The 130,000-nt window shown below is 39.0% G+C and overlaps 1 protein-coding gene across 1 annotated transcript; it reads left to right on the top strand.

Annotated features, from left to right (window-relative positions):
- The first annotated feature begins 31,662 nt into the window (after positions 1–31,662).
- WAC (WW domain containing adaptor with coiled-coil) lies at positions 31,663–117,144 on the top strand. The gene is made up of 8 exons (XM_053715682.1): positions 31,663–31,965; positions 32,151–32,184; positions 34,150–34,342; positions 66,058–66,152; positions 84,635–84,750; positions 105,297–105,391; positions 114,098–114,409; positions 117,116–117,144. Exons 1-8 carry the CDS (start codon positions 31,925–31,927, stop codon positions 117,142–117,144), a joined length of 915 nt encoding a protein of 304 aa, XP_053571657.1. The 5' UTR covers positions 31,663–31,924.
- The last annotated feature ends 12,856 nt before the right edge of the window (positions 117,145–130,000 follow it).

Below are 130,000 nucleotides of genomic sequence, written 5' to 3'. Positions count from 1 at the left end.
TATATCAAATGTTTAGTTATGCATAATTAAACAATTTTGCAGTATTCTTTCCTTACTTATTTTGCCTCCTTCACATGAAATTTAGCTCAGAAAAAACATAATTTATGCTTACCTGATAAATTTATTTCTCTTGTAGTGTATCCAGTCCACGGATCATCCATTACTTGTGGGATATTCTCCTTCCCAACAGGAAGTTGGAAGAGGATCACCCACAGCAGAGCTGCTATATAGCTCCTCCCCTCACATGTCATATCCAGTCATTCGACCGAAAACAAACAGAGAAAGGAGAAACCATAGGGTGCAGTGGTGACTGTAGTTTAATTAAAATTTAGACCTGCCTTAAAAAGGACAGGGCGGGCCGTGGACTGGATACACTACAAGAGAAATAAATTTATCAGGTAAGCATAAATTATGTTTTCTCTTGTTAAGTGTATCCAGTCCATGGATCATCCATTACTTGTGGGATACCAATACCAAAGCTAAAGTACACGGATGATGGGAGGGACAAGGCAGGATTAAACGGAACGAACCACTGCCTGAGGAACCTCTCTCCCAAACACAGCCTCCGAAGAAGCAAAAGTATCAAATTTGTAAAATTTTGAAAAAGTGTGAAGCAAAGACCAAGTCGCAGCCTTGCAAATCTGTTCAACAGAGGCCTCATTTTTGAAGGCCCAGGTGGAAGCCACAGCTCTAGTAGAATGAGCTGTAATCCTTTCAGGGGGCTGCTGTCCAGCAGTCTCATAGGCTAGGCTTATTACACTCCGAAGCCAAAAGGAAAGAGAGGTTGCCGAAGCTTTTTGACCTCTCCTCTGTCCAGAGTAAACGACAAACAGGAAAGATGTTTGACGAAAATCCTTAGTAGCTTGTAAGTAAAACTTCAAGGCACAGGACTACGTCCAGATTATGTAAAAGACGTTCCTTCTTTGGAAGAAGGATTAGGGCACAACGATGGAACAACAATCTCTTGATTGATATTCTTGTTAGAAACCACCTTAGGTAAAAACCCAGGTTTGGTACGCAGAACTACCTTATCTGCATGAAAAATCAGATAGGGAGAATCACATTGTAAGACAGATAGCTCAGAGACTCTCCGAGCCGAGGAAATAGCCATCAAAAACAGAACTTTCCAAGATAAAAACAGAATTTATGCTTACCTGATAAATTTCTCTTTCTCCTATGGTGTGTCCGGCCCACGGCTTCATCCTTACTTGTGGGAATATTCTCCTCCCCTACAGGAAATGGCAAAGGGAGCACACAGCAAAAGCTGTCCATATAGTCCCCCCTCTGGCTCCGCCCCCCAGTCATTCGACCGACGGTTAGGAGAAAAAGGAGAAACTATAGGGTGCCGTGGTGACTAGTGTACAGAAATAAAAAATTTGAAACCTGACTAAAAAGCCAGGGCGGGCCATGGACCGGACACACCGTAGGAGAAAGAAATTTATCAGGTAAGCATAAATTCTGTTTTCTCCTACATTGGTGTGTCCGGTCCACGGCTTCATCCTTACTTGTGGGAACAAATACCAAAGCTTTAGGACACGGATGAAGGGAGGGAACAAGTCAGGTTACCTAAACGGAAGGCCTCTCTCCCAAAAATAGCCTCCGAAGAAGCATAAGTATCGAATTTGTAAAATTTGGCTAAAGTATGCAGAGAAGACCAAGTTGCTGCCTTACAGATCTGATCAACAGAAGCCTCGTTCTTGAAGGCCCATGTGGAAGCCACAGCTCTAGTAGAGTGAGCTGTAATTCGTTCAGGAGGCTGCCGTCCGGCAGTCTCATAAACCAATCGGATGATGCTTTTCAGCCAAAAAGAAAGAGGTAGCAGTAGCTTTCTGCCCTCTCCTCTTACCAGAATAAACGACAAACAAAGATGAAGTCTGTCTGAAATCCTTTGTTGCTTCTAAATAGAATTTTAAAGCACGAACCACATCTAAATTGTGTAACAAACGTTCCTTCTTCGAAACTGGATTTGGACACAGAGAAGGAACAACTATTTCCTGGTTAATATTCCTGTTGGAAACCACTTTTGGAAGAAAACCAGGTTTGGTACGCAAAACAACCTTATCTGTATGGAATACCAGATAGGGTGAAGTACACTGCAAAGCAGACAATTCAGAAACTCTTCTAGCAGAAGAAATAGCAACCAAAAACAAAACTTTCCAAGATAGTAACTTAATATCTATGGAATGTAAAGGTTCAAACGGAACCCCTTGAAGAACTGAAAGAACTAAGTTTAGACTCCATGGAGGAGTCATGGGTCTGTAGACAGGCTTGATTCTGACTAAGGCCTGTACATCTGGCACTGCTGCCAGACGTTTGTGCAACAAAACAGACAGAGCAGATATCTGTCCTTTTAGAGAACTCGCTGACAACCCTTTATCCAAACCCTCTTGGAGAAAGGAGAGAATCCTAGGAATTTTAATTTTACTCCAAGAGAATCCCTTGGATTCTCACCAACAGATATATTTTTTCCATATCTTATGGTAAATTTTCCTAGTCACAGGTTTTCTGGCTTGGACCAGAGTATCTATAACTGAATCTGAAAACCCACGCTTAGATAAAATCAAGCGTTCAATTTCCAAGCAGTCAGTTGCAGAGAGACTAGATTTGGATGTTCGAATGGACCTTGTACTAGAAGATCCTGTCTCAAAGGTAGCTTCCATGGTGGAGCCGATGACATATTCACCAGGTCTGCATACCAAGTCCTGCGTGGCCACGCAGGAGCTATCAGAATCACAGAGGCCTTCTCCTGTTTTATCCTGGCTACAAGCCTGGGAAGGAGAGGAAACGGTGGAAACACATAAGCTAGGTTGAACGACCAAGGCGCCACCAATGCATCCACTAGTGTCGCCTTGGGATCCCTGGATCTGGACCTGTAGCGAGGAACCTTGAAGTTCTGACGAGACGCCATCAAATCCATGTCTGGAATGCCCCATAATTGAGTTAACTGGGCAAAGACCTCCGGGTGGAGTTCCCACTCCCCCGGATGGAAAGTCTGACGACTCAAATAATCCCCCTCCCAGTTGTCTACTCCTGGGATGTGAATTGCAGATAGATGGCAGGAGTGATCCTCCGCCCATTTGATGATCTTGGATACCTCTCTCATCGCCAAGGAACTCTTTGTTCCCCCCTGATGATTGATGTACGCTACAGTCGTCATGTTGTCCGACTGAAATCTTATGAATCTGGCCTTCGCTAGTTGAGGCCAAGCCCGGAGCGCATTGAATATCGCTCTCAGTTCCAGGATGTTTATCGGGAGAAGAGACTCTTCCCGAGACCATAGACCCTGAGCTTTCAGGGAGTCCCAGACCGCGCCCCAGCCTAAAAGACTGGCGTCGGTCGTGACAATGACCCACTCTGGTCTGCGAAAACTCATTCCCTGAGACAGGTGATCTTGAGTCAACCACCAATGGAGTGAGTCTCTGGTTAACTGGTCTACTTGAATCTGGGGAGACAAGTCTGCATAATCCCCATTCCACTGTTTGAGCATGCACAGTCGTAATGGTCTTCGATGAATTTGAGCAAAAGGAACCACGTCCATTGCTGCAACCATTAAACCTATTACCTCCATGCACTGAGCTATGGAAGGCTGAGGAATAGATTGAAGAACTTGACAAGCGTTTAGAAGCTTCAACTTTCTGACCTCTGTCAGAAAAATCTTCATTTCTACAGAATCTATTATTGTTCCTAGAAAAGGAACCCTTGTGGACGGGGACAGGGAACTTTTTTCTATGTTCACCTTCCACCCGTGAGACCTGAGAAAAGCTAAAACAATGTCTGTATGAGCCTTTGCTTTGGAAAGGGACGACGCTTGGATTAGAATGTCGTCTAGATAAGGTGCTACAGAAATGCCCCTCGGTCTTAGAACCGCTAGAAGGGACCCTAGCACCTTTGTGAAAATTCTGGGAGCGGTGGCTAAACCGAATGGAAGAGCCACGAACTGGTAATGTTTTTCCAGAAAGGCGAACCTTAGGAACTGATGGTGATCTTTGTGGATAGGGATATGTAGGTACGCATCCTTTAAATCCACGGTAGTCATATATTGACCCTCCTGGATTGTTGGTAAGATCGTCCGAATGGTTTCCATTTTGAATGATGGAACTCTGAGGAATTTGTTTTGGATTTTTAAATCCAGAATTGGCCTGAAAGTTCTCTTTTTTGGGAACTACAAACAGGTTTGAGTAAAAACCCAGACCTTGTTCCGCTGCTGGAACCGAGTGTATCACTCCCATCTTTAATAGGTCTCCTACGCAATGTAAGAATGCCTGTCTCTTTATATGGTCTGAAGATAAGCGAGACATGTGGAACCTTCCCCTTGGAGGGAGTTCCTTGAACTCTAGAAGATACCCCTGAGAGACTATTTCTAGTGCCCAGGGATACGGAACATCTCTTTCCCAAGCCTGAGCAAAGAGAGACAGTCTGCCCCCTACTAGATCCGGTCCCGGATCGGGGGCTATCCCTTCATGCTGTCTTGGTAGCAGCAGCAGGCTTCTTGGCCTGTTTACCATTGTTCCAGCCTTGCATTGGTTTCCATGCTGGTTTAGGCTGGGAAGCGTTACCCTCTTGTCTAGAGGCTGCAGAGTTAGGAGACGGTCCGTTCCTGAAATTGCGAAAGGAACGAAAATTAGATTTGTTCTTAGCCTTGAAAGGCCTATCCTGTGGGAGGGCGTGGCCCTTTCCCCCAGTGATGTCTGAAATAATCTCCTTCAATTCTGGCCCGAAAAGTGTCTTACCTTTGAAAGGAATATTAAGCAGTTTTGTCTTGGACGACACATCCGCCGACCAAGATTTTAGCCAAAGCACTCTGCGCGCCAATATTGCAAAACCTGAATTTTTCGCTGCTAATTTAGCCAATTGAAAAGCGGCATCTAAAATAAAGGAATTAGCCAACTTTAGTGCGTGAATTCGGTCCATGACTTCATCATATGGAGTCTCCTTTTGGAGCGAATTTTCTAGTTCCTCGAACCAAAAAGACGCCGCCGTGGTGACAGGAATAATGCACGAAATTGGTTGGAGAAGGAAACCTTGCTGAACAAATATCTTTTTAAGCAACCCTTCCAATTTTTTATTCATAGGATCTTTGAAAGCACAACTGTCCTCAATGGGAATAGTTGTGCGCTTGGCCAACATAGAAACTGCCCCCTCAACCTTAGGGACTGTTTGCCATGCGTCCCTTCTGGGGTCGACAATGGGGAACATTTTCCTAAATATAGGAGGTGGGATAAAAGGTATACCTGGCTTCTCCCACTCCTTGGTCACTATGTCCGCCACCCTCTTGGGTATCGGAAAGGCATCAGCGTGCACAGGGACCTCTAGGAATTTGTCCATTTTGCACAATTTCTCTGGAATCACCAAAGAGTCACAATCATCAAGAGTAGTTAGCACCTCCTTAAGCAGGACGCGGAGATGTTCTAACTTATATTTAAATGCCACGATATCAGGTTCTGCCTGCTGAGAAACTTTTCCTGAATCAGAAATTTCTCCCTCAGACAGACCCTCTCTCACTGCCAATTCAGACTGGTGTGAGGGTATAACAGATAAATTATCGTCAGCGCCCACTTGCCCATCCTCTGTATTTAAAACTGAGCAATCACGCTTTCTGGGAAATGCTGGCAGTTTGAATAAAAGATTTGCTATAGAATTATCCATTACTGCAGTTAATTGCTGCATAGTAACAAGCATTGGCGCGCTAGATGTACTAGGTGTCGCCTGCGCAGGCAAAACTGGTGTTGACACAGAAGGAGAGGATGATGAACTATCCCCACTACCTTCATTTGAAGAATCATCTTGGGCAACCTTATTAAATGTGACAGTACTGTCCTTACTTTGTTTGGACGCCATGGCACAATTTGAACACACATTTAAAAGGAGGAACCACCTTGGCCTCCATACACACAGAACATATGCTATCTGAAGGTATAGACATGTTAGACAGACTTTAGCAGGCTATTAATGCAAAAAAAACGTTTTTAAACAAAACAGTTACTGTCTCTTTAAATAATAAACAGAGTACACTTAATTTCTGAATGTTTGAATAACTATGAAGGAAATATCCGATCTTTACAAAATTTGCACCCTAGTGTCTTAATGCTTTGAAAGTATTGCACACCAAATTTCAAGTCTCTAACCCCTTAAATGAGCAAACCGGAGCTAATTGTTCAATTTACCAGTTTAAACCCACTACAGTCCCTGCCACAGCCTCTGCTGCAGCTTTTACCTTCCTTGGGGGTTATTCACCACAGAAATAAGCCTTCTTGAAATCGTTTTTATGGCCACAGGACCCTCTCACATGAAGCTGCATGCACTGCTTCCAAAAGTAACTGCGCAACTGAGGCACGAAAATGAGGCCTCCTCCCTCTGCATACCAGAGTGAAGGGGCCTTCCTGACTAGATTAGGTGTCTAAACAACTGCCAGGCGTAATAAAAACGTTCCCAAAAGTGTTTCAAAGTCACAAAACACTCCAAAAGTCAGAAATATTATATAAATCAATCGATTTAGCCCACAAAAGTGTCAACCAGTATAGAGCCCATTTATAAGCCTTCATTCTGTTATGAGTCTAAGAAAATGGCTTACCGATCCCATAAGGGAAAATGACAGTCTTCTAGCATTACTATGTCTTGTTAGAAAAGGGACTAGTCATACCTGGAGCAGAAAAGTCTGCAAACTGTTCCCCCCAACTGAAGTTCTCTGGTTTCAACAGTCCTGCGTGGGAACAGCAATGGATTTTAGTTACTGTTGCTAAAATCATACTCCTCTTTTAACAGAACTCTTCATCACTTTCTGTTGTAGAGTAAATAGTACAAACCGGCACTATTTTAAAATAAACTCTTGATAGAAGAAATAAAACTACAACTAACACCACATACTCTTTACCATCCCCGTGGAGATGCTACTTGTTCAGAGCAGGCAAAGAGAATGACTGGGGGGCGGAGCCAGAGGGGGGGGGGGACTATATGGACAGCTTTTGCTGTGTGCTCCCTTTGCCATTTCCTGTAGGGGAGGAGAATATTCCCACAAGTAAGGATGAAGCTGTGGACCGGATACACCAATGTAGGAGAAAGTTTAATATCAATGGAATGAAGGGGTTCAAACGGAACTCCTTGAAGAACCAAGTTTAAACTCCACGGGGGAGCAACAGGTTTAAACACAGGCTTAAATCTAACCAAAGCCTGGTAAAATGCCTGGACGTCTGGAACCTCTGCCAGACGCTTGTGCAAAAGAATAGACAGAGCAGAAATCTGTCCCTTTAAAGAACTAGCTGATAATCCTTTGTCCAAGCCCTCTTGGAGAAAAGACAATATTCTAGGAATCCTAACTTTACTCCATGAGTAAGTCTTGGATTCACACCAATAAAGATATTTACTCCATATCTTGTGGTAGATTTTCCTGGTAACCGGCTTTCGTGCCTGTATTAAAGTATCAATGACTGACTCAGAGAAGCCACGCTTTGATAGAATCAAGCGTTCAATCTACATGCAGTCAGTCTCAGAGAAATTAGATTTGGATGATTGAAAAGGACCTTGTATCAGAAGGTCCTGTCTTAGAGGCAGAGACCATGGTGGAAAGGATGACATGTCCACTAGGTCTGCATACCAAGTCCTGCGTGGCCACGCAGGTGCTATCAGAATCACCGATGCTCTCTCCTGTTTGATTTTGGCAATCAGTCGAGGGAGCAGAGGAAACGGTGGAAACACATAAGCCAGGTTGAAGAACCAAGGCGCTGCTAGTGCATCTATCAGCATCGCTTCTGGGTCCCTGGACCTGGATCCGTAACAAGGAAGCTTGGCGTTCTGGCGAGACGCCATGAGATCCAACTCTGGTTTGCCCCAACGATGAATCAACTGAGCAAACACCTCCGGATGGAGTTCCAACTCCCCCGGATGGAAAGTCTGATGACTTAGAAAATCCGCCTCCCAGTTCTTCACATCTGGGATATGGATTGCTGAAAGGTGGCAAGAGTGGTACTCTGCCCAGCGAATTATTTTTGAGACTTCTAACATCGCTAGGGAACTCCTGGTTCCCCCTTGATGGTTGATGTAAGCCACAGTCGTGATGTTGTCCGACTGAAATCTGATGAACCTCAGTGTTGCTAACTGAGGCCAAGCCAGAAGAGCATTGAATATCACTCTTAATTCCAGAATATTTATTGGAAGGAGTTTCTCCTCCTGAGTCCACGATCCCTGTGCCTTCAGGGAATTCCAGACTGCACCCCAACCTAGAAGGCTGGCATCTGTTGTTACAATTGTCCAATCTGGCCTGCGAAAGGTCATACCCTTGGACAGGTGTACCCGAGACCACCACCAGAGAAGAGAATCTCTGGTCTTTTGATCCAGATTTAGCAGAGGGGACAAATCTGTAATCCCCATTCCACTGACTCAGCATGCATAATTGCAGCGGTCTGAGATGAAGGCGCGCAAATGGCACTATGTCCATTGCCGCTACCATTAAGCCGATTACCTCCATACACTGAGCTACCGAAGGGCGCGGAATGGAGTGAAGAACACGGCAAGCATTTAGAAGTTTTGATAACCTGGACTCAGTCAGGTAAATTTTCATTTCTACAGAATCTATAAGAGTCCCTAAGAAGGAGACTCTTGTGAGTGGGGATAGAGAACTCTTTTCCTCGTTCACTTTCCACCCATGCAACCTCAGAAATGCCAGAACTATCTCTGTATGAGACTTGGCAACTTGAAAGCTTGACACCTGTATCAGGATGTCGTCTAGATACGGAGCCACCGCTATGCCTCGCGGTCTTAGAACCGCCAGAAGTGAGCCCAGAACCTTTGTAAAGATTCTCGGGGCTGTAGCCAACCCGAAGGGAAGAGCTACAAATGGTAATGCCTGTCTAGAAAGGCAAACCTTAGAAACCGATGATGATCTTTGTGAATCGGTATGTGAAGGTAGGCATCCTTTAAGTCCACTGTGGTCATGTACTGACCTTCTTGGATCATGGGTAGGATGGTCCTAATAGTTTCCATTTTGAAAGATGGAACTCTGAGGAATTTGTTTAAGATCTTTAGATCCAAAATTGGTCTGAAGGTTCCCTCTTTTTTGGGAACCACAGATTTGAATAAAAACCCTGTCCTTGTTCCGTCCGCGGAACTGGATGGATCACTCCCATAACTAGGAGGTCTTGCATACAGCGTAGGAATGCCTCTTTCTTTATCTGATTTGCAGATAGCCTTGAAAGATGAAATCTCCCTTGTGGAGGGGAAGCTTTGAAGTCCAGAAGATATCCCTGAGATATGATCTCCAACGCCCAGGGATCCTGAACATCTCTTGCCCACGCCTGGGTGAAGAGAGTCTGCCCCCTACTAGATCCGTCGCCGGATAGGGGGCCGTTCCTTCATGCTGTCTTAGAGGCAGCAGCAGGCTTTCTGGCCTGCTTGCCTTTGTTCCAGGACCGTTTCCAGGCCTGCTTAGATTGAGCAAAAGTTCCCTCTTGTTTTGAAGCGGAGGAAGTTGATGCTGCACCTGCCTTTAAATTTCGAAAGGCACGAAAATTAGACTGTTTGGCCTTTGCTTTGGCCCTGTCCTGAGGAAGGGTGTGACCCTTACCTCCAGTAATGTCAGCAATAATTTCTTTCAAACCAGGCCCGAATAAGGTCTGCCCCTTGAAAGGAATGTTGAGTAATTTAGACTTCGAAGTCACGTCAGCTGACCAGGATTTAAGCCATAGCGCCCTACGCGCTTGGATGGCGAATCCGGAATTCTTAGCCGTTAGTTTATTCAAATGAACAATGGCATCAGAAACAAATGAGTTAGCTAGCTTAAGTGTTCTAAGCTTATCAATAATTTCAGTCAATGGAGCTGTATGGATGGCCTCTTCCAGGGCCTCAAACCAGAATGCCGCCGCGGCCGTGACAGGCGCAATGCATGCAAGGGGCTGTAAAATAAAACCTTGTTGAATAAATATTTTCTTAAGGTAACCCTCCAATTTTTTATCCATTGGATCTGAAAAAGCACAACTGTCCTCAACCAGGATAGTAGTATGCTTTGCTAAAGTAGAAACTGCTCCCTCCACCTTAGGGACCGTCTGCCATAAGTCCTGTGTAGTGGCGTCTATTGGAAACATTTTTCTAAATATAGGAGGTGGGGAAAAAGGCACCCCCGGTCTATCCCACTCCTTGCTAATAATTTCTGTAAGCCTTTTAGGTATTGGAAAAACCATCAGTACACACCGGTACCGCATAGTATTTATCCAGCCTACACAATTTCTCTGGTACTGCAACTGTGTTACAGTCATTCAGAGCAGCTAATACCTCCCAAGCAACACACGGAGGTTCTCAAGCTTAAATTTAAAATTAGAAATCTCTGAATCAGGTTTCCCCGAATCAGAGATGTCACCCACAGACTGAAGCTCTCCGTCCTCATGATCTGCATATTGTGACGCAGTATCAGACATGGCCCTTACAGCATCTGCGCGCTCTATATTTCTCCTAACCCCAGAGCAATCGCGCTTGCCTCTTAATTCAGGCAACCTGGATAATACCTCTGACAGGGTATTATTCATGATTGCAGCCATGTCCTGCAAGGTAATCGCTATGGGCGTCCCTGATGTAATTGGCGCCATACTAGCGTGCATCCCCTGAGCGGGAGGCGAAGGGTCTGACACGTGGGGAGAGTTAGTCGGCATAACTTCCCCCTCGTCAGAATCTTCTAGTGATATTTCTTTTATAGTTAAAGACTGATCTTTACTGTTTAAGGTGAAATCAATACATTTAGTACACATTCTCCTATGGGGCTCCACCATGGCTTTCAAACATAATGAACAAGTAGTTTCCTCTGTGTCAGACATGTTTAAACAGACTAGCAATGAGACTAGCAAGCTTGGAAAACACTTTAAAACAAGTTTACAAGCAATATAAAAAACGTTACTGCACCTTTAAAGGGACATTATACACTCATTTTTTTCTTTGCATAAATGTTTTGTAGATAATCTATTTATATAGCCCATAAAGTTTTTTTTTTAATGTAGTTTTGCTTATTTTTAAATAACATTGCTCTGATTTTCAGACTCCTAACCAAGCCCCAAAGTTTTATGTGAATACGCTCGACTACTTACTCCAGCTTGCTCCTGTTTGTGTAAAGGGTCTTTTCATATGCAAAAGAAGGGGGAGTGTCTTATTTGCCACTTGCAGTGGGCTTTCCAGCTACCTTTTCAACAGAGCCAAAGTGACAGCTTCTAAGTAAGTTTTTAAACAGTTTTATACTGGATTTTTATATCAGTATCTGTGCATATTATTCTTTACAGTAGTGTCTATTACATGCAGTTATATGAAAATGAGTGTATACTGTCCCTTTAAGAAACACAAATTTTGTCAAAATTTATAACAGTGAAAAAAGGCAGTTACACTAACAAAATTTTTTAGTGTATGTAACAAGTTAGCAGAGCATTGCACCCACTTGCAAATGGATGATTAACCCCTTAATACCCAAAACTGAATAATAAAAGACAAAAACGTTTTTTTTTGTTTTCAGTCACAACAACTGCCACAGCTCTACTGTGGCTTTTTACCTCCCTCAAAAACGACTTTGAAGCCTTTTGAGCCCTCCAGAGATGTCCTGGATCATGCAGAGGGAAGCGGAATGTCTCTTTTAGTGCTTTTCTGTGCAGCTAGAAATACTGACAAAGGCCCCTCCCACTCATATTACAACAGTGGAAAGCCTAAGGAAACTGTTACTAGGCAAAATTCAAGCCAGCCATGTGGAAAAAAACTAGGCCCCAATAAGTTTCATCACCAAATACATATAAAAACGATTAAACATGCCAGCAAACGTTTTATATTACATTTTTATAAGAGTATGTATCTCTATTAATAAGCCTGATACCAGTCGCTATAACTGCATTTAAGGCTTTACTTACATTAGTTCGGTATCAGCAGCATTTTCTAGCAAATTCCATCCCTAGAAAAATATTAACTGCACATACCTTATTGCAGGAAAACCTGAACGCCATTCCCTCTCTGAAGTTACCTCACTCCTCAGAATATGTGAGAACAGCCATGGATCTTAGTTACTTCTGCTAAGATCATAGAAAACGCAGGCAGATTCTTCTTCTAAATACAGCCTGAGATAAACAGTACACTCTGGCACCATTTAAAAATAAACTTTTGATTGAAGAATAAACTAAGTATAAAAACATAATTTATGCTTACCTGATAAATTCCTTTCTTCTGTAGTGTGATCAGTCCACGGGTCATCATTACTTCTGGGATATTACTCCTCCCCAACAGGAAGTGCAAGAGGATTCACCCAGCAGAGCTGCATATAGCTCCTCCCCTCTACGTCACTCCCAGTCATTCGACCAAGGACCAACGAGAAAGGAAAAGCCAAGGGTGAAGTGGTGACTGGAGTATAAATTAAAAAATATTTACCTGCCTTAAAAACAGGGCGGGCCGTGGACTGATCACACTACAGAAGAAAGGAATTTATCAGGTAAGCATAAATTATGTTTTCTTCTGTTAAGTGTGATCAGTCCACGGGTCATCATTACTTCTGGGATACCAATACCAAAGCAAAAGTACACGGATGACGGGAGGGATAGGCAGGCTCTTTATACAGAAGGAACCACTGCCTGAAGAACCTTTCTCCCAAAAATAGCCTCCGATGAAGCAAAAGTGTCAAATTTGTAAAAAGTATGAAGCGAAGACCAAGTTGCAGCCTTGCAAATCTGTTCAACAGAGGCCTCATTCTTGAAGGCCCAAGTGGAAGCCACAGCTCTAGTAGAATGAGCTGTAATTCTTTCAGGAGGCTGCTGTCCAGCAGTCTCATAAGCTAAACGAATTATGCTACGAAGCCAAAAAGAAAGAGAGGTAGCGGAAGCTTTTTGACCTCTCCTCTGCCCAGAGTAAATGACAAACAGAGAAGACGTTTGTCGAAATTCCTTAGTTGCCTGTAAGTAAAATTTTAGAGCACGGACTACATCCAGGTTGTGCAGTAGACGTTCCTTCTTTGAAGAAGGATTTGGGCATAAAGAAGGAACAACAATCTCTTGATTGATATTCCTGTTAGTAACTACCTTAGGTAAGAACCCAGGTTTAGTACGCAGGACTACCTTATCCGAATGAAAAATCAAATAAGGAGAATCACAATGTAAGGCTGATAATTCAGAGACTCTTCGAGCCGAGGAAATAGCCATTAAAAATAGAACTTTCCAAGATAACAACTTTATATCAATGGAATGAAGGGGTTCAAACGGAACGCCCTGTAAAACATTAAGAACAAGGTTTAAACTCCATGGTGGAGCAACAGTTTTAAACACAGGCTTAATCCTGGCCAAAGCCTGACAAAAAGCCTGGACGTCAGGGTTTGAGATCTGTCCCTTTAAAGAACTAGCAGATAAACCCTTTTCTAAACCTTCTTGTAGAAAAGACAATATCCTAGGAATCCTAACCTTACTCCAAGAGTAACCTTTGGATTCACACCAATATAGGTATTTACGCCATATCTTATGGTAAATCTTTCTGGTAACAGGTTTCCTAGCCTGTATTAAGGTATCAATAACTGACTCAGAAAACCCACGTCTTGATAAAATCAAGCGTTCAATTTCCAAGCAGTCAGCTTCAGAGAAGTTAGATTTTGATGTTTGAAGGGACCCTGTATCAGAAGGTCCTGTTTCAGAGGTAGAGACCAAGGTGGACAGGATGACATGTCCACCAGGTCTGCATACCAAGTCCTGCGTGGCCACGCAGGTGCTATTAGAATCACTGATGCTCTCTCTTGTTTGATTCTGGCAATCAATCGAGGAAGCAACGGGAAGGGTGGAAACACGTAAGCCATCCTGAAGTCCCAAGGTGCTGTCAGAGCATCTATCAGGACTGCTCCTGGATCCCTGGATCTGGACCCGTAACGAGGAAGTTTGGCGTTCTGTCGAGACGCCATGAGATCTATCTCTGGTTTGCCCCAACGTCGAAGTATTTGGGCAAAGACCTCCGGATGAAGTTCCCACTCCCCCGGATGAAAAGTCTGACGACTTAAGAAATCCGCCTCCCAGTTCTCCACTCCCGGGATGTGGATTGCTGACAGGTGGCAAGAGTGAGACTCTGCCCAGCGAATTATCTTTGATACTTCCATCATAGCTAGGGAGCTTCTTGTCCCTCCCTGATGGTTGATGTAAGCTACAGTCGTGATGTTGTCCGACTGAAACCTGATGAACCCCCGAGTTGTCAACTGGGGCCAAGCCAGGAGGGCATTGAGAACTGCTCTCAATTCCAGAATGTTTATTGGCAGGAGACTCTCCTCCTGACTCCATTGTCCCTGAGCCTTCAGAGAATTCCAGACGGCACCCCAACCTAGAAGGCTGGCGTCTGTTGTTACAATTGTCCAGTCTGGTCTGCTGAATGGCATCCCCCTGGACAGATGTGGCCGAGAAAGCCACCATAGAAGAGAATTTCTGGTCTCTTGATCCAGATTCAGAGAAGGGGATAAGTCTGAGTAATCCCCATTACACTGACTTAGCATGCACAGTTGCAGTGGTCTGAGGTGTAAGCGTGCAAAGGGTACTATGTCCATTGCAGCTACCATTAAGCCGATTACCTCCATGCATTGAGCCACTGACGGGTGTTGAATGGAATGAAGGGTGCGGCAAGCACTTTGAAGTCTTGTTAGCCTGTCCTCTGTCAGGTAAATCTTCATTTCTACAGAATCTATAAGAGTCCCCAGGAAGGGAACTCTTGTGAGTGGAACGAGTGAACTTTTCTTTTCGTTCACCTTCCATCCATGTGACCTTAGAAATGCCAGCACTAACTCTGTATGAGACTTGGCAGTTTGAAAGCTTGAAGCTTGTATCAGAATGTCGTCTAGGTATGGAGCTACCAAGATTCCCCGCGGTCTTAGTACCGCCAGAAGAGCACCCAGAACCTTTGTGAAGATTCTTGGAGCTGTAGCCAATCCGAATGGAAGAGCCACAAACTGGTAATGCCCGTCTAGGAAGGCAAACCTTAGGTACTGATAATGATCTTTGTGAATCGGTATGTGAAGGTAAGCATCTTTTAAATCTACAGTGGTCATGTACTGACCTTCTTGGATCATAGGTAAAATTGTCCGAATAGTCTCCATCTTGAACGATGGAACTCTTAGGAATTTGTTTAGGATCTTTAAGTCCAGGATTGGTCTGAAAGTTCCCTCTTTTTTGGGAACCACAAACAGATTTGAGTAAAACCCCTGTCCCTGTTCTGACCGTGGAACTGGATGGATTACTCCCATTAACAAGAGCTCTTGTACGCAGCGTAGAAACGCCTCTTTCTTTGTCTGGATTGTTGACAATCTTGACAGATGAAATCTCTCTCTTGGAGGAGAGTATTTGAAGTCCAGAAGGTATCCCTGAGATATTATCTCCAGCGCCCAGGGATCCTGAACATCTCTTGCCCAAGCCTGGGCGAAGAGAGAAAGTCTGCCCCCCACTAGATCCGATCCCGGATCGGGGGCCCTCAATTCATGCTGTTTTAGGGGCAGCAGCAGGTTTCCTAGTCTGCTTGCCCTTGTTCCAGGACTGGTTAGGTTTCCAGCCTTGTCTGTAGCGAGCAACAGCTCCTTCCTGTTTTGGTGCAGAGGAAGTTGATGCTGCTCCTGCTTTGAAATTACGAAAGGAACGAAAATTAGACTGTCTAGTCTTGGCTTTGTCCTGAGGCAGGGCATGGCCTTTACCTCCTGTAATGTCAGCGATAATCTCTTTCAACCCGGGCCCGAATAAGGTCTGCCCTTTGAAAGGTATATTAAGCAATTTAGACTTAGAAGTAACATCAGCTGACCAGGATTTTAGCCACAGCGCCCTGCGTGCCTGAATGGCGAATCCTGAATTCTTCGCCGTAAGTTTAGTAAGATGTACTACGGCCTCCGAAATGAATGAATTAGCTAGTTTAAGGACTCTAAGCCTGTCCGTAATGTCGTCCAGAGTAGCTGAACCAATGTTCTCTTCCAGAGACTCAATCCAGAATGCCGCTGCAGCCGTGATCGGCGCAATGCATGCAAGGGGTTGCAATATAAAACCTTGTTGAACAAACATTTTCTTAAGGTAACCCTCTAACTTTTTATCCATTGGATCTGAAAAAGCACAGCTATCCTCCACCGGGATAGTGGTACGCTTAGCTAAGGTAGAAACTGCTCCCTCCACCTTAGGGACCGTTTGCCATAAGTCCCTTGTGGTGGCGTCTATTGGAAACATTTTTCTAAATATCGGAGGGGGTGAGAACGGCACACCGGGTCTATCCCACTCCTTAGTAACAATTTCAGTAAGTCTCTTAGGTATAGGAAAAACCTCAGTACTCGTCGGTACCGCAAAATATTTATCCAACCTACACATTTTCTCTGGTATTGCAACTGTGTTACAATCATTCAGAGCCGCTAACACCTCCCCTAGTAATACAGGGAGGTTTTCCAGTTTAAATTTAAAATTTGAAATATCTGAATCCAGTCTGTTTGGATCAGAACCGTCACCCACAGAATGAAGTTCTCCGTCCTCATGTTCTGCCACCTGTGACGCAGTGTCTGACATGGCCCTAATATTATCAGCGCACTCTGTTCTCACCCTAGAGTGATCACGCTTACCTCTTAGTTCTGGTAATTTAGCCAAAACCTCAGTCATAACAGTAGCCATATCCTGTAATGTGATTTGTAATGGCCGCCCAGATGTACTCGGCGCTACAATATCACGCACCTCCCTCTGAGCGGGAGATGTAGGTACTGACACGTGAGGCGAGTTAGTCGGCATAACTCTCCCCTCGTTGTTTGGTGAAATTTGTTCAATTTGTACAGATTGATTTTTATTTAAAGTAGCATCAATACAGTTAGTACATAAATTTCTATTGGGCTCCACTTTGGCATTGCAACAAATGACACAGGTATCATCCTCTGAATCAGACATGTTTAACACACTAGCAAATAAACTTGCAACTTGGAAATACAATTCAATTAGAATAATATTAAAACGTACTGTGCCTTTAAGAAGCACAGAAGATCTATGACAGTTGAAAATTAATAAATTGAAACAGTTATAGCCTCAATCCTTGTAAACAACACAACTTTAGCAAAGGTTTAATCCCATTAGCAAAGATAACAAATTCTGAAAGCAGGAAACAAATTACAGAATAAACGTTTTTTATCTCAGTCAAACTATAATTCTCACAGCTCTGCTGAGAGAAATTACCTCCCTCAAAATAAGTTTTGAAGACCCCTGAGCTCTGTAGAGATGAACCGGATCATGCAGGGAAGGGAATACAATGAGTTGCTGACTGAAATATTTGATGCATAGTAAAAGCGCCAAAAAACGGCCCCTCCCCCTCACACACAGCAGTGAGGGAGAACAGAAACTGTCAGAAAACAGATTAAGCAACTGCCAAGTGGAAAAATAGTGCCCAAACATTTATTCACTCAGTACCTCAGCAAATGAAAACGATTTTACATTCCAGCAAAAACGTTAAACATAATTTCTAGTTATTAAACAGCTTTATGTATTTCTTACAGTGTAATTCTAGTGAAGTACCATTCCCCAGAATACTGAAGTGTAAAGTATACATACATGACATTATATCAGTATGGCAGGATTTTCTCATCAATTCCATTGTCAGAAAATAAAAACTGCTACATACCTCTATGCAGATTCATCTGCCCGCTGTCCCCTGATCTGAAGTTTACCTCTCCTCAGATGGCCGAGAAAAAGCAATATGATCTTAACTACTCCGGCTAAAATCATAACAAAAACTCTGGTAGATTCTTCTTCAAACTCTGCCAGAGAGATAATAACACACTCCGGTGCTATTTTAAAATAACAAACTTTTGATTGAAGATATAAAACTAAGTATAATCACCATAGTCCTCTCACACATCCTATCTAGTCGTTGGGTGCAAGAGAATGACTGGGAGTGACGTAGAGGGGAGGAGCTATATGCAGCTCTGCTGGGTGAATCCTTTTGCACTTCCTGTTGGGGAGGAGTAATATCCCAGAAGTAATGATGACCCGTGGACTGATCACACTTAACAGAAGAAACAGCACACTCCTCTTACGACCTCCATCTTGGTTGAGGCTTGCAAGAGAATGACTGGGTATGACAGTTAGTGGAGGAGCTATATAGCAGCTCTGCTGTGGGTGATCCTCTTGCAACTTCCTGTTGGGAAGGAGAATATCCCACAAGTAATGGATGATCCGTGGACTGGATACACTTAACAAGAGAAATATTGTGAACCTATGGGGTGGTGTTATACTTAGCTCTATTATAACAATTTCTGGTATTTATAAATGTTACTTAAAAAGGACATTAAAAAAAGGGATACAATTTTTTTTGTTTTCATGATTTGGACAGAGCATGCAATTTTAAGCAACTTTCTAATTTACTTGTATTAGTAATTTTACTTTGTTCCTTTGTATCTTTATTTGAAAAGCATGAAAGCTTAGAAACCAGACCATTTTTGTTCAGAACCCTGGATAGCACTTGCTGATTAGTGGTTACATTTAGCTACCAATTAACAAGCGCTACCCAGGTGTTAAACCTAAAATGGGTCGCCAATCAGCAAGTGCTATCAAGGGTGCTAAACCAAAAATGCCAGCTCCTAAGCTTTCATTCCTGCTTTTTCAAATAAAGATGGGTTTAGTATCCCTTTAAACAAACAAATGCATTGAAAGAAAAGATTAGTCTAAAAATACATCTATGTGTTGTTCTCAAAGTTTTATTAGCAGTTTGTCAATATTTAAAGTTTTAGTATCTATAAAACAATGGAAGCTGCCATGTTGTAACTTAGGTTACCTTCTCTGCTGTGGCCAATTACTGAAAGATATAAATAGATCACTACAGTGTGCAACAAATGGTTGTGTGGAATATAACTGCTTTGCACTTCCATTTCTAACAGGAACTAAAATGCTCAATTTCAGAATGGAATTACAGGAATAAAAGACGACAAGATAAATAATGAAAGTATACTGCAGATAGAATATATATATATATATATATAAATAAAACCATCTCAAAGTGTTTAATGTCCTATTAAAGCACAAAATCAATTTCATATTTTAACAAAACTGATTTAATGATAATCTGTGTAACAAACATTTAAATAATTCATTAGCAAATTTTAGCTTAATTTTTGCCGGGTGTTGTGAACATTAAAAGAACAGTGTAATTCAACGTGTTCCTAATTGTCAATTTTACCTGCTGGAATGTATTAAACAGTTTACATAGCTTTTACTTTTATTTTGGCCTTTGAAATATCTACTTTTGCTTGCAGTATCCCCACCTTTAATGAAAATTCCAATACTTAAGTAGTGGCTATTGAAAAGCTATGTAAACGTAGCCAGCAGAAAAAAAATTACATCCCTAAAAGGGTGTAAGAGATAAAATGTTAATTTTCAATTCTTATGAATAAGTATTAAGCATTAGTATACAGAGAGATAAGAAAGCATGTGTGTGTGTATATATATATATATATATATATATATATATATATATATATATATATATATATATATATATATATATATATATATATATAGATAGATAGATAATAAAAAAAATATACAGATCTGATTTCCCTGCAAGCTCGTCCCATTTTAGTGGGTTGTGGTGTCAAAGAACAAAAAGTTATTTTGTGTACAAAAATAAAACAAACAGGAGCGATTTCTCATGCATTGTATAATCTTCTGCTAGTATAACAAGTCATTGGAAACACATTAAAGGGAAAAAAATTATAGTGCCCAAGTGCCTATTTAAATATGTCCTGGGGGAGAACACTGCATTTTATATAACATTATGACAGTGACTAGCCTTGTTGTCTGCCTAGATTTGCTCATTCAAATACGGAACATGTTAGAGTTTGGATATTAAAATAACTGCAGTAAAAGGGATGTTAACATGTTCTAAACATGTTTGGACTTTGCTGATAGCTCATTCTATAGCAACACAACAAAAAATACTTATAATTACAATGCGTTTACTGTCCATTTAATTTCTAAATCATTCACCTCTAGAGGCTCCTCATTTTTTCACTAGAGAACAATTATTTTATTTATTGACTAATTTAAAAAAAAAAAAAAAAAAAGCAACAAAATTATCCTTTAAAATTAAGCTAAATCATGTATAAATGCCAAAACTTGGAAATAAAATATATTCAAATTTTACAAATATGTAATGTGTTAAGCTTAACTTGTGAGATCAATTAATTTGAAATTCACAATAAAAAAAAACTACTTTCTTTACAACATTTAACAAATTTACTGATTGGATCAGCTGTGCTCTGTGGGTCTCAAAGAGGTCCCCCTATGTGGGGGATAAACACACAGTAGAGAAGAGACAAGTCAAAGGGACATTGTACATCTGGATTATTTAGAGGCAATTGTTTTTAATTTTAAAAGAAAAGTATGTAATAAAATTCTTCAAAATTCTTGGAAGAGTATTTTTTTTAAATAAAGATGCTGTTTCAAATTATACTCCCCAAACCCCAGCAGCCTGGATGTAGACGTTTGTCTACACATGTAGCCCCTTCCCTTCACATAGCTGCTCGCTCCCGCAATCTCTTCTGCAGCAGTGCGTATGTGGGGATTCGCTCATGAGGTCATAGTCACTGAACTCCCTGTGAGCCTAATAAAAGCTCCTTAGCATGTCAGAAGTTTTGAAATGCTTCCAAAGGGCTGCAGGCTTTATTTTTCTCTGGCTTGGAATCCGTTACAGAGAGCAAACAGAGAAGGATCTCAGAGTGGGAGCTGAACCGACAAATAATATAACTTGGTAAATGTACTTTAGCACAGCAGAGCATTAGAACAACTATGTGGATGATTAAAATATTATTGATTGTTGGATGTAAAATTGAAGAACTGATGCAAATTCTAACAGCAGCATATTGTTATTTTTGGGCACAAAGATTGTTTATTATGGGGCTTTATAATAAAATCTAAATCCCAATTTTACTATTTATAAAAGCTGAACATAATAGTTGTGCTCGCTCCTGTGTTTACACTTTCTCAAGGTAAAGTGTGTTTTCGAGGGCATGCTCACACTGTCACGGTGCACACTTTGGGCATGCTTGAGCAAAATACTTTATTTACATGTTTTTTTTAATATTGGTCTGGTGGCGTGCTGAAATGCTTGTACAGGCATGTTGCAATCACGTGGGGGGCGACGACATTTTGCCAGTATTGTAATATTCTCGTTTTTATATATTTAGATTTGTTTCTAAACTACTGGACTTTAAGATAAGCATTTGGTGTACATGGCCCTATAACCGATCTTGTTTTAACAAACTAAATGTTTTTTTTTTTTATTCATTCAAAATATTTATTAACTTATAAATTGTAGGTTTTCTAACTTCTGAGATAACTATATGTTCATACATCCAACTTCACACAAGCCTTCTCAATAGAAAAGTCTACACTGGCTTATCCAAAAATAAAAAAGTAGGATGTGTGTAAACTTTGTCCATTGGAAAACAAAGCAAACATATAAATGTATTCATAGTATTCACATTGGATTGGTATGTTAATTACATTCAAGGCTACACAAGTCTTGTAATTAAAGGTGTAGATACTGACCAGAAATTTGGGAAAACCATGAAAAAGAACAAGTGCAAAAGTTACTGACCCACCTGTGCTCAACGACACTCATACCTTGTGCAGAGACAATGTGTAGTCATCACTGTGCTCAGAAAAGAAATGACAACATGCTCTAATAAAACCCTTAGCTACTCCCCTTGAGTTAAGTGTTGCCTTATTTGAAAGGGGTTACTTGTTTCTCTATGACGAAGATCATTTCTAGTGGTGGAGGTGGGACAATTGCAGTCCCTTTTTCTCCTTCTGTTTCAATTAGAGGAGTATGAGTCCCATGCGGAAGAGAGTAGTTCCTTCGTTTAAAAGAAAAACAAATGAAACTGAAAAAGTAGAGAATCACTAATACAAGATGTAACAAAAGGTACGCCCCTTATACCTGGCTGCTGCCTTCCGCCATCTCTCCCCAGACCATAGAAGTTTGAATAGGTGGCACAAATCCAGTGAGGGGTATGAGGTCCAACTTCAAAGTTGAAAGAAGTGGAAGGAGTGAAGTGCCATGGATCAAATCAAATTATTTATTCCACGATGAAAACTACAACAGTATATTTTCTCTGAAGATTTATTCCGTACAGTTAAAAAAAAAAAAAGCAGTTTTAAATAGAATAAAAAATGCTCTATGCGTTTCTCAAGAGCAATCACAATATAAGAACAAACAAAAAACAAGCTGTATCACAATCAATTAAGATACTCTATTTTATATTCAAAACCCCCTTGTATCTGCTTTCTGATGTAAATCTTGGAGACTGGAAATGAGATTTACAAAACATATGGTAGTCTAATAATTCCCTGCATTTTTGTTCCCAGAAAATAATGAGAATATAAAGTATATTATTTTCTGGGACAGGGAATACCACTTAAAAGGGACACTCAGGTTAAATTAATTGTTCATGATTCAGATACAGCATATAATTTTAAACAACTTTCCAATTTACTCCCATTAAAAAAAAATGTGCACAGTCTTTTATATTTACACTTTTTTAGTCACCAGATCCTACTGAGCATGTGCAAGAATTCACAGACTATACGTATATGCATTTGTGATTGGCTGATTGCCATCACATGGTACAAGGGGAGTGGAAATATACATAACTTTGAAATTTGTTATAAAAAAAATCTACTACTTATTTGAAGTTCAGACTAAGTCCTATTGCATTGTCTTGTTATCTTGCATTTGTTGATTATGCAAATCTAACGTGTTGAAGCGTTGGAGCCTCCTTGTTTAAAATATCCAATAGAAGAATGTAAAAATACCATTAAATAACATTACATCAATAAACAGTGTGCTCAACCGAGTAGTTTTTAGAGTTAAAGTTCAATATCAGGTCTGACTTGCCTCCAGAAGATAACGTGGTATTAATGGACAATCAGAATTGACCACAACAATGGATGATCATAGGGTACCTATACATTTGTATAAGACGACCTTCATTTGCCTAGGTATAGAACATGTATCCCCACATTGTAGAATGGGAAACATCTATAAGTAACTGGAAAGGAGGGAATTATGGTGGATCCACACTTTTGTGGATTAGGGTCTGAATAAAGATATTCGTGTTGCAGCTTTTGTCTGACTTTTATACCATCATTACTTGATGGTATATACCACTAGTCATATACACATTAGGGATGCAAATTATATCCTCATTTTAATAACACTTGGGGTATCATTTATTTATCCTATAAATATGATTAAATATTAAAATTATGATTTTAACCTAGTTTTACTGTATAGGGTGAGAATTTTCATTCTTATTAAATTTTTAATCACAAATTTACTTCTTTCTCTTGGTATCCTTTGTTAAAGAAGCAGCAAATCGTTACTGGGAACTAGCCTATTGGGTAAGCTAATCACACAAGGCATTTATGGGCAGCCACCAATCAGCAGATACTGATCCTACCTAGGTATCCTTTTTTTAACAAAGGATACCAAAAGAACAAAGCAAAATAGATAATAGAAGTAAATTGGAAAGTTGTTTAATATCAATCTCTATCTGAAACAAGAAAACATTTTTGGGTTTCATGTCCCTTAACCCCTTAATGACCACAGCACTTTTCCATATTCTGTCCGTTTGGGACCAAGGCTATTTTTAAATTTTTGCGGAGTTTGTGTTTAGCTGTAATTTTCCTCTTACTCATTTACTGTAACCACACATTATATACCGTTTTTCTTGCCATTAAATGGGCTTTCTAAAGATACCATTATTTTTTATCATATAAATTTTCTATAAATTTATTTTATAAAATATGAGGAAAAAAAAAACACTTTTTCTAACTTTGACCCCCAAAATCTGTTGCACATCTACAAACCACCAAAAAACACTCAAGCTAAATAGTTTCTAAATTTTGTCCTGAGTTTAGAAATACCCAATATTTACATGTTCTTTGCAAGTTATAGGGCAATAATAAATACAAGTAGCACTTTGCTATTTCCAAACCACTTTTTTCAAAATTAGCACTAGTTACATTGGAACGCCGATATCTTTCAGGAATCCCTGAATATCCCTTGACATGTATATATATTTTTTTAGAAGACATCCCAAAGTATTGAACTAGGCCCGTTTTGGTATATTTCATGCCACAATTTCACCGCCAAATGCGATCAAATAAAAAAAAAAAAAGTTCACTTTTTCACAAACTTTAGGTTTCTCACTGAAATTATTTACAAACAGCTTGTGCAATTATGGCATAAATAGGTGTAAATTCTTCTCTGGGATCCCCTTTGTTCAGAAATAGACTTATATGGCTTTGGCGTTGCTTTTTGGTAATTAGAAGGCCGTTAAATGCCACTGCGCACCACACGTGTATTATGCCCAGCAGTGAAGGGGTTAATCAGGGAGCATGTAGGGAGCTTTTTGGGGTAATTTTAGCTTTAGTGTAGTAGACAACCCAAAGTATTGATCTAGGCCCATTTTGGTATATTTCATGCCACCATTTCACCGCCAAATACGATCAAACAAACAAAAAAAAAAAGTTACATTTTTCACAAGTTTAGGTTTCTCACTGAAATTATTTACAAACAGCTTGTGCAATTATGGCATAAATGGTTGTAAATGCTTCTCTGGGATCCCCTTTGTTCAGAAATAGCAGACATATGGCTTTGCCGTTGCTTTTTGGTAATTAGAAGGCTGCTAAATGCCGCTGCGCACCACACGTGTATTATGCCCAGCAGTGCAGGGGTTAATTAAGGAGCATCTAGGGTTAATTTTAGCTTTATTGTAGTAGACAACCCAAAGTATTGATCTAGGCCCATTTTGGTATATTTCATGCCACCATTTCACCGCCAAATGCGATCAAATAAAAAAAAATAGTTCCCTTTCTTACAAACTTTAGGTTTCTCACTGATATTATTTACAAACAGCTTGTGCAATTACGGCACAAATGGTTGTAAATGCTTCTCTGGGATCCACTTTGTTCAGAAATAGCAGACATATGGCTTTAGCGTTACTTTTTGGCAATTAGAAGGCCGCTAAATGCCGCTGCGCATCACACGTGTATTATGGCTAGCAGTGAAGGGGTTAATTAGGTAGCTTGTAGGGTTAATTTTAGCTTTAGTGTAGAGATCAGCCTCTTAACCGACACATCAGACCCCCTGATCCCTCCCAAACAGCTGTTCCCTCCCCCACCCCACAAATGTCCCCGCCAGCTTAAAGGGACAGTCTAGGCCAAAATAAACTTTCATGATTCAGATAGGGCATGTAATTTTAAACACTTTTCCAATTTACTTTTATCACCAATTTTGCTTTGTTCTCTTGGTATTCTTAGTTGAAAGCTTAACCTAGGAGGTTCATATGCTAATTTCTTAGACCTTGAAGCCCACCTCTTTCAGATTGCATTTTAACAGTTTTTCCCCACGAGAGGGTGTTAGTTCACATATTTCATATAGATAACACTGTGCTTGTGCACGTGAAGTTATCTGGGAGAAGGCACTGATTGGCTAGACTGCAAGTCTGTCAAAAGAACTGAAAAAAGGGGCAGTTTGCAGAGGCTTAGATACAAGATAATCACAGAGGTTAAAAGTATATTATAACTGTGTTGGTTATGCAAAACTGGGGAATGGGTAATAAAGGGATTATCTATCTTTTAAAACAATCAAAATTCTGGTGTAGACTGTCCCTTTAAGTACTGGCAAAAAGTCTGCCAGTACTAAAATAAAAAAGTTCGTTTTTTGTGTGTTTTTTTTTTAAAGCATATTTACATATGCTGCTGTGTAGGATCCCCCCTTAGCCCCCAACCAGCTCTCTAACCCTCCCCCTCTACCTTAATGGATGCCATCTTGGGTACTGGCAGCTGCCTGCCAGTACCCAGCTTAAAATTAAAAGTTTTTTTTTTTTTTTTTAAATTTTCTGTAGTGTAGCTTCCCCCCCCCCAAAGACAAACCCCCCACCCCCTCCAAGTACCCTAACGTATGATGTAGGGCATACTCCCACCCCCCTTTCTCCCACTTCTGAAACATAATTTCTGTAGTATAGCGGTTCCCACCCACTCCCGCCCCGTGAACGTGCCCGCCTCCTCCACATCACTGGCCGCCCACCCACCGATACCGGCCATCGATGTCCGGTGCAGAGAGGGCCACAGAGTGGCTCTCTCTGCATCGGATGGCCAAGCAGTGTTATTGCAGGATGCCTCGATATCGAGGCATCACTGCAATAACTGGAAAGCGGCTGGAAGCGATCAGGACCGCTTTCCAAGACCAAGGACGTACGCCATACGTCCTCGGTCGATAACCCCTTAAGGACCAGCGACGTACCCTGTATGTTGCTGGCCTTTTTTTGGGACTTGATTGTTTTATAGCGTGGTCTATTCCACAAAGCCTGCTGGAGGGAGGGCATTAATAGCGTGTTCTTGCTAGACTTGTGCTATTATGTCCTGAAAAACCCTTAACGACCAGTGACATACAGGGTACATTGTGGTCATTAAGGGGTTAAGCGTCTTTTTTTGACGACGTATGGCGTACGTCCTTGGTCCTTAAGGGGTTAAAGAATATACAGTATATCTCGAGTTAATTATTATATTTAAAAGATTAATGTCACATATTTTGGATATATCGGACTTACATGTGTTGGCTAACTATATTACAGTGACATTCATCCAAAAGACCTCTTTGCATTTTGAAAGCTTTTAAGAATGAGAATGGCACCTATGGATTATGATTGGCTATTAATACCACGTGATCCTCTGGAGACAAGTCGGACCTGATATGTCACTTTACCTCTAAAGACTACTTGATTGAGGACTAATGTTATTTGATGGTATTTTAACATCTTATATAGGATATTTAAACAAAGTGGCTATCTTGCTATTGGATAACTACTACAGTGTTCTCCACATAATATTTTTTAAGCTGGGTGGCATTATGAAGTAGTCGGGTGGGGGCAGTGTAATTATATTATAATATGATTTTTGCTATCCAAAGCACAAATCAATAGCATAATTTAACAAATGTGTTTAAAGGGACACTGAACCCAAATGTTTGTGATTCCAATAGAACATTTTAAGCAACTTTCTAATTTACTCCATCAAATTTTCTTCATTCTCTTGGTATCTTTATTTGAAATGCAAGAATCTAAGATGCCGGCCCATTTTTGGTGAACAACCTGGGTTGTTCTTGCTTATTGGTGGATAAATTCATCCACCAATAAAAAAAAAGTGCGGTCCAGAGGGCTGAACCAAAAAAAAAAAAAGCTTAGATGCCTTCTTTTTCAAATAAAGATAGCAAGAGAACGAAGAAAAAATTAATAGGAGTAAATTAGAAAGTTGCATGCTCTATCTGAATCACGAAAGAAAAAAAAATTGGGTTCAGTGTCCCTTTGATGCTAATTTGTGCAGTAAATATTGAACATTTTAAATATTCACTAATTTTAGCTTAAAGGGACATGAAACCGATTTTTTTTCCTTTTATGATTCAGATAGAGCATGTAATTTTAATTAACTTTCTGATTTACTCCCATTATTTTTTCTTCATTCTCTTGGTATCTTAATTTGATAAAGTAGGAATGTAAGCTTAGGAGCCGGCCCATTTTGGGTTCAGCACCTGAGTAGCGCTTGCTGATCGGTGGCTATTGGAAGTATTAAAAGGGACATTAAACACTTTGAGATGGCAATATAAAATGATAAACTGTGTATATAAGAACAATTCTGCAATATATTTTCATTAATTATTTTTGTCCTCTGTTCCTGTTAGAAATTAAAGTGCAGAACACTTATTTTCCACACCGCCATTGGCTGCACACTCTAGTGACCTATTTATAACTGTCTCTAATTGGCCACAGCAGAGAAGGTAACCTAAGTTACAACAGGGCAGCTTCAGTTGTTTTATAGACACTAAAACTTTACATTTATTTTGTCACTAAACAGCGAATTAAACTTTATTTTAAAAAAAAGCATCTACATGTTATTCTCAGACTAATCTTTTCTTTGACTGCATCATTCTATCAAGCATTTATTTAGTGTTTAATGTCCCTTTAAGGTAACATTTCTAAAATGACTGGAGCTGTTTAAAGATCTATATTATGCACTGTAATTGAAGGATTACAGTAGTCCCCATTTCTAAGCTATGCTATTTTACTCAACATAAATGTACAAAAAAAGGTACAATATGTATATATGCATAACGATATTAAAAAAAAAAAAAAAAGGGATAACCTCCATATGCTCATTATTTATAAACTATTTTAAGAACGAACATATTTTAACATTTTTTGTGCTTAATAGGACACTATATGTTTACAGATTACTTTAATGAAACCCCCATATCCCTTATTCCACATATTAGATCTGAAAATAAGATAATGAGACCTCCCTTTTGCAGTCACTCAGTCCATACATCTTGGTCATATAGAGGGACAGGTAGCAACTATAAAAGCTTTACCCAACTCATGTTCTCCAAAAAGGACAAGGCTGCACACTGAGGACTTTGAGCATGACAATATAGCCTCTGACTATCAGCCGGAGGTGTAGGCCATATAGAAAAAAAAATATAGAAGTTCCCACTGTAGATAAGGGTCGGTGTGAGATGTTTTCACCCCCTTCATCTTGGGAGTTTCGGTTGTTTCCAGTTACATATATTCTCACTCAGGTGAACAGAAAGCTAGAGTTCCATTATATAGTTTGGTATCCTCATAAGAGAGGAACATCACGCGCGTGCAATTTCTGACCGAGGATTGTATTCGGATTTGCTGATCATTTGAAGAAGAAGGCAGCTACGTAACGGTGGGGGGAGTTCGGCTGCCATATTTACCTGGTATTAGAGAAGTTAGCGACTGTGATTAGTACAGAAGCAAGGTGGCAAGGCAGAAGGGGTATAAGTGCAGGCGGATCTTCGGTTTTTATTTTTCAATATCAAATAATGTTAACGGAAGTGTTGACTGTCCCTTTAAGAGCAGGCTTCAAATGAAAGGGGGTGGAATGGCATGCAAGACAATCGTGTACCTCATTCCCAGCCACGTGTCTGCACAAACAATAGAATTTTTATGTATGTGCCCCTTATCAGTATGAAATAACTGCTATTGCTTATGCCAGCCTGTGGAAACTTTGTACCATAAAAGGGAGAGACAAAGTGAAGTAGAGGGAAACAGCACAAGAACCATCCTCATGACCAATAATCAGATGGATCAGATACATACGAGAAGCAGCAGCAGGTGCTGTATTAAAGAGGTCGATAGGGCAATTAGATGGATGCCAGGCCCCAATTTTTAGTCACTATGGGCCAAAAGTCACCCTTGTTATTTTTGAGATTTATATAGCAACATTTTAAATATGGGGGTCTCTTGCCATTTAGCTAATAGGCAATTGCCACAGATCATCTGCCTACTATATTTACAGCTTGCTGGGCTTTAAAATGGACCCTAGCACTCAAAATAAAAATACGACAGGGCAAGTTTCCTCCCCTTTGGAAGGTGAAGTCCCTCTTTAAAATGAGTGGTCACCATGAGGCCATCAGCTAATCACCATGGCAACACTGATCACCTGACAGAACCAAAGACATATGGAACAACCTCAGGGAGTTGAGGTATCCTCTACGTTACTCCAAAAATACAAAGAAAACAGACACTATTTCTAAGCAGCAATCCTCAAAAAAGTGGTCCTGTGCATGTCCAGCTGCCAAGTGCTTGTCATAATAATGACAACTACCTTACAGCATTGATTCTTTGTTATGAGCTCAGGTGAAAATCACGAGGCCTTTATCAACCCCTCACCATAGAAGACCATAAGACCCAGCACTCAAATAAGGTGCTCCATGTCCTTATAAGTATTCAGTGGTTGTTATGGTAAAAATGCCTTATTTTAAATGTGTTATGGATGTCAGGACTCATTGAACTAATAAAATAAATATATATACTGTATTTTATAGGAAAATAAATAAAATTGGAGAATTGGGGGAGTGCAAAATAGAAGACTTTTGGGGAAATTCTACATATGGTTATTTTTGATACAGCTATTTAATGTTTGTTTTATAACTATGTTAACATTTTTTGCTACACTGAATTTAGACAAAGGTTTAAAGGGATACTAACCCCAAATTTATTATTTCATGATTCAGATAGAGCATGCAATTTTAAGCAACTTTCTAATTTACTCCAATTTTCATTTTCCTTCATTCCCTTAATATCTTTAGTTGAAAAAGCAAGAATCTAAGCTTCGTAGCAGGCCCATTTTTGGTTAAGCACTATGGATAGTGCTTGCTGATTGGTGGCTAAATGTATCCACCAATCAGCAAGTGCTACACAGGTGTTGGAACAAAAAATTGGTCCGGCTCCTTAGCTTAGATATCCTGCTTTCCAAATAAAGCCCTGCATCCACTCTACAATGAATACGTTTTCATCAAAGCACAGACTACAGTTACTGGGAATAAAGTTCACATTGAAAACAAATGTGTTCATAACCTATGTACCTAGGACTAATCAAATCCCGATATCTGAGTGTATAGGTGGTGTGAAACGCGCGACCAGAAACATTTGAAAATAACTTAAAAAATAAATATATGTTCTCATTTACAGGACATTGAGAGAGGGGAAAAAAGCGTATAACTATCGCGTACGTTAATTCAACACCTCCGTCCACGATTCGTACCAACATAATGATGCGAAAACAGAATGTGTCTATCGAAGTTACTACTGACCGCCAGCAGGAACAGCACACTCCCGGCTGTTGCGTACTGCTGCTAAAACCAATCAGAAAGGCAGCAAGAAACGCGTAGATACAGAAGTATGCCGGTACTCACCGTTTAGACAAACCAAATACATTGATACCTAACAGAAGCAACGCCATCATCCGTTACTGTGCACTTCACCATGACACGAAATCAGATTAGACCCCGCCCACAACTGTGGACGTCGTCACGTCTTTAGTACGCTTTCTATAATACTGACTGCGCACATTCAATGCGCAGCACAACATTGAATAACTTTATTGAAAAAAAAGCAATCTAGCCGTGTTATAAACAAAACTACAATTTGAGGTGTTACATACAAAATGCAAGGATTAATTGAGAAACAAAACCAAATACATGATTTCATTAATCTGAAAAAAAAGTCTAATGTCTATATAGTTTCGGATTTCTAAATTCTCTGATTTTTGCCTAATCGTCCAACTTTCACTGCGATTATATCCATCTGGATACACAACACGAAATCAATTTGCACAGATATGTCAAGATTATTAAGATCCAACTCAATTGCAAAAGCTACGCAGATATTACGACATTAACAACGATATCTCTGATTTGCTTATAATGAAAAAAAAAACATTTTTTGATATTACAAGGTAATAGGAAATAATAGTAACGTACGTCATTCAACTAAACACAGCGTGTAAACATGATTTATAGGTTTGCATTTCAACGTAGTCATTGAAATCAAAAGACTGAAATAACTGCAACACAGTAAGCAAATGTATAAGCAAATTCTAAATAGTTTAACGAAATAATATGTAAACCTACACACATCAATACGCTATATACTCCAAGTCCTGTCAGCACTGCCACTCAGTAACAACTGCTGTCATATAGGATAAAGCCTTAGAGCGCATGCGAGATATTCCGTAGATCGAGGCGGGGTTGCACAGACGTCTTGTGACGCGCACAGTAAGGCGGGGTTGCGCAAGCGCGCTCTGGGTGTTCAGGGACAGGAAAGTATACTGCGCGTTCCCGATAGTCCGCGCCGCCGCATTCGCGTCGTGCAGTCTATGCCTGTGTGAATTGGGGAGATGGATCGCGGGCGCAAGCCCCATTAAATCGTCAATTTTGACTTTAACTAAAAGTCTTAAAGAAATAATTTAATAGTGCAATACCTTAACAAACTCGTTTCCACCTCAACCCCGGCTCTGCAGCCACCGCCGCCGGTGGTGGGGTTCATAATATTACAGCCCTCGCGTCCACACCCCACTCACACACGGCATTGATGGTAATGTATGCAAGGAAACAACCGAGACTCAGTGATGGGTAAAATATTATTATTTTGCTTGCTTTCTACCTCTTCCCCATCTCCTCCCCTCTGCTGGAGCCGCCATTTTTGTGGCGAACCCCCAATAAGCGTACGAGGGCCAGTGATATCTATTTAGAGAGCCCCGCAACTCAATTTTAGTTATTTCTCGATCTAACTGAATTGTTTCTTTTATGTTTTGCAGCTGTCACGACAGAAGGGACTCACAACCCTACCAGGTATCGCGAGCGCAGCCGCTACTACAGCTCAGGCTTCAGCCGTCGTACTAGGCCTCAGCACCGATCTATAGCATTAGGGAGTTTTCCCACCCGAACCAATAATAGAGGCACTGACACGTAACTCCCTTACCCCGTGGCTTACAACACCAGTCATGGTTATATTATTTTTTTTTACACAATATGCAGTAACTAGTTGTAAATGTGAATGTTCCCCCACTGGGACTTCTCTAAGTCGATTTTTAATTTAGCAGCCTTTTATATGTTTATATTAAAACCAGTATTTACCATTACTGATGACTGGAGACATACATCAAATTTTGGAATCTTTACAAAATTGCAACATTAACAACTGTCGGCCTAACACCAGCTAGTTGCAGGCATTTCCAATTATCAGTTAATTACCATCAACATTCCCTGTTAAAAATTAGTACAAACTGCAAAAAGTTAGTATTTCATGAATATGTAGCTATTAGCTGTCATTGCTATGAGTACTTCCTGTATATACTTTTTTTTTTAGTGAAGCTGAAATACTCCTGTAAAACATTGCATGCAGAAGCATATTTACATTTTATACAAACAACCATTTGCAATAAAGACTTAAAGAGACATAAAACAAAGTATTTCATGATTCAGATACAACATACAATTATAAACAACTTTCCTATTTACTTATATTTTCAGATTTGCTTCATGCTTAGAATGAAAATTTACTTTTACTGTCACTTTAAAGGGACATAAAACTCATATGCTAAATCACTTGAAACTGATGCAGTATAACTGTAAAAAGCGGACAGGAAAATATCACCTGAGAATCTCTATGTAAAAAAGGAAGATATTTTACCTCAGTCACAATTTCCTCAGCTCAGCAGAGTAAGTTCTGTATAAAAAGTTATACTCAGCTGCAGGTAAAAAAAAAAAAAATGAAGAAATGAACAGCAGCCAATCAGCATCAGCAGTGCTGAGGTCATGAACTCTCTTACTGTGATCTCATGAGATTTGACTTAACTCATGAGATTTCATTATAAACTTCCTTACACTGAATAGGGAAATAACATGAGTGTACGAGGCTCATCCCTTTGGCTGTCCCGGGACAGACATACTGATATGCTGCTTATAAATCATTTACAATGGGATGTGGCTACTGAGGAACTTTTGAGGTAAAATATCTTTCTTTTTTACATAGAGATGTTCAGGTGATATTATCTAGTCAGCTTTTTAAAGCTATGCTGCATCACTTTCAAGTGTTTAAACATTTGGGTTTTATGGCCCTTTAAGAGGTTTATAGTTTATAAAGAGGTTACATGGTTTTCAAATGCATAGCATAAGTGTAAGGTGTCATAAACATGATAGTTATGCAGAAATCCCGTCTGTGCAACCATTCTCTTGTACACTTAGCAAGATTGTTTACTTAACACTGGTTACTTTTTCCCATTAAAGGGTTTGTCGAGCCCTGCATTAAACTATACCTAATGATTGCCTTGTATAATATTTGTAAGTTAAGTGCAGCAGTTTCATTTGTAAATATTCCTGTATATTTGAAATTGAGGAACTCAAATGCTGCTACACATTAGTATAAAGAAGAATTGATGGAGTCTTCAGTAACAGTTGTTTACTCTAAGAAGTAATTATCTGTTTGTCAAACATAAAAAAGGGAATCTGTCAGATAAAGAGGATTGCTACTGATGCCACACAAGAACTTTATAGTTTATATATTATCATCATATTCAGTGTTGATACAGCAACTGCAGCATAATTTATTGCTTTCTGAGTGCAAGATCATTTTTTATAGATATGTATCATTTTAATTTACTCTAAAAACTTTGTAAATAAACTTTATTTCCCAGTATTTGCAACAAGCACTTAGTGACAGGCAGTTAGTTTATGTATTAACTTTTCTGTATTTCTTAGAGTTAAGATACATCTGTATCATCCATTATGATTGTTCTTTAAACTCTTCATTTTCAGACTCTTAAATATTCATCAAAGAGTCACCCCAGCAGCAGTGATCACCGTCATGACAAAATGCGAGATTCTACAGATCCTTCACCACCAAATAAAATGCGAAGATCAGACAGCCCTGAAAACAAGTATGGTGACAGTGCGGGCCATGGCAAAGCCAAAGGTGTTCATATTCACAGAGTCAGAGAAAGGGATGGAGGTAAGAGCAATAGATTTGCTGAACAAAAGTTGTAGAAACCGTTCAATAGAATCTCATCAACATGAGCTTTAAAGAGACCTTATCATTCCTATCGTTCATATGATAGGGGAGAAACTGAGCATATAAAATTGTTCTGCATGACAATTGTAAATAGACTGTTGAAATTAGGCTCACTGTGTAATTTCTAACTTTTGTGAGACGTTTTTGGCAACATATATATATATATATATATATATATATATATATATATTTTTTTTTTTTGCAAAAGATTTTAAACTTTCATCTGTTTTCCACACATCAACACATTTTTCTTTGACAATGATTGAATTTTATTCTTATTCTTCAGCACTGCAGAATCCGTCACTCTACAAATAACCTATAATAATACAAAAATTAGGTTTTTCTATGATCATTTTAGTAATTATATTTATAAGCTGCATTTCTACAGTATGATTTAATAGAGTTGCTATTTGTTTTTTTCTTAAAGGGATGTGAAAGTAAAATTTGGTTTTCTTTCTTGATACCTATTGTTGAAAACCACATTTATATAGACTCAGTAGCAACATTGCACTACTTGGAGGTAACTGGTAGCTATGCACATACCTCTTGTCATTGGCTCTTCAGATTATGTATAATGTCCCCGTAGTGTATTGCCACTATGGAGCGGATATTACATATATATGTAACACATGCACAGTTATATGCAACAAAGGTACAATACCCTAACACATAGGGGCCAATTTATCAATGTCTGTCCGACATGATACAATGTAGCGTATTGTGTCTGACGGATATCGGTGAATGGTGACAGCATTTCACATTGCACAAACATTTCACCAGAACTGCTTGTGCAATGCTGCCCCCTGCAGATTTGGAGCTTGATAATTTGGCCCCATGATATTTTTTTTTCTGTGCCGTTATGTCCCTTTAAGTCCTTTTATAACAGAATATTCTTTTGCTTAATACTATTGTTATTAGTCTAGTTAATATAAGGAGGCCTGTCTTTTTTACTTTAACCTTTTAGTTGCTCTGTACATTGGCAATCTTGCACTAAGAGGGTTTTAACAGTGTAGATCTGGCGGACAGTTGAGACATACTTAAAGGGACACTCAAGTTTAAATTAAACTTTCGTTATTCAGATAGAGCAGCAGTTTTAAACAACTTTCCAATTTACTTCATTAACAAAATGTGCACAGTCTGTTTTTATATTTACATTTTTTGAGTCACCAGCTCCTGAGCATGTGCAAGAATTCACAAAATATACATGTATGCATTTGTGATTGGCTGATGGCTGTTACAAGATACAGGGGGAGTGGAAATACACAACTTTGAAATTTAGCAGAAAATAATCTTCCTCTCATTTTAAGTTCTGACTAAGTGCTATTGCATTGTCTTTTATCGCACATTTGTTGATTATGCAAAATCTACTGTATTTACTGGTCCTTTAAAGCCCTGGAACACCCTTATGACAGCATACGTCCGGGTACATCCATTTAGTTAAAGGGACACTGAACACAAATTTTTTCTTTCGAGATTCCGATAGAGCATGACATTTTAAGCAACTTTCTAATTTACTCCTATTATCAAATTGTCTTCATTCTCTTGGTATCTTTATTTGAAATGCAAGAATGTAAGTTTAGATGCCGGCCCATTTTTGGTTAACAACCTAGGTTGTCCTTGCTGATTGGTGGATAAATTCATCCACCAATAAAAAAGTGCTGTCCAGAGTTCTGAAACCCCCAAAAAACTTAGTTGCCTTCTTTATCAAATAAAGATAGGAAGAGAACGAAGAAAAATTGATAACAGTAGTAAATTAGAAAGTTGCTTAAAATTGCATGCTCTATCTGAATCACGAAAGAAAAAAATTGGGTTCAGTGTCCCTTTAAGGGGTTGTTTGTGCAAACATTATGTATAGATAAAGGTTGGTAAGAGAAGAGCATTAATGTTTAATGTAAACTTTTTTTTGGAGACACTGCAGAGCAAACATTTTTAGCACTGGTAAAAAAAAGTTTCATTTTTTTCATATAAAATATTGTATTTTCTCTAGACCTCAATATAAAGCAACAAATGAAGCATGTATAAGCACACTAATCTATTCGATGTTTGGGCCACACTTACATGCTGTATGGAAATGTAGCAGCTTACTTAATTAAATCAAGGTTTTTGACTTGCTCTGGGAATTTGGAGAAAATAATCTAAAACACAAATGACATTGCTGCTCATGATAGCATTTTCCATGGTCCAGCTTTTAGAGGAAATCTGTCTATCGTGTACTATCTGGGCATGTTCATTTATATTAATTTCTGTACTTTGAATGTAGGTTTTTAACATTCAGAGGTGAAAGTTTACCTGTCAATGCAAAATGTAATTAGTCCGTAGAAATACAGGAAAATGCCTCATTTGTTAATTGCTAGAAGGAAAAACATTTTTCTAGCCTGAGACTAGTGAAAATATTTTCATTTTTTTTGTAACTATAGTAATATTCATTTGTAACTCTGTATTACAAATACCTGAACAGAATTATGCAGTAATACATTGAGGTATAAAAAAATACTACTCCTTTAAAAGGAGATAAGCCATGCTCAGAAGAGACATTTAGCAATCATAATACATTATGTACATTTCTAGGCCCAAATCAAATTTAAATTCTAAGTAAGGACTTGCAAATAAGAACAATGTTATATCACTTAAGTACACTATAAACTAATTTCCAAAAACAATTGTAGTTGCTGTTATATCATTGCTTTCTGTATCAAAATCCAGGTAAACAGAACTGTGATACTTTTTGTCACTGCTAGAGATGGGAAGGCCCTGGAAAAAAAAACGAACAGAAAATTTGGGAATCCCCATCCCCAAAAAATCAAAAACAAAATGTTGTATGGAATATTTTCTTTTGCAATGATAATTAATGTTTATGACATGGTGTTCATATATTTAATTCTCCAATATTATTTAAACCTCCAATATAATTTCTAAAATCTATATAAGATAAAGGCTTGACACTTTATGTAACGTCTCAAATTATTGCAATTAGCGTACCCTGAAGATAGGCAAATCCCTGAATACAATTTCAATACCAAGAAAATACTGAGGATCTTATTCTTAAAAAAGAGAAAAATGTGAATTTCTGTGTCTAGGGGCACTGCATGGGCAAAAGGTTGTTTTTTTGTTTTTTTTTTGCTTCTGGGCTCCATCTTGTTTCTGTGTCCTCAGGTAGGCCTTAATTGAAAACTACGAGTTTATATTCCTCTGAATTCTGCAAGTAGCTTTTGCCTTCACTGTACCTATTCTAGAAACACTCTTTCTGATCCTTCTGTAACGGCTGCATCATCACAAAGGGCGTCTCCACCAGCAGTATCTTCAAGTAAGAAAGTGTTGCAAAACAACTGCTTCTAAAAAAATTCCTTAAAGGGACACTGAACCCAAATTTTTTCTTTCATGCTTCAGATAGAGCATGACATTTTAAGCAACTTTCTAATTTACTCCTATTATCAATTTTTCTTCATTTTCTTGCTCTATTTATTTTAAAAGCAGAAATGTAAATCTTATCAGCCAGCCCATTTTAGGTTCAGCACCATGGATAGTGCTTGCTTATTGGAGGCTTACATTTACTCACCAATAAGCAAGCATAACCCAGGTTCTCAACCAAAAAACGTGCCAACTCCTATGCATCACATTCCTGCTTTTTAAATAAAAATAGCAAGAGAACAAAGAAAAATTCATAATAGGAGTAAATTAGAAAGTTGCTTAAAATGGCATGCTCTATCTGAATCATGAAAGAATACATTTGGGTTTAGTGTCCCTTTAATTTATAGATCGGATGGCACCTGAAAATCAGGAAAAAGCTGATCAAGCTCTTGCAAAAGCAATATATATTGCTATCAGTCTTCCAATCAGATTCTTTTTATAGGGAAGCATTGTCCAATGCTTCATAATAATAATAATAATAATAATAATAATAATAATATAAAAAAATAAACACTACAAGAGAACTATAGTTCTCTCATAATGAGGCCCTGATATTCAAAGATTCTCCAGCTTAGAGAGAATTTGTAGTTCAAACTTCACAACGGTTAAACTCATTGAATTTTCAAAAGAAAAAGAGAGGAACTCTACAGGACAGCGAGATCTTTCTCTCTTTTTATGTATGTGAAGCAGAGAGACAAGCCCAGTGCAATATAGTAACACATGAAATGAGTTTTGGTGCAGTGTATTTTATGTTCCTATACAGTTCAGATTGGGTCTTTTGAGTATTATTGCAGTTAGAGGGTTACTAAAGACAAATTCTTTCTTCAATGATTATGGTAGAACGTAATTTTATGCAACTTTCTAATTTACTCCTATTAATTTTTCTTCGTTCCCTTGCTTAATTTAAATAAGACATGTGCAAAGTTTAATCTAATTTGTAAGATATACACATACATACAAAGTATGAGCCTAATTATTTGTTACACAGAAACTGTGAAGACCTAATCGGAATTTGTAAAATCACAATAAAATACAGTGCTGTATACAAAATAATTTTAAAAATAAAAAATTTAAAGTTTAAATGTACTAAAATGTAATGAAGTGTAAATGCAGCAGAACTGTCATGTTATGCAGTGCTACATTGCACTGGGCATGTCTCCCATTCACATACAGAAATGCAGGGAACGCCCCTTGGAGAAGTTAATCAAAATCTGCCTTTTCAAAATTTCACTAGGGGTCTCGCAGTCCTGGAAGATAATTTTAGAGTATCTCGCCTCCACAGAGACGTTTTAAATATCGGGGTCTGTGGGAGAAAGCCCTCCCGGCTGTCAGCTTGACAGCCAGGCGGGTATTCCAATTCTCTTATTAAAGTGCCTTCTTCTGAAATAGACACTTTAATAAAACTGGACTAAGGGGGCCTTTCTAAACACCCCTTTAGGGGCCTGGTGTGTGCCTTTCTGTTTGGTATTGTGAATCAGGAGGAGGATTAAAGGGGGCAAAATAATGTTCTTTTGGTGGGTTTTCTTCTTTGGTTTTTCAATTTGCTTGGGGAGCGGTTGCTTGTTCTCGTGTACTGCCAAAAGGAGGTTCCTTAAAGTTCACTTGCCCTGAATATATCCTGACCTGTAGTTCCTTTTGTACTAAATAAAGATTTTAAAAGCAAATTAAGTTTATTATTTACTGAATAAGCTCTACTTTTATTTCAAGCATAATACTTTTACATACACTGCATTTTATGTCCTCAATGTAACAGAATTACATTCAATTTATAAGAGTGCTCCCCTCTGTATTTATTTTTTCTTACAATTTTTCTGAAAATTTTCATTTTTCACATAGTACATAATGCAAAATGCAAAGCACTCTGTGTGTAATGCTGTGAAAGAACAGCTTATGAAATTCTACAACACACTCATTGTGTTTGATAGGTAAAACAATTAATAAATACGAGCATTTAAAAAACAAAACTTTTTTTTTATGTTATTATCTAGACCACCGACTGTCCACCAGTTTAGACCTCATTTGGCACTGAACTGTGTGGAAAATCACATATTGCCTTTTGTTTGATTAAAAGTTTTTAGTGAGACACAAAATGTGATATTAGTTAAATGTAGGTTTTTTTTTTTTTTTTTTTATTAGAGATCCTTTCTCATCTACAGTATCTCAACATCGGTTTGTATTTTAATTGGAATTCACAGGTGTCCAAAGAAGAGAGAAAAATTGTTGTAATCCATTGGTTTATAAAATAGTGATGTCAAATAGACTTTAAATGTAGCCTGACACCAGAAAGCGAGAGCTTTATTAAAAGAAATGTGTACTGTGTAATTTTCTCCCCTTTAATGTGTTCCCGGTGACACATTTTACCTGCTGTAATTTTTCTTAAATTGTTTACAAATATATCCTTTTACATTTTTATTTAGTCATTTGCAATAGCTGCTTTTGCTTGTTATATTCCCATTGGTACTGATTTTGGAAAGGCTATGTAAACAAGAAGCTGACAAAGAACTGACATTCCATGTAGATGTATTTTTTAAAAGTTTTATTAGCTTTTTTTCAATATTGACAAAATAAGTGTGTAATCTTTTAGTGTCTAAAGCAATGGGAGCTGCCATGTTGTAAATTAGGTTACCTTCTTTGCTGTTGCCAATTCGAGACAGTTATAAATAGGTCACTTAAAGTGTGCAGCCAATGATTGAGTGGCATATAAGTGTTCTGCACTTCCATTTCTAACAGGAACTGAAAAGCTCACAATTTCAGAATGGTATTAGAGGAAAGGGGGACAAAATAACTAAATTATATTGCAGAGTGTTTGTGTGTTTATAGACAGAGAGATATAAAATCTATGTATCATTCATTTTATTTTAACATCTCAAAGTGTTTAATGTCCCTTTACAGGAAAAGCAATTGTATGTTACGCTAGGGCGGGAGTTGACAAATCTGTTTAAAATTTAGGAGCCAGGCAGTGGTATTTGTATATAGATATATGGAGAATAACCCAATAAAGCCTAGTTTCCATTGAGGTGGTAAAGTTTGGAAACTGGTGTTAGCTTATAAATTCTCCAAAGACTTTAATGGAGATGAATGTTAAACCACCAGTTTCCAACCGCAATGGAAACTATGCCTAAGTTAGGAGCTTGGGGTAAAATTCTAGTAACCTATAGCTCCCTGGCTCCTGTGTTTGTCAAGCCTTGCACTCACTAGGGTTGTAGAAGTCTGTATAATCAGGTGCTTTTTCAAACTATGGATATATAGTGTGGGGAATCTGCAAAAGCAGCATGTAATACATTTTCAAATGTACATGTTTGTTTAAAGGGATGAATACAATATTATAAGGACAAATTTACAGTACTTGAGAGTTAATTCCCATAAATAATTTGAGTGGAGAAGAAAACCGTAAGCATTATGCTGGTGTATTTTTAATTCTTCAAAACTTTTATTTATACTTCAGTGCTACTACATCAAAATTTTAAACATTTCATGTTTCCTTTATTCCTCAAATAAATCCAGCTTCTTGTCAGATTTTAGAGTTATCCTATGTGATTGCATTTAAACTGAAATCACTTTTGCATTTTTCATACAAAAATGTTTATTATAGTTATACTAAAAAAAGTCTAAAAGCCCAGCTATTGACATCACTAATGATAAAAATAATGTAATATACTGCTTGTTGTGTGGTTTTAATCTACAGCTCCTAAAGTCACTGTAAATATATTTCCACTTTTTCCTTAGACTAACTTGTCACACAACTAAAAGATTTTATTACTACTAATGAAATATTATTTGTGGGTGAAAATGTTTTACTGTCTGTATCTGATTGATAATTGTTTTACTGTAGATGGCTGATGTCTGAGCCAGCAGAATGTAGTTACAAAGGCAGATGTTGTATTGGTGGCTTTTCAGATGAGATTTACAGAATGTGTATTCATTCGTTTTTTTGTATGGTCACTTGTTTGCAGTTATATTCAGATATCATCATGATTTAGATGGCAGGGATTGTCTACAAATTATTGCAGCTAGCAGGCTATCGGTGTTAAAATATAAGGGATTGAAATTTGAAAGTTCTAGGTTTCAGTAACATTGTTGGTATTATAAATTCACACTCAGATTTGTTATAGCTATGTTTGTACCATATATAAGCATTTTCATTTTTGTGCATGCACCATAATTAAATGTATATAATGCTAGGAGTATCCAAGATTTTGACATAAGTATATTCTTATGGCCTGTGAACTAATTGTGTAAATTGATCTTAATTATAGCAAAAATGTATATTAGTCAAGAAACTAGGCATGTTCTGTTGGAATTAAAGAGTCAGAAGTTTGGCTATTTCTACTATGTATAGTGTTTAAATTAATAAAAAAATATGGTCACATGTTCGGAATGGTGGTCATTTTTTTAGAAATGTCCACCATCTTAAATAATACCAGCGTTAATTGCATCAATGATTGAGTGATTTCCTTTTTCCATCAAATGTTTATCGGAGCTTTGTACTGATCTTCAACACTTGCCCCTGTCCTGAACGGGTTAAAATAAGATAAACTGTTTAGTATCCTGTGTAGTAGTCCCTTTAAACTGTAAGCTAAAAAGTTCTCAAAGTAAAACCTTTTTCTAGTCAGGTCTCCCAAGTTCCAGATATATTAATAGTCTACTCCTAATGGAACAATTCCTGATGTGTGTACTGAGACAGTCAACTCAAAAATAATAATAAAGTTATTATATTGCAGTATGTCGTCTCTTTACATTTTGTGATATACTTCTCATTGTGTTCCCTCACATTTGTTAGTATTTGAATGTAATACATCAGCACGATGCTCATTGAATCCCAGCAGCCAGGTAGCCGTACCTTCAAAGATTCTAGTATATATGGTTCTACATACATCCCCATATATATCCTGGTTTCTGTGGTGATTTCACTACTCCATTTTTATGTCTTGCACTGAAAGTTTTAAATCATTGAGCTCTATAGAATTGTGTGTGTAAACACCATAAAAACTGAATAATTTCTAGCAAATTTGAATTTTGCAACTTGTACTACCCCAATGGTCCACATGCTAAAATTATTTTATTAACTGAGCACAGGTAACTCACTCTCTTAACAACCAAGCTATTATCAGCTAGTAAGACACATAGAACCATCCAAATAAATATTTATATGGGTTCATACATACTGAGAGAATGTACTGTAAACCTGGTTTCCCCTTACTTTGTTACAAATGACTTGTTATACTTATTGCTGAGTATTAAATGTATGGGAAATTGTTCTTTCATGTTAAATTTTCTGTTAGAAATAGCTGGTTTTCTCAAATATATGACACTTTTTGAATGGGCTAACAATGCAGAAATACCTGACCATGTTATCTCTTTTCTGTACACCGTACAATAGTTGGTATTGAAATGCTAATTATGGGGTCAATCTATCAAGCTGCGGCGGACAGGGATGTACATACGCGCCCCTGTCTGCAGCATCTCGCCTCTGGCGGGCTGATTTCCGCTGCAGGAATTCAGCATTGCACCAGAACACAATTTTACGCTCTTGTGCAATGCCGCCCCCTGCCCACCCACAGCCAATCGCGCGCAGGCAGGAGCCGTCAATCTCACTGGTCGGATGACACCGGGGAGATTGAAATTTGCCACCTAAGAGGTGGCGGGAGATTAGGGGAGCAGCGGTCTGCTTGTGAGAACTTGCAGTCGTAGAGGGTCGAAGGCTGCTGAAAGCCTTTGATAAATCGACTCCTAAGGCTATGATAGTTCAATAAGCATAACCAGCTATTTCAGATTAAATATCTATATCTTTACCATCTCAACTAGGAGGATAACTTGCACTTATTTACTGTTTATTTAGCTTTTCTACAGAGCATACAAACCTTGATATTTTCAGTATAGGTGGCTGTTGCAACAGACAAAATCATATATTTCAAATAACACAATAAAGGTAAATTGGCAGTAACCAAACAATTTTTAATAAATTCAAGTTTGTAAAATTGACAATTGAACACATTCAAGGGATGAACATTTTACTGTACAATGTCCCTTGAAGCATCCTGCTGTTGGGGGATAATAGAAGATAGTGTTTTCTTAAGCTTCCAGTTTCATAGATTCTATTACAATCCTTTAGGAAAGCTTTTAAAATGATTTATCTACAATAGTTCCCCATATACTTTAAAGGGGCAGTATACTTACGTTTCCTCCACTTCTCCAGTTTGTTCCCATTGATCTATTTTACCTGCTGGAGAGTATTAAATTGTTTGTTTATAAATAGCTCCTTTAACTTTATTTTAGCATTTTAAACTGCTTATTTTTCCTATGGTATCCCTCGCTACACTGAAAGCTTCTATACTTAAAGGGACATAATACTCATATGCTAAATCACTTGAAACTGATGCAGTATAACTGTAAAAAGCTGACAGGAAAATATCACCTGAGCATCTATATGTAAAAAAGGAAGATATTTTACCCCACAATCTCCTCAGCTCAGCAGAGTAAGTTCTGTGTAAAGTTTACTTCAGCTGCTGCCCATCTGCAGGTAAAAAAATAATGAAGAAATGAACAGCAGCCAATCGGCATCAGCAGTGCTGAGGTCATGAACTCTTTTACTGTGATCACATGAGATTTCATACTAAACTTCCTTAAACTGAATAGGGAAATGAGTGTGCATGAAGCTCACTCCCTTAGCTGTCCTGGGACAGACATACTGATTTGCTGCTAAAAGTCCTTTACAATGGGATTTAAATACTTAGGACATTTTGAGGTTAAATATCTTTCTTTTTTACATAGAGATGTTCAGGTGATATTTTCTAGTCCGCTTTTTACAGCTATGCTGCATCACTTTCAAGTGTTTCAACATTTGGGTATCATGGCCCTTTAAAGGGACATTAAACCCACATTTTTTTTTCAGAAAGAGCATGCAATTTTAACTAACTTTCCAATTTCTTTTATTTAATCTAATTTACTGTTCTGTTTGTATATTTTGTTGAAAAACATACCTAGGTAGGCTTAGAGGCTGCTGATTGGTGGCTGCAAATATATGCCTCCTGTCATTGGCTTTCAGCTAGCTAGTAGTGAATTGTTGCTCCTTCAACAAAAGATGCCAAGAGAATTAAGCAAATTACACAATAGAAGTAAATTGCTTTAATTTGTATGCTCTATTTGAATGACGAAAGAAAAAATTGTTTCATGTTCCTCATAAGTATTGGCCATAGATAAGCTGTGTAAACATTAGACATGTTAAATTTTTTTTTTTTTTTTTTTTTTTTAACAATGAATGCCTAATGTGGTTACCGGTAGCAGCATTCAGCTCATTTTGGAGCCGGATTTCTTTGTGTGAAAGTGCAACACCGATAAATGTTTTTTCCGAAAAGAGACGAATACGGCTGCCATATTCAGCATTCATTGTTAAACACAAATACACATGCTTAGTAAACCTAGCCAGCAGAAGAAATTACATCCCCGGTGGGGGTTAGGAGAAATAATGTCAATTTTCAATTGTTCTTTAAGTATTGGGCTTTGGTATACAGGCAGAGATAATATAAAGATGCATGTGTGTGTGTGTACAAGAAGTTATAAAATAAGGAGATCTGATTTCCCTGCAAGCTTAAAGGGACATTCTAGTCAAAATTTAAATGCACATAGACTTATTGCATCTTTCCAATATGCATGTACAGGGAGTGCAGAATTATTAGGCAAATTAGTATTTTGACCACATCATCCTCTTTATGCATGTTGCCTACTACCAATTAAGCATATTAGGTGATGTGCATCTCTGTAATGAGAAGGGGTGTGGTCTAATGACATCAACACCCTATATCAGGTGTGCATAATTATTAGGCAACTTCCTTTCCTTTGGCAAAATGGGTCAAAAGAAGGACTTGACAGGCTCAGAAAAGTCAAAAATAGTGAGATATCTTGCAGAGGGATGCAGCACTCTTAAAATTGCAAAGCTTCTGAAGCGTGATCATCGAACAATCAAGCGTTTCATTCAAAATAGTCAACAGGGTCGCAAGAAGCGTGTGGAAAAACCAAGGCGCAAAATAACTGCCCATGAACTGAGAAAAGTCAAGCGTGCAGCTGCCAAGATGCCACTTGCCACCAGTTTGGCCATATTTCAGAGCTGCAACATCACTGGAGTGCCCAAAAGCACAAGGTGTGCAATACTCAGAGACATGGCCAAGGTAAGAAAGGCTGAAAGACGACCACCACTGAACAAGACACACAAGCTGAAACATCAAGACTGGGCCAAGAAATATCTCAAGACTGATTTTTCTAAGGTTTTATGGACTGATTAAATGAGAGTGAGTCTTGATGGGCCTGATGGATGGGCCCGTGGCTGGATTGGTAAAGGGCAGAGAGCTCCAGTCCGACTCAGACGCCAGCAAGGTGGAGGTGGAGTACTGGTTTGGGCTGGTATCATCAAAGATGAGCTTGTGGGGCCTTTTCGGGTTGAGGATGGAGTCAAGCTCAACTCCCAGTCCTACTGCCAGTTTCTGGAAGACACCTTCTTCAAGCAGTGGTACAGGAAGAAGTCTGCATCCTTCAAGAAAAACATAATTTTCATGCAGGACAATGCTCCATCACATGCGTCCAAGTACTCCACATCGTGGCTGGCAAGAAAGGGTATAAAAGAAGAAAATCTAATGACATGGCCTCCTTGTTCACCTGATCTGAACCCCATTGAGAACCTGTGGTCCATCATCAAATGTGAGATTTACAAGGAGGGAAAACAGTACACCTCTCTGAACAGTGTCTGGGAGGCTGTGGTTGCTGCTGCACGCAGTGTTGATGGTGAACAGATCAAAACACTGACAGAATCCATGGATGGCAGGCTTTTGAGTGTCCTTGCAAAGAAAGGTGGCTATATTGGTCACTGATTTGTTTTTGTTTTGTTTTTGAATGTCAGAAATGTATATTTGTGAATGTTGAGATGTTATATTGGTTTCACTGGTAAAAATAAATAATTGAAATGGGTATATATTTGTTTTTTGTTAAGTTGCCTAATAATTATGCACAGTAATAGTCACCTGCACACACAGATATCCCCCTAAAATAGCTATAACTAAAAACAAACTAAAAACTACTTCCAAAACTATTCAGCTTTGATATTAATGAGTTTTTTTGGTTCATTGAGAACATGGTGGTTGTTCAATAATAAAATTAATCCTCAAAAATACAACTTGCCTAATAATTCTGCACTCCCTGTATTGGCAAAAATGCTTCTAGTAAAAGTTATCACTGTTAAAGTGTGTTAACATTTTTCTCTGCACATGCATGTGAAGCATTGCTAGATATTGTCACTGCACCCATATTTTAACTAATGTAGCTGCTCAGATCATCAGTTGGGCTTGTATCATGTTAGCAATTAACAAATTGAGTCAATACCAGATGTTACACGCACCTTAGGCTCTCTGAGCAAGTGCTGTGTTTAAAATGCTGGTGCACAGTGCATACTTAAATACACTTTTGAAACGGCTATAGCTTTTATTAGACGCATTTTTGCTAATGCATGTATATTACATAATTGCTTCTGTTCAATACGAAAATGCACCCATGTGGTTTCCAATTTTGGCTGGAATATCTCTTTTTAATGGGTTTTGGTGTAAAACAATGTTACCTGTTATTTTGTATACAAAAATAAACCTAAAGAAACAATGTCTCATTTATTTTTAAGAGCAAGCTTTATTAATTATTTAGAAAGCTAAATATGGGTGCTTAATGCAGAGCAGTGACTTTTAAGGCTAATAAGATACTAGCATGTATTAAGAGGCATTGATGCAAGGGAGGCAAGCATAATTTTGTCACTATATAAATCTCTGGTAAGACCTCAATTTGAGTATGAAGTGCAGTTCCGGGGACTAATCTCTAAAAAAAAAAAAACACAATGCAGAGTTAGAAAAAGCTCTAAGATGGGACACTACGCTATTAAAGGGACAGTCAAGTCCTAAAACTTTCATGATTTAAATAGGGAATGTAATTTTAAACAACTTTCCAATTTACCTTTAGCACCAATTTTGGTTTGTTCTTTTGGTATTCTTAGTTGAAAGCTAAACCTAGGATGTTCATATGCTAAATTCTTAGACTTTGAAGACTGTCTCTCATCTGACTGCCTTTTGACCACTAGATGGCATTAGTTCATGTGTTTCATATATATATAACATTGAGCTCATGCACGTGACGTTACCCTGGAGTGAGCACTGATTGGCTAAAATGCAAGTCTGTCAAAAGAACTAAGGGGGCAGTTTGCAGAAGCATAGATCAAAGGTAATCACAGAGGTAAAAAGTGTATTTCTATAACAGTGTCGGTTATGCAAAGCTGGAGAATGGATAATAAAGGGATTATCTTTCTTTTTAGACAACAAAAATTCTGGTGGTGTTTGTCCCTTTTAAGTGCTATGGAGAATTTAAGCTATGAGGAGAGGTTAGCCAAACTTGGTCTGTTTTTATCTCTAGAAAAAAGGCGCTTGAGAGGTGACATGATTACTGTTATATTTAAGGCCCATATACAAGCTCTGTTTATTCGATCAGAATTGTTTGTGGCAAGAGGTCACAATTTAAGGCTGAAGGAAAGGAGATTTAATCTCCTGCAACGTAAATGTTTTTATTTTTTCTCACTGTGAGCAATTAAATTGTGGAACTTATTACCTAAGGAGCTAGAAAATGCCAATTCCTTAAATGCATTTAAAATGCTTTAGATACTTTTTTGAATAGAAACAGAATTCAGGGTTATGATTGCTGTTGTTAAATGGTTCAACTTTTTAATGGGATTAAATTAAAATCAACTGGAGCTTTAATTGTAGATACATTTTAAGATTTGTATAGGTTGAACTCAATGGACTTATATCTTTTTTTTTTTTTTTTTCAACCTCATCTATTATGTTAAAGGACTAGTAAATAACAGTAGATTTGCATAATCAACACATGCATAATAAAAAGACAATGCAAAAGCACTTAGTCTGAACTTCAAATGAGTAGTAGATTTTTCTTTTTGACAAATTTCAGTTATGTCTATTTCCACTCCTTCGTATAATGACAGCCACCAGCCAATCACAAATGCACATACGTATATTCTGTGTATTCATGCACATGCTCAGTAGGAGCTGGGGACTCAAAACGTGTAAATATAAAAAGACGGCACATTTTGTAATGGAATTGAAATGGAAAGTTGTTTAAAATTGCTGCTCTATCTGCATCCTAAAAGTTTAATTTAGACTTGAGTGTCCCTTAATGAGTGAAACTAATCAACCACTTTATAAGCTTGTTTTAAATTGATTTACTACAAAAGGGATAAACCAGAAGATGCCTATTAAAAGAAGCAGTTCCAATGTTTTGTCATGTAAATAACTCCCCTTTTAAGTAGATTGATTATTTTTCTTTAACTTTTATCATTTGTCTGAATAGCTTCTTCATGCAGTGGTTCTGGAATTGTATGTAACTATTGCTGCCATAAAAAATTTCCAATTAAAGTTCCATTGCGTGCAGGTGGCTTATTACATGTCATGTTGTGCATTCTGTTAATTGTCTTGCACTCTGTTGTTGCATGTCCTACCAAGATGTAGGTAGGTGGTAAAACTAATCTGCAATACAAACCAGAAAGAAGGAAAAAATATAAATGGCTTTAAAATGTTAGATTATTTTTTTTTATCTTGTCCACAGCATTGTCATTATCTCTGCCAAACGGCATGCTCTTGTCGTCTGTTTCTCAAGTATTGCTCTATAAATGTCAAGTATTTGGCCTACCTGATAATGTGCACAGATGACCAAAGATACAGTTATAACTAGGAGCATGGAAAAACTAAGGACCGTGTATCCTGCATCAATGCATGACTTAGACATGACAGCTAATCTACCCCAGTGTAATGCAACACGTCTTAATACTAAATATATTGTGGCACCCCACACCATTACAAGTAGTCCATCTCCTTGAACTTAGAGGTTGTGTGAAAGGGACAGTAAAATTGCATGATCTATATGAATCTTGAAAGTTTAAACTCTGACTTTAAACATATTTCCAGTGTACTTCTATTATAAAATTTGTCATCTTGACCTTTTTAATATCCTTTGTTGAAGACTAAACCTAGGTAGGCTAATAGGAGCTCATGAGCATGCATGTGTCTAACAGTATATGGCCGCTGTGTAAATAATTGTTTAACATTGCTATAAGTAATGTTACAAACAATGCTACCAAATGACTAAAGGCTCCTGAGCTCACCTAGAATTAACAAAGTATACCAAGAGAACTGAGCAAAATTGATAATTTAAGTAAATTGGAAAGTTGTTTAAAATGTCATGCTTTATCCAGTACATTGAAGTTTAATTTTGACTTTAATGTCCCTTGAAATGTTTTGGAACTGAGCTACAGTTTTGTGTGTACTTTAGAAATGGCTTTATGACCTATATCGACGTTGGCTTCAATGTCAATACACCAGGATCATCACTGCTGCTTTCAGTTGCTGTCTGGTAGATGTGTAGGCCATAATATGAACGGGTTGCTGCTTTAGTGGTTAGTTAAGGTTTCCTCCAGAAAGGAAGCAAACCTACCATATACTATAAATGAGATTGCATCTGGTTTTGCCACAACCATATATTTCCATGGTAATAAATATAAACGTAAGATATAGAAATAAGAAAATAATCTATGCAATAAATATTTAGTATCACCCATTTCCCCCATGTTTTTTTTTTAAATTGTTGTTTTCCTGCTCCTGCTGAAGTACATACTTAATTTATATATTCTTACTTTATGTTCCGTTTATCTACCCTGCAGCATGATATGTTGATTCTTTAGATTAGACCAATAGCTGACTTACTTTTCTCCCATATTGTCCAACTCAAAGAAATATATCAAAGCATATATCCCAGAAGTATATTTCTAATTACTTGTTATACCAATAACTTGTTATACCAGCTGCATAACATAAATTACATTTGGGTTTGTTTTTGTATATGAAATGGCTTGTTTTGAAAACAAAGCCCATTAAAATGGGTTAAGCTTGCATGGAAGTCGGTTCTCTTTTGTCACTTTCTGTACATACACATGCTTCTTTATGATGTCTGTACAACAAAGCCCAATACTTTGAACAATTAAATAGGATAATTTTATTACTTCTCTCCTACCTCCTTTAGCCTATACTTAAGTATAGAAACTTTCAGTATAGGTTGGGATATTACAAACAAAATCATCTGTATTAAATTTCGATTATAAAGGTAAAGTAGCTATTAGTAAACCATTTAATACACTCCAGCAGGTAATATTGATTATTGGGAACAAATTAAAGGGAGGAAAGTACTGGTGCATAATATGCATAAGCAGGATTATGTTAATATACCTATTAATATGGTATTTTGGAATAATAGAAAAGGCAGAACATAAGCTTCACAACCACACTAACTTCCAGGTTTGTCATTTACCATGGTCACTAATTAAACACATTTACCTAATGTGTTATCTATACTACGACAATTATAAAAGGTGCCATAAAATACATTATACAAGATTGAGAGAAATGAGGAACAAATTCCTGGATAGGGCCTATCCTAAAGCTCTCATTGAAAAATAAATTGCAGTAGTGAGTAATATTGATTGGGCTTCCTTGCTTCTTAGAAAAAAGGATAAGAAGGAGAGAAATAAGACGGACCAATTGGTCTTGGTTTCTAAATATAGTAGAAACAGTAGAGAGATTAGAAATATGGTCAACAGACATTGGCATATCTTGAAACATTGTAATCCAAGCATTAGTAGTTTGCAGCATATCCCTATGATGGCCTACAAAAGGAACCGTAATCTTAGATATGCTTGTACAAACAGACATAGGTACCAATAAAAAGTCTACCCAGAGTTATATACCTGAGAAAAACCTGGGGTGTTATCCTTGTCTTGGCTGTAATAGCTGTAACTCGATGATTAATGGGGCCACATTTTCCCATCCCAGATCTGGTAAACATGTATAGAATAAAGCATCATTTTACTTGTAATTCCACCTTTATAATTTATTTAATAAAATGCCCATGTTCAAAAATTTACATTGGAGAGACCACTAGAAAGGCTGGTGATCGTATAAGGGAACATAAGTCGAATATTAGATGTGGGGATAAGGATGCCCCAGTGTCATCTCATTTCCTAGAAGCTAAACACTCTTATCAGCCAATTAAGGTGGCAAATAGATCAGATTAAAATGCTCATGAGGGGGGGAGATAGGGAATTATTATTAAAGAGAAGGGAGCTTTATTGGATTTTTATGTTGAATGCTCTTAGACCACAGGGCATGAATAAGGAATATGATAAATATGTAATGTGCTTTTAAGAGACTGTATTGAAAAAAATGTATGTAATATTCAATAGGTACCAGTAGATGGTGCAATATGCATAGTGAATGTAGATTTTTGCACAGGTAAAGTGTTGTAGGTTTAATTAAGAAACTTGTTGGTACTATGTGGTTTTATAAGTAGGATCAGTTTGAAGTTAATGTTAGAGCAGGTGGTGGTTGTTATAATTATTATTTATAGAGCGCCAACAGATTCCGCAGCGCTATAAGCAAAGGCAGAGTACAACAAAACAATAATAGGGATCACATGGGTAGAGGGCCCTGCCAAGAGTTGCACTATTGTAGTAGTTCGCTCTTAAGAAGGTGACTGGACTCTTAAGCATACATGCTATAAAGGGGTTCAGGGGATAGCAATGGAGGAGAGGAACTGGTATAAAGAAAAGTTAGTGTAGGTTGTATGCATCCCTGAACAGTAGAGTCTTTAGGGAGTGCTTGAAGCTTTCAAAACTAGGGGAGAGTCTTGTGGAGGAAGGCAGAGAGTTCCACAAGATGGGAGCCAGTCTGGAGAAGTCCTGTAAACGGGAGTGTGATGAGGTAACGAGAGGAGAGTAGGAGGTCATGAGCAGAGCGAAGGGGACGGGAGGGAGAGTATCTGGAGACAAGGTCTGAGATATAGGGGGGAGCAGTGCAGTTAAGGGCTTTGTATGTCAGAGAGAGAATGTTGTGTTTAATCCTAGAGGCAAGAGGAAGCCAGTGAAGGGATTGGCAGAGAGGTGTGCAGCAGATGAAGAGCGACGTGTAAGGAAGTTGAGCCTGGCAGAGGCATTCATTATGGATTGTAAAGGAGCTAGGCGGCAGGTAGGGAGACAAGAGAGGAGAGAATTGTAGTAATCGAGGAGGGAAAGGATGAGAGAGTGAATTAAAATCTTAGTTGTGTCTTGTGTAAGGAAATGTCTAATTTTAGAGATGTTTTTAAGGTGGAAGCGTCAGGCTTTTAGCCAAGAACTGAATGAGGAGTGAAAGAAAGATCTGAGTCAAGTGTGACCTCGAGACATAGGGAATGCGGGGTAGGGGTAATGATGGAGTTGTCGACAGTTATAGAGAGAATGGGGGTGGAGATTTTGGAAGAAGGGGGGAAAATAAGGATCTCAGTTTTGGAGAGATTTAGCTTGAGGTAGTGAGAGGACATCCAGTTAGAGATGTGAGAGACAGTTAGTGACACGGGTTAGCATGGAAGGCGGTAGGTCTGGTGCAGAGAAGTAGATTTGGGTGTCGTTGGCATACAAATGATATTGGAAACCGTGGGACTTTATTAGGGAACCTAGTGATGACGTGTAGATTGAGAAGAGAAGGGGACCGAGGACCAGTGCATGTTTCAGAGATGAGGGAAATATACCGGTGCTGAGGGAGAGGTTGAAAATATGTGTGAGTATATAGGGATGAGGGGAGTAGCTGAGGGGATAGGGTCAAGGGGACGGGTAGTGAGGTGAGAGCGCAGTATAAGTACCGAAACGTCTTCCTCAGTAACAGGGGCTATGTGGGTTGTGGTTGATTGAGAGCGTTTGAGGGGGTGAGAGAATGGAATTATGTTGAACTGATATAGTTTCTGATGGAGTGGATTTTGTTATTGAAGTGGCTGGCAAAGTCTGGAGCTGACTGAGAAGTTGTATTAGGAGGTGGGCAGAGAAGAGTATTGAAAGTGGAGAACAGACATGATTTGAAAAAAGATTAGAGATAAGAGTAGAGACATAATGTTGCTTATAGAGATTGAGGACAGAATAGTAGGAGTTCAAGATAAATTTGTGATGAAGGAAATCGGCTGATTTTCTCCAGTGCCGCTCAGCAGTACGGGAACATCTGCGTAGGTACCGTGTCAGAGGAGTATTCCAGGGCTGAGGATGAGTGTGTGATTTCTGAGCTATGGTAAGAGGGGCCAAATTGTCAAGGACGAATGTAAGGGTGGAATTATAGTGGCAGATTGGTCAGGGCAGGAGAAGGAGAGGTTTGAGGGAATTAGCAAGCTGTTGTTGATCTAATGACATGCTTCTGTGAAGTTTGGTATGAGGATTAGGGGAGAGAATTGTAGGGAGGGATGATATGTTGCAAGTGAGGAGATGGTCAGAAAGAGGAAAGGGGGAGTTTGTGAAGTTTGAGAGGGTGCATCGATGGCTAAAGCTCAGGTCAAGGGAGTGACCATCTTTGTGAGTGGGAGAATCAGTCCATTGTGCAGAGGAGGCAGTGGGATTGTCAAGAAGGATGTTGAAGTCACCGAGAATGAGGGAAGGGTTGTTTGAGGAAAGGAAATAAGGTAGCCAGGCAGCCAAGTGATCTAGAAATTGAGTTGAGGAGCCATGGGTTCGGTATATGACTGCAACACATAAAGAGAGAGGAGAGAATAAGCTAATAATGCGGCTTTCGAATGACGGAAATGAGAGGGAAGAGATGGTATGTATTTGTTGAAAGGTGCAACGAGAGGAAAGTAAAATACCTACACCACCTCCTTGTCTATTACCAGACCTAGGAGTGTGGCTGAAGTGGAGACCCCCATGTGACAGAACAGCAGTGGATGCTGTGTCTAGGGGAGAGAGCCAGGTTTCTGTTAGGGCCAGAAGGTTGAGGAAGCGAGAGATAGAGGTCATGTATAGAAGTGAGCTTGCAAACAGACAGAGTTCCAGAGTGCACAAGTGAAAGGGGTAGTGGCTTTAGATGCAGGAGGAATGTCAGTTTTGTTTTCTGAGTCTGTGGGACTGCTGTTTTCTTTGGACTTCCACCTTCCAATAAAGTGTGTTGCATTTTTTATGTGCTGTGGGACTTTGTGTTCTTTCTTGCTGTTTTGAGGCCTGTAGTGGGTCTCTTGTCTTGCTCGTGCCTATTATAAAGGGACTTATTGCTGATTCCTTTTTTTTGCTTGTGTACTTCTATTTTCTAATTTGCTGCATTCTCTAGTTATTCTTTGCTGCTCCTGAGCTTTCATAGATGAACCTTCTAGCAGAGAATCTAGATTCTAGCTGATGATTGGTCACTGTGTGTGTGTGTGTGTGTGTGTATGTATGTGTGTGTGTGTGTGTATATATGTATGTCGCACCGATACCATTTTTTTATGACCGCGTACAAGTACCGATACTTGTTTTCAAATACTTGCCCATACCAATACTTTTTTTTTTTTTTTTTAATGTCGTGACAGTTTACCAAGCACAATACAAACTAATTATTTATGATTCCTTCTTTATAATTATAAAGGACTGTAATTCAAAAGACATTATGACATAATAAAAGTTTTATTTGTCACAAAGTTCACTGAACATGTTTATAAATAAAAAATATTACAATAAAATATTACATTTAAAGCGGTGATGCAATTGGGTTGTAGGGCTGTTATATAACATCAATCTGACATTTGTATGGAGGTTCGACTCTAAGTTGAACAGTCTTTCACTTTCCACACTACTGCAAGGTGCAGAAATATATTTTTGGGCCATTTTAGCCAGAGCTGGAAATCTGTTTATTAACTGCCCAGTACTTCAGGGGTTTTTCTGAATGAGGTACAGTGATCTCTCCTACAATAATACAAATAACAGCAATTTGTATTGGCAGAACAGTACTTAACAATTTCCACACCAGTTTAAAATGAAATGGGAACATGCAGTTTGAGTATCGGTGCATTTGCACGAGTACAAGTACTCATGCAAATACTTGGTATTGGTTTTATATATATATATATATATATATATATATATATATATATATATATATATATATATATATATATATATATATATATATATATATATATATATATATATATATATATATATATATATATATATATATATATATATATTAATAAATATATATATATATATACCGATTGTCATTGGCTCACCAATGTGTTCATTTAGAAACCTGTAGTGCATTGCTACTCCAACAAATTATACCAAGAGAATAAAACAAATTAAATAGAAGTAAATTAGAAAGTTGTTTAAAATTGTATTCTCTATCTGAATCATGAAAGATAATTTTTGGGTTTCATGTCCCTTTTAAGCTCACAGTTTAGCACTTTTGAAAAGGTTAGGCTGGGACACTCACAGGAATGGACTGGAAAGCAAAGAGAGCAGACATTCCCCCTCTCCCCTGCATATGAAAATGCCCTTTACACAAACAGGAGCAAGCTGGAGTATGTAGACAACAGTCTACTTCTAAAACTTTTGGGCTTGTTTAGACTGAAAATCAGCACAATTTTATTTAACAATAAGCAAAAACATAATTTATGTAATATCTTACCTGATAAATTCATTTCTTTCATATTGGCAAGAGTCCATGAGCTAGTGATGTATGGGATATACAATCCTACCAGGAGGGGGAAAGTTTCCCAAACCTCAAAATGTCTATAAATACACCCCTAACCACACCTGCAATTCAGTTTAACGAATAGCCAAGTAGTGGGGATGATAAAGAAAGGAGTAAAAAGCATCAACAAAGGAATTTGGAAATAATTGTGCTTTATACAAAAAAAACATAACCACCATAAAAAAGGGTGGACCTCATGGACTCTTGCCAATATGAAAGAAATGAATTTATCAGGTATGTTCTTACATAAATTATGTTTTCTTTCATGTAATTAGCAAGAGTCCATGAGCTAGTGACGTATGGGATAGTAATACCCAAGATGTGGAACTCCACGCAAGAGTCACTAGAGAGGGAGGGATAAAAATAAAAACAGCCAATTCCGCTGAAATAATTAATCCACAACCCAAAATATAAGTTTATTCTCATAAATGAAAGGAAAAATCTTAAATCAAAAGCAGAAGAATCAAACTGAAACAACTGCCTGAAGAACTTTTCTAACAAAAACTGCTTCCGAAGAAGCAAATACATCAAAATGTTAGAATTTAGTAAATGTATTCAAAGAAGACCAAGTTGCTTCTTTGCCAATCTGATCAACTGAAGCTTCATTCTTAAAAGCCCAGGAAGTGGAAACTGATCTAGTAGAATGAGCTGAAATTCTCTGAGGTGGGGCTTGACCCGACTCCAAATAACCTTGATGAATCAAAAGCTTTAACCACGAAACCAAAGAAACGGCAGAAACCTTCTGACCTTTCTTAGAACCAGAAAAGATAACAAATAGACTAGACGTCTTCCTAAAAATCTTTAGTAGCTTCAACATAATATTTCAGAGTTCTCACCACATCCAAAGAATGTAAAGATCTCTCCAACAAATTGTTAGGATTAGGACACAAGGATGGAACAACAATTTCTCTAATAATGTTGTTAGAATTCACAAACTTAGGTAAGAATTTAAATGAAGTCCGCAAAACTGCCTTATCCTGATGAAAAATCAGAATCGCGAGAGAGCGGATAATTCAGAAACTCTTCTAGCAGAAGAGATGGCCAAAAGAAACACTTTCCAAGAAAGTAGTTTAATGTCCAAAGAATACATAGGCTCAAACGGAGGAGCCTGTAAAGCCATCAAAACAAAGTTAAGACTCCAAGGAGGGACAGTCAACACCAGAATTTTTGTTGTTTTAAAAGAAAGATCCCTTTATAACCCATTCCCCAGTTTTGCATAACCAACACAGTTATAATAATACACGTTTTACCTTCGTAATTATCTTGTATCTAAGCTTCTGCTGACTGCCCCCTTATTTCAGTTCTTTTGACAGACATGCAGTTTAGCCAATCAGTGCTCACTCCTAGGTCACTTTACGTGCATGAGCTCAATGTTATCTATATGAAACGTGAACTAATGCCCTCTAGTGGTCAAAATGTATTCAGATTATAGGCAGTCTTCAAGGTCTAAGAAATTAGCATATGAACCTCCTAGGTTTAGCTTTCAACTAAGAATACCAAGAGAACAAAGCAAAATTGGTGATAAAAGTAAATTGGGAAGTTGTTTAAAATTGCATGCCCTATTTAAATCATGAAAAAAATTTTTGGACTTGACTGTCCCTTTTAATGACAGGCTTGATACGAACCAAAGCCTGCACAAAACAATGAATATCAGGAAGTTTAACAATCTTTCTGTGAAAAAGAACAGAAAGAGCAGAGATTTGTCCTTTCAAGGAACTTGCAGACAAACCTTTATCCAAACCATCCTGAAGAAACTGCAAAATTCTAGGAATTCTAAATGAATGCCAAGTGAATTTATGAGAAGAACACCATGAAATATAAGTCTTCCAAACTCGATAATAAATCTTTCTAGAAACAGATTTACGAGCCTGCAACATAGTATTAATCACTGAGTCAGAAAAACCTCTATGACTAAGCAGTATTTGTTCAATTTCCATACCTTTTAAATTTAATGATTTGAGATTCTGATGGAAAAAGTGGACCTTAAGACAGAAGGTCCGGCCTTTATGGAAGTGGCCAAGGTTGGCAACTGGACATCCGAACAAGATTGGCATACCAAAACCTGTGAGGCCATGCTGGAGCCACCAGTAGCACAAATGATTGCTCCTTGATGATTTTGGAGATCACTCTTGGAAGAAGAACTAGAGGCAGAAAAATATAAGCCGGTTGATAACTCCAACTCCACTGCTTCCGCCTGAGGATCCCTGGACCTGGACAGGTACCTGGGAAGTTTCTTGTTTAGATGAGATGCCATCAGATCTATTTCTGGAAGCCCCCACATCTGAACAACTTGAAAAAACACATCTGGGTGGAGAAACTATTCTCCCGGATGAGAAGTCTGACGACTGAGGTAATCCGCTTTCAAATTGTCTATACCTGGGATATGAACGGCAGAAATTAGACAGCTCGATTCCGCCCAAACAAGTATCTGAGATACTTCTTCATCGCTTGAGGACTGTGTGTCCCACCCTGGTGATTGACATATGTCACAGTTGTGATATTGTCTTTCTGAAAACAAATGAACTGTTCTCTCTTCAACAGAGGCCAAAACTGAAGAGCCCTGAGAATCGCGCGGAGTTCCAAAATATTTATTGGTAATCTCGCCCCTTGAGATTTCCAAACCCCTTATGCAGTCAGAGATCCCCAAAAAGCTCCCCAACCTGAAAGACTCGCATCTGTTGTGATCACAGTCCAGGTTGGATGAACGAAAGTCAAACATTGGGATTTAAGGATATTAATTGTGATATCCTTGTATAATCCCTGCACCATTGGTTCAGCATACAAAGCTGGAGAGGTCTCGTATGAAAACGAGCAAAGGGGATTGCGTCCGATGCTGCAGTCATGAGACCTAAAACATCCATGCACATAGCTACTGAAGGAAGTGACTGCGACTGAAGATTTCCGACAGGCTGCAACCAATTTCAAACGTCTCTTTTCTGTTAGTGTCATGGACACTGAATCTATCTGGAAACCTACAAAGGTTACCTTTGTCTGAGGAATCAAAGAACTTTTTGGTAAATTGATCCTCCAACCATGTCTTTGAAGAAACAATACTAGTTGATTTGTGTGAGATTCTGCAGAACGTAAAGACTGAGCAAGTACCAAGATATCGTCCAAATAAGGAAACGCTGCAACACCCCGCTCTCTGATAACAGAGTAGGACACAGAGAACCTTTGAAAAGAGCCTTAGAGCTGCCGCTAGGCCAAAAAGGAAGAGCAACAAATTGGCATTGCTTGTCTAGAAAAGAGAATCTCAGGAACTGATAGCTATCTGTCCTGTAAGTCTATTGTGGGCATATAATGCCCTTGCTGAACAAAAGGCAGAATAGACCTTATAGTCACAATTTTGAAAGTTGGTACTCTTACATATTGATTCAAAATTTTTAGATCCAAAGCTGGTCTTAATGAATTTTCTTTCTTTGGGACAATGAATGGATTTGAATAAAACCCCAGACCTGATTACCCCAGATAATTCCAGGTCTGAAACACACTTCAGGAAAGCCTGAGCCTTTACTGGGTTTGCTGGAATGCGTTAGAAAAAAAAATCTCACAGGCGGTCTTACTTTGAATCCTATTCTGTACCCCTGAGAGACAATATTCTGAATCCAATGATTTTGGACCGAATTGATCCAATTATCTTTGAAAAATCTTAATCTGCCCCCTACCAGCTGAGCTGGAATAAGGGCCGCAACTTCATGTGGACTTGGGGGCTGACTTTGATCTCTTAAATGGCTTGGATTTATTCTAATTTGAAGAAGGCTTCCAATTGGAAACAGATTCCTTGGGGAAGAATTAGGTTTCTGTTCCTTATTTAAGAACAAAAACGGTTAGAAGCTTTAGATTTACCATTAGATCTTTATCCTGAGGCAAATAAACTCCATTTCCCCTAGTGACAGTTGAAATGATTGAATCCAACTGTGAACCAAATAATTTATTACCTTGGAAAGAAAGAGATAGCAATCTGGACTTAGAAATCATGTCAGCATTCCAAGATTTAAGCCACAAAGCTCTTCTAGCTAAAATAGCTAGAGACATAGATTTAACATCAATTTTGATAATATAAAAAAATGGCATCACAAATGAAATTATTAGCATGTTGAATCAACTTAACAATGCTAGACAATTCATGATCCGATACTTGTTGCGCTAAAGTTTCCAACCAAAAAGTTAAAGCAGCTGCAACATAAGCCAAAGAAATTGCAGGCCTAAGAAGACGACCTGAAAATAAATAAGCTTTCCTTAGATAAGATTCAAGTTTCCTATCTAAAGGATCTTTAAAAGAAGTACTATCTTCCGTAGTAATAGTAGTACGTTTAGCATGAGTAGAGAGAGCCCCATCAACCTTTGGGGTCTTTTCCAAAAACTCCAATCTAACTGCTGGCAAAGGATACAATGTTTTAAACCTTAAAGAAGGAATAAAAGAACTACCAGGCCTATTCCATTCCTTAGAAATCATATCAGAAATAGCATCAGGAACTGGAAGAACCTCTGGAATAACCACAGGAGGTTTATAAACAGAATGTAAACGTTTACTAGTTTAATATCAAGAGGACTAGTCTCCTCAATATCCAATATAATCAACATTTCTTAAACAAAGAACGAATGTACTCCATTTAAAATATATATGTAGATTTGTTAGTGTCAATATCTGAGGAAGGATCTTTTGAAGCAGATCCTCATCAGAGGAGGATAATTCACTATGTTGTCGGTCATTTCATCAACTTTATAAGTTTTAAAAGACCTTTACATTTATTAGAAGGTGGGATGGCAGACAAAGCCTTCTGAATAGAATAGGCAATAAATTCTTATAAATCCACAGGAATATCTTGTACATTAGATGTTAAAAGAACAGCAATAGGCAATGTACTATTACTGATGGACACATTTTCTGCATGTAAAAGTTTATCATGACAACTTATTACAAACCACAGCTGGAGATATAATCTCCACAAGATTACAACAAATGTACTTAGCTTTGGTAGAACTGTTATCAGTCAGCAGGGATCCAACAGTGATTTTTCTCTTACATTTATCAAAAACATTATTTTTCTCTTACATTTATCAATTTCCTTATATGACAGTTTCAGGAATAGGGGAAAAAAATGTAAACAGCATAGCCCTCTGATAGAGAAAAAAGGCAAGGGGCATATAGGAATGGGGTTTAAAATAATGAAAATATTTGGCGCCAAGTATGACGCACAAACGGAAAATTTTTTGGCGCTAACATCCGTAAATGACACACTTGCGTCATTGAAGATGCAACCTTGTTAAAGGACTCAGCGTTGACAAAGACGCCAGAAACGACGAATTTGCGACATCGAACGTAACTTCGCGTCAAAAATGACGCAATATAGTTTGGCGCTTGGTGCCCTCGCGAGCCTAATTCTGCCCGCGAATTTAAAAATGACAGTCTATTGAAAAATGACTATACCCCAGGTAAGAAATACATTTTCCTAAAAAAATGCATTTCCCAGATATGAAACTGACAGTCTGCAAAAGGAAATATACTGAAACCTGAATCATGGCAAATATAAGTACAATACATATATTTAGAACTTTATATAAATACATAAAGTGCCAAACCATAGCTGAGTGTTTCTTAAGTAAATGAAAACATACTAACCAAAAGACGCCCATCCACATATAGCAGATAGCCAAACCAGTACTGAAACAGTTATCAGTAGAGGTAATGGAATATGAGAGTATATTGTCGATCTGAAAAGGGGAGGTAGGAGATTAATCTCTACGTCCGTTAACAGAGAACCCATGAAATAGATTCCCCGTGAGGATAACCGTTGCATTCAAAAGGTGATACTCCCTTCACATCCCTCTGACATTCACTGTACTCTGAGAGGAATCTGGCTTTTAAAATGCTGAGAAGCGCATAGCAACGTAGAAATCTTAGCACAAACTTACTTCACCACCTCCACAGGAGGCAGAGTTTGTAAAACTGAATTGTGGGTGTGGTGAGGGGTGTATTTATAGGCATTTTGTCGTTTGGGAAACATTGCCCCTCCTGGTAGGATTGTATATCCCATACGTCACTAGCTCATGGACTCTTGCCAATTGCATGAAAGAAACTGCATTTTTACAAAAAAACCTGTAGGCAATATAAATGGATCATTTACAAAACATTTATGCAAAGAAAAATCTATTGTACAATGATCCTTTTAATAGAAATCATTGCAATATGTATTATTCATCTATTTAAATGGATTTTACCTCTTTATTTTTTACACTACATTTGTGTTACCTGTCACAGCTTTACATGGTAGGAGGAGGCGGCCTTGGCAGGAAGTTTTATCTTGGCCTGAGGTCATAAATCTCTAGGCAAGTGATTAGGAGTCAGATTTGCTCATGCCCAGAACTGACAGAATAAAAATTTAGGTATTAGAAATTCTCAGTGGAGCACTGCCCCAAGTGTTTTTAAAAGCAAAGGATTTTTTAAGTACTAATTTTGCAAGAAAATAAGTGTAATTTGCTTGTTTTTTTTTTAAAACTCCCCCCCCCTTCAAATATAAAAACATTTGTTTTTACAAAACTAGGATAAAGGGAAGAAGTGCCAAAAGAGGCAGCTGAATGCACACAGATATAAAATGCACTATTTTAATATTGATGCACCAAAATGGAAATTCTGGACGGAAACCGAAAATCTAGGATGCACTTGTTCGAAAACCGAAAATGTCCTTTTTTTTTTTTAATGTATTTTTTATTTTTTGCATAATTTGACTATTTAATGAATAAATCTAATGAAAAAAACTGCAAGCCAATAAAATATCCACACTTTTATTGAAAGTAACACATAAAAATTGGACAAAAAAATATCTTAAAACAATATGATGCAGAATAATTTTACCATGAAAAAAAAAACCTTATAAAAATATGCCATTTTCGGACAAAATTTTTCTGCGACGGAAATTTTAGTGCATCGCTACTTAAAACAATATTAAATATCAATATACTGTATTTTTCTTTACTTAGTTCTGTTTAACAGATTTTTTTTTTTAAACCAATTATCCAAATAAAGTATAGTCCTAGAAAATTATTATTATACTTATTATATGCAAAACGGTAATGAACTCAAACAGCAGCTCTAGGCTGTCATCACATTTGATATATGCCACACAATAATTTTACCGAAAATAACAGGCACTAAAAACGAAATAAGCAAAAATGCAATTTTCGGCCGAAACGTTTCTGCGGCCGAAATGTCGGTGCATCCCTAAATTTTAATGATCATAAAAAAACTACACAACACATAAAAAATTAATAATACCACCGGTGGTGTATAATGAATAAAAAAACAAGAGAATTGTGTTAAAACTAATGGTAAAACCTGAGGGATGTACTGTTTTAAGAAAAAATTTGGATCTTTAAATTCTGGATCACTAATGGTTTTAGACCCTGGTTTGGTTGCAATAATTGTCAGATGCAATCCAATGTGATCCGCTTTGTAAAGCAAACGAATATCACGTATGCACAATTCATTGCCCTAAAGAAATCAGCTCTTTTACATTAAAAATAAAAAAGTCCCCCCTAACAGTAAAACCCCCATCATCAGTGGGCAGAGCTTGGCAGCCATTTTAAAGTGTCCAGAAACAATATTCATTTTAAACTAACGTTTTTACCTTTCCTGCTGCATGATATAGAAAATGTGCAAGAGGGTGTTTGCATCTTAAAGGGGCAGTCAATCCCTTTATTACCCATTCCCCAGTTTTGCAAAACCAAGTTATATTAATACACTTTTTACTTCTGTGACTAACTTGTATCTAAGCATCTTCTGACCTCCCCTAATCACATGACTTTTAGTTATTATCTATTGACTTGCATTTTAGCCAATTAGTGCAGTGTCTGCCACGAGTGTGATCACAATGCTATCTATATGCCCTACATAAGCTTGCTCTCCCCTGCTGTGAAAAGTAAATAAAATAGAGGTGGCCTTCAAGGGCTTAGAAATTATCATATGTGCATTCCTAGGTTTGCTTTCAACTAGAATACCAAGAGAACAAAGCAAAATTGTTGATAAAAGTAAATTGGAAAGTTGTTTAAAATTACATGCCCTATTTGAAACATGAAAGTTTTTTTTTTTGGACTTGACTGTCCCTTTAATCAAAGGGTAAGGCTTTAAGATTACTAAAGTGTAGACTGTCCCTTAAACCAAAAATCTCTCCACAAGTAAGAGCGACAATATTAGGATTTTGATAAAGGTAACAATTGTGACACATGACCTTCCATAGATTCTTCTCACACTCCCTTGTATAAGTGCAACTCCGTATATTGTTGAGACCAAATTTACAAGAAATGTGCATTTCACTTTGGAGTCATTTGAACATATATTGATTTACATTAATACTTTATACGTTAATATTCTAACTGTAAGAGATTGTTACATTGATGAATCAAGTGTGCCACCGTAGTAGGGATATTTTTATTTCCATTTTTGTGCTAATATGTATCTTATACTATTAAAATATTAAATATTTCTTTCTGAGGGGAATGCTTCTTTTTTTTTTTTTATAAAATAACCAAATGGTCTAAGGGGGGCAGTATTTCAAATACTCAAGAGGCTTCTCCCGCAATTTCTTTACAAAAGTCTATAAAACATGTGGACATGATCACCAAATGTTTGCATTGGAAGATAGATATATATATATATAGAGAGAGAGAGAGAGAGATTTTTTTTTTAATTCTGTTTGGGGTTATATTCCTCCTCTGCAATATTTTCTTATTGAGCTCCATTAATTTACTAAATTTACTAGAAACTGAAGATTTACTAACACTGGAAAAATTTGATCTGCGTTTACATTAGTTACATCTGTATTAAAGGGACATAATACTCGTATGCTAAATCACTTGAAACTGATGCAGCATAACTGTAAAAAGCTGACTGGAAAATATCACCTGAGCATCTCTATGTAAAAAATGAAGATATTTTTCCTCACAATTTCCTCAGCTCAGCAGAGTAAGTGCTGTGTAAAAAGCTATTTTTCAGTTACAGCCCCGCTGCAGGTAAAAGAAAAGAAAAAAAAAAAAAAAAAATTAACAGCAGCCAATCAGCATCAGCAATGCTGAGGTCATGAACTTTTTTTTTTTTTTACTGTTATCTCATGAGATTTCATAGTATACTTCTTTAAACTGAATAGGAAAATAACGAGCGTGCATGAAGCTCACTCCCTTGCCTGTCCCGAGACAGGCATACTGATTTGCTGCTTAAAGTCCTTTACAATGTTTTGTGAATACTAGGGCATTTTGAGGTAAAATATATATATATATTTTTTTTACATAAAGATGTTCAGGTGATGTTTTCCCGTCTGCTTTTTACAGCTATGCTGCATCACTTTCAAGTGTTTCAACATTTGGGTATCATGGCCCTTTAAGTTTGCTGTTACACCGCTCTATAGTTTTGACTTTATTTTTAAAAATGTGGGCATTTATATTTATTGTAGCAGGGGTTGACGTACTGCAAGCTTCTTAATAGCTTATATGGCTCCAAAAAATGTCTTTCTCCATACTTAACAGACTTTTTTTATGTTTCACATATTTTCAAGCAATGTGTTCATTATTTTATATATTTTTTTAATACTACACAGACATGCATGAGAACAAAACTAATACAAATATACAATAAAGTATTTTCTGTTTGTTTTTTAGGGACCAGTTTTTCTCCACAAGAAAATTCACATAACCACAGTGCTATTCATAGCACAAATTCACACACTTCTACTCCAAGCAAAACTTCTGATTCTGTAAGTAGTCTCTCTCTCAAACAAGTAATAATCACAGTTTTATGTTGTCCTTTGTGTTTTCATTATTACCTCCCCCCTCCCCCCCCTTGGATGTTAATGTGAAATTAAGTAACCTAAGGTTACACTTTGTACTTAAGAACACCTGGTGCAGTCTGATAATGATTATACCACCTAATAGAATTAGGTTGATTTGTGGAGGTAATGTAAAATAAAATTGTGTCATTTGTTGTCGGATTTTAGATTTTCATTCACAAAATTCCAAACAATTATAGAGATCTGCACAAGAATATGGCACGTCATTGTCAAAACATCTGGTAACATTAGAAAAAAGATGTTGCATGAATTGTGGTGTATATGAAATTGTGAGAATTCTTGAAATTGTCTGTTCTGTTGTATAGTCTCTCTCCTTCCCGTTTTTCCTAGAGTTTCTTAGCACTATTCCTCAAGTGCTCTAACGGGACAGATTTAGTGACAAAATCAGCGTTCCATGTAGGCAAGTCTTCTAATTACTTACACTGGTAAAGCCTCTTGAAGGGTACAGCTCTGGGAAGCGATATTATTTAAAGCTAAAGCATAGCTAGGTTTACACTTTGATAAAGGATAACGAGAACAAGGAAAATGTCATAATAGAAGTAAATTGCATTTTTTTAAAAAATTTGCATGCTGTATGTGAATCAGAAGAATCACTATTACAGCAGCACACATTAACAGGATAGGTAATTGCATATCAGACAATATTTTTGACATGTTTAAGTCTGTAATGTTGTCTGATTTTATATTTTCTTATATGCAATAAACTATTGTGTTAATGGTCCAATGTACTGCATAATGTATGGAAAATTAGTTTTTTAGGTTTAATTTTGTATATGAAGGAGCTGTTTTTGCTTTTTGAAACCACAACCCAATATAATGGACTGAGCCTACAAGAAGAGCAGGCCTCCTTATTTCTGTCAAAAAAAAATATATATATTTACAATAAGATCAGCACTCGCCAGCATCACCAACCACTCTGTGCACGGCCAGAAAATCAATCCAGAACAGAAGCAGCTTGCAGAAAAGGATTCCGGTGAAAATCCCAGTGGATCCACAGCAGCATAGATAGCCAGCACCAGAGCTTAGGTCACATGTAAAACGAGTCACCCCAGACAAGCTTGTCTGGGGTGTTTTACATGTGACCAAGGCCTCCCTGGTGGGGCCGAAACGTTATGTATTCTGTTAAATAATAAAGGTGTTTAACTAAGCTCTGGTGCTGGCTATCTATGCTGCTGTGGACCCACTGGGATTTTCACCGGAATCTTTTTCTGCAAGCTGCAAATTTTTTTTTTTTTTTCTGTTACTAGTGTAATTACATTTTTAGTATAGATTGCTGTTTCAACTGGCAAAATCAACAATTTCAAAGGACAAAGTCAAGGTAAATTAGTTATTTGTAAACAATTTAACTCATTCCAGCTTGTAAAATGGATCAATGGAAACGCATAAAAGGGGATAAAATTATCATAGTACTCTGGCCCTTTAATGCTTCAGAAGTAGTAGTTACTTTGCATGGACTTACAGAGCTACTAGGTCCTGTCTGCACTTATGGCCTTTCTTATCCAGAGTTGGATAAATTGATTAGTTATTGTATGACTCCGAAATGGGGAGTGGGAAAAGATGAGGAACCCTAGTTTGACTTTTTTTTAATTTTTTTTTATTCTATCAAACTATTCCAGTGACTTACAAGCCTACAATCATTACAAACTCTCTGGTTATCATATTGAGGCAAATGTGTTTGTGGTTGAGGTATATGTAAATGTTTAGGGAAGAGGCAGATTTTAGATTTGTTTGGGATTAAAGAGCTAGAGCTAAGCAGTGGCTGCACATGTGCAACAGGATTGCGTATTATGCATTTTCAAGCTGTGGCACTTGCACAGGGGTAGTGAGGATACTCACCCTATTGCAACATACGTGTAAGCAGTTCTTGATTTTGCATGTCCTGTGTGACTACAGGTGCCCAGAATTCTTCCTCTGCACTTGGTTTATTTGACAAAATATTGTAGGTAAACTGGGTGGGGGTAGTGGAAAGCATTGCATGTATTGTCTATGGGGTTAAGGAACCCCTCTTGGTAATCAGAATTTTGTGTAATTTTAAATGCATGTAATATTTGTATAGGTAGATATTTTACTACTCCTTTTCTGCATAAATTGAAAGTTGTGTATAGTGACCAAAATAATGTTTATATTGTTCAATTAAAATGAAACTTAAAAATCCTAAGATTTGTTTTCTTTCATGTAATTAGCAAGAGTCCATGAGCTAGTGACGTATGGGATATACATTCCTACCAGGAGGGGCAAAGTTTCCCAAACCTCAAAATGCCTACAAATACACCCCTCACCACACCCACAAATCAGTTTTACAAACTTTGCCTCCTATGGAGGTGGTGAAGTAAGTTTGTGCTAGATTCTACGTTGATATGCGCTCCGCAGCAAGTTGGAGCCCGGTTTTCCTCTCGGCGTGCAGTGAATGTCAGAGGGATGTGAGGAGAGTATTGCCTATTTGAATTCAATGATCTCCTTCTACGGGGTCTATTTCATAGGTTCTCTGTTATCGGTCGTAGAGATTCATCTCTTACCTCCCTTTTCAGATCGACGATATACTCTTATATATACCATTACCTCTACTGATTCTCGTTTCAGTACTGGTTTGGCTTTCTACTACATGTAGATGAGTGTCCTGGGGTAAGTAAGTCTTATTTTCTGTGACACTCTAAGCTATGGTTGGGCACTTTTATATAAAGTTCTAAATATATGTATTCAAACATTTATTTGCCTTGACTCAGGATGTTCAACGTTCCTTATTTCAGACAGTCAGTTTCATATTTGGGATAATGCATATGAATAAAACTATTTTTTTCTTACCTTAAAAATTTGACTTTTCCCTGTGGGCTGTTAGGCTCGCGGGGGCTGAAAATGCTTCATTTTATTGCGTCATTTTTGGCGCAAATTTTTTTTTCTGTTTCCGGCGTCATACGTGTCGCCGGAAGTTGCCTCATTTTTGACGTTCTTTTGCGCCAAAAATGTCGGCGTTCCGGATGTGGCGTCATTTTTGGCGCCAAAAGCGTTTAGCGCTAAAAAATATGGGCGTCACTTTTGTCTCCACATTATTTAAGTCTCATTTTTTATTGCTTCTGGTTGCTAGAAGCTTGTTCTCTGGCATTTTTTCCCATTCCTGAAACTGTCATTTAAGGAATTTGATCAATTTTGCTTTATATGTTGTTTTTTCTATTACATATTGCAAGATGTCCCATGTTGAAGCTGAGTCAGAAGATACTTCTGGAAAATCGCTGCCTGATGCTGGAGCTACCAAAGCTAAGTGTATCTGCTGTAAACTTTTGGTAGCTGTTCCTCCAGCTGTTGTTTGTATTGAATGTCATGACAAACTTGTTAATGCAGATATTTCCTTTAGTAAAGTTACATTACCTGTTGCTGTTCCATCAACATCTAATATTCAGGGTGTTCCTGATAACATAAGAGATTTTGTTTCTAAATCCATTAAGAAGGCTATGTCTGTTATTTCTCCTTCTAGTAAATGTAAAAAGTCTTTTAAAACTTCTCATTTTTCAGATGAATTTTTAAATGATCATCATTCTGATTCTGATAATGGCTCTTCTGGTTCAGAGGATTCTGTCTCAGAGGTTGATGCTGATAAATCTTCATATTTATTTAAAATGGAATTTATTCATTCTTTACTTAAAGAAGTCCTAATTGCATTAGAAATTGAGGATTCTGGTCCTCTTGATACTAAATCTAATCGTTTAGATAAGGTTTTTAAATCTCCTGTAGTTATTCCAGAAGTTTTTCCTGTTCCTGGTGCTATTTCTGAAGTAATTTCCAGGGAATGGAATAATTTGGGTAATTCGTTTACTCCTTCTAAACGTTTTAAGCAATTATATCCTGTGCCATCTGACAGATTAGAATTTTGGGACAAAATTCCTAAGGTTGATGGGGCTGTCTCTTCTCTTGCTAAGCGTACTACCATTCCTACGGCAGATGGTACTTCCTTTAAGGATCCTTTAGATAGGAAAATTGAATCCTTTCTAAGAAAAGCTTACTTGTGTTCAGGTAATCTTCTTAGACCTGCTATATCTTTGGCGGATGTTGCTGCAGCTTCAACTTTTTGGTTGGAAGCTTTAGCGTAACAAGTAACAGATCATAATTCTCATAGCATTCTTATTCTTCTTCAACATGCTAATTATTTTATTTGTGATGCCATCTTTGATATCATTAGAGTTGATGTCAGGTATATGTCTAGCTATTTTAGCTAGAAGAGCTTTATGGCTTAAAACTTGGAATGCTGATATGTCTTCTAAGTCTACTCTGCTTTCCCTTTCTTTCCAGGGTAATAAATTATTTGGTTCTCAGTTGGATTCTATTATCTCAACTGTTACTGGAGGGAAAGGAACTTTTTTTACAACAGGATAAAAAATCTAAAGGTAAATTTAGGTCTAATAATCGTTTTCGTTCCTTTCGTCACAACAAGGAACAAAAGCCTGATCCTTCATCCTCAGGAGCGGTATCAGTTTGGAAACCATCTCCAGTCTGGAATAAATCCAAGCCTTTTAGAAAATCCAAGCCAGCTCCTAAATCCACATGAAGGTGCGGCCCTCATTCCAGCTCAGCTGGTAGGGGGCAGATTACGTTTTTTCAAAGGAATTTGGATCAATTCCGTTCACAATCTTTGGATTCAGAATATTGTTTCAGAAGGGTACAGAATTGGCTTCAAGATAAGGCCTCCTGCAAAGAGATTTTTTCTTTCCCGTGTCCCAGTAAATCCAGTGAAGGCTCAAGCATTTCTGAAATGTGTTTCAGATCTAGAGTTGGCTGGAGTAATTATGCCAGTTCCAGTTCTGGAACAGCGGCTGGGGTTTTATTCAAATCTCTTCATTGTACCAAAGAAGGAGAATTCCTTCAGACCAGTTCTGGATCTAAAAATATTGAATCGTTATGTAAGGATACCAACATTCAAAATGGTAACTGTAAGGACTATCCTGCCTTTTGTTCAGCAAGGGCATTATATGTCTACAATAAATTTACAGGATGCATATCTGCATATTCCGATTCATCCAGATCACTATCAGTTTCTGAGATTCTCGTTCCTAGACAAGCATTACCAGTTTGTGGCTCTGCCGTTTGGCCTAGCAACAGCTCCAAGAATTTTTACAAAGGTTCTCGGTGCCCTTCTGTCTGTAATCAGAGAACAGGGTATTGTGGTATTTCCTTATTTGGACGATATCTTGGTACTTGCTCAGTCTTCACATTTAGCAGAATCTCATACGAATCGACTTGTGTTGTTTCTTCAAGATCATGGTTGGAGGATCAATTTACTAAAAAGTTCATTGATTCCTCAGACAAGGGTAACCTTTTGGGGTTTCCAGATAGATTCAGTGTCCATGACTCTATCTTTGACAGACAAGAGACGTCTAAAATTGATATCAGCTTGTCGAAACCTTCAGTCTCAATCATTCCCTTCGGTAGCCTTATGCATGGAAATTCTAGGTCTTATGACTGCTGCATCGGACGCGATCCCCTTTGCTCGTTTTCACATGCAACCTCTTCAGCTCTGTATGCTGAACCAGTGGTGCAGGGATTACACAAAGATATCTCAATTAATATCTTTAAAACCGATTGTACGACACTCTCTGACGTGGTGGACAGATCACCATCGTTTAGTTCAGGGGGCTTCTTTTGTTCTTCCAACCTGGACTGTAATCTCAACAGATGCAAGTCTTACAGGTTGGGGAGCTGTGTGGGGGTCTCTGACGGCACAAGGGGTTTGGGAATCTCAGAAGGTGAGATTACCGATCAATATTTTGGAACTCCGTGCAATTTTCAGAGCTCTTCAGTCTTGGCCTCTTCTAAAGAGAGAATCGTTCATTTGTTTTCAGACAGACAATGTCACATCTGTGGCATACATCAATCATCAAGGAGGGACTCACAGCCCTCTGGCTATGAAAGAAGTATCTCGAATTCTGGTTTGGGCGGAATCCAGCTCCTGTCTAGTTTCTGTGGTTCATATCCCAGGTATAGTCAATTGGGAAGCTGATTATCTCAGTCGCCATACGTTGCATCCGGGCGAATGGTCTCTTCACCCAGAGGTATTTCTTCAGATTGTCCAAATGTGGGGACTTCCAGAAATAGATCTGATGGCCTCTCATCTGAACAAGAAACTTCCCAGGTATCTGTCCAGATCCAGGGATCCTCAAGCGGAAGCAGTGGATGCATTGTCACTTCCTTGGAAGTATCATCCTGCTTATATCTTTCCGCCTCTAGTTCTTCTTCCAAGAGTGATCTCCAAGATTCTGAAGGAATGCTCGTTTGTTCTGCTGGTAGCTCCAGCATGGCCTCACAGGTTTTGGTATGCGGATCTTGTCCGGATGGCCTCTTGCCAACCGTGGGCTCTTCCGTTAAGACCAGACCTTCTGTCGCAAGGTCCTTTTTTCCATCAGGATCTCAAATCCTTAAATTTAAAGGTATGGAGATTGAACGCTTGATTCTTAGTCAAAGAGGTTTCTCTGACTCTGTGATTAATACTATGTTACAGGCTCGTAAATCTGTATCTAGGGAGATATATTATAGAGTCTGGAAGACTTACATTTCTTGGTGACTTTCTCATCATTTTTCCTGGCATTCTTTTAGAATTCCGAGAATTTTACAGTTTCTTCAGGATGGTTTGGATAATTTTTTGAATTTTTACCTAAGGTTGTGAATTCCAACAACATTAGTAGAGAAATTGTGGTTCCTTCATTATGTCCTAATCCTAAGAATTATAAGGAGAAATCATTGCATTCTTTGGATGTAGTTAGAGCTTTGAAATATTATGTTGAAGCTACTAAGAATTTCCGAAAGACTTCTAGTCTATTTGTTATCTTTTCCGGTTCTAGGAAAGGTCAGAAGGCCTCTGCCATTTCTTTGGCATCTTGGTTGAAATCTTTAATTCATCTTGCTTATGTCGAGTTGGGTAAAACTCCGCCTCAAAGGATTACAGCTCATTCTACTAGGTCAGTTTCTACTTCCTGGGCGTTTAGGAATGAAGCTTCGGTTGATCAGATTTGCAAAGCAGCAACTTGGTCTTCTTTGCATACTTTTTCTAAATTCTACCATTTTGATGTGTTTTCTTCTTCTGAAGCAGTTTTTGGTAGAAAAGTACTTCAGGCAGCTGTTTCAGTTTGAATCTTCTGCTTATGTTTTCAGTTTTTTTCATTATAAAATTTAAACTTTATTTTGGGTGTGGATTATTTTTCAGCGGAATTGGCTGTCTTTATTTTATCCCTCCCTCTCTAGTGACTCTTGCGTGGAAGTTCCACATCTTGGGTAGTCATTATCCCATATGTCACTAGCTCATGGACTCTTGCTAATTACATGAAAGAAAACATAATTTATGTAAGAACTTACCTGATAAATTCATTTCTTTCATTTTAGCAAGAGTCCATGAGGCCCACCCTTTTTGTGGTGGTTATGATTTTTTTGTATAAAGCACAACTATTCCAATTCCTTATTTTTTATGCTTTCGCACTTTTTTCTTATCACCCCACTTCTTGGCTATTCGTTAAACTGATTTGTGGGTGTGGTGAGGGGTGTATTTGTAGGCATTTTGAGGTTTGGGAAACTTTGCCCCTCCTGGTAGGAATGTATATCCCATACGTCACTAGCTCATGGACTGTTGCTAATATGAAAGAAATGAATTTATCAGGTAAGTTCTTACATAAATTGTTTTTTTGGGAAGGTGAACTGATGTTAAATGTGTGACAAATGTTTTGGATAAAAAAACAATGAATCCTGTCCTATGTACTCTCTAGAAAATGATACAACAATGTAGTTATGGGAGAATAATTGGATTCTGTATTTGTTTGCAGGACAAATGCTGGATATACTAGTGGCGCTCTCATTCCTTCATTTTGAAGAAACGGCTTTCTGCTTATCTGTTATCCTCTATATTTTAAAAAAATAAAAATTGTACTGTCATATTGGAGTGCTACTTTTTAACACTTTTTTTTTTTTTTTAACCCCTTCACTATCGGGGCTTTCAGAGAAGAACTTGTCTAAAATACCTGATCATTTTTAGCAGGATCCCTTTGTTCAGAAATTTCAGACATATGGCTTTGCTATTGCTTTATGGTAATTTGAAGGCCGCAAATTGCAGTTGCGCACCACACTTCTATTATTCCCGGCAGTGAAGAGGTTAATCAGTTAGGTTAATTTTAGCTTTAGTGTTCAGGTTACCTTCCCACCCCCTGATCCCTACATGATCCCTCCCAAACAGCTCTCGTCCCTCCCTCACCCCCCCACTGGTCACCACCATCCTAGGTACTAGCAGATAGTCTGTCAGTATAAAGATTTAAAGCACTTTTTTCTTTCTTTTTTTTTTTTTTTTTTTTCTTATGCATTTTTGAAATTCTAGGATTTACCAGTGCAACAAATAAAGGGGACTTTCAATAAGTATAAAATACTTCATGCTGAAAGTTCTTTTATTTATTTGCATCAGTACACTATTTTTTTTCAATGAGATGACGTTTCCACCTATTAGCCAATAGCCGTGCAGGCCAGCTGGCATTATGCCGTATAGCTAGCACGTTAAGATCACCTTATTGGAAAAATAGCATTCTTCCTTGGGCGGCATAAGGCGCTCAGCGCTGCATACTCTGCAGACAAATAAAGTAACTTTCTTTTTAAAGACACAATGAGTCCACGGATTTCATCCTTGTGGGATATTCACCTCCTGGTCAGCAGGAGGAGGCAAAGAGCACCACAGCAGAGCTGTTAAATAGCTCCTAGTGTTCCGGAAGGTGTATAAACTATGCACTGTGCGGGTAAAAACTGCTTGTCTATTGAAGTAATCTCTGAATTTCAAAAAAAGAATGGCAACGTTTTTAGAATGGTTTAAGACTCGTGAGCGCTATGTGCTAAATTGCCCAATAAGGAAAGATAATGAAGCAATGATATATGAAATGTTAGAAATAAATAATTTCTTTAATAAAATAGCATATAGCAAAATTCAGTACAATCTTTAAAATAAGGAAGTGACAATTATATAAAATTGGTTGGCCAACCTTCTAAAATAATGTTTGTATTGTTAATTATTCGTTAATCCATAAATTGTTGATTAAAAATATGGTCTAGTATTATCAGTTTTTTGGATACAATGTTCAGGTGCAAGAATCGCTTATACTATTACTATATATACTATTTTATACATAATGTATGTAGTAGTAGGAAATAGACAATCGTTATCCAAAGAAGATAATATTGTGTTTTTCAATGATCGTTGAACCTGAGTATATGTCGCTATATAAGTAACGATTACAACACAATAACGTAACAGTTATACAAGTGAACTTAAATGTTACATGTATTATAAAAGATAGATTTTACATGTATTTCAAAAGATATTTTAAGAGTAGCGATTTTTTGATGTGTGGTACCACAAAGTGAATACTAGTTGGGAGAGAGGTAAAAGTCTCTTCCGTTTTTTAAAACTGCAGTCTATATTTGATAAGTCTTTGGCTTACGGTTTTAGAGTCCAACTTCTCTTCTGTTTGTATAACTCAGTTGTTTTTAGCTGGTCCGTTTCCCGTAGACAGAGATCCTGTTGTTTGGAGAGAGAGGAGGAAGACCTTCTGTTGCTCCTTGCGGGGATTTTCACCCAAAGTGTTTAGCCGGTTCTTGGTCTGTTATTCTTATTCAACAGTTGTGCCAAGGAATTAGTTGTCCGGTCTTTATTATTTGTTTCCCCGATGCTGTAACTTTGAGCAGTGATTCATCAATCCTCTGCTGTAGCGGTTAGTTTTTTAAACTTTGCGCCTTTCTTTACAGGCTCTCTTCTATAGCCTTAGTCGATGGTCTGTAAGTTCTTCAAGATCTGTTCCTGAATCTCTCAGGTTATTTATATGATAATCCTGTAGTGGATGTTGAGATTAGTTCCGTACACCCGCTTTTCGAAGTTTATCGCGGTGCGGTTTATTCAGACGGTCCATTCTCCTGTGGATAATTTCTGTAGAGTATACTGTGGGGTATGTTGGTTGTTTCTGATGTGGATAGGCAACGCGTTTCAGCTGAGTGCTTCAGTGTTAAATAGCTCCTCCCTTCCCTCCCACCCCAGTCATTCTCTTTGCCTACGTTAGTCATAGGAAGAGGTAAAGGGAGGTGTTATAGATTCTTCAATCAAGAGTTTATTATTTTTAAAGTAGTGCCAGAGTGTGCTGCTTTGTTCTAGGGTGTAGCCGTAGTCCATATCAGTCTCTACAGTAGAGCTTTTGGTGGCTTTAAAGCAATGGGAACTTGTGGGACATAATTCTCACTGCACCTCCCATATTCTTTTGCTGCCCTTACACTGATGAAAACCTGAGGTGTATTTACTCAGGAATCTTGTTTAATTGCAGGTCCATGGGAGGGAGAGGACGTCACACACCTTGAAACTGCCGTGCTGCCAGGCAGAAGATGAGGTAAGTGCTAACTTAATTTCTGGTGGTGAGAAAACTCAGAATAAGTTGGAGCACTTTACTTTCTATATTCAGACCTCATATAATAATCGGCTCCTTCTAGGGGTTGCAGAAATATATTCTCCTAGTTTGCTAGGGGTTACTTGGGCAGTATGGAAGGCACTGGGGCTAATTGTGACTCTCCTTTTCTGGGGGTTCTTACTGATAGGTAACCGACCGGGAGATTTCATATGAGCTGTAATGCACAAGCTCAGTGTGAAGGGGATTCCCTTTTAACATTTATCAGAGGAGTTCGATGTACTGTAATGCAGAGACTCAGTGTGAGGGTGCTTTTCTGTTAGATAACGGACCATGCAACTTCATAATCAATGACGACTCAGTCAGTTATTTCTCCCATATCAATGGCTAAAAGACCGGGAGTTGACTATTGAAACGCCCACGGAGGGCGGAGCTTGTCTGTGTACTGTATTTCAGGATGCAAATTACGTGTAATGGTGCTGTTCTACTAATTTAACATATTAAGCTCCATGGCAATTGTTAAACTACCTAAGAAGGGAGATAGATTGCCCGGTTTATTTATCCCGGTAACTTAGCAAAGACAATAATGGCGACCGGGAGATAACCTTTCAAACCCCCACAAGGGGCGGGGCTTGTTTGGCGCCAGTTTAGTTGCACATTCCTTCCTAAGCTTCTGGTTATCGGAAGGAACAGGGGAACAGCACCCTTTTTTCTTAATGCTTCCGGTTATCGGAAGGACCTGGGAATTTGTCAGTGTTTGCGCTTAAAATGAAAGTGCTTCAGCTGAGTCACAAATTTGCATAGGAGGATTGTCAGACGCCAAAGCTGAGTTGTAGAGGGGTTTACATTTATCTGCCTCTTGTTTTTCCTATGCAGCTAATTTAAATAAAGAAGTTACTCTTTAGAATTTAAAGAAACAGTAACGGTTAAAGATGTTAGGTTTTTTTTTTTTTATTTGGCTCTCATACATATGTGAATCAATAGACCATACAAAGTGTCTCCTTTATGTTATTCCAACTACCAATCTCTTTTCTTGTTCATCTATGTTGTAAAGAACTTTCATAAGGGGATTGAGAATTTTTCCCATCAAGTGTTCAAATTTTTTTGTAGCTTACACATGCAGTGCCCTGCGCTTCCTCGCAAACTCCATCTGGAGTGGAGTTTCAAAACATCGCTCATATTAGGTCATGGCGATATCTGCATTTATTTCTGATTTAATGTCTGAAGGCAGAAGATGCTTCGGTAGCATATGGGGGGAATATCTCAGACTCTGTCTGGGTATCTCCTCTATCTGACACTGAAGTTGAACTTCAATAGTAATCTTTATCTGATCCGGAGGTTGCTTTTCTTTAATTTTAGCTTGAGTTTCTCCATTTGTAAATGTGGAGGTTTTTAGCTACCCTTGAGTCCAGTTACTAATACTAAATGTATCCTTCATGGTGAAGCCTTTTCTTGTACCATATAGGGTTATACCAGGTTTTGCAATGGCAGACAGCGGTGTGCATTGCTACCGTCACTAGTGTGGCGGTTTATTGGTTTGATGCGTTGTCTGAATCTTTCAGGACAGAAACTTCTGTGGATGAAACCCAGGATAGGATAAAAGCTCTTATACTGGCTAATTCCTTTTTTTACAGATGCTTCCCTTCAAGTTATCAATCTGGGAGCAGAGATTTAGGGTTTTTTCTATTCTAGCTCGCAGAGCATTATGGTTAAAGGCTTGGTCTGGGGATGTGTCGTCTAAGTTTTTAGCTATTCCTTTCAAGGGGTAGACCGATATCACGGGAGGTGAGGGTCATCCTCTCCCGCAGGATAAGAGAAACAAACTAATAGGACGACGGAGCAATTTTCTTTCCTTTCATAATTTTCCTCTTCTGCCTCCAAACAGGAACAGACTAGGCCTACATGGAGACCCAATCAATCTTGGAATAAGATCAGTCAATCCAAAAATCCTGCTGTTGAATCAAGGACAGCATGAAGGGCATGTCCCTGATCCGGGACCGGATCTTTTAGGGGGCAGGCTTTCCTGCTTCGCTCAAACTTGGGTTTGAGATGTTCAGGATCCCTGGGCAATAGAAATAGTGTCCCAGAGATGCAAGTTAGAATTCAAGATTTTGCCTCCCAAGGGCAGGTTTCTGCTTTCGAGATTGTCTGCAGACCAGACAAAAAAGAGAGGCGTTCTTACAGGTCCTTTTCCAGTTCAGGGTCTGGGATTTTATTCCAATTTGCTCATAGTTCCCAAAAAAGAGAGAACCTTTAGGCTAATTTTAGATCTCAAGAATCTGAACAATTTTCTCAGAGTACTGCTCTTCAAGATGGAAGCTATTCGTTCCATTCTCCCTTTGATCCAAGAGGGTCAATTTATGACAACAGTGGATTTAAGGGACACGTACCTGCATGTTCCCATTCACAGGAATCATATCAAGTTTCTTAGGTTTGCTTTTCTAGACAAACACTTCCAATGCGTGGCTCTAACTTTCGGTCTTGCCACAGCTCCTAGGATTTTCTCAGAGGTTCTGGGACCGCTGTTGGCGGTGCTTCGGTTACGGGGCATTGCAGTGGCGTCCTTTATGAACGACTTGCTAGTCCAGGCGCCATCCTTACAATCAGCAAGGTTCCACTCGGAAACGTCGCTTTCCTTCTCGCGATCTCACAGTGGGAAGGTAAATTTGGATAAGAGTTCCTTAGTCCCAAATTCATGGGTAGCTTTCTTGGGAACCATAATAGATTCCCTATTGATGAAGATTTTTCTGACAGAAGTCAGGAATTGAAAGATTTTCAATACTGTCTAGCTTTTCAGTCCACTCCTCGGCCATCAGTGGCTCAGTACATGGAGTTAATCGGGCTGATGGTAGCGGAAATGGACATCATCCCGTTTCCTAGGTTGTATCTCTGACCTCTGCAGTTAAACATGCTCAGTCAATGGAATGGAGATTATGCAGATTTGTCTCCTTGAATGCATTTAGTGAAGGAGACAAGGGATTCTCTTCAATGGTGGTTGTCTCTGGATCATCTTTTCCAGGGAATCTGTTGTCACAATCACCCAAAATGGTCTGCGAAAGCAGACGCCAGCCTTCTAGGGTTCCTTAATAGGCTCCGGTAGTGTGGACTCAGTCTGTTCTTCCTATAAACATCCTGGAGCTGAGAGCGATCTTCAATGCTCTTCTGGCCTGGCCTCAGTTAGCCTCTGTACAGTTTATCAGGTTCCAGTTGGACAACATAACTTCAGTGGCTTACATCACTCATCAGGGAGGAACGAGGAGTTCCTTAGCGATGACAGAGGTAACCAAGATTATTCAGTGGGATTCTTGTTGTCTGTCGACGACCCATATCCCAGGGGTGGACAACTGGGAGGCGGATTTTCTGAAGAGGCAGACTTTTCTTCCGGGGGAGTGGAAACTCCAACCGGAAGTGTTATCCAGTCTTATTCTCAGGTGGGGTCAGCCGGAATTAGACCTCTTGGCATCTCGACAGACTGCCAAGCTCCCGAGATATGGGTCAAGGTCCAGGGATTCCCAGGCGGAACTGATGGATGCTGTGGCGGTTCCTTGGACCTTCAGTCTAGCATACCAAATTCTTCCGTTTGTGCTTCTTCCTAGGATCGTTGCTCGGATCAAGCAGGAGAGGGCATCAGTGATCCTCATTGTTCCTGCTTGACTTTGCGGGATTTGGTATGCGGATCTGGTGGATATGTCATCTCTGCCACTGTGGAGACTTCTGTTGAAGAAGGACCTTCTAATTCAAAGGTCTTTCTTTCACCCTAATTTAGTTTCTCTGAGGCTTACTGCTTGGAGATTGAACACTTATTTTTGTCTAAGCGGGGTTTTTCTGACTCGATCATAGAGACCATGATTCAGGCTTGCAAGCCTGTAACTAGAAAGATTTTCCATAAGATATGGCGTAAATATCTCTGGTGTGTATCCAAGAGCTACTCATAGAGTAAAGTTATGATTCCTAGAATTTTGTCTTTTCTCCAAGTGGGTTTGGAGAAAGGCTTATTGTCTGATTCCCTAAAGGGTCAAATCTTGGCAATATCCTTTTATTTTGTTTCGGAAGCGTCTGGCGGATGTTTCGGATGTACATTAATTTTGTCAGGCCTTGGTCAGGATCAAGCCTGTGTTCAAACAAGTTTCTCCTCCATGGAGTCTGAATTTAGTTCTTAAACTTCTTCAAGGGGTTCCGTTTGAGCCTTTGCATTCCTTCGATATTAAGTTATCTTGGAAAATTGTATTTCTTGTTGCTATTTCCTCTGCTTGTAGAGTGATAGAGCTCTCGCCATTGCAGTGTGAGTCTCCTTACCTTATTTTCCATTCCGATAAGGTAGTTTTATGTGCTACGTTAGGATTTCTTCCTACGGTTGTTTCTGATCGGAACATTAATCAGGAGATTGTTGTTCTTTTCTTGTGTCCTCATCCTTCTTCTCAGAAGGAACAACTCTATACAATTTGGACGGGGTCCGTGCTTTTTCTACTGCAGGAGACTAAGGATTTTTGTCTGTCTTTTCTTTGTTTGTGGTTTTCTCAGAAAAATGTAAGGGACAGACGGCTACGGCTACTTCTCTTTCTTTCTGACTGAAGAGTTTCATACATTTTGCATAGGAGACTGCTGGACAGCAGTCTCCAGAGAGTGTTACCACTCATTCCACGAGGGCTGTAGCTTCCTCATGGGCATTCAAAAATGAAGCTTCTGTAGAACAGATTTGCAAGGCTGCAACTTTGTCCTCTCTTCATACTTTTTCTAAATTTTACAAATTTGATACTTTTGCTGAGGCTGTTTTTAGGAGAAAGGTTTTTCAAGCAGTGGTCCCTTCCGTTTAGGGTCCCTGTCTTGTCCCTCCCTTATAATCAGTGTACTCTAGCTTTGGTATTGTATCCCACAAGTAAGGATGAAATCCGTGGACACGTGTCTTTAAAAAGAAAAGAAAATTTATGCTTACCTGATAAATTTATTTATTTTTAGACACGATGAGTCCACGGCCCCTCCTGTTCTCTGAGACAGGTTATTAATTTTTGTAAGCTTCAGACACCTCTGCACCTTGGCTTTTCCTCGTCCTAACTTCGGTCGAATGACTGGAGTGGGAGAGAAGGGAGGAGCTATTTAACAGCTCTGCTGTGGTGCTCTTTGCCGCCTCCTGCTGACCAGGAGGTGAATATCCGTGGACTCATCGTGTCTAAAAAGAAATACATTTATCAGGTAAGCATAAATTTTCTTTTCAGCATGAAGTATTTTATACTTCAAGACTGAAAGTCCCCTTTATTTGTTGCACTGGTAAATCCTAGCATTTCAAAACAACAACGTTTACCATAACTTTTTTTTATTTTTATATATTTTTTTCCCTATTTGGTGCAGTGTGTCCAACTTGACACTTTCCTACCCCATGATCCCCCCCTTCTAAAAAGTGTCTGCCATCTTAGGTACTGGCAACTGTCTGCCAGTACTTGTTAAAAAAAAATTGTATAAAACTTTTTTTTTAATACTTTCTGTAGTATAGAGGCCCCCGCATTTTTTATGTAGTATAGCTCCTTTGTACCTCGCTCTTCTTTTTTTTTTTTTTTTTTTTTTGTGTGTGTGTGTGTGTAGAGCACTCTGTAGACCACCCACCTGCCTCCTGGATTCCCTCCCGCCAGCACAAGCAGATGATAGTTACATACGGTAACACACAGCGTCACCGTCTGTAACAATCTGACATCTTCCTTCATATGGAACCTGAGAAATGATCGCATTCCGGTTCCATATTCAGGCAGATGCCATGTGCTCAGGAACTCCAGCTCTTAGCTGTAACTGCTGGTGTTCTTGCAGCTCATTCACATATGTGTTGTGCAGTACAATAAGCAAAGTATCGAACAACGTATATACATAATGGGTTAAAGGAACACTCAAGTCAAAATCAACTTTTTTGATTTGGATAGAGCATTCAGTTTTAAAACACTTTACAATTTACTTCCATTAATACATTTTGCACAGTCTTTATATTCACACTTTCTGGGGAACAATATCCTACTGAGCATGTGCACAAGCTCATAGGATATACGTTTTCTAGTCTGTTATTGGCTGATGTCTGTCACATGATGCAGTGGGCTTGAAAATGGGAGAAAATATAAATTTGTCAGAAAAAAAAATCAGCTTATTGGAAATTCAGAGTAAGTGCTATTTCATTGTCTTTGTATTCTGTATTTGTTGAATATGTAATTCTACTGCAGTGAGTGGTCCTTTAAATGTCACAAAAAATGGAAACGTATTAAACCTGGTTGTGAATCTAGCAGGGAGTGTATTTGGGTATTAATATCTAGTTGCTTTCTGGGCATTACTTTCTTGGTTGACGGTAACGTGCATCACAAACATTTAAAAAAACAAATAAAATATATCTGAGACAAATATATATTTTATAAAAATTTATATATTTTAAAATATTTCTTAAGCAACAAAGAAAAAACATTGTGTCCCTTTTAATGGGATGTCAGTCATTTTTATGTATGCATTACAAGTTACTGTGTTGGCTAAATATCTACATATAAAGTAAAAGTTTTAAAAGCATCCCGAATTGTCTATTTTGTCATTAAAAAGACATTATACACCAATTTTTCATTTAGCTGCATGTAATAGACATTACTATAAAGAATAATATGCACATATACTGATATAAAAATCCAGTATAAAACAGTTTAAAAACATACTTAGAAGCTCCCAGTTTAGCTCTATTAAAAGGATTAGCTAGAACACCCACTGAAACTAGGAAATATTCAGACACTCCCCCCCCCCCCCCTGCATATGAAAAAACCCTTTACACATACAGGAGCACGCTGGAGTAGGTATACGTCAGTATTCTCCTAAAACTTTGGTATATGCTATGTATAAATGGATTATCTACAAAACATTTATGCAACGAAAAATTGAGTGTATAATATCCCTTTTAACATTTTTTTTTCTTTTTTTAGAAAAATCATGTGATTTGAAATAACTTTCCAATTTACTTCTGTTATCTAGCTTGCTTCATTCTCTTTTCTTTTGTTAAAGGAGCAGCAATGCACTACTGGGAGCTAGCTGAGCACATCAGTTAAGCCAGTGACAATAGATGTGCAGCAACAAATTACCAGCTAGTTTCCTGTAGTGCAAATCTGAGCCTACCTAGGTATGTTCAACACAAAACAAATTTATCTAAAGTAATTTGGAAAGTTGTATACTTTTTGAATTTACTGTCCCTTTAATTGGTTTTATTGCAGCTGACTGTTAATGAATGTACAGCATTATTTTCTTATGTATCTATGCAAAAGCCATTATTAATCTCTTAACGACCTTGGGCTCTCTCTGCTGCAATCTCGCAAAAAATAGAGGGTTCAGGGAAGGCTCAGGGGGAGGCTGATCTCTACACTAAAGCTAAAATTAACCCTACAAGCTACCTAATTAACCCCTTCACTGCTGCTGGGCAAAAGTGTGGTGCGCAGCTGAATTTAGTGGCCTTCTAATTACCAAAAAGTAATGCCAAAGCCATAAATGTCTATTTCTGAACAAAGTGGATCCTTAAGAAGCCTTTACAACCATATGTGCCATGATTGCACAAGCTGTTTTTCACAATTTAAGGTTTCTCACTGAAATAATTTTCAAAGTGAACAGATTTTTTTATTTGATCACATTTGGCGGTGAAATGGTGGCATGAAATATACCAAAATGGGCCTAGATCAATACTTTGGATTGTCTACTAAAAAATATATATATAGTTTTGATAGGTAAATTAAAAAAAAAACAAACAAAAAAAACAAGGCTCTATTTCTGTTTAAATGTGGTGATGGCAAAAATGCTCTGGTCTTTTGGGGAAGATTTTTTCTGAAATACCTGTTCCTTAAAGGGTTAACTTTAAATGTTCATAAGATTTTGGCTTACCATAAGAGTTTATTCCAGTGAATGTACAAATTCAAATAGCTGCCGGAAACCATGAAAATGTTTGTGTTATGCAGCATGATTTGCTTCCTTGGACTTATTTATTTTGTTTGTTTCTAGGCTTATGATCCTGCCGATGACTGGTCGGAACACATCAGCTCTTCTGGAAAAAAATATTACTACAACTGCAGAACTGAAGTCTCTCAGTGGGAAAAACCTAAAGAATGGCTTGAGAGGTACACTTGTATTTGGTAACTTTGTTTTAGATGAGTCTACAGTAAGCTCTTGGTCTTTGGAATGCCACATAACACGTGACACTCACTTTCTTTTGCAAGATGTACCGAGTCCATGGTTTCATCCCTACTTGTGGGATATTATCCTTCCTAACAGGAAGTGGCAAAGAGAGCACCCACAGCAGAGCTGTCTATATAGCTCCCCCCTTAACTCCACCCCCAGTCATTCTCTTTGCCGGCTCTAAGCAGGAAGGGTAAAGTGAAAGAGGTGATAAACTGTTAGTTTTTATTTTTCTTCAAGCAAGAGTTTATTATTTTTAAATGGTACCGGTGTGTACTATTTACTCTCAGGCAGGAGATGGATGAAGATTTCTGCCTAGAGGAGGATGATCTTAGCATTTGTAACTAAGGTCCACTGCTGTTCTCACAGACGCTGAGGAGTACAGGAAAAATTCAGTGTGAGGAACTGTTTCTTGCTATACAGCAATGAGGTATGTTCAGTCATTTTTTCTGGAGAGACACTGATATTTCAGAAAGGCTGACAGTATCCCCATGAGGGTAAGGGTAAGCAGTAATCCTAGAGCTAAAAAGAAGGGCATTACTTAGCTTGCTTATGGGGCCAATTACATATATGGTTGACACTGAATGTAAAATGTTTGTGTGCAAACGTTTTTTGGATGGGAGTGCATTAAAGGGACAGTCAACCCAAAAATTACTTTAACTTATTTAGATTAGTTAACTATTTATCTTTACAGTAAACTGTAGCCAAATTTCCATCTAAATAAACTTTGGCAGAAAATAAACTTACTAGATCTCATCTGGCAGTTTGGAAATGGTTGCCTGACGTCTCCAAAAAGCTTGCACTAGTACAGGATCCTTTTCTCGAGTCTAGTAGTCTCGTCCCTGTGCGCTCCTGCAATTTCAGCTAACAGCTGTTCATACCCGGCCGGCACTCACTGCCTCTCATCCATGCTGTGCGCTGTGTGTTACAGAGACTGAGAGGCAGTGAGTGCCGGGCAGGCAGCGATATGATGGTCTGAGATTAGAGAGAAATGTTTTTTTTTTTTTTGGTTTTTCCCTCACTACACAGTCCTCTCTGATCGACTTTTTCGTGCACCATCAGCATTACTTGTATATACGATTTATAATTCTGACAGATGGCAATCCTAAGAAAGAGGAACTCTGTGAAATGTTGGCACAGGTTGTTTTAAATGAATTAAATTCATTCCAGCTATCACTGTGTTTGTACCTTGATTTCCCCCAGAAGATTTCACCTATTTGATTCTACTGAAAGAAATACAATTTGCTTACTAAGCAGAGGCTTCATAACGTTCCTTGTTACACAAAATGTCATATCCTGTATAAAAAAATAATACGCTGAGCTGCAGGGTTTATTCTCAGCTTAAAATAATGTTATGTGAAGTTTGTTATAATCAGGGAATCTTGTAACCAGAATATTACGTTATTGATCTAACCACTTCTGCCCAGGAACAGTCTCTTCTTCAAAATCACCGTAGAGCACAGCTTGATTGCAGCCCAGCGTAGAAATAGGAGTTAATTTTTTATATTTTTTTAGGTCTGAAAGGTTTGTCTACACCTTTATGACTTATACAGATGAAGGATTTATTGCTGGAAAATATTACAAAATGCCACGTAATTATTTAAGTGAACCATTCGCTTAAACTGGAATAATCCATTTTTCTTTCATGTAATTAGCAAGAGTCCATGAGCTAGTGACGTATGGGATATACGTTCCTACCAGGAGGGGCAAAGTTTCCCAAACCTTAAAATGCCTATAAATACACCCCTCACCACACCCACAAATCAGTTTTACAAACTTTGCCTCCTATGGAGGTGGTGAAGTAAGTTTGTGCTAGATTCTACGTTGATATGCGCTCCGCAGCAGGTTGGAGCCCGGTTTTCCTCTCAGCGTGCAGTGAATGTCAGAGGGATGTGAGGAGCGTATTGCCTATTTGAATGCAATGATCTCCTTCTACGGGGTCTATTTCATAGGTTCTCTGTTATCGATCGTAGAGATTCATCTCTTACCTCCCTTTTCAGATCGACGATATACTCTTATATATATACCATTACCTCTGCTGATTTTCGTTTCAGTACTGGTTTTGCTTTCTACAAACATGTAGATGAGTGTCCTGGGGTAAGTAAGTCTTATTTTCTGTGACACTCTAAGCTATGGTTGGGCACTTTTTTATAAAGTTCTAAATATATGTATTCAAACATTTATTTGCCTTGACTCAGGATGTTCAACATTCCTTATTTTCAGACAGTCAGTTTCATATTTGGGATAATGCATTTGATTCAATCATTTTTTCTTACCTTAAAAAATTTGACTTTTTCCCTGTGGGCTGTTAGGCTCGCGGGGGCTGAAAATGCTTCTTTTTATTGCGTCATTCTTGGCGCTGACTTTTTTGGCGCAAAAAAATAAAAATAAAAACATTTTCTGTTTCCGGCGTCATACGTGTCGCCGGAAGTTGCGTCATTTTTGACGTTCTTTTGCGTCAAAAGTGTCGGCGTTCCGGATGTGGCGTCATTTTTGGCGCCAAAAAGCATTTAGGCGCCAAATAATGTGGGCGTCTTATTTGGCGCTAAAAAAATATGGGCGTCACTTTTGTCTCCACATTATTTAAGTCTCATTATTTATTGCTTCTGGTTGCTAGAAGCTTGTTCACTGGCATTTTTTTCCCATTCCTGAAACTGTCATTTAAGGAATTTGATCAATTTTGCTTTATATGTTGTTTTTTCTATTACATATCGCAAGATGTTCCACGTTGCAACTGAGTCAGAAGATACTTCAGGAAAATCGCTGCCCGGTGCTGGAGCTACCAAAGCTAAGTGTATCACTTTTGGTATCTGTTCCTTCAGCTGTTGTTTGTATTAAATGTTAAGACAAACTTGTTAATGCAGATAAAATTTCCTTTAGTACTGTTACATTACCTGTTGCTGTTCCGTCAACATCTAATACTCAGAGTGTTCCTGATAACATAAGAGATTTTGTTTCTAAATCCATTAAGAAGGCTATGTCTGTTATTTCTCCTTCTAGTATACATAAAAGTCTTTTAAAACTTCTCTTTTTTCAGATGAATTTTTAAATGAACATCATCATTCTGATACTGATAATGGTTCTTCTGGTTCAGAGGTTTTCTGTCTCAGAGGTTGATGCTGATAAATCTTTGTATTTGTTCAAGATGGAATTTACTAATGATTTACTAATGATACTAAATCTAAACGTTTAAATAAGGTTTTTAAATCTCCTGTAGTTATTCCAGTGTTCAAGTGTTTCCTGTCCCTGATGCTATTTCTGAAGTAATTTCCAGGGAATGGAATAATTTGGGTAATTCATTTACTCCTTTTTAAACGTTTTAAGCAATTATATCCTGTGCCATCTGACAGATTAGAGTTTGGGACAAAATCCCTAAGGTTAATGGGGCTGTCTCTACTCCTGCTATATTTTTAGCGGATGTTGCTGCAGCTTCAACTTTTTGGTTAGAAGCTTTAGCGCAACAAGTAACAGATCATAATTCTCATAGCATTATTATTCTATAACATGCTAATTATTTTATTTGTGATGCCATCTTTGATATCATTAGAATTGATGTCAGGTGTATGTCTCTAACTATTTTAGCTAGAAGAGCTTTATGGCTTAAAACTTGGAATGCTGATATGTCTTCTAAGTCAACTTTGCTATCCCTTTCTTTCCAGGGTAATAAATTATTCGGTTCTCAGTTGGATTCTTTTATCTCAACTGTTACTGGAAGGAAGGGAACTTTTTTACCACAGGATAAAAAATCTGAGGTAAATTTAGGTCTAATAATTGTTTTCGTTCCTTTCATCACAACAAGGAACAAAAGCCTGATCCTTCATCCTCAGGAGCGGTATCAGTTTGGAAACCTTCTTCACTTTGGAATATATCCAAGCCTTATAGAAACCCAAAGCCAGCTCCTAAGTCCCCATGAAGGTGCTGCCCTCATTCCAGCTCAGCTGGTATGGGGCAGTTTACATTCTTTTCAAAGAAATTTGGATCAATTCCGTTCACAATCTCTGGTTTCAGAACTTTGTTTCAGAAGGGTACAGAATTGGCTTCAAGTTAAGGCCTCCTGCAAAGAGATTTTTTTCTTTCCCGTGTCCCAGTAATCCCAGCAAAGGCTCAAGCATTTCTGAAATGTGTTTCAGATCTAGAGTTGGCTGGAGTAATTATGCCAGTTCCAGTTCTGGAACAGGGGCTGGGGTTTTATTCTATCTCTTCATTGTACCAAAGAAGGTCAATTCCTTCAGACCAGTTCCGGATCTATCAATATTGAATCGTTATGTAAGGATACCAACATTCAAGATGGTAGCTGTAAGGACTATCCTGCCTTTTGTTCAGCAAGGGCATTATATGTCTACAATAGATTTACAGGATGCATATCTGCATATTCCGATTCATCCAGATCACTTTTAGTTTCTGAGATTCTCTTTTTTAGACAAGCATTACCAGTTTTGTGGCTCTACCATTTGGCTTAGCATCAGCTCCAAGAATTTTTACAAAGGTTCTCGGTGCCCTTCTGTCTGTATTCAGAGAACAGGGTATTGGTATTTCCTTATTTGGACGATATCTTGGTACTTGCTCAGTCTTCACATTTAACAGAATCTCATACGAATCGACTTGTGTTGTTTCTTCAAGATCATGGTTGGAGGATCAATTTACCAAATAGTTCATTGATTCCTCAGACAAGGGTAACCTTTTTAGGTTTCCAGGTAGATTCAGTGTCTATGACTCTGTCTTTGTCAGACAAGAGAAGTCTAACATTGATATCAGCTTGTCAAAACCTTCAGTCACAATCATTCCCTTTGGTAGCCTTATGCATGGAAATTTTAGGTCTTATGTCTGCTGCATCGGACGCGATCTCCTTTGCTCATTTTCACATGCGACCTCTTCAGCTCTGTATTGTGAACCAATGGTGCAGGGATTACACTAAGATATCTCAATTAATATCTTTAAAACCGATTGTACGACACTCTCTGACGTGGTGGACAGATCACCATCGTTTAGTTCAGGGGACTTCTTTTGTTCTTCCGACCTGGACTGTAATTTCAACACATGCAAGTCTTACAGGTTGGGGAGCTGTGTGGGGGTCTCTGACGGCACAAGGGGTTTGGGAATCTCAGGAGGTGAGATTACCGATCAATATTTTGGAACTCCGTGCAATTTTCAGAGCTCTTCAATCTTGGCCTCTTCTGAAGAGAGAGTCGTTCATTTGTTTTCAGACAGACAATGTCACAACTGTGGCATACATCAATCATCAAGGAGGGACTCACAGTCCTCTGGCTATGAAAGAAGTATCTCGAATTCTGGTTTGGGCGGAATCCAGCTCCTGTCTAATCTCTGCGGTTCATTTCCCAGGTATAGACAATTGGGAAGCGGATTATCTCAGTCGTCAAACATTGTATCCGGGCGAATGGTCTCTTCACCCAGAGGTATTTCTTCACATTGTTCAAATGTGGGAACTTCCAGAAATAGATCTGATGGTTTCTCATCTAAACAAGAAACTTCCCAGGTATCTGTTCAGATCCCGGGATCCTCAGGCGGAGGCAGTGAATGCATTATCACTTCCTTGGAAGTATCATCCTGCCTATATCTCTCCGCCTCTAGTTCTTCTTCCAAGAGTAATCTCCAAGATTCTGAAGGAATGCTCGTTTGTTCTGCTGGTAGCTCCAGCATGGACGGATTCTTTTTCGGATGGCCTCTTGCTAACCGTGGGCTCTTCCGTTAAGACCAGACCTTCTGTCGCAAGCTCCTTTTTTCCATCAGGATCTCAAATCTTTAAATTTAAGGGTATGGAGATTGAACGCTTGATTCTTGGTCAAAGAGGTTTCTCTGACTCTGTGATTAATACTATGTTACAGGCTCGTAAATCTGTATCTAGAGAGATATATTATAGAGTCTGGAAGACTTATATTTCTTAGTGTCTTCTCATCATTTTTCCTGGCATTCTTTTAGAATTCCGAGAATTTTTTACAGTTTCTTCAGGATGGTTTAGATAAAGGTTTGTCCGCACGTTCCTTGACAGGACAAATCTCTGCCCTTTCTGTTCTTTTTCACAGAAAGATTGCTAATCCTCCTGATATTCATTGTTTTGTACAAGACTTGGTTCGTATAAAACCTGTCATTCAGTCAATTTCTCCTCCTTGGAGTTTGAATTTGGTTCTGGGGGCTCTTCTAGTTCCTCCTTTTGAACCCATGCATTCATTTGGACATTAAACTTCTTTCTTGGAAAGTTTTGTTTCTTTTGGCCATCTCTTCTGCCAGAAGAGTCTCTGAATTATCTGCTCTTTCTTGTGAGTCTCCTTTTCTGATTTTTCATCAGGATAAGGCGGTGTTGCGAACTTCTTTTGAATTTTTTCCTAAGGTTGTGTATTCTAACAACATTAGTAGAGAAATTGTGGTTCCTTCATTATGTCCTAATCCTAAGAATTCTAAGGAGAAATCATTGCATTCTTTGGATGTTGTTAGAGCTTTGTAATATTATGTTGAAGCTACTAAGTCTTTCAGAAAGACTTCTGCCATTTCTTTGGCATCTTGGTTGAAATCTTTAATTCATCATGCCTATGACGAGTCGGGTAAAACTCTGCCTCAAAGGATTACAGCTCATTCTACTAGGTCAGTTTCTACTTCCTGGGCGTTTAGGAATGAAGCTTCGGTTGATCAGATTTGCAAAGCAGCAACTTGGTCCTCTTTGCATACTTTTACTAAATTCTACCATTTTGATGTGTTTTCTTCTTCTGAAGCAGTTTTTGGTAGAAAAGTACTTCAGGCAGCGGTTTCAATTTGAATCTTCTGCTTATGTTTTCATTAAACTTTATTTTGGGTGTGGATTATTTTCAGCAGGAATTGGCTGTCTTTATTTTATCCCTCCCTCTCTAGTGACTCTTGCATGGAAAGATCCACATCTTGGGTAGTCATTATCCCATACGTCACTAGCTCATGGACTCTTGCTAATTACATGAAAGAAAACATAATTTATGTAAGAACTTACCTGATAAATTCATTTCTTTCATATTAGCAAGAGTCCATGAGGCCCACCCTTTTTGTGGTGGTTATGATTTTTTTGTATAAAGCACAATTATTCCAATTCCTTATTTTATATGCTTTCGCACTTTTGTCTTATCACCCCACTTCTTGGCTATTCATTAAACTGATTTGTGGGTGTGGTGAGGGGTGTATTTTATAGGCATTTTGAGGTTTGGGAAACTTTGCCCCTCCTGGTAGGAATGTATATCCCATACGTCACTAGCTCATGGACTCTTGCTAATATGAAAGAAATGAATTTATCAGGTAAGTTCTTACATAAATTATGTTTTTTGTGCTATAAAATATTCTATGCAGAGCAATAAGTGGTCAATCTGGGTAAAATAGCATAAAACAGGATTGTAGTGTTTGGTTTCATTGTTGATTTATTTTTTTAATCTCTGCAGACTGGTTTGTAGCTATAGTTTTTGTCTGATATCTCTAGTATAGTATCCTATAGCGTACATCAGTGGGGGCTGTATAGCCAGACATCCTTGTATTAGCTGAAATAAGGTGAAAAACGCTTTACTTTAGTAGAAAAATAGTGATTTTCAGAAATAGAGTACATATCCTCTGTTACTTTCACGTACAGCAGTATACCTTCTTATCCCTGCATTTGGGGTAAGAATGTATACTGCTGTACGTGAAAGTAACAGAGGGAAACTGGTCCGCTGGCTGTGATGACCGCAATAGGAATTATAGCATTGTGTTTTATATCAGTTTATTATTTTTATGGTAATATATATAAATATATAAAGTTTCAGTGTTGGCAGAATTAACCAGAAAGACAGAAGCAGATCCGCTTTGACAGAGGCAGGAGGAGGAAAGAAGAGGCTTATTTATATTCACACGCTCCGCTCCTCTTGGCAGTAAGAAGATTCCCCCTCCCCGCCTGCAGCGTTATACCAACACACATACCCAGTGTCCAAGTGTCTATGAGCAGTGTTGGGCGGGGCCTGGTGTGTGACTGTGAGGGAAGTTTAAACGGTGCCCGGTGCTACAGATGTGAAAGGCTGCACAGTAGTGATGATTACATACACAGGCACTGATGCACCTTATTTCAGCTAATACAAGGATGTCTGGCTATACAGCCCCCACTGATGTACGCTATAGGATACTATACTAGAGATATCAGACAAACTATAGCTACAAACCAGACTGCAGAGATTAAAAAAATAAATCAACAATGAAACCAAACACTACAATCCTGTTTTATGCTATTTTACCCAGACTGACCACTTATTGCTCTGCATAGAATACTTTATAGCACAAAAAAATGGATTTTTCCAGTTTAAGCGAATGGTTCACTTAAATAATTACGTGGCATTTTGTAATATTTTCCAGCAATAAATCCTTCATCTGTATAAGTCATAAAGGTGTAGACAAACCTTTCAGACCTAAAAAAATATAAAAAATTTAACTCTTATTTCTACGCTGGGCTGCAATCAAGCTGTGCTCTACGGTGATTTTGAAGAAGAGACTGTTCCTGGGCAGAAGTGGTTAGATCAATAACGTAATATTCTGGTTACAAGATTCCCTGATTATAACAGAAACTTCACATAACATTATTTTAAGCTAAGAATAAACCCTGCAGCTCAGCGTATTTATTTATTTTTTTATACAGGATATGACATTTTGTGTAACAAGGAACGTTATGAAGCCTCTGCTTAGTAAGCAAATTGTATTTCTTTCAGTAGAATCAAATAGGTGAAATCTTCTGGGGGAAATCAAGGTACAAACACAGTGATAGCTGGAATGAATTTAATTCATTTAAAACAACCTGTGCCAACATTTCAGAGTTCCTCTTTCTTACGATTGCCATCTGTCAGAATTATAAATCTTATATACAAGTAATGCTGATGGTGCGCGAAAAAGTCGATCAGAGAGGACTGTGTAGTGAGGGAAATACAAAAAAAATAAAACATTTCTCTCTAATCTCAGACCATCATATCGCTGCCTGCCCGGCACTCACTGCCTCTCAGTCTCTGTAACACACAGCGCACAGCATGGATGAGAGGCAGTGAGTGCCGGCCGGGTATGAACAGCTGTTAGCTGAAATTGCAGGAGCGTGCAGGGACGAGACTACTAGACTCGAGAAAAGGATCCTGTACTAGTGCAAGCTTTTGGGAGACGCCAGAGAAGGAGGGGTCAGGCGGCCATTTCCAAACTGCCAGATGAGATCTAGTAAGTTTATTTTCTGCCAAAGTTTATTTAGATGGAAATTTGGCTACAGTTTACTGTAAAGGTAAATAGTTAACTAATCTAAATAAGTTAAAGTAATTTTTGGGTTGACTGTCCCTTTTAATGTTTTTTTGTGGGCAATAAACATGTTGGGCAACTTTATTAGGACACACATGGCTTATTTTTAGGGTCTTGGAACCCACATGGCTAGTTATAACCGCTCAGGTGCGGTTCTTTAAAGCTTAGGGAACATTGAGTGAGATGGACGGGGCCTATTTACGTGCCTCAGTTGCGCACTTAGTTTTGTACAACAAGCAGCAAGCTAACTCCTGAGGGCCCTGGTGTATGTTTGGGGCCAAATCGAAGCTTTTACCCCACACTTTCGATCCCTGAGGGCAGGTAGGGCCACAGCAGGGCTTTGGCAAGGTGCTGAGTTTTTTTTTTTCTTCGGATTTTGGCCTATTTTCGATCCGGTTTGGACATTAAGGGGTTAATTGATAAAATTTTTGTGCTGCAATCCTAACTACCTATTGTGTGCCTACATACAAAATTTTGAAAAATTTGGTGCATGTTTAGGTGTTTTTGCAGAATGTATATGCTTTTTGTCTCTTAAAGGCACAGTTCCGTTTTTTAAGATTTTTAAGATGTTATTTTTTTCACTAAATAAAGTGTTTTCATGCTTGTTTGTAGTCATTACTAGCCTGTTCAACATGTCTGACATTGAGGAAAGTCAATGTTTAATATGTTTAGAAGCCGTTGTGGAACCTCCACTTAGAATGTGTCCCTCATGCACTGAAAGGTCAATAAATTGTAAAGAACATATTTTAGCTGCTAAAAGTATGTCACATGATGATTCTCAGTCAGAAGAGAATCAGGTTATACCATCTAATTCTAACCAAGTGTCACAACCATTAACGCCCGCACAAGCGACGCCAAGTACTTCTAGTGCATCTAATTCTTTCACCCTGCAGGATATGGCCACAGTTATGAATACTTCCCTCACTGAGGTTTTATCTAAGCTGTCTGGGTTGCAGGGGAAGCGCAGTAGGTCTGGTGTGAGAACAAACACTGAGCCCTCTGACGCTTAGCTATATCTGATGTACCCTCACAATGTTCTGATGTGAGAGATTTGCTGGCTGAGGGAGAGATTTCTGACTTAGTAAATATGTTCCCTCAGACAGATTCAGATATGATGGCTTTTAAATTTAAACAAGAACACCTCCGCTTATTGCTCAGGGAGGTTTTAGCGTCTCTGGATGATTGTGACCCTATTGTAGTTCCAGAGAAATTGTGTAAAATGGACAAATTCCTAGAAGCTCCTGCCTACACTGATTTTTTTTCCAGTCCCTAAGAGGATTTCGGAAATTGTTACTAAGGAGTGGGATAGACCAGGTATTCCGTTCACACCCCCTCCTACTTTTAAGAAAATGTTTCCCATATCAGACGCCGTGCGGGACTCGTGGCAGACGGTCCCTAAGGTGGAGGGAGCTATTTCTACTCTAGCTAAGTGTACAACTATACCTATTGAAAGGACAGTTGTGCTTTCAAAGATACTATGGATAAAAAATTAGAGGGTCTCCTAAAGAAAATTTTTGTTAATCAGGGTCTTCTCCAGCTTATAGCGTGTATTGTTCCTGTAACCACTGCCTTTTGGTTCGAGGCTCTGGAAGAGGCTCTTCAGGTGGAGACCCCATTAGATGATATTCTGGATAGAATTAGGGCTCTTAAGCTAGCTAATTCTTTCATTACAGATGCCGCTTTTCATCTGGCTAAATTAGCGGCAAAGAATTCAGGTTTTGCCATTTTAGCGCGTAGAGCGTTATAGCTTAAGTCCTGGTCGGCTGATGTGTCATTACAATCTAAGCTTTTGACCATCCCTTTCAAGGGTAAGCCCTCCCTCAGGATAAGTCAAATAAGATGAGGACCAAACAAAATTTTCGTTCCTTTCAAAACTTCAAAGGTGGTCCCGCTTCCTCTTCCCCTGCTGCAAGGCAAGAGGAGAACTTTGCTCAATCCAAGTCAGTCTGGAGACCTAACCAGGCTTGGAACAAAGGTAAACAGGCCAAGAAGCCTGCTGCTGCCACCAAGACAGCATGAAGGGGTAGCCCCCGATCCGGGAGCGGATCTAGTAGGGGGCAGTCTTTGTCTCTTTGCTCAGGCTTGGGCAAGAGACGTTCAGGACTCCTGGGCTTTAGAAATCGTAACCCAGGGGTATCTTCTAGATTTCAAAGATTCTCCTTTTAAGGGGGAGATTCCATCTTTCTCAATTGTCTTCAAACTAGACAAAAAGAGAGGCGTTCTTACGCTGTGTAGAAGACCTATTTACCATGGGAGTGATCTGCCCAGTTCCGAAAGCAGAACATGGGCAAGGGTTCTACTCCAATCTGTTTGTGGTTCCCAAAAAAGAGGGAACCTTCAGACCAATCCTAGATCTCAAGATCCTAAACCAATTCCTAAGAGTCCCATCCTTCAAGATGGAGACCATTCAGACTATTTTACCAATGATCCAGGAGGGTCAATATATGACCACAGTGGACTTAAAGGATGCGTATCTACACATTCCTATCCACAAAGATCATCACCAGTTCCTCAGGTTTGCCTTTCTGGACAGGCATTACCAGTTTGTGGCTCTTCCCTTCAGGTTGGCCACGGCTCCCAGAATTTTCACAAAGGTGCTAGGGTCCCTTCTGGCGGTCCTAAGGCCGCGGGGCATAGCAGTGGCGCCTTATCTAGACGACATCCTAATTCACGCGTCGACTTTCCAACTAGCCAAGTCTCACATGGACATTGTGTTGGCTTTTCTAAGATCTCATGGGTGGAAGGGGAACGTAAAAAAAGAGTTCTCTTTCCCCTCTCACAAGAGTTCCTAGTTACTCTGATAGACTTGGTGGATATGAAAATATTTCTGACGGAGGTCAGGAAATCAAAGATTTTAGCCTCCTGCCGAGCTCTTCATTCCATTCCTCGGCCTTCAGTGGCTCAGTGTATGGAGGTAATCGGACTCATGGTAGCGGCAATGGACATAGTTCCGTTTGCTCGCTTACATCTCAGACCACTGCAACTATTCATGCTCAGACAGTGGAATGGGGATTATGCAGATTTATCTCCTCAGATAAATTTGGATCAGGAGACCAGATATTCTCTTCTTCTGGTGGTTGTCACAGGACCACTTGTCCCAGGGAATGTGTTTCCGCAGGCCAGCGTGGGTTTTAGTGACAATGGACGCCAGCCTACTGGGCTGGGGTGCAGTCTGGAATTCCCTGAAAGCTCAGGGTTTGTGGACTCAGGAGGAGGCCCTCCTACTGATAAATATTATAGAATTAAGAGCGATATTCAATGCTCTTTTGGCGTGGCCTCAGCTGGCTTCGGTCAGATTCATCAGATTTCAGTCGGACAACATCACGACTGTGGCTTATATCAATCATCAGGGGGGAACAAGGAGTTCCTTAGCTATGATAGAGGTTACCAAAATAATTTGATGGGCAGAGACTCACTCTTGCCATCTATCAGCAATCTATATCCCAGGGGTAGAGAACTGGGAGGCGGATTTTCTAAGTCGTCAGACTTATCATCCGGGGGAGTGGGAACTCCATCCGGAGGTGTTTGCTCAACTGGTTCAGCTATGGGGCACACCAGAATTGGATCTGATGGCGTCTCGTCAGAATGCCAAACTTCTTTGTTACGGGTCCAGGTCAAGGGATTCTCAGGCAGTACTGATAGATGAGGTGTGCTAGCTGGAGGCGCTGGTTCAGCTTGTATCAGTCGTTGGTATCTTCCTTTCCTTTCCTTCCTCAGTTGTATAAGTAGTGTATATTGCAGGTTACCGGCTCCTTCCCAATATGAAAAGACAATATCACAGATTCAGTAAAAAAGTTTGTCTTTATTTGGCTCAACGCAAAAGCGTTTCAACGGTCCCAGCCGTCTTTCTCAAGAGCAATAAAAGTGCTTTACAAACCAAAGCATACCTTTCCGCTGCACAGGCGGCCTTTAAATACATGTCAGTTACGCTACCTGCTTCCCCATTGGAGGAGAGCAGGTTTACACCCGATTCAAAATTTCAATTGTAAATTTAAAATAAACATCTAAAAAAACAATATTAATTATATTAGAAACTATAAGTTTGTTTTTAAATATAAAATTTCTGTAGATATCATTTTTGCCGGTTTTGTAGTTCCCTTTCAGGTAGTTTTCTGTTTCAAGTTCCCTTTCAGGTCCGGTATGTCAGTGAAGATCACATGTTATAGGTTGTCCAATGAAATTCAGTTTCTGGTATAGTGATGTTTTGTAGTTCCCTTTCAGGTAGTTCTCTATTTTAGGTTCCCATTCAGGTCTGATATGTCAGTGGGTATCACATGTTATCGAATGTCCAATGAAAAACAGTTTCTGATTTTCTCAAAATAAAAAGACATAAGTGTTATTCACAGATACAAAGTTTCTTATATGAATTCTGCTTATCCAAATATTTAGAGGAGGTAGAATAAATTGCCACTTAGAAGTATATTACAAGTTGGAATAGATACTTTTCATAATTAAACATTCATATTATAAATAGACTTCTATATTTATTGAATGTTAAATATTGACTCAGCGACTTGTGTGTTGCATATAATTTCTTGAAATTAAGTGTGAGAATTATATTCTTTTGTACAATATGTGTATATATAAACATTAAGTGTGATGATATGACATGAACGGTCTGTGTAAATACATATTTATTTTGCCCCCCTTTTTTTTTTTTTTTTTTTTTTCTCTGTGTGTGTCCTTATAATCGTATTCACCTCAACAAGAACAAAAAATGTTACTGATTTATTTAGGCCCCATATTTTCATCTTTTGAATTTATCATTTATTTTGTCCCCCCTTTCCTATGTTAAGTTTTTTAGACAAAGGCAGCAATTTTTGTGTCCTTATTTAGACCCCATTGGGCATATGTTCTAAGTGTATGTATCCATTTTAATTCTCTTTGGTCTAGTTGTTTTGCCAGATTACCACCCCTCCAATGAAGTTCAACGTTCTCAATTCCTATCCATAGAAAGGATTCTTTTGTGAAATGTTCACAATTGTTGCAGTGTAGCGGCACTCCGTGGTCATCATGATTCTTTTCTATTTTATTTTGATGTTCCATGATTCTTGTTTTTAAAAATCTGGACGTTTGTCCTAAATACTGGATTTTGCAGCCACATTGCAACAAATATATCACATTTTTACTTTTGCAAGTAATGAATTCTTTTATTTCAAATTTTTTTCCCGTAACTGTGGAGTCAAATGTTTTGTGTGTTCTTCTGGTGTAGTTACAACCTTTGCATTTGCCGCAAGTGAAGAAACCTGTCATGTTACTTATTTGTAAAGGTTTTTTGGGGGCTATGCCTTTTATGAGTGAGGGAGCTAATTTTTGTTTCAAATTTTGTCCTTTTCTGAAGATAACTGTGGGCTTAGCTGGAATTATAGGTCCTAGATATTCATCCTCTTTTATAATGTGCCAGTGCTTTTGTATAATTTTTTTGATTGTATGATGTTCTACATTAAATGTGGTCACAAATTTAGGGAAATTATTGTTAAATGAGGTCTCATTTTTGTGTTTGTTTTCTAACAGGGTTGATCTTATTTTATTTCCAACTTCATTTCTTTCTTTTTCTAAAGCTCTATGGTCATATCCCTTTTGTATGAATCTTTCTTTGAGTATTCTTGATTGTTGTTCGTAATCATCTATATTGCTGCAGTTCCTGCGTATTCGTAGGAATTGGCTTTTTGGTACTGACTTTAGCCAGTTAGGATGGTGGCAGCTATCATGTCTAATGTAGGTGTTAGTGTCACACTTCTTAAAGTATGTTTTGCTGTGGATTTTTTCATCTATAGTGTAAAGAGTTAAATCTAAAAAATGTATTTCTTTTTTGTCATATTCTACTGATAATGTGACTTGCTGATTATTGTTATTAAGTATTTGTACAAATTCTATGAGTTTGGAAGGGGGGTGAGTCCAAACTCATAGAATTTGTACAAATACTTAATAACAATAATCAGCAAGTCACATTATCAGTAGAATATGACAAAAAAGAAATACATTTTTTAGATTTAACTCTTTACACTATAGATGAAAAAATCCACAGCAAAACATACTTTAAGAAGTGTGACACTAACACCTACATTAGACATGATAGCTGCCACCATCCTAACTGGCTAAAGTCAGTACCAAAAAGCCAATTCCTACGAATACGCAGGAACTGCAGCAATATAGATGATTACGAACAACAATCAAGAATACTCAAAGAAAGATTCATACAAAAGGGATATGACCATAGAGCTTTAGAAAAAGAAAGAAATGAAGTTGGAAATAAAATAAGATCAACCCTGTTAGAAAACAAACACAAAAATGAGACCTCATTTAACAATAATTTCCCTAAATTTGTGACCACATTTAATGTAGAACATCATACAATCAAAAAAATTATACAAAAGCACTGGCACATTATAAAAGAGGATGAATATCTAGGACCTATAATTCCAGCTAAGCCCACAGTTATCTTCAGAAAAGGACAAAATTTGAAACAAAAATTAGCTCCCTCACTCATAAAAGGCATAGCCCCCAAAAAACCTTTACAAATAAGTAACATGACAGGTTTCTTCACTTGCGGCAAATGCAAAGGTTGTAACTACACCAGAAGAACACACAAAACATTTGACTCCACAGTTACGGGAAAAAAATTTGAAATAAAAGAATTCATTACTTGCAAAAGTAAAAATGTGATATATTTGTTGCAATGTGGCTGCAAAATCCAGTATTTAGGACAAACGTCCAGATTTTTAAAAACAAGAATCATGGAACATCAAAATAAAATAGAAAAGAATCATGATGACCACGGAGTGCCGCTACACTGCAACAATTGTGAACATTTCACAAAAGAATCCTTTCTATGGATAGGAATTGAGAACGTTGAACTTCATTGGAGGGGTGGTAATCTGGCAAAACAACTAGACCAAAGAATTAAAATGGATACATACACTTAGAACATATGCCCAATGGGGTCTAAATAAGGACACAAAAATTGCTGCCTTTGTCTAAAAAACTCTTAACATAGGAAAGGGGGGACAAAATAAATGATAAATTCAAAAGATGAAAATATGGGGCCTAAATAAATCGGTAACATTTTTTGTTCTTGTTGAGGTGAATACGATTATAAGGACACACACAGAGAAAAAAAAAAAAAAAAAGGGGGGGCAAAATAAATATGTATTTACACAGACAGTTCATGTCATATCATCACACTTAATGTTTATATATACACATATTGTACAAAAGAATATAATTCTCACACTTAATTTCAAGAAATTATATGCAACACACAAGTCGCTGAGTCAATATTTAACATTCAATAAATATAGAAGTCTATTTATAATATGAATGTTTAATTATGAAAAGTATCTATTCCAACTTGTAATATACTTCTAAGTGGCAATTTATTCTACCTCCTCTAAATATTTGGATAAGCAGAATTCATATAAGAAACTTTGTATCTGTGAATAACACTTATGTCTTTTTATTTTGAGAAAATCAGAAACTGTTTTTCATTGGACATTCGATAACATGTGATACCCACTGACATATCAGACCTGAATGGGAACCTAAAATAGAGAACTACCTGAAAGGGAACTACAAAACATCACTATACCAGAAACTGAATTTCATTGGACAACCTATAACATGTGATCTTCACTGACATACCGGGCCTGAAAGGGAACTTGAAACAGAAAACTACCTGAAAGGGAACTACAAAACCGGCAAAAATGATGATATCTACAGAAATTTTATATTTTAAAACAAACTTATAGTTTCTAATATAATTAATATTGTTTTTTATGTTTTTTAGGATGTTTATTTTAAATTTACAATTGAAATTTTGAATCGGGTGTAAACCTGCTCTCCTCCAATGGGGAAGCAGGTAGCGTAACTGACATGTATTTAAAGGCCGCCTGTGCAGCGGAAAGGTATGCTTTGGTTTGTAAAGCACTTTTATTGCTCTTGAGAAAGACGGCTGGGACAGTTGAAACGCTTTTGCGTTGAGCCAAATAAAGACAAACTTTTTTACTGAATCTGTGATATTGTCTTTTCATATGGAAGGAGCCGGTAACCTGCAATATACACTACTTATACAACTGAGAAAGGAAAGGAAGATACCAACGACTGATACAAGCTGAACCAGCGCCTCCAGCTAGCACACCTGATATATTCACACAGACCTTGGGAGAGACTGTGGGACGGCTGCGGTTCACCAGAAGGGGAAAGTATTAATACATATTATACACCTGTTTGCATGTAGTACTGATAGATGTTCTAGCAGTACCCTGGTCGTTCAATTCAACCTGTCTTATGTGTTTCCACCATTCCCTCTCCTTCCATGTCTGATTGCCAGAATCAAACAGGAGAGAGCTTTGGTGATTTTGATAGCACCTGCGTGGCCACGCAGGACTTGGTATGCAGACCTGGTGCACATGTTATCTCTGCCACCATGGACTCCGCCACTGAGACAGGACCTTTTGATTCAAGGTCTGTTAGAGCATCCAAATCTAATTTCTCTGCAACTGACTGCTTGGAGATTGAACGCTTGATTTTATCAAAGCGGGGTTTCTCTGAGTCGGTTATAGATACCATGATTCAGGCTCGAAAGCCTGTCACCAGGAAAATCTATCATAAGATATGGCGTAAATATCTTTTTTGGTGCGAATCCAAAGGTTACTCATGGAGTAAGATTAGGATTCCTAGGATGTTGTCCTTTCTCCAAGAGGGATTGGAGAAAGGATTGTCAGCTAGTTCCTTAAAGGGGCAGATATCTGCTTTGTCTATTCTATTGCACAAGCGTCTGGCAGATGTCCCAGATGTTCAGGCTTTAGTTAGAATCAAGCCTGTATTTAAACATGTTCCTCTGCCATGGAGTCTAAATTTAGTTCTTAAAGTTCTTCAGGGAGTTCCGTTTGAACCCATGCATTCCATAGATATTAAGCTTCTATCTTGGAAAGTTGTTTCTAGTTGCTATCTCTTCAGCTCAAAGAGTTTCTGAACTATCTGCTTTACAATGTGACTCGCCTTATCTTGTTTTCCATGCTGATAAGGTGGTTTTGCGTACCAAACCTGGGTTCCTCCCTAAGGTTGTTACTAACAGGAATATCAATCAGGAAATAATTCTTTCTCTGTGTCCTAATCCTTCTAAGAAGGAGCGTCTGTTGCACAACTTGGACGTGGTTCGTGCTTTGAAGTTTTATTTGCAGGCAACCAAAGATTTTCGTCAAACATCTTCTTTGTTTGTTGTCTCTTCTGGAAAGCGTAGAGGTCAAAAGGCTACGGCTACCTCTTTCCTTTTGGCTGAAAAGCATCATCCGTTTGGCTTATGAGACTGCTGGACGACAGCCTCCTGAAAGAATTACAGCTCACTGTACTAGAGCGGTGGCTTCCACATGGGCTTTTAAAAATGATGCTTCTGTTGAACAAACTTGTAAGGTTGGGACTTGGTCTTCGCTTCATACCTTTTCCAAATTTTCCAAATTTGATACTTTTGCTTTTTCGGAGGCTATTTTTGGGAGGAAGGTTTTGCAAGCAGTGGTGCCTTCCATTTAGGTTCCTGTCTTGTCCCTCCCTTCATCCGTGTCCTAAAGCTTTGGTATTGGTATCCCACAAGTAAGGATGAAACCGTGGACTCGGTACATCTTGCAAAAGAAAACAAAATTAATGCTTACCTGATAAATTTCTTTCTTTTGCGATGTACCGAGTCCACGGCCCGCCCTGTCTATTCAAGACAGATAGTATTTTTTATGTAAACTTCAGTCACCTCTGCACCTTATAGTTTCTCCTTTTTCTTCCTTAGCCTTCGGTCGAATGACTGGGGGGTGGAGTTAAGGGGGGAGCTATATAGACGGCTCTGCTGTGGGTGCTCTCTTTGCCACTTCCTGTTAGGAAGGATAATATCCCACAAGTAAGGATGAAACCGTGGACTCTGTACATCGCAAAAGAAAAAAATTATCAGGTAAGCATAAATTTTGGTTTTATCCATTTTATCAAAAATACTTGGTCCCACATAAAAATTTTGGCCACCTTTTTTTTGTTTTTCAAAATTGCTGCCAAACACTAATTGATGATTCTTAAAGTGATGGTAAACCAAAGCATACGGCACCTCGCTTTCTTCAATTAGGTGACGTTTTCACCTCTAGAGCAATAGCTGTGCGTGCAAACTGACATCCTTGCACGGCTAGAGGTGGAAATGTCACCTAATTGGAGAAGAGCGCTGTGCCATGGATGGTTGGAGGCAGTGTGTTAGCATTATACTCACCCCGTTAGGAAAGCATATTGCTGTTTTTTTTGGGTTTTTTTTTACGAAACAATGAGAGAAACACATGATTATTTTTTTGTTATGGTTTACTAGCATTTATAATAAGATTGGATTTACCATCACTAACTTTTAGCAATGCATTTTAATTCTTGCGCCATCTAGTGGTCAGTATTCAGAACTACAATTTTGTGTTTTGTTAAAGATCATTAAAGCACAATAAGAATGCAAAGATAAAATGCTCTAATGTGATGAAACATTTTATCATTGCACAGTTGCTTGCATATAACCACTGCAAATTTTAGTTTCTTTTGGCATTCTATGTTTAAGAGTATTCCTCACACAGGAGTATGTAGGGATCATGGGTACTATGTGGATTAAGTTGTTTTAAAATGTTTTTACTTCAAATTTTAATTTGTTTTCTTCACATCCTTTTATACACTTTAATGCAAAATTGGTTATAGAAGTAAATTGGAAGTTGTTTAAAAGTAAAAGTCCATGCTGTGTCCAATCTGTTTCATTTTAATTTTACTTTCTCATTAAAAAGTTATTGTAAAGTTAAATAATTTAAAGACCAGTGTCAAAAAATAATCTTAAAAACAGGGGCACTTTAAGTCGTTAAACTTTTCACAAACTCTTCTTTTACAAAATACTTACTAGTTTGTTATGGTAAATAAACCGCTGATCCTCTGCCCACATCTCCTTCTGTATTTAGCATATCGATGACGCATCCTACTTCTTCCAATCGTTGCGTGCCCCAAGTTTAATTAATTAAAGTGTTCATGCTTTTAAGACTGGGCTTTAATTTAACTTTACAATCTCTTTAACATTCTAAAATACGTCTTATTTTAGATTAATATAAAACAAAAGAATTCTGCCACATAACCGAAATAAAAATACAAATTGTCATTTGCATTTTTCATAAGGCATGAATACAGAAAGGTTATAAATATAACATAATTGTATAATCGATATAATTTTTTTTTGTAGAGAGCAGAGGCAAAAAGATTCAAGTAAAGTGGCAGTTAACAGTTTTCCCAAAGACAGAGACTACAGGAGAGAGGCAATGCAAGCTACAGCTACCGGTGAGTTTTACAAATAAAGTGAACATTATCCTACTACTTTTCAGTTTGTTTTTCTTTTTTCGCTCTGTTCTCTCCTTTTGTTAAAACTACTTAGAGCAAGATTTATCATTAACGTTTGCATATTTTTAGACTCAAAAATAGGAGCACGATTTAATGTCACTTTATCATTTTATAATCCGCCAACAAATGGGTAAGTTCAACACTAAAATTCTCCTACTTGGTTCACGTTCGCCTAGGCGCATAGGAGCACCAAAAAAGGATTAAATTAGATTGCTATAATCTTAATTTCTATTTTACGCCTTGTTAAATCGACTAGTTACTCATTTTTAAAATAATTTATTTCCGCCTAGAGCGTGCATTAAAGTTCTACATAAGTACTGTGGAGAACAGCAATAGAAATCAATTGCCATATAAGAAAAAAAGAAATCTTGGAGTTTCTGCACAATATGGAGATATCATTGTGCAGTACCTACTCTGCAGTAAAGAGTTTAAGACAAAAACATGAGCCTTAGTGTGTGTATATATATATATATATATGTGTATATGTAATCTTCACACCCCTGTTAAAATGTACGATGTAAAAAAATGAGACAAAGATAAATAATTTCAGAACTTTTTCCACCTTTTAATGTGACCTATAAATTGAACAAACTGAAATCTTTTAGGTAAAGGGAAATAAAAATAAAATATGGTTGCATAAGTGTGAATACCCTTTTATAACTGGGGATGTAGCTGTGTTCATAATTAAGCAATCACATTCAAAATCATTTTAAATAGGAGTCAGTACACACCTGTCATCATTTAAAGGGCCTCTGATTAACCCCAAATAAAGTTCAGCTGTTCTAGTTGGTCTTTCCTGACATTTTGTTAGTTGCATCCTACAGCAAAAGCCATGGTCTGCAGAGAGCTTCTAAAGCATCAGAGGGATCTCATTGTTAAAAGGTATCAGTCAGGAGAAGGGTACAAAGTAATTTCCAAGGCATTAGATATACCATGGAACACAGTGAAGACAGTCATCAAGTGAAGAAAATATGGTGTAACAGTGACATTACCAAGAACTGGATGTCCCTCCAAAATTTATGAAAAGACGAGAAGAAAACTGGTCTGGGAGGCTTCCAAGAAGCCTACAGCAACATTAAAGGATCTGTGGGGTAATCTGAAGAGGGCTGTGCACAGGAGATGCCCTCGCATTCTGAAAGATTTAGTGTTTTTGCAAAGAAGAGTGGGCAAATCTTGCCAAGTCAAGATGTGCCATGCTGAAAAACTCATACCCAAAAAGACTGAGTGCTGTAATAAAATCAAAAGGTGCTTCAATAAAGTATTAGTTTAAGGGTGTTCACACTTATACAAGCATATTTTATTTTTTTATTTCCCTTTATCTAAAAGATTTCAGTTTGTTTTTTAATTGAGTTGTGTAGTTTATAGGTCACATTAAAGGTGAAACAAGTTCTGAAATGATTTATCTTTGTCTCATTTTCTTCTGTTAAGTGTGATCAGTCCACGGGTCATCATTACTTCTGGGATATTACTCCTCCCCAACAGGAAGTGCAAGAGGATTCACCCAGCAGAGCTGCATATAGCTCCTCCCCTCTACGTCACTCCCAGTCATTCTCTTGCACCCAACGACTAGATAGGATGTGTGAGAGGACTATGGTGATTATACTTAGTTTTATATCTTCAATCAAAAGTTTGTTATTTTAAAATAGCACCGGTGTGTGTTATTACCTCTCTGGCAGAGTTTGAAGAAGAATCTACCAGAGTTTTTACTATGATTTTAGCCGGAGTAGTTAAGATCATATTGCTGTTTCTCGGCCATCTGAGGAGAGGTAAACTTCAGATCAGGGGACAGCGGGCAGATGAATCTGCATAGAGGTATGTAGCAGCTTTTATTTTCTGACAATGGAATTGATGAGAAAATCCTGCCATACCGATATAATGTCATGTATGTATACTTTACACTTCAGTATTCTGGGGAATGGTACTTCACTAGAATTACACTGTAAGAAGTACATAAAGCTGTTTAATAACTAGAAATTATGTTTAACGTTTTTGCTGGAATGTAAAATCGTTTTCATTTGCTGAGGTACTGAGTGAATAAATGTTTGGGCACTATTTTTCCACTTGGCAGTTGCTTAATCTTTTTTCTGACAGTTTCTGTTCTCTCTCACTGCTGTGTGTGAGGGGGAGGGGCCGTTTTTTTGGCGCCTTTGCTACGCATCAGAAATTTCAGTCAGCAGCTCATTGTATTTCCTGCATGATCCGGTTCATCTCTACAGAACTCAGGGGTCTTCAAAACTTATTTTGAGGGAGGTAATTTCTCTCAGCAGAGCTGTGAGAATTATAGTTGACTGAGATAAAAAACGTTTACTCTGTAATTTTTTTTCCTGCTTTCAGAATTTGTTATCTTTGCTAATGGGATTAAACCTTTGCTAAAGTTGTGTTGTTTACAAGGATTGAGGCTATAACTGTTTCTATGTATTAATTTTCAACTGTCATAGATCTTCTGTGCTTCTTAAAGGTACAGTACGTTTTTAATAATATTCTAATTGAATTGTATTCCAAGTTGCAAGTTTATTTGCTAGTGTGTTAAACATGTCTGATTCAGAGGAAGATACCTGTGTCATTTGTTGCAATGCCAAAGTGGAGCCCAATAGAAATTTATGTACTAACTGTATTGATGCTACTTTAAATAAAAGTCAATCTGTACAAATTGAACAAATTTCACCAAACAACGAGGGGAGAGTTATGCCGACTAACTCGCCTCACGTGTCAGTACCTGCATCTCCCGCTCGGGAGGTGCGTGATATTGTAGCGCCGAGTACATCTGGGCGGCCATTACAAATCACATTACAGGATATGGCTACTGTTATGACTGAAGTTTTGGCTAAATTACCAGAACTAAGAGGTAAGCGTGATCACTCTGGGGTGAGAACAGAGTGCGCTGATAATATTAGGGCCATGTCAGACACTGCGTCACAAGTGGCAGAACATGAGGACGGAGAACTTCATTTTGTGGGTGACGGTTCTGATCCAAACAGACTGGATTCAGATATTTCAAATTTTAAATTTAAGCTGGAAAACCTCCGTGTATTACTAGGGGAGGTGTTAGCGGCTCTGAATGATTGTAACACAGTTGCAATACCAGAGAAAATGTGTAGGTTGGATAAATATTTTGCGGTACCGGCGAGTACTGAGGTTTTTCCTATACCTAAGAGACTTACTGAAATTGTTACTAAGGAGTGGGATAGACCCGGTGTGCCGTTCTCACCCCCTCCGATATTTAGAAAAATGTTTCCAATAGACGCCACCACACGGGACTTATGGCAAACGGTCCCTAAGGTGGAGGGAGCAGTTTCTACTTTAGCTAAGCGTCCCACTATCCCGGTGGAGGATAGCTGTGCTTTTTCAGATCCAATGGATAAAAAATTAGAGGGTTACCTTAAGAAAATGTTTGTTCAACAAGGTTTTATATTGCAACCCCTTGCATGCATTGCGCCGATCACGGCTGCAGCGGCATTCTGGATTGAGTCTCTGGAAGAGAACATTAGTTCAGCTACTCTGGACGACATTACGGACAGGCTTAGAGTCCTTAAACTAGCTAATTCATTCATTTCGGAGGCCGTAGTACATCTAACTAAACTTACGGCGAAGAATTCAGGATTCGCCATTCAGGCACGCAGGGCGCTGTGGCTAAAATCCTGGTCAGCTGATGTTACTTCTAAGTCTAAATTGCTTAATATACCTTTCAAAGGGCAGACCTTATTCGGGCCCGGGTTGAAAGAGATTATCGCTGACATTACAGGAGGTAAAGGCCATGCCCTGCCTCAGGACAAGGCCAAAGCTAAGGCTAGACAGTCTAATTTTCGTTCCTTTCGTAATTTCAAAGCAGGAGCAGCATCAACTTCCTCTGCACCAAAACAAGAAGGAGCTGTTGCTCGCTACAGACAAGGCTGGAAACCTAACCAGTCCTGGAACAAGGGCAAGCAGACCAGGAAACCTGCTGCTGCCCCTAAAACAGCATGAATTGAGGGCCCCCGATCCGGGATCGGATCTAGTGGGGGGCAGACTTTCTCTCTTCGCCCAGGCTTGGGCAAGAGATGTCCAGGATCCCTGGGCGCTAGAGATAATATCTCAGGGATACCTTCTGGACTTCAAATACTCTCCTCCAAGAGAGAGATTTCATCTGTCAAGGTTGTCAACAATCCAGACAAAGAAAGAGGCGTTTCTACGCTGCGTAAAAGAGCTCTTGTTAATGGGAGTAATCCATCCAGTTCCACGGTCGGAACAGGGACAGGGGTTTTACTCAAATCTGTTTGTGGTTCCCAAAAAAGAGGGAACTTTCAGACCAATCCTGGACTTAAAGATCCTAAACAAATTCCTAAGAGTTCCATCGTTCAAGATGGAGACTATTCGGACAATTTTACCTATGATCCAAGAGGGTCAGTACATGACCACTGTAGATTTAAAAGATGCTTACCTTCACATACCGATTCACAAAGATCATTACCGGTACCTAAGGTTTGCCTTCCTAGACAGGCATTACCAGTTTGTGGCTCTTCCATTCGGATTGGCTACAGCTCCAAGAATCTTCACAAAGGTTCTGGGTGCTCTTCTGGCGGTACTAAGACCGCGGGGAATCTCGGTAGCTCCATACCTAGACGACATTCTAATACAAGCTTCAAGCTTTCAAACTGCCAAGTCTCATACAGAGTTAGTACTGGCATTTCTAAGGTCACATGGATGGAAGGTGAACGAAAAGAAAAGTTCACTCGTTCCACTCACAAGAGTTTCCTTCCTGGGGACTCTTATAGATTCTGTAGAAATGAAGATTTACCTGACAGAGGACAGGCTAACAAGACTTCAAAGTGCTTGCCGCACCCTTCATTCCATTCAACACCCGTCAGTGGCTCAATGCATGGAGATAATCGGCTTAATGGTAGCGGCAATGGACATAGTACCCTTTGCACGCTTACACCTCAGACCACTGCAACTGTGCATGCTAAGTCAGTGGAATGGGGATTACTCAGACTTGTCCCCTTCTCTGAATCTGGATCAAGAGACCAGAAATTCTCTTCTATGGTGGCTTTCTCGGCCACATCTGTCCAGGGGGATGCCATTCAGCAGACCAGACTGGACAATTGTAACAACAGACGCCAGCCTTCTAGGTTGGGGTGCCGTCTGGAATTCTCTGAAGGCTCAGGGACAATGGAGTCAGGAGGAGAGTCTCCTGCCAATAAACATTCTGGAATTGAGAGCAGTTCTCAATGCCCTCCTGGCTTGGCCCCAGTTGACAACTCGGGGGTTCATCAGGTTTCAGTCGGACAACATCACGACCGTAGCTTACATCAACCATCAGGGAGGGACAAGAAGCTCCCTAGCAATGATGGAAGTATCAAAGATAATTCGCTGGGCAGAGTCTCACTCTTGCCACCTGTCAGCAATCCACATCCCGGGAGTGGAGAACTGGGAGGCGGATTTCTTAAGTCGTCAGACTTTTCATTCGGGGGAGTGGGAACTTCATCCGGAGGTCTTTGCCCAAATACTTCGACGTTGGGGCAAACCAGAGATAGATCTCATGGCGTCTCGACAGAACGCCAAGCTTCCTCGTTACGGGTCCAGATCCAGGGATCCAGGAGCAGTCCTGATAGATGCCCTGACAGCACCTTGGGACTTCAGGATGGCTTACGTGTTTCCACCCTTCCCGATGCTTCCTCGATTGATTGCCAGAATCAAACAGGAGAGAGCATCAGTGATTCTAATAGCACCTGCATGGCCACGCAGGACTTGGTATGCAGACCTGATGGACATGTCATCCTGTCCACCTTGGTCTCTACCTCTGAAACAGGACCTTCTGATACAGGGTCCTTTCAAACATCAAAATCTAACTTCTCTGAAGCTGACTGCTTGGAAATTGAACGCTTGATTTTATCAAGACGTGGGTTCTCTGAGTCAGTTATTGATACCTTAATACAGGCTAGGAAACCTGTTACCAGAAAGATTTACCATAAGATATGGCGTAAATACCTATATTGGTGTGAATCCAAGGGTTACTCTTGGAGTAAGGTTAGGATTCCTAGGATATTGTCTTTTCTACAAGAAGGTTTAGAAAAGGGTTTATCTGCTAGTTCATTAAAGGGACAGATCTCAGCTCTGTCCATTCTGTTACACAAACGTCTGTCAGAAGTTCCTGACGTCCAGGCTTTTTGTCAGGCTTTGGCCAGGATTAAGCCTGTGTTTAAAACTGTTGCTCCACCATGGAGTTTAAACCTTGTTCTTAATGTTTTACAGGGCGTTCCGTTTGAACCCCTTCATTCCATTGATATAAAGTTGTTATCTTGGAAAGTTCTATTTTTAATGGCTATTTCCTCGGCTCGAAGAGTCTCTGAATTATCAGCCTTACATTGTGATTCTCCTTATTTGATTTTTCATTCGGATAAGGTAGTTCTGCGTACTAAACCTGGGTTCTTACCTAAGGTAGTTACTAACAGGAATATCAATCAAGAGATTGTTGTTCCTTCTTTGTGCCCAAATCCTTCTTCGAAGAAGGAACGTCTACTGCACAATCTGGATGTAGTCCGTGCTCTAAAATTTTACTTACAGGCAACTAAGGAATTTCGACAAACGTCTTCTCTGTTTGTCGTTTACTCTGGTCAGAGGAGAGGTCAAAAAGCTTCTGCTACCTCTCTTTCTTTTTGGCTTCGTAGCATAATTCGTTTAGCTTATGAGACTGCTGGACAGCAGTCTCCTGAAAGAATTACAGCTCATTCTACTAGAGCTGTGGCTTCCACTTGGGCCTTCAAGAATGAGGCCTCTGTTGAGCAGATTTGCAAGGCTGCAACTTGGTCTTCGCTTCATACTTTTTCCAAATTTTACAAATTTGACACTTTTGCTTCTTCGGAGGCTATTTTTGGGAGAAAGGTTCTTCAGGCAGTGGTTCCTTCTGTATAAAGAGCCTGCCTATCCCTCCCGTCATCCGTGTACTTTTGCTTTGGTATTGGTATCCCAGAAGTAATGATGACCCGTGGACTGATCACACTTAACAGAAGAAAACATAATTTATGCTTACCTGATAAATTCCTTTCTTCTGTAGTGTGATCAGTCCACGGCCCGCCCTGTTTTTAAGGCAGGTAAATATTTTTTAATTTATACTCCAGTCACCACTTCACCCTTGACTTCTCCTTTCTCGTTGGTCCTTGGTCGAATGACTGGGAGTGACGTAGAGGGGAGGAGCTATATGCAGCTCTGCTGGGTGAATCCTCTTGCACTTCCTGTTGGGGAGGAGTAATATCCCAGAAGTAATGATGACCCGTGGACTGATCACACTACAGAAGAAAGGAATTTATCAGGTAAGCATAAATTATGTTTTTTTACATCACAGAAACCTGACATTTTAACAGGGGTGTGAAGATTTTTTATATCCACATGTGTTTTTATGTTCTGTGAAACAAAAAACTTATTTTTTTAAAAAAAGGAATGTTTGTAAAACTATTTTTTATCTACAATTATTGGGTCCTTTTTTTACTGAAAACGTTTAGATTTGGGTATTTCAGTGAACATGAACTAACAAGAGCATTGGCTTATTTTTAATGATAAATTAAGTGCCATTGCTAATTCGGCATGAAAAATGTATCATTACATTTGCCCCAGCTTGTGAATGCAAATTTTCTCCAAAGGTGTGTGTGTGCGTGCTGAGGCGAACGCATAGGAGACTATAAAGGAGAATTCTTATTGCGCTTGATAAATCTTGCTCTTAGTGGCATTGTAATGGCTAGAACAATCTACTTCCTGTTAATTGTACATTTTGTAAACCAGGCTATACCTGTCTAGTGGCTTTCTTAATAGTCATTCTTTTCACACTCCCATGCAGGACAGTGGTGGTGTTTCTGTGTTTTTTTGTTTTTTTTTGGACTTCTAAAGATTATCGTTCAGATCAGGGCTAAAAAAAATGCATGCAATTAAATGAATAACTAGCACACACATTAAAAGAAGATTTGTAATCTGTTAATTTATATGTTCTTTGTGTGTGCTGGGTTAAGTCTTTAAAGGGATATTAAACTTTCTTTTTCCATTTATTATAATACATTGTGTATAGATGGATATCTAGATGTATTTGCATGTAAACATAGTTGAACCTGTTTAAAATATTGATATAGAAACTGGAAATGCATATTTGTGCATAGCTGATAAATTGCATATTGGTTTATATGGGCAGCTCCCACAAGTTTGTTGGTAGACTTGCACATCTTGAAAAACAAACAAAAAATAATTTTTTTTTAAAATACTAAAATATTTTTTTTAAAATGCTACAAAGTATAAATTATTTTAAAGTCCTTTTAAATAGACTGATTAATAAGATAAGCTTTTATGCTTAGAAATAACAGTACATCTTGTATCTATAAACTTTATGGCATGAAGAAGCATTTGACTGTTTGCCTTACAGGAAGTAGAAAAACAATGTAAAATGTCATACCTTTCTATGACGCATTGTGATGCATATGTTTTTCTAGACTGGTGTTCTTTCAATAGAGTGCCCTGGCAAATGAAAAGCTTATGCACCAGAATGCCAGTTACAAGGTTTCACAACCTATAAGGTAACCTTTCTATCTTCTAATGGGTTCAACATTTGTTGTTAGCATAAGGATAAAGCAGAACTGTTCAAATGGATTTCTTCTGTTGTCTCCTTTACGGAAACCATCAAACAATCAGTGGACGAGAAACATTCCAGTGATGCCAGTAGTATGCTTCCGCAGAACATCTTGTCACAGACAAGCCGGCACAATGATAGAGACTACAGACTGCCAAGAACAGAGACTCACAGTAGTACTGCCCCTGTGCAGCACTCTATTAAGCCAGTGGTTCACCCAGCTGCTGCCCCAAGCACTGTTCCTTCTAGTCCTTTTACCGTACAGCCTGACCACCCTCCTCCAAAGAAGTCCTTTGATGCTAATGGAGCAGCTGCTTTGTCCAAACTGCCTGTACCCACATCTTCCATCCCAGTACCGAAGTCTGACCGAAAGGGTATGTATGTTATGCTGATAGCATGCTTGTAATTTTAAGATTCCTTAAAGGGTCAAACAAAGAAAATAAAGTTCATAGGTGCCAGGATTACTCTTAACAGGGTAGAAAGTGTGTTCAAAACGCATCTGTCAGATTTTGAGTTTGGCCAAGATTCGCACTGTGGGCATTGGGAATGTCTACTTTCGGCATTAATGTAACATTTTCAATTAAAATAGCAAGACAAGTTTATTCATTTCATTATGCTTGGATTTAACCCTTTAAGGACCAGCGACAAACCTGGTACGTCTGTTTTTGTTCTATTGGGTTTGTGTTACTTATAGTGCGGTGTTGCTGCCAGCGGCGAGACTGCGCATTTCCGGTAATCAGAAGGGAGGATGGAGGGTATACATTTAGCCACCAATCAGCAAGAGCTACCCAGGTGCTGATTAAAAATGGGCTGGCTCCTAAGCTTACATTCCTGCTTTTCAAATAAAGATACCAAGGGAACAAGGAAAAAATGATAGGAGTAAATTAGAAAGTTGCTTATAATTGCATGCTCTATCTGAATCATGAGAAAAAAATGTGTTTCATATCCCTTTAATGACAAATATTATTGGCATACCTGCAATAAACATTTACTGTCTGATCTGTTTGTGTAGTAATATACTTAAATGCTGTGCTAATACAACCATTCTGTGGTTAACCTTTTTATTTCCTTCCAATTGAGTTCTTTGAAACATTGTATATGAACCCAAGTTTTTCCTTTTGTGATGGTTTCCTGGCAGTTATTTTTTCTTTCAAAAAGTTTAATGTTAAGGTACTGTAAAATCAGAATTAAACTGTCATGATTCGTATAGAGTATGTAATTTCTTTTTAAAAAAAATCCAATTTACTTAATTTCCAATTTAAAATTCAATTTAGCTAAAGCAACATTTTATAGATTTTGCTTACATTTTTACTACATGGCCCTCCATCCTCACAAACCATCTTCTATTCATTGAGCTTCTTGAAACTTAGTAAGTAGTTGATTTTGTGTATATAGAATTGCTTTGTTAAAAAGTATTCCAAAGTAGGGTCAGGAGCAACAATGCACTACTGAAAGCTTAGTGCTGATAGGTGGCTGCACATAAATGCCTCTTGCCAATGAGTCACCTAATGTGCTTAACTAGCTCCCAGTAGTGCATTTGTTGCTCCGTCAACAAAAAATACTAAGAGAATGAAGGAAGCAAATCTAAAATTCTTTAAAATTGTATCCTCTATCTGAATCATAAAATATTAATTTTGGGTTTGTCCCTTTTTTTTCAAGTCTATTTTCTGTTTATTTTATAAGCTTTTTACTGTGAGGAAGAGTCATGTTATGTCTGCAGAAACAAATTTTATAGTTTTTAAAAAGCTACAACGCCAAGAATATATGATATCTTCCAGACATCAATGCCCAAAATAATCTTACAGAAACCTCTGGGATAACATGACATTGTGAATGGATTATCGGAATTAATTTACCAAAAGTTAAACATTACAGCCATGAATATATAGCCCCATGCTACATAATAAAAAAAGAAAAGAAAAAAGACTACGACAAGCAGTTTAACAAAGTGCTTAGTATATGTGTACACCTTAGGTATTAATTTATTAAGCTAAAATTGTTTAAAGGGCATGAACACTTTGAGATTGTAATGTAAAACATCTCTTCCTAGTAAAACATCCTTGCAATATACTTTTATACATTATTTATTTTGGCCCATTATCCTGTACTTTTGTCTGAAAATTGAGCGCACATAGTGTAGACTTATCAAGCGTAACCAGGGATGTAGAAATTTCTTTTGCAAGATGTACCGAGTTCACGGGGTTCATCCTTACTTGTGGGATATTATCCTTCCTAACAGGAAGTGGCAAAGAGAGCACCCACAGCAGAGCTGTCTATATAGCTCCCCCCTTAACTCCACCCCCCAGTCATTCTCTTTGCCGGCTCTCTTTCGTTTCTGTTGTGGTGTGGTAATGTAGTGGAAACGCTCTAGACCAATATTTGGGAATGTTTGAGTGTGTTAAGTGAGTCTCTTGTAGAAAGAGAACATTGGCATGAAGTCTAATATATTGGGCCATAGCTACCCTCCGTTTGATGTCAGAGTTTAATCCTCTCACATTGTGAGAGACTAGGTGTATTTTAGTCATCTAAACTATCTGTTGTCCATTTAGTCGTGACTTTAAGAAATAGCAAAGTATCCCTTTTGCGTGAAGTTCTATAATGTTTCCACCCCTCCACCTATCTCCCCTCATCCTACCTTCCCAGGCTGTGTGTGACTCAATACCATCATGCATTGTAAATAAAATAAAAAAGAGAATTTTTTTTTTTGTAAACAACAACAATAAACAGTGTAAGTATAAGATAAAAATACATTAACTATATCTCTCTGGTAGAGAGAGATAACACCTCTCATAACAGTCTGTCCTGTAGGAGCGGTATTTAAAAAATATATGTAGATTTGTAAACAGTGGATTTAACAGTAAACCAACAAATAGTACAATCTGTAAACTCTAACATAACTGGTGTTCTAGCGCCTTCTATACTTTACCCTTTCTTGAATATTTTCATTATGGGATATGGAGTATAAAGTCATGAACCATAATTATTTGTCCAGCATAAATTTCTAGTTCTGGAGTGCCCCTTTAAAACCAAGTGGCAAAAGTCATTTGTTGTTTAATTTTCTTTTGTTGATTGCCATTTAGGTTGTATGCTATCTCGCTGGGAAGTTTGAAGGTTCCTGCGTTGTTTAGCAGGAGTGTCTGTTGGTACAGACGGAGGATCTAACCCCAGAAGCTTGCACATATTGGGTATTTCATCTTCCTCTTTTAAAGTCAGTGTTTTACCATCTCTAATTATGTGTAGCGCAAAGGGAAATCCCCAGCGATACTGGATTTGGTGCTTTCGTAACATAGTTGTCAGTGGTCGTAGCTGGGATCTTCTTTGTAGAGTCCTTAAACTGAGATCCTGAAAGAGCTGAACAACTGTTCCCTGAAATTTAAAGGTTGGGTTTTGTCTGGATGCAGATAGGATTTTTTCTTTCTCTTGAAAAACCAGTAGCTTCACAATGACATCTCTTGGCGGGTCATTATCTTTAGGCCTTGCTCTTATTGTCTGAGGAGACAGTTAAGTAGAGACTTTCTTTATTTTGTTGCTCCGCAGCTGCTATTATAAGTCTCTATAGAAACAAGGGTCTTTTACTGAGTGATTAACATCTATGGACTATCTCAGTATTTTCAGCTTAGACCTCCTGAACACCCAACATCTGTGATCGTTTTTTATATAATTTCCTCCCTCTGTATTCTTCTATTATATATGATTCATATGAGCGTTACTAAGATTTAGGCGCTGCTATAAAAAGTCCTGCGTCAGACCGCCATTTGCCGCCATTGACTATTTTCTATTTATGTTGCGTCTCAGCCCCCAAGCCAATCCAGACATGTGTTACACCTATCAAGTAGGTTCAGCTCCTGCTTTTATGTCTGTACCCCCTCAAGCAAGTCCCTGCATCGCCGCTACTGCAGCGTGTGTAATAGTTCAGTGTGGGGGTAAACAGATAGGCCTCACCTCTCCGGTCCTGTGTCTGTAAGCGGCGGTCGCTCTGTGAGAAGTATCAGCCCATATACATCCCGGCTTATGTCTCTGACTAATGCAGTGAGGTTTTAGTCTCGAGATTGCTGTCTGGGAAGACTTTTATCCCTGTTTTGTGTGTTTAGCTCCTGGAGCTCAGAGATTACGCTGCCATCTCTGAGCCCAGTCAGGCTCCACCTAACGAGTTTGTTATTTTTAAATGGTACCGGTGTGTACTATTTACTCTCAGGCAGGAGATAGATGATTTCTGCCTAGAGGATGATGATCTTAGCATTTGTTACTAAGGTCCACTGCTGTTCCCACAGAAGCTGAGGAGTACAGGAAAACTTCAGTGTGAGGAACGGTTTCTTGCTATACAGCAATGAGGTATATTCAGTCATTTTTTTCAGAAAGGCTGACAGTATCCCCATGAGGGGAAGGGTAAGCAGTAATCCTAGTCTTATAAGGGGCATTACAAGCTTGCATTAAGGGCTAAACTTACTCAGTTTGAATGATATATAGCAAACGTTTTTGTGTTCTGGGAGTGCTGTTTATATTACTTGAAGGGACAACTGTATTGAGGCTACACTTGGCTTTTTGGGTTTTTTATAACTCACATGGCTGTAAAAACGCTTGGTAGATTTTTCTGAAGGCCTTAGTAACATCGAGTGAGATGGGGGGGGCCTATTTTCGTGCCTCAGTTGCGCAGTTGTTTTCTCTAGACAAGCAGCTAGCTACAACACCGGAGGGTCCTGGTGAACTTCTTGGGCCTAATCGAAGCTTTATCCCCACATTATCAATCCCTAAGGGCAGGTAGGCGCCACAGCAGAGCTGTGGCAAGGTGCTAACAGGGGTTTTTACCGGTCTTTGGCACTTTGTCAATCCAGTTTTCATATTTGGGGGTTAATTGTTAAATTGCTTGTGGTGCAATCTTACTAAAGCTTAGTGAGTCTACTGCAAACATTTCGGAAAATTTGAGGTAATTTTAAGCAGTTTTGCAGTTTGTATATGCTTTTTTTCTCTTAAAGGCACAGTACTTTTTTTGAAAATTGTTGTTTTTTCATTAAAGTGTTTTCCAAGCTTGATTGTCTCATTACTATCTGTTCAACATGTCTGACACTGAGGAAACTCATTGCTCAATTTGTTTAGAAGCCATTGTGGAACCCCCTCTTAGAATGTGTCCCACTTGTACTGATATGTCTATAAATTGCAAACAGCATATTTTGACTTATAAGAGTTTGGCACTGGATGATTCTCAGACAAAAGGAAATCAGATTTTGCCATCTAGTTCTCCCCAAGTGTCACAACCAGTAACACCCGCACAAGTGACGCCAAGTACCTCTAGTGCGTCTAATTCTTTCACCTTGCAAGATATGGCCTCAGTTATGAATACTACCCTCACAGAGGTTTTATGTAAACTGCCTGGGTTGCAAGGGAAGCGCAGTAGCTCTGGGTTAAGAACGAATGCTGAGCCTTCTGACGCTTTAGTAGCCGTATCCGATATACCCTCACAATGTTCAGAGGTAGGGATGAGGAATTTGCTCTCTGAGGGAGAGATTTCTGATTCAGGAAAAATGTTCCCTCAGACAGATTCAGATATGACGGCATTTACATTTAAGCTAGAACACCTCCGCTTATTGCTCAAGGAGGTTTTAGCGACTCTGGATGATTGTGACCCTATTGTAGTTCCAGAGAAATTGTGTAAAATGGACAAATATTTAGAGGTTCCTGTTTACACTGATGTTTTTCCGGTCCCTAAGAGGATTTCGGACATTGTTACTAAGGAGTGGGATAGACCAGGTATTCCGTTCGCTCCCCTCCTGTTTTTAAGATGTTTCCTATATCTGACACCATGCGGGACTCATGGCAGACGGTCCCTAAGGTGGAGGGAGCTATTTCTACTCTGGCTAAGCGTTACAACTATACCTATTGAGGACAGTTGTGCTTTCAAAGATCCTATGGATAAAAAATTAGAGGGTCTCCTAAAGAAAATTTTTGATCATCAGGGTTTTCTTCTCCAGCCTATAGCGTGCATTGTTCCTGTAACCACTGCAGCTGCCTTCTGGTTCGAGGCTCTTCAGGTGGAGACCCCATTAGATGATATTCTGGACAGAATTAGGGCTCTTAAGCTAGCTAATTATTTTGTTACAGATGCCACTTTTCATCTAGCTAAATTAGCGGCAAAGAATTCAGGTTTTGCCATTTTAGCGCGTAGAGCGTTATGGCTTAAGTCCTGGTCGGCTGATGTGTCATCAAAATCTAAGCTTTTGACCAACCCTTTCAAGGGTAAGACCCTATTCGGGCCTGATCTGAAAGAGATAATTTCTGATATCACTGGAGGGAAGGGCCATGCCCTCCCTCAGGATAAGTCAAATAAGACGAGGACCAAACAAAATAATTTTCGTTTCTTTCGAAACTTCAAGGGTGGTCCCGCTTCCTCTTCCCCTGCTGCAAAGCAAGAGGGGAACTTTGCTCAATCCTGGCCAGTCTGGAGACCTAACCAGGCTTGGAACAAGGGTAAACAGGCCAAGAAGCCTGCTGCTGCCACCAAGACAACATGAAGGGGTAGCCCCCGATCTGGGACCGGATCTAGTAGGGGGCAGACTCTCTCTCTTTGCTCAGGCCTGGGCAAGAGACGTTCAGGATTTATGGGCTGTAGAAATTGTAACCCAGGGGTATCTCCTAGATTTCAAAGATTCTCCTCCAAGGGGAAGATTCCATCTTTCTCAATTGTCTAAACCAGACAAAAAGAGAGGTGTTCTTACGCTGTGTAGAAGACCTTTCTCCAACATAGGTGTGTCCGGTCCACGGCGTCATCCTTACTTGTGGGATATTCTCTTCCCCAACAGGAAATGGCAAAGAGCCCAGCAAAGCTGGTCACATGATCCCTCCTAGGCTCCGCCTACCCCAGTCATTCTCTTTGCCGTTGTACAGGCAACATCTCCACGGAGATGGCTTAGAGTTTTTTAGTGTTTAACTGTAGTTTTTATTATTCAATCAAGAGTTTGTTATTTTGAAATAGTGCTGGTATGTACTATTTACTCAGAAACAGAAAAGAGATGAAGATTTCTGTTTGTATGAGGAAAATGATTTTAGCAACCGTCACTAAAATCCATGGCTGTTCCACACAGGACTGTTGAGAGCAATTAACTTCAGTTGGGGGAACAGTGAGCAGTCTCTTGCTGCTTGAGGTATGACACATTCTAACAAGACGATGTAATGCTGGAAGCTGTCATTTTCCCTATGGGATCCGGTAAGCCATGTTTATTACGATCGTAAATAAGGGCTTCAAAAAGGGCTTATTAAGACTGTAGACTTTTTCTGGGCTAAATCGATTCATTATTAACACATATTTAGCCTTGAGGAATCATTTTATCTGGGTATTTTGATATAATAATATCGGCAGGCACTGTTTTAGACACCTTATTCTTTAGGGGCTTTCCCAAAGCATAGGCAGAGCCTCATTTTCGCGCCGGTGTTGCGCACTTGTTTTTGAGAGGCATGGCATGCAGTCGCATGTGAGAGGAGCTCTGATACTTAGAAAAGACTTTCTGAAGGCGTCATTTGGTATCGTATTCCCCTTGGGGCTTGGTTGGGTCTCAGCAAAGCAGATACCAGGGACTGTAAAGGGGTTAAAGTTCAAAACGGCTCCGGTTCCGTTATTTTAAGGGTTAAAGCTTCCAAATTTGGTGTGCAATACTTTTAAGGCTTTAAGACACTGTGAATTTTGAACAATTCCTTCATGTTTTTTCGCAATTGCAGTAATAAAGTGTGTTCAGTTTAAAATTTAAAGTGACAGTAACGGTTTTATTTTAAAACGTTTTTTGTACTTTGTTATCAAGTTTATGCCTGTTTAACATGTCTGAACTACCAGATAGACTGTGTTCTGAATGTGGGGAAGCCAGAATTCCTATTCATTTAAATAAATGTGATTTATGTGACAATGACAATGATGCCCAGGATGATTCCTCAAGTGAGGGGAGTAAGCATGGTACTGCATCATTCCCTCCTTCGTCTACACGAGTCTTGCCCACTCAGGAGGCCCCTAGTACATCTAGCGCGCCAATACTCCTTACTATGCAACAATTAACGGCTGTAATGGATAATTCTGTCAAAAACATTTTAGCCAAAATGAACACTTATCAGCGTAAGCGCGACTGCTCTGTTTTAGATACTGAAGAGCATGACGACGCTGATAATAATATTTCTGAAGGGCCCCTAACCCAGTCTGATGGGGCCAGGGAGGTTTTGTCTGAGGGAGAAATTACTGATTCAGGGAACATTTCTCAACAAGCTGAACCTGATGTGATTGCATTTAAATTTAAGTTGGAACATCTCCGCATTCTGCTTAAGGAGGTATTATCCACTCTGGATGATTGTGACAAGTTGGTCATCCCAGAGAAACTATGTAAAATGGACAAGTTCCTAGAGGTGCCGGGGCTCCCAGAAGCTTTTCCTATACCCAAGCGGGTGGCGGACATTGTTAATAAAGAATGGGAAAGGCCCGGTATTCCTTTCGTCCCTCCCCCCATATTTAAAAAATTGTTTCCTATGGTCGACCCCAGAAAGGACTTATGGCAGACAGTCCCCAAGGTCGAGGGAGCGGTTTCCACTTTAAACAAACGCACCACTATACCCATAGAGGATAGTTGTGCTTTCAAAGATCCTATGGATAAAAAATTAGAAGGTTTGCTTAAAAAGATGTTTGTTCAGCAGGGTTACCTTCTACAACCAATTTCATGCATTGTCCCTGTCGCTACAGCCGCATGTTTCTGGTTCGATGAGCTGATAAAGGCGGTCGATAGTGATTCTCCTCCTTATGAGGAGATTATGGACAGAATCAATGCTCTCAAATTGGCTAATTCTTTCACCCTAGACGCCACTTTGCAATTGGCTAGGTTAGCGGCTAAGAATTCTGGGTTTGCTATTGTGGCGCGCAGAGCGCTTTGGTTGAAATCTTGGTCGGCTGATGCGTCTTCTAAGAACAAGCTACTTAACATTCCTTTCAAGGGGAAAACGCTGTTTGGCCCTGACTTGAAAGAGATTATCTCTGATATCACTGGGGGTAAGGGCCACGCCCTTCCTCAGGATCGGCCTTTCAAGGCAAAAAATAAACCTAATTTTCGTCCCTTTCGTAGAAACGGACCAGCCCAAAGTGCTACGTCCTCTAAGCAAGAGGGTAATACTTCTCAAGCCAAGCCAGCTTGGAGACCAATGCAAGGCTGGAACAAGGGAAAGCAGGCCAAGAAACCTGCCACTGCTACCAAGACAGCATGAAATGTTGGCCCCCGATCCGGGACCGGATCTGGTGGGGGGCAGACTCTCTCTCTTCGCTCAGGCTTGGGCAAGAGATGTTCTGGATCCTTGGGCGCTAGAAATAGTCTCCCAAGGTTATCTTCTGGAATTCAAGGGACTTCCCCCAAGGGGGAGGTTCCACAGGTCTCAGTTGTCTTCAGACCACATAAAAAGACAGGCATTCTTACATTGTGTAGAAGACCTGTTAAAAATGGGAGTGATTCATCCTGTTCCATTAAGAGAACAAGGGATGGGGTTCTACTCCAATCTGTTTATAGTTCCCAAAAAAGAGGGAACGTTCAGACCAATCTTAGATCTCAAGATCTTAAACAAGTTTCTCAAGGTTCCATCGTTCAAGATGGAAACCATTCGAACTATTCTTCCTTCCATCCAGGAAGGTCAATTCATGACCACGGTGGATTTAAAGGATGCGTATCTACATATTCCTATCCACAAGGAACATCATCGGTTCCTGAGGTTCGCATTCCTGGACAAACATTACCAGTTCGTGGCGCTTCCTTTCGGATTAGCCACTGCTCCAAGGATTTTCACAAAGGTACTAGGGTCCCTTCTAGCTGTGCTAAGACCAAGGGGCATTGCTGTAGTACCTTACTTGGACGACATTCTGATTCAAGCGTCGTCCCTTCCTCAAGCAAAGGCTCACACGGACATTGTCCTGGCCTTTCTCAGATCTCACGGATGGAAAGTGAACGTGGAAAAGAGTTCTCTATCTCCGTCAACAAGGGTTCCCTTCTTGGGAACAATAATAGACTCCTTAGAAATGAGGATTTTTCTGACAGAGGCCAGAAAAACAAAACTTCTAGACTCTTGTCGGATACTTCATTCCGTTCCTCTTCCTTCCATAGCTCAGTGCATGGAAGTGATCGGGTTGATGGTAGCGGCAATGGACATAGTTCCTTTTGCGCGCATTCATCTAAGACCATTACAACTGTGCATGCTCAGTCAGTGGAATGGGGACTATACAGACTTGTCTCCGTAGATACAAGTAAATCAGAGGACCAGAGACTCACTCCATTGGTGGCTGTCCCTGGACAACCTGTCACGAGGGATGACATTCCGCAGACCAGAGTGGGTCATTGTCACGACCGACGCCAGTCTGATGGGCTGGGGCGCGGTCTGGGGATCCCTGAAAGCTCAGGGTCTTTGGTCTCGGGAAGAATCTCTTCTACCGATAAATATTCTGGAACTGAGAGCGATATTCAATGCTCTCAAGGCTTGGCCTCAGCTAGCGAGGGCCAAGTTCATACGGTTTCAATCAGACAACATGACAACTGTTGCGTACATCAACCATCAGGGGGGAACAAGGAGTTCCCTGGCGATGGAAGAAGTGACCAAAATCATTCTATGGGCGGAGTCTCACTCCTGCCACCTGTCTGCTATCCACATCCCAGGAGTGGAAAATTGGGAAGCGGATTTTCTGAGTCGTCAGACATTGCATCCGGGGGAGTGGGAACTCCATCCGGAAATCTTTGCCCAAGTCACTCAGCTGTGGGGCATTCCAGACATGGATCTGATGGCCTCTCGTCAGAACTTCAAAGTTCCTTGCTACGGGTCCAGATCCAGGGATCCCAAGGCGGCTCTAGTGGATGCACTAGTAGCACCTTGGACCTTCAAACTAGCTTATGTGTTCCCGCCGTTTCCTCTCATCCCCAGGCTGGTAGCCAGGATCAATCAGGAAAGGGCGTCGGTGATCTTGATAGCTCCTGCGTGGCCACGCAGGACTTGGTATGCAGATCTGGTGAATATGTCATCGGCTCCACCTTGGAAGCTACCTTTGAGACGAGACCTTCTTGTTCAGGGTCCGTTCGAACATCCGAATCTGGTTTCACTCCAGCTGACTGCTTGGAGATTGAACGCTTGATCTTATCGAAGCGAGGATTCTCAGATTCTGTTATCGATACTCTTGTTCAGGCCAGAAAGCCTGTAACTAGAAAGATTTACCACAAAATTTGGAAAAAATATATCTGTTGGTGTGAATCTAAAGGATTCCCTTGGGACAAGGTTAAGATTCCTAGGATTCTATCCTTCCTTCAAGAAGGATTGGAAAAAGGATTATCTGCAAGTTCCCTGAAGGGACAGATTTCTGCCTTGTCTGTGTTACTTCACAAAAAGCTGGCCGCTGTGCCAGATGTTCAAGCCTTTGTTCAGGCTCTGGTTAGAATTAAGCCTGTTTACAAACCTTTGACTCCTCCTTGGAGTCTCAATTTAGTTCTTTCAGTTCTTCAGGGGGTTCCGTTTGAACCCTTGCATTCCGTTGATATTAAGTTATTATCTTGGAAAGTTTTGTTTTTAGTTGCAATTTCTTCTGCTAGAAGAGTTTCAGAATTATCTGCTCTGCAGTGTTCTCCTCCTTATCTGGTGTTCCATGCAGATAAGGTGGTTTTACGTACTAAACCTGGTTTTCTTCCAAAAGTTGTTTCTAACAAAAACATTAACCAGGAGATTATCGTACCTTCTCTGTGTCCGAAACCAGTTTCAAAGAAGGAACGTTTGTTGCACAATTTGGATGTTGTTCGCGCTCTAAAATTCTATTTAGATGCTACAAAGGATTTTAGACAAACATCTTCCTTGTTTGTTGTTTATTCCGGTAAAAGGAGAGGTCAAAAAGCAACTTCTACCTCTCTCTCTTTTTGGATTAAAAGCATCATCAGATTGGCTTACGAGACTGCCGGACGGCAGCCTCCCGAAAGAATCACAGCTCATTCCACTAGGGCTGTGGCTTCCACATGGGCCTTCAAGAACGAGGCTTCTGTTGATCAGATATGTAGGGCAGCGACTTGGTCTTCACTGCACACTTTTACCAAATTTTACAAGTTTGATACTTTTGCTTCTTCTGAGGCTATTTTTGGGAGAAAGGTTTTGCAAGCCGTGGTGCCTTCCATTTAGGTGACCTGATTTGCTCCCTCCCTTCATCCGTGTCCTAAAGCTTTGGTATTGGTTCCCACAAGTAAGGATGACGCCGTGGACCGGACACACCTATGTTGGAGAAAACAGAATTTATGTTTACCTGATAAATTACTTTCTCCAACGGTGTGTCCGGTCCACGGCCCGCCCTGGTTTTTTTAATCAGGTCTGATAATTTATTTTCTTTAACTACAGTCACCACGGTACCATATGGTTTCTCCTATGCAAATATTCCTCCTTAACGTCGGTCGAATGACTGGGGTAGGCGGAGCCTAGGAGGGATCATGTGACCAGCTTTGCTGGGCTCTTTGCCATTTCCTGTTGGGGAAGAGAATATCCCACAAGTAAGGATGACGCCGTGGACCGGACACACCGTTGGAGAAAGTAATTTATCAGGTAAACATAAATTCTGTTTTTTACCATGGGAGTGATCTGCCCAGTTCCGAAAGCAGAACAGGGGCAGGGGTTCTACTCCAATCTGTTTGTGGTTCCCAAAAAAGAGGGAGCCTTCAGACCAATTCTAGATCTCAAGATCCTAAACCAATTCCTAAGAGTCCCATCCTTCAAGATGGAGACCATTCGGACTATTTTACCAATGATCCAGGAGGGTCAATATATGAAAGGATGCGTATCTACACATTCCTATCCACAAAGATCATCACCAATTCCTCAGGTTTGCCTTTCTGGACAAGCATTACCAGTTTGTGGCTCTTCCCTTCGGGTTGGCCACGGCGCCAAGAATCTTCCCAAAGGTGCTAGGGTCCCTTCTGGCGGTCCTAAGACAGTGGGGCAGAGCAGTGGCACCTTTATCTAGACGACATCCTAATTCAAGCGTCGACTTACCAACTAGCCAAGTCTCACATGGACATCGTGTTGGCTTTTCTAAGATCTCATGGGGTGGAAGGTGAACGTAAAAAAAGAGTTCTCTTTCCCCTCTCACAAGAGTTTAATTTCTAGGGACTCTGATAGACTCGGTGGACATGAAAATATTTCTGACGGAGGTCAGGAAATCAAAGATTTTGACCACCTGCCGAGCTCTTCATTCCATTCCTTGGCCGTCAGTGGCTCAGTGTATGGAGGTAATCGGACTAATGGTAGCGGCAATGGACGTAGTTCCATATGCACGCTTACTTCTCAGACCACTGCAACTATCCATGCTCAGACAGTGGAATGGGGATTATGCAGACTTATCTCCTCAGATAAAACTGGATCAAGAGACCAGAGACTCTCTTCTTTGGTGGTTGTCATAGGATCACCTGTCCCGGGGAATGTGTTTCCGCAGGCCAGCGTGGGTCATAGTGACGACAGACGCCAGCCTACTGGGCTGGGGTGCAGTCTGGAATTCCCTGAAAGCACAGGGTTTGTGGACTCAGGAGGAGGCCCTCCTACCGATAAATATTCTGGAATTAAGAGCGATATTCAATGCTCTTCAGGTGTGGCATCAGCTGGCTTCGGCCAGATTCATCAGATTTCAGTCGGACAACATCACGACTGTGGCTTATATCAATCATCAGGGGAGAACAAGGAGTTCCTTAGCGATGATAGAAGTTTCCAGAATAATCCGATGGGCAGAGACTCACTCTTGCCATCTGTCAGCGATCTATATCCCAGGGGTAGAGAACTGGGAGGCAGATTTTCTAAGTCGTCAGACTTTTCATCCGGGGGAGTGGGAACTCCATCCGGAGGTGTTTGCTCAACTGGTTCAGCTATGGGGCACACCAGAATTGGATCTGATGGCGTCTCGTCAGAACGCCAAACTTCCTTGTTACGGATCCAGGTCAAGGGATCCTCAGGCAGTACTGATGGATGCTCTAGCAATACCCTGGTCGTTCAACCTGGCTTATGTGTTTCCACCTTTCCCTCTCCTTCCGCGTCTGATTGCCAGAATCAAACAGGAGAGAGCTTCAGTGATTTTGATAGCGCCTGCGTGGCCACGCAGGACTTGGTATGCAGACCTGGTGGACATGTCATCTCTGCCACCATGGTTTCTGCCACTGAGATGTGACCTTTTGATTCAAGGTCCATTCAAGCACCCAAATCTTATTTCTCTGCAACTGACTGCTTGGAGATTGAACGCTTGATTTTATCAAAGCGGGGTTTCTCTGAGTCGGTCATAGATACCTTGATTCAGGCTTGAAAGCCTGTCACCAGGAAGATCTATCATAAGATATGGCGTAAATATCTTTTTTGGTGCCAATCCAAAGGCTACTCATGGAGTAAGATCAGGATTCCTAGGATTTTGTCTTTTCTCCAAGAAGGATTGGAGAAAGGATTGTCCGCTAGTTCCTTAATAGGACAGATACCTGCTTTGTCTATTCTGTTGCACAAGCGTCTGGCAGATGTCCCAGACGTTCTGACTTTTTGTGAGGCTTTAGTTAGACTTAAGCCTGTGTTTAAACATGTTCCTCCGCCATGGAGTCTAAATTTAGTTCTTAAAGTTCTTTAGGGGGTTCTGTTTTAACCCATGCATTCCATAAATATTAAGCTTCTATCTTGGAAAGTTCTGTTTCTAGTTGCTATCTCTTCAGCTCGAAGAGTTTCGGAACTATCTGCATTACAATGTGACTCGCCTTATCTTATGTTCCATGCTGATAAGGTGGTTTTGCGTACCAAACCTGGGTTCCTCCCTAAGGTTGTTACTAACAGGAATATCAATCAGTAAATTGTTGTTCCTTCTTTGTGTCCTAATCCTCCTCCTAAGAAGGAATGTCTGTTGCACAACGTGGATGTGGTTCGTGCTTTGAAGTTTTATTTGCAGGCAACCAAAGATCAGACATCTTCTTTGTTTGTTGTCTGTTCTAGAAAGCGTAGGGGTCAAAAGGCTATGGCTACCTCTTTCCTTTTGGCTGAAAAGCATCATCCGTTTGGCTTGGACAGCAGCCTTCTGAAAGCATTACAGCTCACTCTACTAGAGCGGTAGCTTCCACATAGGCTTTTAAAAATGATGCTTTGTTGAACAGATTTGTAAGGCTGCGACTTGGTCTTCGCTTCATACTTTTTCCAAATTTTCCAAATTTGATACTTTTGCTTCTTCGGAGGCTATTTTTGGGGGAGAGGTTTTGCAAGCAGGGGTGCCTTCCGTTTAGGTTCCTGTCTTGTCCCTCCCTTCATCTGTGTCCTAAAGCTTTGGTATTGGTATCCCACAAGCAAGGATGAAACCGTGGACTCTGTACATCATGCAAAAGAAAACAAAATTAATGCTTACCTGATAAATTTCTTTCTTTTGCAATGTACCGAGTCCACGGCCCGCCCTGTCTATTCAAGACAGTATTTTTTATTGAGAACTTCAGTCACCTCTGCACCTTATAGTTTCTCCTTTTTCTTCCTTGGCCTTCGGTCGAATGACTGGGGGGTGGAGTTAAGGGGGGAGCTATATAGACGGCTCTGCTGTGGGTGCTCTCTTTGCCACTTCCTGTTAGGAAGGATAATATCCTACAAGTAAGGATGAAACCGTGGACTCGGTACATCGCAAAAAGAAATTTATCAGGTAAGCATAAATTTTATTTTAAAAATAAAATATCTACTTGTTAAAGGGACTAAGTAGTATAATCTACTTGGCCCTCGTGACAATCTTCCTGTCCTGAAAGGAAAAAATTAAATAAGGTCTTTATTGACAACAGCCTAGAGACAGATGTAACAATTTAACATCACTGATACCCCATCCACCTACTTATCATACACACACTTACAAACATAACCACACATACAATAAACACTTAAATGCATAAACCTGCACAGAGATATACGTGTACCCATACACAGATGCCCACATATACTATTCTGAGAGATAGATATATATA

This window comes from Bombina bombina, chromosome 5, assembly GCF_027579735.1.
Source record: "Bombina bombina isolate aBomBom1 chromosome 5, aBomBom1.pri, whole genome shotgun sequence".
NCBI lineage: Eukaryota > Metazoa > Chordata > Amphibia > Anura > Bombinatoridae > Bombina > Bombina bombina.
The sequence above is the reverse complement of the archived record's forward strand: the minus strand, read 5'-3'. Positions and strand labels throughout refer to the sequence as shown.

Excerpts from the sequence above, each read along its gene's own strand:
- WAC (XM_053715682.1), top strand. The coding sequence starts at position 31,925 with ATGGTAATGTATGCAAGGAAACAACCGAGACTCAGTGATGG. Across the intron at positions 34,343-66,057 it reads AGTCAGAGAAAGGGATGGAG|GGACCAGTTTTTCTCCACAA; the intron begins GTAAGAGCAATA and ends TTTGTTTTTTAG. Across the intron at positions 66,153-84,634 it reads CAAGCAAAACTTCTGATTCT|GCTTATGATCCTGCCGATGA; the intron begins GTAAGTAGTCTC and ends GTTTGTTTCTAG.